The following is a 104,770-nucleotide window of genomic DNA, read 5'->3' on the forward strand; positions in this document are numbered from 1 at the left end:
AGTTAGGATGAGAACAGGCTCCCAGGACAGTGCTCCTTCCTGCCTACCCAGCCTGAACCCAAACTGCAAAATATCAGGAACCCTGAAAAGTGAAGGAGAAGTGATTTATGACATGTCAGTGTCACATAATTTTTTAAAATGATGCTTTAGGATATAACATTGGTTTTGACATACCTTTAAAAATATTCATTTTAATGGGTTTCTCAGAGGCCTTTCATGACATAGACCACAGGTATTACCCTGGGCTGGAGCAGCTGTCTGGCAGCACTCAGCATGCAGTCATGCAAAATCCTAAATAACACTGCCAATCTGTATGTGGTGTTTCACAGCGGATGACCTTGGACCTTTAGCAACATCCTTGCCATATATCTTTGGAAGTTCTGGTCCTGAGGTGTTTGTCTTGGTAAATATAAGCTCTGGTCACCATCAAAATAAAAGGACCAGGGACATTTTCTGGAAAGTAAGGGAACACATCATCTGATATTGAAAATTAAAAGGGAAGTCACGTGGAGATGTCCTTTGCTTCTGACTCCTGTTGGTGTGTGAGGGTTTCTCCAAAGGTGGGTACCAACTGTATTCCCTGCCCCATTCTGACATTGTGACCAGTGGCATGCGTTGGGGAGGCGGTGGTGGTAAGTTGTCACAGAGCAGAAGGACACATCAGAGCTGGACATGCCCATGCTGGAGGGTCCTCACTAGGGCCCAGTGGCTTCCTTAGTGGCAGCCTCCCCTTCGTTTTGTATCGAGCTAGATGTGCTTAAGTTGACTTGATCACTAAGGCCTCTAGTGACACTGTCGTAGGATGGTGGGAAAGATGTGGCAGAGGCAGTTTCAGATTTGCCTGGGAGCACACAGTTTTCATTTGCCACGAATGCAACAAAGCCTTCATCTGGGAGTGACACAGCCACCTCCTCAGCCCTGGGCACAGGCGGGGGATTGGCGATCGTCATGGAGCGGTGCAGCACGTAGCTCCGATAGGCCTTTTGGATGACAGTGGCTGAAATGTCTTCTTGCTTCCACCGGAGGGTGGTTGCTATTGGTTCATAGGATGCTTTTGAAAGATTAGTTGCCATAAATTTCTCCTCCATATTTGCCTTCAGAGAATCCAACTCCCCAGATTCTCCCAGAACATTCTTGGTGAAGGCAAACAGGATGTCCAAACAGTGGATCTTATCTCCAGGGACCAAGGGCAAGTCCATGTGGATTAATATATTCCCATTGGGTTTTGGGATTCGCAGGGGGCCAGAGAGCGTGTCTGCAAAGTCTGAGAGAGCAGAGAAGGTAATGAACTGGGTGGCCTCCGGGTCGAACTTTTCCCAAGTCTCGTAGAACATGTCAAAGTCATCTTCGCTCAGGGGCTCCGTACTCTCCTCCGTGGCCACATTGAAGTTTTCCAGAATCACCGCGATGTACATGTTGACCACGATGAGGAAGGAGACGATGATGTAGGTAGTGAAGAAGAGGATGCCCACGATGGGGTTCCCACAGTCCCCTCTGGTGCTGTTGCTGTTGGGAAGGCTGGGGTCGCAGTAGGGAGGCCCCGTGTTGAGGATGGGGCTGAGGAGCCCGTCCCAGCCTGCCGACGTGGTGATCTGGAAGAGGCACAGCATGCTGTTGGCGAAGGTCTGAAAGTTGAACATGTCATCAATGCCAGCCTCCCACTTGACGTAGGCGAAGTTGGCCATGCCGAAGATGGAGTAGATAAACATGACCAGGAAGAGCAGCAGCCCAATGTTGAAGAGGGCGGGCAGGGACATCATGAGCGCGAAGAGCAGTGTGCGGATGCCCTTGGCCCCGCGGATCAGCCTGAGGATGCGGCCGATCCGGGCCAGGCGGATGACTCGGAAAAGCGTTGGGGAGAATAAATTTCCAAGTGATGTAAGAATTGCAGAAAACACCAGGCCTTTAAAAGTGAGGGGAAATGATCCTAATTAGTACTTCCAATCACGAGCCCTGACAAAGTTGGCTGGGTCACATCCCCTCTTCTCTGCCTGGTATGGACCTCCAAGTGAGCATCCATATTCAGGGACTCTGGACCCTCTGAGCCTGGCACAGTGGATGGCATAAAGTAGGGGCTCAGTAAGTGTCCATTGCATAAACCCTGTCTCCCTCGAGTAAGTCTCACCTTTCCCACCATGTTCTTATCTTTCCCTCCATCCAGATACATTCTTAGTCAACCTACATGGTCAAAACCCAACTTCTGCAGCCTAGTTCAGCTGCAAGTGATTGCACCCTGTTCCACATGCTCACAGTCCTTTGTCTGTTTCCGTCTGTAACACAGACCTGGCTCTTCCCTGAGAATTCAGCCTTTGGGTCATGCCTTTACTTCCACCCTGGTCCTGTGCTCTGTGAAGGCTGGGACGCACTATGATTCATCTCCCTATCTCCTACTGCGAAGATTGACTCAGTTCCTGGCACATGGTCCTGTGGATAATTGTACAGGGCCTAGTATTAATTATAAGGGGCCTGAGGACTTGGGCAACTTGCTGACAGCTAAAACAGAATGGTTTTGAATGGCCACCTGTCTGCATAATAGATTTTATTTGTTTCTTTCATTTCCAGCTGTGTTTGAACTCTGTGTTAGGGCCTAGAGATGGGCTGGTTTAAGGTCATTTATAGCCCCCTAACACGAACTATGAACAAGAGTGTGTATGTCTCCCTACGTGATATCTAACTTGAAGATTTGTGAAGCTTGGTCCTGGGGACCTGTGGAGGCCTGTTAAGACCACCAAAGATTAGGCAAGGCCTTTAGGTCAAACAGGATTCAAAACCTCTCAGGAGAAATGGTGAGGGGTATGATAGAACTCTCTCTCCTTGCCAGGGTGCCCTTGATCCCATTCTCCTACTCGCCTTTTGTCCTATGAATATGGGTGGTCACAGTATTGTGTTGGAAGGAGGAAGGAAATGGAGGAGAAATGGGATAATTATAATTTTGTATTATGAAATATTTATGAAAGCCCCTCTCTTAAAGTCCAGTTTAACTGGGGCATTTTCCCATAGTGTGAGATACATATGTGTTTTTATAATCTACTAGGATTCTGCCAGCCAACTAGCCTACCTTTACTAGGGAGAATGAGTCTTCATACTTGTAACAATTAGACAATCAATACATGTCTTACAGGTGGAAAGGAAGAAAGGGGGAGAGGGAGGGAGGGTGGAAGAATGGCTAGTGGGTTCTTGCACTTGTTTTCGAGCTGTTGTTATGAGTGATTTCTGTCCAGTGACAGGTGTTGCTGGGTAGGTCATAGGAACCGGTAGTTAAGGTGTCCCCATGAAAGAATGGAGTACTCTGAGTATATTTTATTTCTATAGTACTGATATGGGAAGTCACATAAGCAAGCTCCCTTCTCTAATATAAAATAAAAAAATGGCCTTTAGAGTCTCTCACTTTGGAAGGCAAACAAACAAACAAAACAAACCTCCCCTGCCCCGCCCCTGGAAAACCCAGCAGCAATAGGAAAATAAAACAAAACAAAAAACAAAAATAAATTTAAACTCCCCAAACAAACACAACCCAAGGCTGTGTTTCAGCACCAGGATAGAGAGATTAAGTGTCGCTGAGTTGTATTCAGATGCTATTAGCTCTTGATGGTAAATCAATGGAAAATAAAATCTACAGCTATGCCCTGACATGAAAAGTAAGCAGGTCATGATATAATACGTCAGGATATATTTACAATGCAAAGTAAACCTGGCGTGCTGGGATTTGGCCTTTATAGGATCCAACTTTGGCTAAACCACACGAAGGCCAGGGACGGTATCTTGATCGTTGGTAGGAGGCTATTCGTTTATTAAAAAGAACATTAGCATGGTCTAAATTCAGCTCCACCCTTTACAAACTATATGACCTTGCATAACTTTCTTAATCTCTGAGGCGCCATATTAAATGTATAAAATGAGTATAGTAACACTCCTTCCCAGGGCTGTTGTGGAGATCCGTGGATCCCAGCCCAGTGCTCAGAACTCAGCAAGCACTCAATTATGGTGGCTCCAATCCCCACTTTAACCTCTGACTCCATTCATTTTCTCTAAACACCGTTGGCCCCCAAATACTGAGCCTGTCATTCAACAACACCCAGACTAGGTCATAATAGCATTGATCTCTTGGCATTGGTCCCTTGACTTTTCTGTCACTCATATTTCCTAAGTGGACAGTTATACAGAGATTTAATTCCAGACCCTTGACTTAAGAATCTCCTTTGAACAATCTCCTCCTAGTCTTTCCTCACTCTTCTGGCAACCACCTCCTTTTCCAGAAAGTATTTTATGACTCACCTCACACCACACCACCCACTCTCTGCTTTGAAGGCCATAAAGATAAGACCCATTGGAAACTCCATCATCTTAGGTTTTCTTGTGAGTGATTGTTCCCTATAGGCTCCCAAATTTCTGGCGATGGCTGCGCACACAGTAGGTGCCTGAATACCCTTCATGGCAGCATGGAGAAGGCTAGTGAAACCTCTGCATTTCACTGAGAGGCCCGGGGCATTTTAAATCTGCTGCTCTTGCAAAGCAGCAAATACTGGGCTCCTCTAACATACAACGTAGGTTTTTAAAAGTTTGTTAGCTGTCCCCTTGGTTTTGAAAGAGCAGCCAAAACAAGCCCAAGCAGAGGCTGGGTGTCCCCACCACATGCGATGCCCACTTACTTCCAATGGAGAGGACCACGACAATAAGGTCAAACACATTCCAGCCATTGGTGAAGTAGTAATGCCTCAAGGCGAACATCTTCATGACACACTCGCCCGTGAAGACGGCCACAAAGAACTGGTTGATTTTGTTTAGGATTTTTGTCTTTTCTTCACTCTGCTCATCAGTCTCCACCATCATGGTGATCATGTTGAGGCAGATGAGGACCATGATGATGATGTCGAAAGTTTGCCTGGTCACGATGTCAAAGACAAAGCCCTGGTACTTGTTCTGAGAAAACAAGGGATGGTACATCAGGCCTTTTGGCCACATAAACCACGCATCTGGAGAGGCTGTGTTCTTCACAGATGGGTTTTTAAAGTCTGTCTCTTTTGTCTCCCTCACAATCCACATCCCAACAGAAGCAGAGTCCTAACCCTCCAAAATCTCACTCTTAGTTGTTTCTACCTCATTGCCTCTCCTGGCCCCATGAAGTCACTAGGCACTTTGTCCTTGTCCATGCTCTTCCCTCCACTTGCAGTGCCCCTCCAGTCCTTTCTCTTGGCCATCTAAATCCCCACAGCCTTGAAGCTGCTGCATATCACAGGGAGATAAGCTCAGTGCTTTGTGATGACCTAGAGGGGTGGGATAGGGAGGATGGGAGGGAGGCTCAAGATGGAGGGGATATGGGGATATATGTATACATATAGCTGATTCACTTTGTTGCCCAGCAGAAACTAACACAACATTGTAAAGCAAGTATACTCCAATTAAGATGTAAAATCAATCAATCAATCAATCCCCATAGCGTTGAGTGATCCATCTCTCTTAAGCCCCACTTCCTCCAGGGAATCTTCCTCAATCCCATCCTCCAGGGAATCTGCCTCAATCACCTCACACCGCATTGCTCTGTCCCTTCTTTGGGCTCCCACAACCTTTACAGTCTTGAGTTCTAGCGTTTCATGTATACTTCTCTTTTCTGCTAGACAACAAGCTCTTTGAGGATAGAGCCATGTCTTATTTAATTTTGTGTTCCTGTAGTGCCCTGCATAGAGTGAGAGTTCAAGAACTGCTTGAAAAAGTATTTATTTGAGGGTAAAGTCAAGTGTAGTGGTGCAACTGATTCCTGCAAATGTTCTTTTTATTTCTGGGCTGTGCAGATGTCTAAGCAGGTCTTGGTTGTTTGCATTCTTGGAGAGAGGCAGAGTGGCCTGGACAACCAAGAGATCATTTTTAGGGGGATATTTTTATGGTGTTTAAAATTTTTTTCCTGGTGTGGCCCTCTAGACTTTCCTGTGCTGTTAACATCTTCCTGGTCTGTGAGCTCTTGATTCCAACCTCATCCTCCACCCTCACCTTCTCAGACATTTCTGAGCTCTGTGGAACTCACCTGCCTTGATCTGCAAACTTCTCCTCCTACTCAGTGGCTGCTCCATCTCCTCACGCCATGGACCCCAGGGCTGGGGGCAGAGCGGAGGTCCCTCTTGTTCCCCATTGTCGCTCCCAGACCTTTGTTCCTCCTGTGTCTTGTAAAACCCTTCCTCCTCTGATGCCTGTGTCATCAAGTTAGCCTTCCTTTGCCCCCTCTTCATTGCTACCACTTACTGACCTCCTTGGTCCCTCTGCTTCATTACTGATGAGTGAGACTCTTGGCCACTCTTGGCTATTAGCTCTCGGTTCCTTACCTAAGTCTCTAATGACCTAGTTTTTCCTAACTTAGAGAAAAATCTTCCTGAATCTCACATCTCTCTCCAGCTACCAGCCTACTTCTCTCTTCACTTTCACAGTTAAAATTTCTTGAAGGAGTTGTGTGCAATCACTGTTTCCCATTCACGCCTCAGCCTACTCCAACATAGCTTTTGTCCCCATCCTGCCATTGAAACGGTTCTTGTTAAGATCACTCGTAACGTCCAAAATACTGGTTTGGCATTGCTTACCGCCCCCTCTGCCTTGAAACTCTCTTTTCTTGGTTCCCAGAGGACTTACTTCCCTGGTTCTTTTCTTGCCTTTCTGTCGGCTCTTTTTTGAGTCTTCTTTACTCAACCTTTAGATATTAGCATTCCTCAAGGCTTAGTCCTATGTACCCTTTGCTCTTCACCCCATTCTTTCTCCCTTGGCAATTTCTCCAGCCTGTGAATTAATATGTGTGTGATTTTTACTAATTGTTTTCCTGTGTCACTGGACTGTCATCTCTGTGAGGGCAGGAACATCTCACTGCTCTATCCCCAGTGTCTGCATAGTATCTGGAATGCAATAGATGATCAATAGGCAGATGAATGAATGGATGACAGAACGGACAGCTCTGAATTACACACACTTCAAACAGAATTATAAAGCCACTCCACTAGGTTGATTACATTTAATTCTGTGCAACAGGCACTTCCCGAATGTGTACTATGTGCAGGGCTCTGCATGAGTGGCTGTGAGGGAGAAAGGAACCTGTCGTGAGTCTCACCAGGGAGCTCCCAGGAGCCACAAAGGGGAGAAGGGCTGTGACAGAGGCTGGTTCCTGCTTTCTGCTTCATGGTGGGGATGGGTTGCTACCCTGCAGAGTTTGAGCAAAGAATCAGAGTGGGTCTGACTCCAGGCATAGCTGCTGGCTCATGTCTTTTCTGGGATGCTGAGCCACTAATAGCTTTCATTTCATCACTGAAAATGGCAAAAAAAAAAAAAAAAAAAAAAGAGGCCCATTCATGACTTCTAATTAAACAGAGCAGGCAACATTACTAAGTTCTGGGCATCAAGTTTGCCCTGGATATTCAGCTGCTGGGGAGTGGAGCAGCTTTCTAGCTGCTCTTGGCTTAGCTTGTGGGCAGGGATCACTTCTTTGCAACCCTCGGGGCTCTCAGAGATGATGAAGCGGGTAACTGATGATGTGATATTCTGGAGCCTATTATTTTCCTATAAAGTGGAGTATGCGAAACCTGCTTTTAGTGATTTCTATAGTAGGGAATGTTATAGAATAAAATTTCCCAGTCTTGTGGAAGCCTTAGTCTCTGCTATGGATGAAGCATAAGATTTAGAACTTGGGCTTCACGTGTGGCAAGCAGTAGTATGTACATGCCTGTGTTGGAGGTCCCTATGTCATCCGAGGCTGGCCCTGCCATGAACTGGCACCCATGCACCTGTGGAGCAGAGTCCTGTGCCAATGCTCAGCTTATCTGACCAGCTCAACCTGTTGGGACCCCTCAGGGAAGAAGATGGCCTTTCCAGTGCCAATAATCTAGTGAGGAGGAAACTGGAGCTGGGAAGGTGAGTCTTAGGTGGGAGTGGGCATTTCTCTTATTGCTTGGGCTTCTTTCTTGGCTCTGGACTTTGTGGAGGGCAGATGATCAGGCTTGTCTCACTGTGGGGTGGGTGCCAAGACGTTGCCTGCCATATGGATGCCGGCCAGGAGCTAGGATGGGCCAAGGCTCGTGGGCCCTGGAGAGCAGCCAGATGCAATTGCTGCCTGGGCCCTGATCTGCTAGTTTCCCTTTTGGTATCCCTAAACCTCAAAGTCTTGTTTAAATGTTCCAGCCTTGCCTCAGCTATGCTAAAGGGAACAAAGGAAATAATGTTTGTCGTGCCTGGACCAGAATATTAAGGAGAAAGCCATGTTCCTCCAATAAAGCTATTATAGTGTGGATAGTTAGTTAGTAATATACACCCCCTCCCATCCAAAGGGATGGCTAATGTCAGGAACACAGCTGGGCTATGAGGTCTCACTTTGCTTATCCGTATGGAAGACCTCCTCCAGTGCCAACCTTGGAGGACCTTGGGGATGGCTTGATTAGGAGACATGATGATTTTGTTGTAGGTCTTCCTGCCCAACCACTGACTTCCACTCCTACTGCAGGGCCTGGAATTTCAGCATTAGGTTCCTACCTCTGTATTAAGATAGTGTCCTTTCCAGGGTCCCTTTTGGAAATGCAGCTCACCCTGTCCCAAGGAAATTGTCTTCCTTGAGAGGAGGAAGCTATGGTGGCCTGTGGGATTGGCTGATAAGAGAGGAGAAGCTGAGATGTTATAGAGAGACGGATCAAGTATGTAGGGAAGGGTACCCAAAACTGTCATGATTTTGCCAAGGGTTGACCCCAGCACAGAACACCTTGGTGTCTGTTCAAATGTGGATTCAACCTCAGTCCAGCCAGCAGAAAAGGTCAGCAGGGATCTAACTGCTCGCTTCTCATTAGGTCTTAGGATCCTTCTCCCATAACCCTTGCTTGACTCTGATTGGCTGGGCTCAGCCTTTCACCTACATCTTCTAATTTTGAGCCTGTTCCTGCCCACTGGACATTGGAGGGATACTCCCTGAGCCTTAGGGACTCTCCCTCAGGCTAACTCAACCCCAGTTATCTTGATCTTATGAGGTATTTGGAAGGACACCTCTGCCCCTACAGAGGTCTGAACATCTTATCACTCCCCATTGTAACACTTCTTATCAGAATGGAGAATAGTAATACATTTGTGACCACTGTTTCCAAGTAAAGCATGTGAAAGGTCATAGCATTTTCTTTCCTTCCTGTAAATGTTTTTAAGACTTTGTGCTCATGAAGTTTTTAGTACCTTATGCAAACCCCATGCCTTGATTTAGAAATTCTAATGTCTTGGCCAACAGAATGTATGTCTCCCTGATTCATTTAGGGAAAGGCCTGTACCTTTGCTGAAGGTCCTTAGGTTTTGCCCTTGTGTGGGGAAGGGCTAATGGGATTGTGCCATGGATCTTTGTGAATAAAGGAATCACAGGGGAGTATGCCTCTAAGTTTTGGTCAATCTTTCAACACTAGAGTAGGATAATTTTTGGTTCCTATTGTGTCACCTGACCATGACCATGACTGGGCCCAGGATCCCAGGGTGGTTGGGTTTGGCCATTTCCTCTCTGTCTTCCTGTAGGCATGGGGTAGAATGTGGGGTGAGGCTGCCAATCCATTGCAACCTACATCAAAATGCATAACAACAAATGTTTCATCTCAGGGCTCTAACCATCTTTACTATCATTTAGCCTAATCTGTTCCTGATCTGGTGCTGGAGCCTTAGGCCTGTTGGGCAACTCAAGTACTTCCCTAAACAGGTCTATTTGGAACACCTGCAGGAGTATGTTCACTCCAGAAGATCAGAGTTGCTTCTTGTAGACTTTTCTTCCTTGAGCCTGGGAACTCTCATTACCTTATCCTCAAACTCAACCCAGATCTCCTCCTCCACAGAGAGCACTGGCCAGACGCCTACCAGCACAGGCATGGACTGTCAGGTTGGATTTCCAGACACTCTCTGCTAGAGAGGCGAGCTCTGGGGCTCACCAGGGGCCGTGGGATGGGCTTCTGGGGCTTCTTGGAGCCCAGTTTCTTCATGGCATTGTAGTACTTCTTCTGCTCCTCTGTCATAAAGATGTCCTGGCCCCCTAAGTGCAGAGAGATAGCATAACACACACCACTGTTATTGCCCCCAGATGGCAGCCTTCAGCCCTCTCTGGGCCCAGACCCCAGACAGGGGTGAAGCCTGCAATCAGGGGGCAAAGGTCGGTGTTGGTGCTAAAGGCCAAGATTGGGCTCCTGGTCAGGCATGGGGGCTGTGACTAGTGTTGCTTCAGTCACGAGGCCCGGGGACCGACGGTAAGTCTAAGACTCATCACTACCACAGAAACACCTGAGCCCCACTTATCTTTTTTTTCTGTTGGTTGAAGTTGTCAATGATGACCCCAACGAAGAGATTGAGTGTGAAGAAGCCACCAAAAATGATGAAGATGATGAAGTACAAGTACATGTACACGTTGTCCTCCCACTTGGGCTGCATGTTCACCTGTGAGCAGACAAGTGGGGGCATGGGGACGAGGGGGCATCTTAGTTTGTGTTTACCCCAAAGAACTCTGAGACAAGGACCTGGCTGCAGGTGGCTTATTTGGGAGGTGATCCCAGGAAGCAGAAGTGAGAGAGGGGGAGGCAGGAACAGGATAAAGGCAGCACCACTACCATGGGCAACAGGCACTCCATGCTCTAAGGACTGTAGAACACACTTCAGAATTGTACCTCCAAGGGACAGGGAAGTGAGAGCTTTTATCTACAGACTCCCAGAGCTTATCTGTGAGGGTTTCCCCTGTGGACTCGCAGTCCTCTGCCCTTAGGGGAAGAGGTGCTGAGCCAGCTCCGAGGCACTGAAGAAAATCAAATCTCAGACAGAATAAGAAACAAAGGATGAGAGTGAACTTAGAGGTGGGTTGAGGGGATATGGGGCAGGGCATCAGCGGTGTCTTGTGCCCCAGCAGGAAAGGGTCCTTCCCCAACAGCACCCATCTCTTCCACCTGGCTGCCGTGACAGTACCTGAAATTCCACTGTTCTAGCTAGCCACTGCCCTCGCCCCCGCCTCTGCCCAGGGAGTGCCCTCATGCACAGTCCTTTAGAGGTTATCTGATAATTTCCTCAATGGTGAACAGAGGAGGAACTTGAGAAGCCTAGGAGACTAGGTCAGCTTAAATATCCAACAGAAGGCCAGCTGGACACTGCTCCGTGGGGGGATAGTGCCAGACTGCTGGGTGATCGCCTCTTCCAGCACCAAGGCCACCTTCACCCCATTTCAAATAGACTAATGTGGGCGGGAGGCACAGAGGGGGAGGCGGTAGGCACCACGGGCTGAGACTCACTTCCCGGGAATCGACAGCTGCATACATGATGTCCATCCAGCCTTTAAAGGTTGCCTGGAAACAAGGAACAGAGGCCACTCAGTGTCTGCCCATCCACCTACATTGGGCTCTGTTTTGATTCACTTATTTGTCTGTTTTTCTCATAGAGCATTGGCCCCGCTGGAGTCAGTTCTGACATGTCTCTGATTTCAGTGCCTGGCACACCATAACTACTCAGGGACTAGTTGTTGAACGAATGCATGAACAAAGGGTGGAGTGCAGGAAGTTGTGGGTAACTGCATGACAAATGTATAAGCAATTGCATCAACACTGAATGAACAAGTGGATGAAGGCAAAGGATGAATGAATGAATGGAGGCATGAATGTTATTGACTGTTATCATCACAAGCATTATCTATCATTACAATAGACTGGAACATAATTTATTACCCTCTAGGAGACGATTTGCAATAGAAGACTATGCAGTCTGTGTGGCTATACCAGGTCTATTTTGTACAAGTAGTGAATTCTAAGTCATCACCTGATATAGCCCCATGGCAGGCCTATCCCTTTATTCTATTCTATTAGCCCAAATTGGTCTAATTGCACTACTGGGAGATCACACTCATTGGTAGGGCCCTCTAGCCTCATGGTGCAGTCTGTAGGAACAGGGAATAATCTCACTTCACACTGAGTGCTACCCCTTGCAAAGTCTCCACATAGCATCTTCTGGGAGACCCCAGGCCCTCCACTTTATCGAGCAGCCAAAGGAAGAGACATGGTTGATCTCAGGACTCACCACCTGCAGGAGTGCGAGGTAGCCCATTGCAACATTATCAAAGTTGACCTTCACATTGACCCAAAAGAAGCTTCCAGTGTGGTTTTGACGTTCACAGTCAGACATGTTATTCACAGTAGTCCAAGGCACAAGAAGAAAGCCTTCACTGGTCTTGTTGATGCATTTCTGAAACTTCCCTGCAAAGAGGTTCACACCCATGATGCTGAAGATGAGCCAGAAGATGAGGCAGACGAGGAGGACGTTCATGATGGAGGGGATGGCGCCCACCAGGGCATCTACGACCACCTAGGGGGAAAGGCAGAAAGACCTGGAACCCCACCGATGCCACACACTTCTTGCCCGATCCCAGTTCTTTCTACCCTCACTCGGGCTGCTTCATGAGCCAGTGGAAGCAAGAGAAGTGGGTTAAATAGAGCCATAATTCAGACTCAGAAGACAGAGACACTGGGCAGTGAGGATGGGTTTATACATTCTCTCTGAAGTTCATTCAGGGCAGGTTTCAGTGTCTCTCCTTAGGATTGAGGAGATGGACACATTTACAAGCACATACGTACTCATTTAGGGGTGCGAGTGTGTGTTTTGTACTTTCACATATAGACTTCTAGAACTTTGCTTTATTTTATAAACTATATCTTTATAAAATACAGTTTATAGTGTGCTTTGGTCAAGAATCAGTGAAAACCCAAATCCATATTCACAAACTTGCTTATTTGTAAATTAGCAACCTGGAGATAAAATAAACAGCAAAGTATTCAATCATAAGCTCCTAGCGTTTGTAAAGATACAAGTTAATTTTAAAAGTCCACTTTTGTTTTGAAGGTACGATGTCTTCTTTGAGGCAGTGGTGGAGGAAGAAAGCAAACGTTGCTTTCTATACCAGAAGACTTTCATAATTATGTGGAAGGGGAGGGGAGAAAATGAGCAGTCCCTCATCCCCCATAAGACAAGGGCCAGACTTGTGAGCATTCCATCCTGAGGAAGACAGTGAGGGCGAGGTGGCAGCTGAAAGCCTTGGATGAGGAGAGGGGTGGATGAAAGGAGAGAATCCATAGGACCCAATGACTGTGCTGGGCTGGAGAGAAGATGCATTCCAGTGGGTGGTGACTGAGCTGCTGAGTTGCTAATGTCACTGCATTTAAATGGAGTGCCAGAGGCAAGGCTCATTTGTCATGGAAAGATGAAGAGCTTAGGGTGTTCCGGAGATTTTGGCAATCAGGACAAAAGGCAGGGTGGGGAGACTGAGGTAAGAGATGCTTGTGACGCGGTGAAGCAGGATTGCCTCACTAAGAGCAGGAGAGAGTGAGGTCTGAGTCCTGGTAGATGTGATGTTTGAGGTGAGAAGGGAAGAGGGCTTACAGAGGGACTTGAAGGAAAACTAGGAGAGTTAGGATACTGCAGCACCACCAATGTGACAGCAGAGAGTGAGGACCCCTGAGCTGACCTGTGGGGGTAGGGCCTGGAGCTCAGGGTCAGTAGTATGGAGGGCGTAAAGGGGGAATGGGTACCAAATGCTGCAGACCAGAGCAGTTAGGAGATAGGTCTTACCCGCATGCCTTCAAATCGAGACAGGGCCCGCAGTGGCCGCAGGGCACGGAGGGTCCGAAGGGCTTTGATGGATGCCATATCAGAATACTGCAGCACCTTCGCTATAAGGCTTGTCAGTGAGATCTGAGTGCAGGCAGAGAGCAAAAGCATCACCCTAGGGTTCCAGAAAGTTGACCCTGGTGGATGGAGACAGGAAATCCCTCCCACTCCCTACTCTGTCAGAGCCATCATCCTGGCTCCCACCTTATTCTGAACTCCAACGAGAGGTACAGTGAGAGTCCAATCTCTTCTCTTTCATTAAAGATTTCATTCATCATTTATCTGAACTTTTGGCCAAGAAAATCTCAGTCTCCCACATCGCCACCCCCTTGTATGTAGGTGATCAAGCTCCCAGTGTAGTAAATCAGCCTTCCCTTTCCTCTCTAGAGGCACCAGCCAGGTCCCAACAGCCTTTAAAATTTGATTGACTTTCAGAGACTTGGAGAGATGCTGGCCCTTCATGGGGGTTATGCAGAAAGTCTATCTTGAGGAATATAAGGTGAGTCTCAATTGTACATGCTGAGAAAAGTGGGGAAGAAAGAGTCCTGGGCTGGGTGGGGTCTAGTTCCCTCTCAACCCTGATATTTTTGTGACCTTGGGTCAGTGCGTTGTTAGTGCAGGTTGTACTTTCAACCTTTGTAAAATGAGGAATCAGACTAAGAGAACTCCGAGGCCCTCACAGCTCTGCAGTTTTTCAGGAAGAGTGACTGGCATGGGGCCAGGAGATTCAGCTTTGACAGACAGCTGAGATATAATGACTGAGCTGTGAGTCCCTGTTGGTTGGTCAGTTTTGCATTTTTTAAAGTGTTGGACCAAGGACTGCAAAGGCACAAACTTACATGGAAAAATGGTCATACCTTCCAGGAACTTTGAAGGTGCCAGGGAGATACCCTATGCATTGGCTTGAGCTTGCCAGAGACTGTGACCCAATCCTGGGAGACCCCCAACTGCACCACGACTGGTGGGCTGAATTCAGGCTAAGCTTATCTTGACAGCTAGGAGGGGATGTCAGAAAGGGAAGGGTTTATACTTGGGTGCTAGAGCCCCAAACAATGACTGTTCTCTGAATGGTGGCTTATTCCACCAGGACAGAAAACTGGAATGCAAACGACCCCCTTCCTCCAACCAGGCAAGGCTCCAGACACCAGCAGGTGGCACCCAGCTGCCTGGCTAAGTGAGAGCAGGAGGTTTGGGGCCAGTTCCATGCTGGACCCTGTTCAGTCTTTTGCTCAGCCCCTGGGAAGGCTGCCTCATGAGCAAAATCTGCAGTTGGGGCAATTAGGAGCTGGGGCCTCTCCATCAAAGCCCTCCCATCCAAGCCCAGCTCCATTCCCACTGCTCAGGCCACAAGCCTCCCAACTGGTCTCTAGGCTCCCGTATTGCATCCATCCCATCCATTCTCCTCTGCAAATTTGATTATGATCATGTTTCTCTCTTACTCCCAATCTTCATTGATGCTTTATCATCTCAGGATAAGCTCCAGACTCCTTAGCCTGTATTATATGGCCACAGCCTGCTTTTCCAGTCATATTTCACCCATGTATCCTACCCAAATCAAGTTGTTCCCTAAATGTACCTGTGTCTGTGCCTTTGCCCAGGGTCATTCTTTAATTAAGATTGACCACCCCCAGTCCTTTTTGCACCTTGTTGCTCCTGCTCATTTTAAGCCTTATATCTAATGCCACCTCCTATATGAAGCCTGCCCAGCTACCCCACCCCCAGAGTGGAAGCAGGTTCATGTCTCTGTGTCCCTAAGACACTATTTCCAGCAGTGCTCACCACATCTTCCCTCATCATATGTTTATTTCTCTCTGTTGTCCTATCTACTGGAAGAGTAAAGTAAATAAACTCCTGGAGATAGGGAATTTTTATTTCTTGGCTTCTGTCCCCCCCAGAGCACTTCATAAAACAATCCTATATGCAGTAGTTATTGATATAAATAAGCACTTGATAAATTGAAAAAATAGAGAGAGGCATGTTGGGATGGATGGATGGAAGGAAGGAAAGAAAGAAGGAAGAAATCTTGATGGAAAGTTGAATGATGGTTGGATAGAAGAATGGACTAAATGATACAAAGATGGATATGAGAGTTGAAAGGAAGAATGGAAGAAAGAAAGCAAAGAAGAAAGATAAAATATAAAATCATGGATAGTGGATGAATGGGATGGATGAATTGGGGAAGGTTGGATGGCTGGATAAATGATGGATGAATGAAAAGATAGAGAGATGGGTAGAGGAATGGAAGAGATTAGAGAATGATGAAGGTTGACTGGATGGAAGAATGGGTGCGTGGATGGATGAATGGAAGAAAAAGAGGTGAGTGGACAGATGGGTGGAAGAAAGGAAGGATAGATGGATGAGGTAAAGGAAGAATAGAAAGATGGAAAATGTGTGAACAGAAGGAAAATTGGATGAAAGGTGCTTGAATGAGTGAATAGAAGGTTAGATGACTGGATAGTTCAATAGAAAGACACATCAAAAGATAGAAAGATAGAAGGGTTAAGGACAAATTGATAGAGGGATGGAAGGAAGGTTAGGATGAATAGATGGGCAGAAGGGAGGAGAGAAAGAAGAGTGAGAATAGATGGATGGAAGGAGAGGACTGACAGGATAAACAGAAGAAGTAAACATGAATGGATGTTTGGAAGGAAGGAAAAAGGAAGGGTGAATGGTTGGATAGATGGAAGGAGGGATGGATGGTCAGAAGGAAGAATTAGTAGGCGGATGGATGGATGGATGAGTGGGTGACCACATCAGGGGATCAGGACTGAAACTAGTGAGACCTACTTAGGAGTGACTGCCCCTAACAAGAGTGGGTAGCTGGAATAAAATTTTCCTTTCATTTATGAATAATTATATGATACGCACAAAATTATCACCTGTGACTCAGATTGCAGGCCTCACAGCTAATCCCTGTGGTACAGTGGCCTGATGCTGCTAGCGCATTGGTATCAGGAAAGAAGAGAATTGGGTGCACAGACCTGCTGTGGAGGACCTGCCAACACAGGAGACTGGACAGAATGTTCTGAACTGGACCCCATCCAGCTTCAGGAGGCAAGCACCAAATACAGACACATTTTCTAACACCTCTGATGTGCAGACCTTGGCACCAGTGGCTGTGGGAGTGTGGGAAGCAGAGGCAAACATAGCACGTGCCTCCCCCACCTGCAGGGATCCCCAGACGTGCAGCAGTGAACAAATAGCTCAGGCAGCCATCCTGAAAAGCCAAGACTGCAAGGGCCTGGATAGATAGAGGGCTGTGTGGTTAAGAGGAGGAGGAGCTCACTCCGGGCTTTGGGGGCTAGGAGAGCTCTTAGGAGACTTTATTGAGGACGGTCTCCTCACATCTTTGAGGAATCTCAAGTTTAATGTGTGGGAGGCACTTGGTAAATCCCCTAATGCAGGGCTAGTGGCCACAGGTTCATCTGAACACATGAGCTCCAGCTCATCATCTCTCCAAAGGGACCCTTTGCCCCTTTTAGTGCCACTGGGGAGACACCAGTGGTTTAAGCTCAGTGGTTCTCAATCCTGTCTACACATTGGACATGCCCAGGGGCTTTTACAAAATACTGATGCATGGACTCCACCCAGGACCAGTAAGACCCCAATCTCTGGGAAGAGTAGTGCTTGTTCACTGTGTTCTTAAGAGCTTCCCAAGTAATTCTAAAGTGCAGCCAGGGCTGGGGATCATTGAGTCAGTGGGAGGGCAGGTTCTCTGTGCCAGGAAGTCCTCAGCATCCCTAGGTCTAGAAGCCTTGACAATGGACGCAAGGTCATGTGCCATCTTGCTTTGGATGTAAAATACAGAGGTAGTAAGTGGTCTTTCTGGATGGAGACCTAGGAACTGAAGACTCACCTGAGTGTCACTGTTGTGTTGGAATCATGTATTGCCTGGACCTTACCTGGATCACAGGTATGCAGAGTTAGTCTCAGACCCCTTGCTAAGACTTCTCTTTGGAGTCACCCTTGAAGGCCAGGCCTCCAAGCTTCCTTTACATTAGGTGCAGCCATCAGCCAGGGGAAAGGACCCCAAACCCCACAAGTGCCCACTGGGACACTCACATTCACGATGAGGAAGTCCAGCCAGCACCAGGCATTGGTGAAGTAATTTTTAAAGCCATAGGCCACCCATTTGAGCAGCATCTCAAACACAAAGATAAACGTGAACACCCTGTCGGTGTACTCCAGCAAGGCCTTCACCGTGGGCTTCTGGTCAAGGTAAAAATCTTCAAAGGCCTGGAAGGAAAGGAGCAAAATGGTAGGCGGCCTAGACCCAAAGCACTGGGGCCCAGGGACAGGGAAGGACCCAGTCAGCCCCTGAGAGAGCTTTGGTAACCAGTTTGCCTGCATCATTTTTTTTCTCTGCTCTGGGAGGTAGGGTCGGGTAGTGGAGGAGGCCCTGCGAAATACAAACGAGGACTTCCTCGGAGCCAACAGGGACACACAGCCCTGCTTATACTTTGCAGCGGAGCTGAACACAAGTGAGAAAGGAAACCTTCTCTAATTGGATTTTGGAAGTGAACCAAAGGGATTGCTAACAGTGACTTAGTTTAAAAATAAAAGCAACAAAGGATGTTCGCGAAAATGAAAATAAGACTCACCAGTGAACTCTGAAAAAGAACGCTGCATTTCATTGGTAATCAAGGAAATTCAAATGAAGAGAAGATGCCGTTTTTCTTTTATCAGATTGATGAAGAGGAAAAGGCATGGGTGGGAGTGGATGGTGGGGGGAAACCCCGCAGTCGATTTGGCTGTGGGGAAGCAGCTACTCTCATATACAGCTGGGCGGAGTGAAAACTGGTTCAGTTTTTGGGATCCCAACTTGGTAATATGACTCAAAGCTTTTAGAAATCCAGCAATTCTGCCTTCAAGAGTGTATCCTAAGGACACTAGATGTTGTTGGTGTCCCACCTAGATCCTGTTTAAGGAGCCAGTATGACCATCCCCAGCTGCTGTGAATGTTGGTTGCTAAAGGCTGGTGAATGCCCCTGTTGCCTGAGGACACGTCCCTGGGCTGAAGGGAAGTGTCTCCGCCTTAGCAGACTATATCACCCCTCTGGGGGCAGCCGCAGCCAGTATCTGACCATCCCCTTGCCTCAAGGTGGGACAGTCCCGTGAGGCCCTTTATGCTTCAGAGTTCCTGTGGGATCAGGCTGAGGCTGGGCTTCATGGGAACCCATGTCTTTTCCCAGCTCCATTCCCTGTTCTATCCTACTTCCTTCACATGCTCCAGCTCAGAGCACACCCTCCACAAACTGCACAAGAATTCCTGCTTCTGGTTCTACTTCTAAAGCTAGACCTAAGACGGGAAATAAGCCAACGTTTCCAAAGGAGTGTGCATAGGATATTCAATGCTTATTAGGAGTGAGCTGGGGGTTAGTTACATTGCAGCCATTTAATGAGGTAGGAGGACCATATTACTGAGAAAATTCACTGAGAAATTACAGAATGCACAAATATGGTTTCCGTTTTGTAATATTTATGTATTACGTGCATAAGAAAGATGGGAAGGAAATGCACCAAAATGTTTTCAAAGTGAGATTCTCTTTGAGTGATAGGAAAATGGGTGATATTTTTTCTTTGCATTTTCCCATAATTTCCAAGTATTTTTTTTTTCTCTTTACTTAGTCAGATAAAAACGCATGCTATTTTTTTTAAAACGTACTCAAAGTAAAAGCATAAGGAAGACTAAATTTGGTGCCAGCCAGTTCAGTCCCTTGGGGAAGGAGATAGGGAGGGGAGGGAGAGCACTGGGGTGGGGCCAGCAGCTGGTTTAGGATGTGAGCTCCCTGCCGGGAGGGGAGGGCAGGAGAGCAGCAGGGGTGTGTGGAGAAGGGGAGTAGAGAGACAAGGGAAGGAGGTGATGAAGAAAGCACTTAGTCCTCATCAAATGATTGAGGTTATCATTTGCAGGATAGAGGGAAGGGCAGGTGTGGAGAATGCACTGCCCAGCCTCCCTTTGCCCTGCAGTGTGGCCTCTGCACTCAGGACTGTGCTGAGACTGCTATTCTAGGGGGGCCGTCACCACCCTGTGCCAGGGCAGTGGGCACCATCAGATGCTGCCACCCCCTCTCCAAGATGGCAGGCCAGCCTGCTCCGTGAGACTCTTCTCCCTCAGCTTTGTGCCCTTGCTGGCCTAGCTCTCCTTCCACCTCTCAGATCAAACCTTCTCACCTGCCTTTGCTCCTCCCTAAGGCTGAGACAACACCCTGAGCAGTTTGGGCTCCCTTCCTGGGAAATATGGCATTTAAGTGGGTGCCCAGATGGTCAGTAGATTGTTTTCTGGGAGTAAATGGCACACAGGGAGCAAGACAAGTGGAAACACTGGGAACCATGAATCAAGAGAGTGGGGTGCTAGTCCTCCCTTTAACTAATGAGCTGGGAGCCTGGGCAGGTCCCTCCGTGTCTTTGGGCTGTGACGTCCTCATCCATAAAATGTGGACAGCCAAGGATGAGTCCCTTCCTGTGTCTACGTCTACCTTGGTTCATTGGGAAGATTTGTTGAGACTGTGTAGTGAGCCTACGCCATGGTGCAGAGAGAACATCCTTCCTTGTCCTACAAAGCTCGACACCCAGCAAGGGGCTTAGGAAGTGTGTCTTAACTCAGAATCTAGAGGACCGTAAGGCCTTGTTATTCAAAGTGTGGCCTGTGGACCAGTGTCAGCATCACGTGGGAGCTTGTTGGAAATGCAAATTCTCAGGTCCCACCCTAGATCTACTGAATCAGAATCTGCATTTTAACAAGTTCCCCGGCTGATTAAATTTTGAGAAGTGCTGTTGTAATGATTTGCCATGCACTTTGAGTGAGTGATAGCAGTTCTTGCAAGTGGCTTGATAGGGCAGGGAAGGATGGTCTTCTTCGTACTGGGCCCTCAGAAAAGGGCAGTGTGTTGGGAGGTCAGAAGGTGGAAAATCAAGCACTTTGGGATCAAATGAAGGCAAAGTTAGGTTTTCCTACTGACAAGCTGGGTAACCTTGGACAAGCCCCATAAACCCTTTGAGTGTCAGTTTCCCCAACAATAAAGTGGGATGTACACACTCACTGCTTGAAATCCAAGCAGCCAGGTGTAACAGGCCATGACATGGGCCCCTCAAGCACCTACCATGCCCTCCTGCTAAGAGGAGTCCTCGTGCTGGGCTGCAGCTCGCCTTCCAGCCACAGGTTGGGGACTTTCAGCCCAGGAATCAGGGGAGCCCACTGCTGCAGCTCCAGGGCCTTTGGATGGTGGAGACCCCACCTGGAGGGCTTTGTGGCATGGAACCCCTACCTCCACTTACCAGTGCTCCACTGCTGAGCAGGATCATGAAGATGATAAAGCTCTCGAACCAGCTGTGCTCCACAATGAGGTAGCAGATCTTGCGCACCTGCCAGCCCATGGACCATGGAAACTTGGAGCTGTTCACTTTGCAGAAGGGACACTGGCGAATGCAGCCTGTGGGGAGAGGAGACTGATGGTGAGTGATGTCCCACTGGTAAAGGAGGCGTGTTTTGACTCCAGCCCTGAAGGGAAACCACTCTGCAGGGAAACCCACTTGCCGCTATTTTGGAAAAGAATTCTTTCCTGGAACATGAGAGAAGTGGGGTCCCTTTCAGGCGGCCTCCCCATCGTGTCCTTCAGCTGTCCCTCTCCACCCCTGGTCTTGTCCACTCTCACCTCCTCCCAAGCATCTTCCTCCCTACAGATGATAGCATAGTCCTTATCCTTAGCCCACCCTCTCTGGAGCTTTGACAAGACATGGGGCCTGAGCCTGGGGGTGTCTGAGGGGCTATGCCTTGAGCCTGTGCTGAACTGGGGAGTCTCCACATGGCTGGAATGGGGCCTGGGGGCAGCCCAGCCCAGGGTCACGTGAAAGTGGAAACTCAATTAAGTGGTTGGTTTGTTTGTTTAATTATTTAGGCCACACTTACTTTCATAGTATGAACTATACGTTTATTCACTTATTGCACAAATATCTATTGAGAATATAACAGGCTTCACTGTTCTAAACATTGAGGAAAAAGAAGAGTAAGATGCAGGTTCTGCCTTTAAGAGTCACATAGGAGATGCAGGGACACAGATGCATCATGGCCCTCCTCTGGGTCCTTTTATGTCCCAAGTCAAGAGTTTATGGTGGTGGCTACCTTTTCCCTTTCAACCTCAAGGGGGCTGGTTTATAACTCAGTGAGGTGTTTTCGAGGGTGATGAGGAAGGCAGGGCATCTGTTTGCCATGTCTGATGTGGCATGAGATGCAGATCCCACCACTCAGCTACTGCGAGTCTGGCATTTGTGTTTGATGCTGGGCCCTCAAGCTTGGGAGTGAGGAGCAGGGGACACTGCTTGCCTGTATCCCCTGGACCCCAGGCCAGAACCCTGGACACAGAGGTGACCAGATGAGTACTTGTTGAGCTGGGTTCTGGCCCTAATGAATGTCAAATGGAGGAGGTCTGTGGCTGCCACTCTACCTTCTGTGAAGCAGTCATCTGGCTCATCGAGGTCATCCGCCAGCTCAGGGATCTTCCTCAGGATCTCCTCAGGACCCAGGCAGTCCACGGTGCTGCCTTCTGAGGAGCTCGTGTCGTCCACTCCCTGCAGGGCAGAAGCCCCGGCAGTGAACCCAGCTCTCTGAGGGGCCCAGTGAATCTGCACACTGTCACCACAGGTCTGACTGGCTCAGAGCTCCGAGATGCAGAGAGAGCCCCTCAGGGCTGGACCCACCACGGCGTCCCTTCTGTTTCGGTGCCTTGCCAGCTGAGCCCCAGAACAGTGATGCTCTCTGAAGAGCCCCAGAGGTTCAGCTGTGTGAGGCTTTAAACCTCCAGGCCCCTGAGGGAGGGCTGGCGATGGCCCAAGACACGGTAATTACACCCATAAAGACTCTCAGCCTTCACTGGGTTTGAATATTTAATCATGGAGCAATGCTGCAGGGGCCCTGCTGCCCTCCTGGCAGCTTCAGCCCTATAATGTCTCCAGATGAATTCAATTAGGAGCTGAAGCTGCTCTCATATTAGTAAACCTGATCGCTTGGCTAATGGACCCAAATGGTGGGGTGGGTCCCCATCTGTCACTGTCAGGCCCTCCCTGCCTGGCCAGGGTCATGGACAAAATCAAAACAAAAACAAAAACAATCCCCAGCGGTAGTGTACTGAAAACACCGAGTAGAGAAAACTAGCCAGGGGAGTCCTTAGAATGCTCAGCAGAAACATGTCCTCCACGTGTAGAAGATGGCAACCCTCACCCAACTGGAACCAAGAGGCTGGTGTTCACCCAGAGCCCTCAAATCCCTTCTCATCCCACCCTCTTCTCTCACCCCGCTGGGTCAGCCTTGGCCAGAGGCACAGAGCCAGTGGCTGGCACTCCTCAAGCTGATGGGCTTGATAACTTTGGGATGAATTATGTCTTCCTTATCTTTGCTTACCGGGTGCCTGTCACCATCGGCACTCAGTGGCTAGGTGTCAAGTTAAATTCTTGCATTTAATACAGTGCTATTACAGATGCTAAATCTTTAGAGATACCTCTTTCAATGTAGCTTGTTTTCTTTAAAGATTTGTAATGAAACCACCAAGTTTATTTTTACCTCTTATAAGATCTTCTTCCTGCTCAGTCTATGTAAGTCTGTCAGTACAGCATTCAGTACAGATAGCCTCTCCCCGGCACCAGTCTGCTTTTGGCCCGAGAAGACAGTGTGGACAACAGAAAGCGGGGGTGGGAGGTGGGAGATGGTCACAGGGAAGACTTCCTCACCCACAGCAACTCTGACTTTTATCTGCTGGCTCTGAAAGATACTTAACTTTCTCTGTGCACTGTCTTTTGTTTCCTTTTTTCTTGGCTGTCATTTTCTGGGCACTTATTCCATTTCAGGCAGGAGCTAAACATTTGACAAGCAGCATCTCATTGAAGTTTCAAAAGAATCCTACCAAGTAGCCATTACCACTCAGCTTCCCAGATGGAGACATGGAGGCTCAGAGAGGTTGAGGAACAGGTCCTCGGTCCCCCAGCCTATGGAACCTCATTCTTCCCGGTGAAATCATGCTGATTAGCCCAGAGGTTTGGAAGGACTTTAAAAATTCCCAAGATGAGACATGAGGCTCCGCGGTTGAGTGTAGTCTGGAATACCCCACGCCCAGCCCTATCCTCCAGTCCCCTCCATCCCACTGGTCATTGTCCGGCTGGCTGTTTAACCTCTCCAGGAAGCTCACATACCTACCTCTGTAGGGCCCTGAGCAGGAGCCTCGTCTTTCCACTTCTCACCTAGGTATGGAGCCAGGTCCTCAGAGGACATTCCAGAACCTGAGCTCCTGGGTGGCAGGTGGTCCTCATCTCTCCCGACTTGTTGCAGCTCCTCCTGCTAGTGAGAGAAAGTCCCAACTTGGGTACCTGGGCCCACCCTCAGCTAACCAATTCTAACTTTGAAGAGATATTGCAAATCATCATCTGCCAGAGCCAAGGACCTAATATATGCAACGAATATACATACATACAGCCAGACAGATCTGTGTGTAATATGTGGCGTCATTACTTACAAGTTGTGTGACATTAGGCAAGTTATTTAACCTCTCTTATTTTCATTTTTCCCATCTGCAAACTTGAGAAGGCAAGATCTACTTCATTTGGTTATTTTTATGACTAAATATGTTCATACTTGTGAAGCACTTCGCAAGCAGTGCTTGGCTCCACAGATGTTAACCATGACCATTATCACTTGTCCAGGGGTCAGAGTGGTAGTGAACTTGGCCCTCTGGAGACCCCAAGAACCTCCAAAGTAATTGAAAATGACTCTGAGTGGAGACAGCGTCACAGAGTTCATGTCCTTTACTCTGGGGATGGTGACGCCCTGCCCTCGGCTGTCACCCAGACAAAGGCATGTAAAATATGGCAGCTGATAACAGCAGCTGCTGGAACACAAGAGCAGTGACAGCTGCAAGGGACGGAGGCTAGGGAAGAGCTACAGACTCAAAGCACAGCTGTCTGAGGCCACTTAGTGGCCTGGCCAGCAGCGCTCTGTCTCCGGGTCCCACAGGGACCCCTGCCTTCCTACATTGTGGAGACGTGCATGCCCTGAGTTGTTGAGAAGAGGTTAACAAGGGTTGATTTATCAGCTTAAGGTAGAAAGGAACTGTGCGAAGCATGTAAAAATATATATATTACCCAAAAATATGCTTCAAATTCTTTGGTGCAAAAGGAACAAGAGTCATTTCCCTGTGACATCCCCTGTCGGGAAAAGCTGGATGAATGAGTCACATAATGATCAGGACTTTTTAGGCTGCTGGTGAAGATGAGACGAGCCTTGCTCTTGGACAACATCCTGTTCTTAGAGCAATCTTATTAGCACCTCCTGCGCAGAGCCTGGGTTGGGTGGAGCAAATGGGGCAGCTATATGAAAGACAATTTCAAGCAACTCCAAGTGGCCTGGGGCTCAAGCAGTGAGTGCCCCTGCTCCCTGCTTGCCTGGTGAATTCTGACCCTTTCTTCCAGGCCCTGATTAAATGTCACCTCCTCCAGAAAGCTTGGCATGGCCTGTGCTTCCTTATGTGAAGGGGTCTCATGCCGGGCTTGCCCAGGGCTCTTCAAGGCTGCGCCAGTCCTGAGGTTGGAAAACCTCTTCATCAAAATTCCCCTACTGCCCCTTGTCACTCCAGCCCTAAGTCCCCTCCCTGCTTCCTGTGGCTGTCCCGTGGGAGAACTCTCACCTGCCCTTGGGGGATCACTTCCCACTGGGTGCTCTGCGCATCCTCCTCACCATCATCCTCCAAGTCATCGAGGTCAGACTCGCCCTCGGCAATGGGCACAGAGACCCATATGTTAGGATTGGTGATGAAGTCACTGTGGTCATCACTGTGGCCTCTGGGAGCCAGGAGCCCTCCAGGGCTCCCCGCAGCCGTGTCAGCAGTAATGTGGTTCTCAGCTTTGGAGGTGGAGAGTGGGAGTTTCACCACCAGCTGGGGCTCCGCCTTGGGGTGGGGGAGCAAGAAGGGCCAGCTGAGGAAGCTGCAAAGGGCCTTCTTGGTGCGCCGGCCTAACACTTGGATCCTCGCTAGGGCCACCTGCAGGTTGTTCACCTCCCCGTCGTCCTCTGGGGCTGTGAGGTTGTCGGTGCTGAAGGAGTTCAGCAGCAGGGCAATGAACAGGTTAAGCACCTGGAGAGAAGGCGTGGAAAGGAAGATCACTCAGTCGATGAGCTGACCCCCTCCGTGGCCCACCAGGTCAGCAGCTGGGTGGCAGGACAGCCACATTGGGGCCTCTCCCTGCCCACCCAAGATGCTTTCCTTCTTGGGGGAACAGACATTCTGACAGCAACTGAGAGGAGTCTCGGGGATGCCCTAAGCAACTTGCTTCACGTGGACAAGGCTTGGAAACACATTCACCATAGAGAAGGGTCACCCCTGCTGAGCAAAGGGACATTCAGGGACAACAGAGAGGAGCAGGCATGGGCCTGCCCAGGACCTCCCTCATCAGCCATACCCTGGGTTCTATTGCTCACTCTGGAATCCTGGGCACATCTCCTCGCTGCTTCCAACTTCATGTCCTTCCCCCTTAAGCAGGGAGTGGGGACCCCCTACCTGCCAGAGTGGTTGTGAAGAGGAAATGGCACGAGGATGTAAAAGTGCTCGGAGAGGCAAACTTCCTGCCTCAGGGTCAGGGGCCTCTGTGACACTGCAGGGATGGGGAGCTCAGCCTGGAAGAAAGGAGTTTTGTCCAGCCCCCTACGCGGGAGAGCAGGCAGAAGGTACCTCTGGCTCAGGGACCCTGTTGGGAAAGACTCTGAAGAGTCTGGATTTGTTTTTTCATCCCCTCTCTTGATTTAGCTTTCTCTTATCTGTAAAACTCTTATGGGAAAAGAATTCAAGTTGGTTGACTTCCAGGGCAATAAGAAAGGGGCTCCTGCAAGACATGGAAGCAACCCAAGTGCCCATCAGTAGATGACTGGCTTAAGAAGATGTGGTCTATATATACAATGGAATATTACTCAGCCATAAAAAAGAATGAAATACTGCCATTTGCAACAACATGGATGGACCTAGAGAATATAATGCTTAGTGAAATAAGTCAGACAGAGAAAGAAAATTACTATATGATATCACTTATATGTGGAATCTAAAAAATAATACAAATGAATTTATATACAAAGCAGAAACAGACTCATAGACATAGAAAACAAACTTATGGTTACCAAAGGGGAAAGGTAGGGGGGAGGGATAAATTAGGAGTATGGGATTAACAGATACAAACTACTATACATAAAATAGATAAGCAACAAGGATTTACAGTATAGCACATGGAATTATACTCAACATCTTGTAATCATCTATAATGGAAAAAATCTAAATCGCTATTCTGTACATCTGAAACTAACACAATATTGTAAATCAACTATACTTCAATTAAAAAAAAAAGAAAGGGGTTCCTAAAAATAACACCCTCCCCTCACCCTGGTCAAGGCTGGGAGAGCAAAGGCACCCAGAACTTGAGGGAGTGGAGACAAGCTGAGGACAAGGAGCCAGACTGGGCCAGAGAAGGGGTGCTGGGGCCAATTGGGAGAAAGGCCTCCAGAGGGGCTCCCCCCAAACCTGAGAGTGGATTTTGTTATTGTCATGGCATTGGATGTTGTCCATGATTCAGCTCCTCTCCTTCCTCTTGTCCCATTGTGCCTCCCCTCCTGCTCTTAGCTAGAACCCATGTAACTCTGCTTCCCCCCCCCCCAAAAGAAGTATCTTCTGAGAACCCTAGAATGGGGAAGGGAAATTTTCCTTCAACAACTAACAGCTACCATTTATTGACTTCCTGCCATGGCCCAGAAACTGCACTAGGCAATTTGTGTGTGTCGTTCCTGTAATTTAGTTCCCCCAGTAAGCCCATGAGTAAGCACTATTTTCTTGATTTTAAGGAAATTAAAGCTTGGGAGATTGTCTCTTGGGCTGGGTCACCCAACTTTACTAGAGGTGGAGCTGGGATTCTACATCAGGTCTTTCCTGCTCTGTCATATGGGCTTATTCCAGCTGCTTCCCAACAGATAGTTCTTATGTGTCCCACACAACTTGGAAAAGTGTGAAGATTTTTCAGTCAGGGAGGTACAATGTGGGCAAGACATGTGCAATGTCAAACTTTCTAGGATAACATGGAAGTCTCCTGCATTGCCCACGCACTCACCACCAGGTTGCCCAGCACCATAACCGTCAAGAAAAGGATGAGGCAGATGGACTTCTGGCCGACTTCCATGCAGGCCCACATGTTCTCAATCCACTCTCCACAGAGGATCCGGAAGACGATGAGGAAGGAGTGGAAGAAGTCGTGCATGTGCCACCGTGGCCATTCTTCGTTGGGTGCCGAGATTTTGCGCCGGTTGTCACGGTAGTTGTCCCCGAGGAGCTGCTTGCCAACCAGAGCAAAGACGAAGACAATGATGGCCAGGATGATGGTGAGGTTCCCCAGAGCCCCCATCGAGTTGCCGATGATCTTGATGAGCGTGTTTAAGGTCGGCCATGACTTGGCCAGCTTGAAGACCCGCAGCTGCAGAGAAACAGAGACTGTGTCAGGTCCTGATGGCTGCTTCCACCACCTTTCATCTCAAGTCTTGGCCAGAAACAAAAAAAGCACAAGGTATGGCATTCCATTAACATGGGTTGATCCCGGGAAGCTGCTTTCAAAGACCTTTCTTCGTATGTCACCAGTTACTCAAAAATATGACCAACCCTCTATGGTCCCCATGTACTATTAATGTGCTCCAATGACTGTGGCAAAGTCAGCGGTCTCATATTGGGGTGTTGCTCGTGTGACGTGTACTCTGTTCTATAGCCACAAGCCTCCTGAATGTAGATCTATTCTATGGGGTGGAGTGGGGTATGATGGAGCTCGTAAATGTGTGAGAAGAGCCCACGTTTGACCTGAAGAGAGGCTAGCTTCCTGCAGGTAGGGCACAACCCACTGCATTTGAGAGGTATTGGCTACCCATCCTGTTGGGGCATTTCTCATCCTGAGGCCTTGGACAACATCTTTTACCCCCACCATCTCTGAAATGGTAAGTATCTGTGATTTCATGAACCTGGGATTCATATGTTTATTTAATTGACCAACCAATCTACCTACTTTGCTGGACGCCAGCCACGCACATACATAGCACTGTACTAGCCTGTGAGGTATATGGAGAGAAGTCTGTGGACTCCTGTCCTCATTGAACTAAATGGTTTAGTTGCAGAGGTAAGGCAAAGACCCAGAAAGTCTTCACTGTAAACCCAAATGTGCTAAGTCCCACAAGAGAACAAAAGCACCATGCATAAAGATGTCTAAACATTTAAAAACTACATTTGTGTGGTTCTCTAATTTGTTAGAAAGAAATATGTGAGCTCAGCTGTCATGGGGTATTTATGGAGCCCTTACTAAGAGCCAGGCTCTGGCCAAGGAGCTGGGATGCTGTGCTGGACACAGTAGCAGCAGTTTTATCACCCAACACAGCAATAACTCCCAAGGTTTAATCCTCTTATGCAGGAAGCTCCGTACGTATTTTTCTTTGTGATGGGGGCGGTCTGTGTTCACCTGAGATCTACTCTGGAACTTATTTTAATGAGGATGCTTTACTTTTGGAATAGAATGCAAGGTGAGTCTAATATCTGCCCTCTACTGAGGAGGTCACCACTTGGTGATGAAATGGGCCTTGAACTTGTGAAGAATATCAGAAGATGGAGTAATATGGTAGACTATATTGGGTCCCCCTTGGGTTCCCCTTTCCATCAAAAAGTTACTAAAAATGCTAGATAATAAAATCTTACGTGCATTAATGAATACGTGTCAATAAAGTAAGTAATTCTTTAGCCAAAAATTAAATAACTATGGGAATTCAGAGATATAAACAGATTGCTGAAGTCAGCTTTTCTCTGAAGACATTTGCAAAAGTGATGAATCTGAGCATTAAGTTTTAATGGTCTCATGAGGCATAGCAAGCAGGAAACACAACCCAGGGCTGCCTAAGGTAGACAGTATAACAGGAATTTCTCCCACCATTAAGGCAAGATCCCATAATAAACATCTCCCAAGACAAGGGCATGGGACTTCCCTGGTGGCGCAGTGGTTAAGACTCTGTGCTCCCAATGCAGGGGGCCCGGGTTCGATCCCTGGTCAGGGAACCAGATCCCACATGCATGCCACAACTAAGAGTTTGCATGCCACAACCAAGGAGCCAGCGAGCCGCAACTAAGGAGCCCTCCTGCTGCAACTAAGACCCAGCACAACCAAATTAAAAAGAAAAAAAAAAAAAGACAAGGGCAAACTGAACGGCACATTTTAGATAAAACTGAGAGAGGTTACTGCCAGAAGGCACTCACTGAAAGAAATTGTAAATGATGTACTTCAGGCGGAAAGAAAGTGATCCCAGAAGGAACGTATTATGTGCAAGAATGGATAAACAGCAAGGAAGCGCTAAGTATGAGAGTGAATATAAACAAACATTGAATGGACACAACAGTAAAGTTTCACGGGGTAGGGCAGAGACTGGCTATATGGTCACCATTCACTTTTACTCCTCTCAGACACAAAGGAAGACTGTTTTCCCGCTTTACTTGCAAATAGTTGAGGTCATATTATTGGGTTCTGGCTGATGGAATGGAGATGGAGACAGAAGTAATGTACACTACTTTCAGGCAGAGCCATAAGACATCATGCACTTTCTCTTCCCCTCCCATGGCCACCATGGAGGCCACCCATTGAAGATGGTGGTGACATCACACCATCCTGAGTCACTGAGTCACTACTTGGAGCAGACAAACCAGGAGAGATTCCCAACCAGCACTGAATATGCTGTAAACATAAACCTCTATTATGTTAACTCACAGATTTAGAGATTGTCATTACAACTAGTTGTACTTCTCTTGAGTAATGTAGAAATTGGTATATTGCAGAGAGCCATTTCAACACATCGGATATGTGGCACTGGCTTAGTGATCACGTGGTGTACAACAAGGAAACTGATAGAAGAATCCTTGGAAAGTGTTGATCTGTGTTGCAGGGGCAAAATGATTGTCTGCAATAATTCTGGGGCAGATCATGAGCCAGTAGCACTAGGCAAAGGGTCTGTAAAACAGAACCTTAGTATCATGTGTCAGTTGTAGTTGGTTACGTTTGTCAAGACATTACAAGAAAGAGATGAGTTCAGGGAATATTTGGTTGATTGATAAGAAATAAAAGGAAATAGAATCCAGAAGTTTAATGTATAACTGAGTCACTTTGCTGTACAGCAGTAATTAACACAACATTGCAAATCAACTATACTTAAATAAAATAAAATAATCCAGAAGTTTAGAGTCTTGAAGGTTTAGGGAAGTAGACTGCTTTAGATCTCAAAGAGTGAGCAATGGGATTAAGTCTTTATGTGTTCAAGACCAGTTAAACTTTTCAATGAAATGAAGCACACCTTAGCAAAGATCTTATTAATGGTGTAGCCACCATTTGAGGCAGAGAGAGGCAGGGGGACAAGAGAGCAAAGAAACAAAGCAGAACTGAGAACTTTGTCAAAGAAAGCACTCTGGATATATAACACACACAGAGGTCTGAAACCATCTAAGTTTTGAAGGAATTGTATTGCAAAAGAAACCATGAGCCCTGACTAAAATAGCCTTTGACTGTGTAAACTTTGCCATCTTTCCACAAGCAGGAGGCAAGCTTTGAAGGTTGTACAGGCCTTCAGATATGGCACAGTCACTTCTAGAAGGAGTCCCACCTAGAGCTGACTGTCTTGCATCAGACTATGACATGAGTGAGGAATAAACCTTTATTGGGCTAAGCTACTGAATTTTCAGTATTGTTTGTGCAAATCTGGAATTATTTATCATCAATTAAGTCATATAGATTTTTAAAAACAAGATAAAATTAAAATAGTTAACACGATAGTAAGTTGGGAAGGGGTAACTGGAATAAAAAGTTGTCCTGAAAAGTAAAGATTTTAGCTAACTTTTGACTTTAAGTTAACGACACATGCTGTCATTTCTAAGGTAACCACTCAAAGAATAAAAACAGAGTATTTAGTTTCCAAACCAATAAAGGAGGAAAATGGAACAAGGAAAAACAAACAGTCCAAAATAAATCAAGAAGAGAGAGAACAAAAATGCTAGAACAGAGGAAACAAATAGAAAACTGAGAATATAATGATAGACAAACATCCAAATATATCAGTATTCACAATAAAATAAGTGGACTAAATGCTTTGGTTAGAAGACAAAGAGTGGATTGAATAAGAATCCAAAATCTGACTGCATACTATTTGCAGTAGACATATAACAACCTTAAAGATACGCAAAGGCTGGAAGTAAAAGGATAGATAAAGATATATCAGGCAAATTCCAAACTAAAAGAAAACAGAGTTGTTTAATTACTATCAGGCAAAAGAGATTTTTAAGGCAAAAAGCATTTCTAGGGATAAACAAGGTCAATTCTCACTGATAAAAGTTTCGCTCCACTGGGAAGATCTAACTTAAAATATGTATGCATTTAATAACATAGCCTCCAGATAGAACCGTAAGGAGAAACATCATGCCGTAATCATAGTGAAAGATATTTTTATACACTACCATCTCAGTAATTGCTAAAACAAGCAGACAAAAATAAGCAGGAATATAGAATATCTGGACTACACAATGAACTTTCTCTACCCAGTGGATATATATGCAGAGTATTGCACCCTGCAACTGTAGAAGATGCATTCTTTTCAAGTGCATAAGGAACATTTTCACTATACAGAGCCAAAATGAGATTATCAATAAATTTCAAAGCATTAAAATCATACAGTGTATGTCTTCTGAGTATAATACAATTAAGCTAGAACTCAATGGCATAAAGATAACTAGAAATACCACATACATTTCAAAATTAAGAACCATGCTTCTAATTAGCCTTTGAGTCAAAGAATAAATCAAATTTGAAATTAGGAAATATTTAGAACCAAACAATAAGGAAAATTCTGGGGCTTCCCTGGTGGCACAGTGGTTAAGAAACCGCCTGTCAGTGCAGGGGACACGGGCTCGAGCCCTGGTCCCGGAGGATCCCACATGCCGTGGAGCAACTAAGCCTGTGCACCACAGCTACTGAGCCTGCGCTCTAGAGCCCACGAGCCACAACTACTGAAGCCCGCACGCCTAGAGCCTGTGCTCTGCAACAAGAGAAGCCACCGCAATGAGAAGCCCGCGCACCACGACGAAGAGCAGTCCCCACTCGCTGCAACTAGAGAAAGCCCGTGCCCAGCAACAAAGACCCAATTCAGCCAAAAATAAATAAATAAATTTATTTAAAAAATAAATAAATAAAATAAGGAAAATTCTACATATTAAAGCAGTTCTTAGAAGGAAATTGAAGTCTTCAATGAATATATTGGAAAAGGAAATAGGCTGAAAATTCCATCCTAAGAAGTTAGTAAAGAATAAAATATGTGGAATGGAAGCTGCAATTAAGATAAGATGCAGGACTAATTGAAATAGAAAACATCAGTGAGGTAGAGAGGATCAACAAGCTAATAGATGGTTCTTTGAAAAGACATTAACTTGACGATCTTTGGCGAGACTAATAAAAATAGATAAAAGAAAGCACAAATCACTATATTTAAAGAAAGAAAAAGATAACATAAGTACATGTGATATGGAGCATTAAAATGTAACAGCATAGCATATACAACTTAATGTCAATAAAATTAAAATTTTAGATAAGAAGGAAAGATTTTTAGAAAAATATAACTTACCAAAACCAATTTGAGAAATTGAAAATCTGAGTAGTTTCACAGCCATTAAGAAAATTAAATCAGTAATGAAAAATCTTGACTTCCAGATGGCTTAATTAGTGAACTCTACCAAACTTACAAGAAACAATAATTCCAGTCTTCCCCAAAGATTGGGTGTAGAAGAAGAGGAATACTCCTCACTTCTTTTTATGGAGATTAGCATGACCTTGATGCCTAGATACTAAAACCTAGCAAGGACAATGCAAGTAAGGAAAATTACAGGCCAAATGTTACTCATCAATATGGAGGCAAAAATTTTTTTAAATTATTAGCAAACTGAATCTTCCAACGTATAAAAAATGTATCACGATCAAGTTGGGTTTATCCCAGGAATGCAAAGTTTATTTAACATTAGAAAATCAATTAGTATAATTCACTGCTTTAACAGATTAGAGAAAATCATGTGATTATCTTAATCATGCAGAACAATTGTCTGATAAAATTAAACATCCATTCATGATTAATATTCTTAACAAAAGAGAACTTCCTAAACTGATAAAGGAGTTTTTTAAAAAATCTTCTTAAAAAACCTGCCACAAATATCAGACTTGCTGAAATACTGAAAGCATTTTCTTTGAGATCAGGAAAACAGCAAAAATGTGTGCTATTAACACATCTTTTCTACAGTGTACTGGATGTCCTAACCAGCACAGAAATGTAATAAAAAGAACCAAATGGTATAAGGATTGGAAAAGAAGAAACAAAACTCATCATTTGCATATGATATGATTCTGTTAACAAGTTTAAAAGATTGCATAGATAAATCATGAGAATTAATAACAGAGCTATCTGGATCCAAAAATATTAAATAGCAAAATACTAGCAAAAAAAAACCCAAAAAAACAACCCAAACCCCAGAAAAGAACATTTAAAAAGAGGTTTCATTTGGAATAGCGTAATGAACTAGGGAATATCTAGGAATAAATCTAGCAAAAGATATGCAGGAAGTCCCTTATGGAGAAATTATAAAACTATTGAAAGACTGAAATAAATAGATTGTGTGCCATTTTTATGGATCAGAAGACTACATAACATAAAGGTTATATTTCTTCCCAAACTGATCTATAAATTACTGCAGTCCTAATAGAAAAAAAACCCCCAAACCCAACAATTTTGTGTGTATGTGGGTATGTAACTTGGCAAATTGATTCTAAAATGAAGTGCAGGGGCCACGATATTCTTGAAGAAATAAAACAAGGTGGGTGACTTGCCTTACAGACACAGACATCAGGGGGACATTTCTTTTGTTAAGAATAAGGGAACCCCTCCTGCAGAAGGCGTCCTGGAGCTTAGTTGGGAGAAGAGCCAGGACGGGAGGCTAGTAGGAGGCAGTTTTTGAGGTGGGTGAGACATTGGGGCTGTGATTTGGGGACCAAGGGGATCAGAGGATGATCAGAGCTGGGACTCTGGAGTCAGGCAGCCTGGCTTTGAAATGCAGGTCTGAGGCTCACTCAGCAGCGGGGGAGACTTTGGGCCATCATTTAACCACTCTGTCTCAGTTTCCCGCATCTATCTGTGGGGATAGTAAAAGCAACTCTCTCAGGGTGATGTAAGCATAAAATGAGATGTGTTATGTCAAGGGTTTAGCTCTGCGCTTCATGCATTGTCAGAACTCAAGAAACAGTAGTTGCTATGATTATCATTTACGGTTATTTGGTAAGAGAACAAGAGGGTGCTAGGAAGTCTCCTCTTAGTGCAGATGAGGGGACCCCGGCCCAGAGAGGAAAGGGCACACCCCCACTTTGAGTAAGTGCAAAGCACCACGTCTCTGGCTCCCAGGAGCCATGCCCTGCCTCCTCCCACAGGGAATGAAGAGGAAGAGGGAGCTGGCTGGTGGGGTCCCCAAAGGACAGAGTCCATTTCCAGCGGGGAGGCTCCTTGGATGTCCACATGGAGGTTCCCCAAGTTGCCAAGAGAGTACATTACCAGGCGGAAGGTCCGCAGCACCGTCAGGCTCCCCTTCCTGACTGCACCCAGCTCTATCAGGCTCACTGTGACGATGATGCAGTCAAAGATGTTCCAGTTCTTCTGGAAGTAATAGTAGGGGTCGAACGCTATGATTTTGAAGACCATTTCAGCAGTAAAAAACACAGTAAAGACCTGCGGACAGAAACAGGGATCCATCTCAGCAGGGTCTGCCGGGTCGGGGGACAATGACAGAGCAGGGGGAAAATGTCATGTTTATAAAGTGGCAAATCCCTTCACCTCGTTTTTATTCTGTTTCTATATTATCTGCAGGCTCCTGACGGATTGGGGATGGGAACACTCAGTGTGGCAGCAGAGAGAAATCTCTGGACCAGTGCTCAGGGAATACATGTTAGTGTTTCCATGCTTCAGTGTTTCCATTTGAATGGTGTTGGACATGGAGTAAGTGGATAATCATTAGGATAATAATTATTATATAATTATGTAAATGAGAAGTCAATCTGGTTCAGTAGTTTAAAAGCAGGGATCGTGGGGCAACACAGACCCAGAGAAAAATGCCAACTCAGCCATTCCTAGCTTGTATAAGCTTGGACAAGGAGTGCATCCTCTCTACCTCAATTTCCTCATCTGTATAATGGGCTTTAAGTGAGATAATGCATATGCAATGCTTAGCAAAGGTCCTGGCAGACAGTACTTCATTACTCAATAAAAGCTATTAGTAAGAACAATAATAATACATTGTCTCTAAGATTCTTTCAGCTCTGAGTATCTTTAATGGTCTTAAACAGAATAGAATTCTGACACTGAGAGAGGTCAGGGCCAGGCTTGGGTCACACAACAACCAGCAGGGAAGGGTGACAGGTAAGGAAGAAACCAAAGACCAGAGTCAGGTGTTTTTCCCTCATTTGTTTTCATCAGAGCTTCTTGCCAGCCTGGGAAACAGAGGTAGTTATATCCCTTTTACAGAGAAGGAAGTGGCTGAGAGTTTAAGGGACTTGACTGATGCCACAAGACGGCAACTGTGAGATGCAAAGAGCATCTACTGAGTGCCCTTTGTAGGCAAGTCAGCGTGGTGTGGGGGTGGGGCGGTGAGGTCCTGTGCCCTAGAGAGACCTGGGTCACCTCTGGCTCCACCTTCCCCACCTGTGCTACCTTGGGCAGGATACCGAACCTCTCTGAGTCTTAAGGCTCTCTTTTGTGCTGCGAGGGTGGTGATAACCTCATAGCGCATTGTGACGCTGAGATAACACTTATAAAGCACCTGACTCATCATAAGCACCACACAGTGCCTGCCTTTCTTTCTTTTTAAAAAATGGCACTGGGCTCTGTCACAGTGGTAAAGGCCTTTGGTCTTTCTTGCCTCAACTTCTCCAACTGTAAAACAAGGTGCGGGCTCAGAGGTCTCTTCCATCGGACCCTTTGGGGTCTATGATGACTTCTTGGCAATAAGCTCTCCCTTCTCTTTCCATTTCCCCTTTTCGTATCAACTTTACATAGAATATGTCTTCTTAGCCTAGGTGCTGCTGAAACGTAAGGCATGCTGGCTCCACAGTATCCCAGAACCTACTGGCATCATTTTCACATCCCTGGATTCTGGGAAAGGAGGAGATTTCTAGAGAAGAGTAGTCACATTTCCTCTGGGACCCCTCCTTCCACCTAAGTCTGCAGCCTACAAGGAGTTAGAAGAGCTGTATGGTCCTGGTGGACCTAGTAAGCCACCTGCAGTGGAGTGGACAGTGGCGTGGACATGGAGGCAGGACCCTGACCTTCGCAGCTTCTGCTTTTCTTGTGTGCGTGTGTGTGCACACACACACACGCACACACAGACACACGCGCACACGCACACACACACACACACACACACACACACACTAGCAGGTCCTGTGATGGGGTTTAGCACCCAAGAGTTGAGAGGTGTGAGCTTCAGAGCCAGTTGGCCTGGGTTCAAATCTTGATGCTGTCACTTACTCACCTCTAGGACCCTGGGCAAATTAGTTAACCTCCTGTGCCTCTGTTTTTCCATCTGTGAAAGGGCATAATAATAGTACCTACCATATCGGGGTTTTGTGACAATAACATGAGATAACCCATGAGAAGCATCTGAGGCCATGTCTGGTCTTGAGTAGATGATCAAATACAGTTGGCTATTGTTACTGTTCCTGTGGGGCACAGGCTGAGGACAGTTCTCCTCTGAGTCTGACACTTTACTCAGCATGTAGGGAAATCCAGTATGGACTTTGTCTTGTTCAAAGAAAATTATACTACAAAGTTATGGAGGAAAATTTAAAGGAAAGTCCTGTCTGAACCAGATTTTAAAAAAAGTTCTGACTCCCTGACACTTCTGTGACAACAGCAAGCATGATCCCAGGTTCCCTCTCTCTCATTATCTTCCCCTCCCTCCCCCACCCTTCTGCACTTAAATGACAGCATTGAAAACCCATAGACACTGTGCTTTGCAGTCACAAAAGCAATAAAACTGGAAGGAAATTTGCAAGTCCATAGGTTGTCTTTAGATGGGAAAGTGGCATTTATCATCATTTCGAGGTAGTGGCAGCTGCAATGCTGAGAATTCAGGTGGCTGTCCTAAGTTCTGTAAAGGGGGGGCTAGCTGCCCCTAGGTCAGGGCTGTCTCTGTCCACTTCCCTGTGCTCGTTCACCCCAAAGCAATTCCCAGCAGCTCAGCCTGGTCCTCCAGACTTGACTTCCTGCACTCAGTGTCTACACATCTCCCACACTGCTCTCAGCCAGCAAGATCAACACTCCAGTGAATGAGGGCATGCTGCCACCCCACCCAGAGCCCCACAGCTCTGACAGCACAGGCAGTGGCTGCCAGGGCACTCACAATGTTGCCAATCTGGAGCATGGCTTCGAAAGCGGGACTCATGCCGTAGTGCTCCATGGCCATGAAGATGGTGTTCACCACAATGCACAGGGTGATTGTGAGCTCTGCAAAGGGGTCCGTCACAATCGTGAAGAGAAGGGTCTTAAGCTTCACCCACGTGGGGCAGCAATCCCAGATCAGATACTTCTGAGCCAAGCTGGTCAAGCAGGGTGGGCACCTCTGTTTAGACTCCTCGAGTTCTGCATCACAGGTGTGGTCAATGACAGCTGTCAGCCGGGCATGGACTCAGACCCCCACCCCATGGCCAGCCTCTAGACCTTGTCATTACTTATAACTACCACCTCCCATCTCCACTTCAGCACTCACCCTTTTCCTCCTTTTTGAGCCCCTGAGCCCAACCAACTGAACCTGGTTGGAAAAAATCCACAACCATGCTGACTGGTCCCAGCTTGTCACTGCCCAGAAATCCTGCCGTGTTTCTCCATTTCATTCCTTCAATCTTCCAGACCAGCATTTCTCTCTATCTTCCCTCTCCTCCAACCTCTCCCTCCTCCTCCTCCTCCTCCCTAATCCTCATTCTCTGCTGATGAGTAATTATTAAATAGTTATCCATGAGGAAAAATAACAACAACACTATTGTTACTAGAATAGGTACACATTTCTCAAAACACAAACTCAGTTATGCAAGAAATGTAGCTTACGGGGTTTTTTCTCCCGTAACTGATTTCAATTTATACTTCAAGTCTCCAACCAGGGGACTTTGTTTTGGTTAATTCAACGTCTGTTACTACTTCGTTATCTGAAGTTGTGTCTGAGTTCTGGGGAGCTGAAGGTTGGTGGAGGGTTGAGCTGGTCCTAAGTCATTGCCAAGTGTATTTCACTTGAGTCATCAATGTTCCCATCTGGTCGCCGCTGGTGGGAGAGCCATAGAGATGGCTGTTCCCTCTTTGCCTCTCACTCATCTCCTTCTGCAGCCTTCAATGGGAACAAGGTGATCATCCAGATACTCTCCTGTCATGCTGGGGTCACAGGGCACCCTTTGAGGCTGCCTCAGTTCTTCTCTACCCAGGTACATTACCGGCCCATTCTACCCTATGGTTTCTGTGTCATGCTAGGCATGAGGGTCTCTGTCTAAGACTTGCCGCCTCCGGCTTCACCTAGAAAGTAAGGTACAGATTGGCTCTGTTTTCAAATCCCTCAAACATTTTGTTGTTGTTGTTGTCTGTTGTCCACCATGCCCTCCCCTGCAGTTAGAATTCAGCCCAGGGCCGGGAGGAGAGCACACAGGGCCCCTTCTCAGGGACACACCAACATCCAAGCTCCTTTCTCCATCCTTCAGCGCAGGGCATTTTAAATTTGTCCAGAGGAGATGAATAACTGGATATGACTAAGGCCATGTTTTCCATGCCCTGAGGCAAAAGAAAGGCTGGATAAGAAGACAGGTCTTATACTCAGGGTGAGAAGGATATAGCCATGCTCTTTGGTACTTGAGTGCCAGGTGGCCATTCGCTTCCTCCACCCCGTGGCTTGGTGTAAGCAGTTAGAATTTAGATCCATCCCTGGGGAGGCTGAGTGGATTCCCACCTGATTGATGGAACCCTGAATTGACAAGGATTTAGTTAAACTGAAGGATTAATTTACTTAAATTGCCTTCTAATGTTCAGCATGAGCTTGAGACAGAAATTAAGTTATAACCGTAAAAGTCACGGCCATGAAACACATGGGAACAATTTTCCCATGTTTGAAAATTAAAGACTGTTAAATTTCTTGCATGCCTGAGTGGTAGCCTGAAATTCTCTGTGCCTGCTGGATCACTTTTTAAAATCTAGTTTTGTGAATACATATGAAGCAGATGTTAATTTGAACAAGAAATGAACTAGAGCATTTCATTCATTGGAGTCTATTGTTTTTGAAAACTTATCCACATTTTAAAAACCACACTGATAAAGGGTAATGGGAACAAGGGCATAAAAATAGAGGAGTATCCCAGGACACAGAGATGGGTGCCCTTTGACACAGGTTTGGGGCATCCCATCTTCTGCTCATATGGGGACTCCTCATGGCACAGTGAATGGAAGTTCCAATGAGCAATACTTACCCTCGAGGACAGAGGTCATGATACTGACAACACTCATTGCCCTTTGGGCTCGGAAAGGTTCATTCAAGTATTCTGCTGTCAAGTAAGTCTTCTGTCCTGCATCAAATGCCTGCTGGGACACAAACAGAGTCAAGACATTCCCCTAAAGTCTTCAGTGGCAAAAACAGATCACTCAGCCTCTTATTGGCCTGCCTCAGGTGGTTGCAAGCTGCCCAGTGAAGCTATGGTCCTCTGCAGTCATGCTTGGAGTAAAGGGGCTACTCCATGAACTTGGGGTAAGAGCTCAGATGTGAGGAACAGGACATGGAGCTGGGGTGCAACCAGAGACTGAGTTCGTAGCTAACAGATGACCTGGACTCACCTGAGGCTTTGCAGAGTCCTTCCCTAAGACAGGTTCCTGGGCACCAGGGTGGGGAGGGGGCTGTCTCAAGGGTCTCTGAGGTTTCTACCAAAGGGTGGTGGGAGTTGCAGGGGCATCAGGCCAGGCAGTCATTATTGGACTTCTGCCAGGCCACGCATATGACATTTACAGAGAATTCCTACTCCACGATAAGCTTCCTTGACCTCCCTCCTAAGAGGCCTATTTCTCTGCCCAACATATGACCCAGTTCCAATTCCACATGGTCTCTCTCTTTCTGAGGGAATATTTGTGTGTCTTGATTGTTCAATTCTTAGTTTCTGACACACTCCTTTTGACTCTTCTCTCTCTGGGCCTTTATTGGAAGTTCTGTCTGGGTTCCGTTCCAGGGCCCTAACTCTAGTCACACACTTACCCTGGATGTGGGGAGTCCCAGGCCCATTGTAGCTGACTCAGCACTGCACAAACCATTCAGAATCCAAATTCAACAAGTATTTATTGAGCATTTGCTGTAGATGAAGCTCATAGGTATATAGTACATATAAAGAAAGTTTAGAAATTTTTCAACCATGAGGACTCAACAAAAGGTTCTAGCATCTACTGCTGTTAGTGATCAGACGTGTACATAAATGAAGGCACTTTGTGATTCCATTTAACCCTTCAGCCATTTAGAAACCTTTTTATAACGTCTTTATAAGGGGAGACATGGAGGCTTGAAGAATTTAAGGGACTTGCTAAAGGTGACTCACTTGGCAAATGGCACAGCTGTGACTGATGTTCAGGTCCATGTGACATGGAAGGGCTTAAAGAGTTAATCTTGCACTAGCCAGATAATTTCACTAAAATGAATCAAGGCTGGAATATCCAGGAAAGTGGTAATCCACAGAGCAATAACACGGTTTCCTGAATGAGGCATTTTCTAGAGAGTTAAAGTACCTCCAAGAGGACCCTGCAGCCTGGCTTTGACTTGAGGACTTTGGGTTGGTGATTCTCTTGGTAGGTCTTGAAGACCTACCCTCTACCATCTCTGCTCTGCTCTGTACCCACGGAGGGTGACCTGGGCAAACTGCATCACCCTCACCGTCTGGTTCTGGTCAGGTTTGGCCAGTGGGAGGCACAGGCAAGAGATCAGAGGCTGGGAAGAGAGAGGAGCTGGCTATCTGTCAGCTGGCTTCTTCCCTGCTGGGCTGTGGCTGGGCCACCTTCCATCAGGCCGCCTCTCACATAAAGGGGCAGGTCTTGCTGGGCTCTGGTCCTTCCCCTCACCCCTTCAGCCTAGGTTTATTACAGCTTCCCACTGTGGCTAGTTCCTCGGTGCCTCACTGCCCCTTTTTAGTTCCTGAGCCCAGCGCACATCTCTGTAAATACTTCTATAAACCCTCTCCACTTGCCCACTGCAGTGGTTCATCTGTTTCTTGCTGGGACCCTGAACCCCATGCATCCAGTCAGAGATGGAGCTAAGGTAACTCTGTAAGACTTATCCAAGTCACTAGAGCCATATAATGGTCAGCTCACAAGTCGGTTTGTAAACCACTGTGTGTCCTGGGCTGGCCAGAGGGCAAAAAACAACAACAACAACAAAAAACAAAATGAAAAAACACTAGAAGCATAATTACTGAAGCTGGAAGGAGAGATTAAATTAAATCACAGCTCCAATCCAATGAGGAGTCCCTGATTTGCCATTACACTCTGTGATTATTCTATTAAGAGTGCTGGCCAGTTAGTCACTGTTGCCTAATTTGTGCATTTTGGCAAGTTATTGCTTCTCCAAGTAAAGTTAGGGATACTTTGCTTCTGCTAAGATCTGTCCAGGGCCCCTCCCAGGATTTCTCTGAGTCTTAATTGTCAAGCCCAAGGTAGTTTGCCCAGAGTCACAGGCAAGAAGAGAACAACCTTTAATTTTTTTTTCATACTCGTCCAGGAAGCAAACAGGCCTATTTCTAAAGCAGTGATAGTGAGTAGGGACAGAGAAACTCTGGGGGAAAAAAATGATATCAACTGGAAAATAGTCTGTATCACCGTCCTGCAGAGTAAACCAGAAAACCTGTTTGATCTCAGTTAAACCCAATCTCTCCCTCTGGATCTCACCTGCCTTGTCTGTAAAATGGGGGTAGATGGGAGGTGCTGGGCAGAGTGATGTCTAAAGGGTCCTTCCATGGGTGACACTCAGGGCTTCTTGGCCTGAGGCCTCTAGCTGGAGAGCAGCCCCAAAGAGTCTGGAGCATTCACAAACTCACCGAGACTTCGATGGCTCCAGGGGCAAGCTCACCAGTGGGCAATGTGGGGGGTCCATCTTCTCCACGCCCTAAGCCAGGGTTGGGAGTTTGAGGCAGTGGACTCCTAGGGAGGGGGCCTTGCTGGCTTGCATCCCTACCCAGCAGCAGAGAGCCCCGAAGGCTTTCACGGTCTCCAGGAAAGACTCCATCATCTGTGACCCCATCAGGGAATGAGATGTCTCGGCCAGGGGCCTGGAAATGGAACACACTGCCATGGCTAGCCTGGTGTCTCCCAGAGGTGAGGCCTAGGAAAGACTGGGCATTGCCCCCAAAAGAGCAAGAAAGAAGGCAGGCTGGAAGATCATCCTGCAGGCAAATCTGGAACCCAGCACGTCCCCCCACCCCCACCCCCACTCCCACCTCCCTGCTCTCAGCCTCATGACCTTCCCATGGAAAATTAAAGACACAGACCTATGGGGTATTCTAGGTATACATGGGGAGAGAAGAGAGGAAAAGAATATTCTTGACACAGCCTGGGAAAGGGCCAAGATCAAAAAGAGATTGCAAGGTGCTCAAGATCAGCAAATAGGTCATCATGGCCAAGGATGTGTCAGAGGACAACCTTGTCACCCAGATGGGTCAGTTGTTTGCCAGCCTTTGGCCATGGTGCTGGTCAAAGATATCTTAAGTTCCCTGCTTCAATGCAAAGTTGTGACTTCAGTAGATAGTTATGTATACCAGTACAGGAACAAGCTTAGTAAAGGGTTGTTGAACAAACGAGTGCTCTTACTTTCTGAAAATTAGGTTTGACAATTCATTAGATCCAGCCTATATTGGTGTGAGAGTTTGTTTTGCAAAGGAGGAGATGAGAGCTTTGTAATATAATGAGCTTCTAGGATCCCTCGAGGCAAACATTGAGCAGTCAACAATGGGGAGATTGAAGGCAGAGTTGCAGCCTAATTTCCTGGAAGAATAGTGCCATTCCTCCAAATCAATAAACATTTCCCATCAAAATTTTCCTCCGAGGGAACTGTGTGGCGTACAGCTGCCAGAGGAAAGGAGCTAATTCAGAGGCCCAGAGCCCCTGGAGAGTTAGTGTGCTGGGTTGGCTAGTTCCCACGACCACGATCTTGACCAGACAAGTTATCAATTCTGACCTCAGCTCATAGAAAGTGTTTCTAAAATCTAAATACTGATTTCTTATCAAACTCTGATCATAATGCTGAATTTTCCCCCCTTCCTTAATTCCTTTTATTTACTAAATTACTAAAGTTGGGACACTTTATCAATTAAAGCTCTCCTGACCTATCCCCCTCTCCCACAGAAGTGAAATTTGCTTTCTTGATCATTTGGAGCCCAGTCCTGTTCAACAACCATCATTGTAATTCGGTATTAAAGTCCCCCACAGCACTAGGGACTTCCCTGGTGGCACAGTGGTTAAGAATCCGCCTGCCAATGCAGGGGACACGGGTTCCATCCCTGGTCCAGGAAGATCCCAGATGCCACAGGGCAACTAAGCCCGTGCACCACAACTACTGAGCCTGCACTCTGGAGCCTGCGAGCCACAACTACTGAAGCCCGCGCGCCTAGAGCCCATGCTCCGCAACAAGAGAAGCCCGCGCACCGCAACGAAGAGTAGCCCCCGCTCACCGCAACTAGAGAAAGTCCGTGCGCAGCAACGAAGACCCAACACAGCCAAAAATAAATAAATTAATTAATTAATTTAAAAAACACAGCGCTTTTTGCCTAGAATATATGTCCAAGGACATTGAACTCATAAAAATCCACGAATCCTTCCCACTTTGAAGCAAAGGAACAGAATTGGCAGATCCTTATTAAAGATGGGACAACTGAGTTATATGCACTTGGGCACTAAGCAAACCAAGAAACTAAGAAGAAAATTTTGGTCCCGTATTTGACAAGCAGTGCCTCCTTGACCACCAACTAATATTTCACAATTAACCTATTTGACAAATGGTGGACAATGAGCTCTGAATCTAAAAATCGGACGTGCCTTAAAAATGCAACCTCCAAGCAAACCAACTGGTTTCCTGTGTGTTCCCTGAAATCCCTGCTGTGTCTCTCTGCTAAGTGCTACCCCCAACCTCTCTCTCATTACTGCTGGTCAGAAAATGGCTTTTTATTAAAACTTCCTATGGTCTATTTACTACAATAACACACCCGGGAAAGAAGGAAGAGGATGCCTTATTGAATGGACTCCAGTCAATCAGTTAGCATTAAGGAAGTACCCAAACAATGCCTCCCTGTCTTTGCACAAACATGATCTCCTTTCTGCCTGGAAAATATTCCTCCCCAAACCCTCCCAGTCCTCAATTACTGGAGGACCCCCCTACTCACTATTTACTATTCACTTAAATTATCCCCTCCTCCATGAAGCCTTTCCTGATACACCCTCGCCCTCATAAGAGTAGATGTTTCCTCTTCTATTCCCCAAACACCATCTATGTGTCCCTAATAAAGCACTCAACACACAGCTATTTTTATATCTTCCTCTTCCACCCAAATGGAAGTCCTTGGGAAGTGGACTGTGTTTTAGTCAACTCTTTATACCAAGCACCTAGTGTTGTTGAATTAACAAAACATGGTTCCTCTTTTTCCTTTTGAAGGTAAACCTAGCTGGAGACACAAGCACACAGACACACACCAGGCAACTATTGGACATCCAAGTGCTAATCTGTGTGAGGCTGACTGAATAGGAGAAATTAAAGCCCAATTCAGAGTGTCACTGACATGTCCACGGAAGCTGTGATTCATCCTGTTCCATGGTTGTCAGAGCCCTAGTCAAACCCCCTTTGAAACAGCTTCTGAACTGTGCCCTGTCCATATCAGGTGCTGCTCAAAAGAGGCAGAGCAAGAAAGGGAAGGGCACAGACTCTGATAAATGTTGAAGTGTCGGTGTCACTGAGGTCAGTGTGCATGGGAGTGTGTCTGTGTATGTCCATGCACACAGAAGTCTGGGGGTTGTAGAGATCCTATTCCAGAAAGTAGAACATCCTTCAGAGGAGCACAAGGAAAAGAGATCGGGAGGGAAGTGAGTGTCAGCAGCCTTGAAAAATAGCCATGTTGATCCCCTTTCCCGTACTGCTATGGTGGGATCTACTCTACCACAGAGGGCCTGTGGAAAGGGTATATTTGGGGTACATAGGACTTTCAAGGGAGAAGGAGCTGGTGGGAGGAAACTTGGTGAGTACAGGGAATCTTGGAGTAGGAGGTAGCGGGTTATGATGGTGGGGAGAATTGCTACAGGGTCTGAAGTGAGGTACTGTAGTTATTCCCAGGTTGGATTGTTATCACAGAGACAGGTGCTGGGATCTCCTGTGCCAACAGTAGGTGAGAATTTGAGCTGCAGGGGCTGAGGCATGAGGTCAGAAAGAAGCTTGTAAATGATTTCAGCACCACGAACAAGGACCCCACTCCTGCTCCAGAATTGCAGATCAGAGTGTCAGAAGGAAGCTGACCCTTGATGTCCACAGGTCCACAGACATCTCAAGGTCATCATGTTCAAGGTCACCTACAATCCAGGGTTCTTCTCCAGTGCTACTGCCTTAGAATCACCACCTACCTAACTGCCCAATCTGGAAACCTGGGAGGCATTTTGGACTTCTCCCTTCTTTTTCAACATTCCACAGCCCCAATCTTGTTGATTCCCTCGAGTCCCCATAAAAGTCTTTATAATCCACCCTCTTCCCCATCCATAATGCCCCTGTCCTAGTTTAGGCCACCATTGGTTGGGGGGCATGGCGGGCAGGGTCTGGATTATCAAAACATCCTCCTAGTCTCTGTGCCTCCAGATATCTCTCTGCTACAAACCTCTTCCCACTTCAGCATACTGTCCATGGCAGCTGGAAAGGTGGGTCACCTTTAAGGCACAAACCCGAGCCCCTTACCATTCTGTGCTCGTTGTAAGACTCAGACTGGAGTGACTTGTTGTCATCTGTGGAGCCCTCTGCCACCCTTGGCTTCATTCTGTGCCTTCTCACACTGGCATTTTTGGAGGCCAAAGGGGATCCATTGTGGGAGTGGAGAGAGGCTGTGTCAACCCCCAGGGCTGCCAGCACCTGAAAGGAGAGAACAGCAGTATCTGGATGAGCTTAGCATAAATGTATGTCCCCCAGACATGGGGTGTCACAGAGGAGATGGCATCTAAACCAGAGGAGATCAGGATTAGGACCTGGGTGGTGGTTGGATTGAGACATGGCAGGAAGAGTCACCTCTGGGTCACCTCCCTCATTCACACCCTGTAGTAAACTCTGTTGATGCCCTGTCCAGATCTCTTTTACCAGGTCAGTACCCTCATCTCAGGCTGCTTGAATGTTAGTTACTAATGGGTTACAGCTGCAGGATTTGCAGAAAACTTTCTTTGACTATACATTTGGCTGGAGCAAGTATGGAGGTACAAAGGGCCAGCGTTCTTGCCTCCAGGTAGGGATAACCCTGTGGAACAAGTCATGCCCTGGAGCTCCCCATGAGATCAGGCCAAAGGTAGTATCTAGCTGAGGCCACTTCCTTGTTTAATTCTTCCCCTGTCCCACCCTGCTTCCTTCAGTCTCCTCCTAAGAGCACCCCTCAGTGAATCACTTGCACAGGCTCTTCATTCATTTTTTTGTGTGAAAATCTAACCTAAGATGGTCCCTGAGATAAGATGAATCTTCCTATGGTTCCCTGAAGTGACAGTCTTACTCTAAGAGGCTAGTCCAGATATCTGCCCAACAGTGTACAACCTGCAACAGATTTCACAAAGATCCACCCCTCACTGACCTCCTGCTCTGTCCGGAGCACCTCAAGGGCCTCCTGGAACTTCTTCTCCTTGGCTTCAATTTCATCAATGGTTGCCTGGTTCTGCTCCTCATATGCCATGGTGACCACAGCCAAGATCAAATTGACCAGGTAGAAAGATCCCAGGAAGATAACAAGCACGAAAAAAAACATATAGATTTTCCCAGAAGCCCTCAGGGTCTGCCGATTCAAAAGAAAGAAGAGAGACTTGTACCTAGAGAACTCGGGCCCCTGACATGGTCAGGGTCCTCCAGGAAGAATGCAGCCATGCAGCCAATGCCCCAGCCTCCAACCGTCTGTATGGGGACATGCAGATCAATACCTGCTGGTAGAGGCGTTCCCAGGAATCCTGTGTCATGAGGCGGAACAGTGAGAGGAAAGCCCAAGCAAAGGAGTCAAAGCTGGTATAGTTAAAATCTGGGTTGTCAGATGTTTTAAGGCAGAAATAACCTTCAGGGCAGTGGCTGCAGCAAGAACAGAGAAGGTTGTCAATTGCACAGCCTCCCACTTACTGGGGGCAAGACAGTCCAGGGCTGTGGGAAGACCTGAGGGTTTGAAGTCAAAGACTGGAGTTCAAGGCCTAGCCTACCTCTTATTAGCTGAGTGACCTTGGACATTCAGTCTCTTTAGGTCTCAGTTTCTCTTGCCCATTAAATGAGGACGATAATGTTAGGGAATTACTGACTCAAACCACCCATCCTGGCCAGGTTAGAACCGCTTACGTGAGTTGTCTCACAACAAGACGTCTCAATAAGGAACACAGAACCGACAAGCTGCCGCCAAAACCAACCAGAAGAATTTGGGAGGGGAAAAAAGGACGGAGGAGGCGCCAACCCATAATAGTCCTGCAAACCTCCCAGAAACCCTCGTGATGGAAACTGTCTTGACTGAGAGATGTGTGTGCAGCCAGGAAGGGCCCTGAGTCAGACCAAATATGGGCACAAGCAAAATGATTGGCCAGAGACAACCCAGAAAGCTAACCCCACCTCCATAAATCCTGAGACCGCGAGCCACGAGGCACAGCAGTTCTCCTGGGTTCCCTACCCAGCTGCTGTCTGCTCAAGCACTCATTTACAAAAAAGCCTTTTATTTTGTCAATATGCACATGTTTCCTCAGACGATTCTTTTTTTTTTTTTGGCTGCGTTGGGTCTTCGTCGCTGCACACGGGCTTTTCTCTAGTGGCGAGCCGGGGCTACTCTTCTCTTCGTTGCGGTGCGCAGGCTTCTCATTGCGGTGGCTTCTCTTGTTGTGGAGCATGGGCTCTAGGTGCACGGGCTTCAGTAGTTGTGGTACATGGGCTCAGCAGTTGTGGCTCGCGGGCTCTAGAGCGCAGGCTCAGTAGTTGTGGCACACGGGATTAGTTGCCCCGTAGCATCTGGGATCTTCCCGGACCAGGGATCGAACCCGTGTCCCCTGCATTGGCAGGCGGATTCTTAACCACTGTGTCACCAGGGAAGTCCCTACGATTCATTTCTGAGTGTTAGACAAGAGCTCATCTCGGGCCCTAGAAGAGGTACCACCCCCCTCCCCGCCCCACCCCACCCTGGTAACATAATACCTTCACGTCAGTTTCATGCAAAGGGAAATTGCCTGGAGAAGGCTAGCTGGCTGCCCAGACATGACCCCATAAGATGGTGAGCTCTTTGCAAACTGACACCAGGGGAGGCAGAGTCAGTAAAACCTGAGCCAGTTGGCATCACCTGCAGAGTTGTCTTTCAAAGGAGGACTCACAATTAGCCAAGTTCACTGACCAATTACACGCAACAATCAAAACACCACTTTCCAATAACTGAGCACGTACTGTGTGCCTCTCTCTCTCCTAAGTGCTTTACAAATGCTATAATTTAATCATCTCAATAATCCTTTTTTTAAAAACAGATGTGGAAGCCGGGGTTCAGAGAGAAGAAGTCAGCTGTCTAAAAGCACACAGATGCCAATGGATTTATTTAAAAGGAGAAATATAACTGTCAAGTAGTTTATGAAGACTGACCTATGAAGGAAGGCCAAATTGAAGATGACTGCCTGGTGAGCACTGGGATGGGGAGGGCTGCATTGCCCTCTCTCTCAAAATAAGAGGGTGAGTTGGTATCGGGAAGCATCTCTAAGCTTGAGGCGTGTGAGTGCTCCCCTGCACCCCAGTGAGATGGCCTGGTTGAGGAGACAGTAACGCCTTTTTTGTAGTTCGGGATTCTACTTCAGGATTCCTCCACCAACACCAACCCTGGGGGGTCTTCTTATTCCAGACATCCATACAAACACACATCCAGGAACCCACACAACTGATTAGGGCCTGACAACTTCATTATAACTAAATCCCAATTCTGTCTCCAACCTTGGTTGGAGATTTGCGAGTTTCCAGACTCTGTAGACCCACATATAAAGACAGTCTCTTGGTTCTGCTCTCCCAAGGAGCTAGTTAACCCATTACCTGTAGGTTTGCTAGTTAATACTAAGGGCAGCCTATTTCTATGTCTGCCATAGAACACCACTATAGCTGCTACACATCAACAGCTAACTGCTCAGAGAATTAAATGAGACCACAGTGCAAAGGCTCTTGCAAGGTGCCTTCAGCATAGCAAACATTGTATGTAAAATGAAGAAATAAATTTCTTGGTGTTTTTAATCTGAAGCTACCAAAAAGATGGACTAGAATAATGTATGTGAAAGAATGCTGAAAATCATCAAGTATTTCCTGGTACTTGTTCTCCACTTTGAGACCCTGGACTTTCTCCCTGCGGTGTCACTGGTCAGTGAGGGCTTTTGCTCAGGGCTCTGGCTTCTCTGCAGCTCAGCACAGAACCCAGGTTCGGTGTTCACAGCATGCCTGTCAGGGCTCATTCTGCCCATCATCTAAGCTGGCCTCTACTTAACATCCCAGCCCTATCCACTCCTTCCCCGCCTGGCCAGGACCTATGCAGCAGGATAGCTGGTTTCTCTCGGAGTTGGAGGGGGGCCCCGTGGATGGACCCCACAGCTTTACCACAGTCAGTGCATGGGCACTGTGGAACCATCCTCATGAGAAATACCATTATCCAGACAGGAGGAGGACACTGACGGGTCCTCGGTTTCAATTTAAGTCAAAGGCAAATGAAAACTGACATCAGAACAACCCTCTTCCTGAACTCAAGAACCAAATGCTAAGTGCATTCGTGAAGAAAGAGGCCAAGGGGCCTGTATTGCTCAAATTCTCCTGTCAGTCCCACCCCTCAGCTCTAGCTGAGATTGTTTTCCTGGGGAGCTGATGAAGGCAGAACTCCATAAAGTTCCCACCCAACTCCACTTGTGCAATATAGGGCTGTTAGCCACTCAGGGAGGGGGTTGTGTGGGCTCGGGGTTCCAGACCCCCTCGCCATGGAGATGGGAGGGATGAGTCTTTCTGATCTGTTGCCTGATCTCTTTCTGCTCACACCTGTTCTCGTGGTCAAAGCAGCAGGCAGACCTGAGGGGCCCCCTACCCCTTTGCTTTGTCTCACATTCTGTTCTGCCACCTAAAGGCTCCATCCAAACCATCTCTTGTTCATCCAGCCTGGAGACATCCTGTTTGCCCTTCAATCTCACCTCAGTCACCACCTCTAGGAAACCTTCCCTGACATCCTCCCTGCCTCACACCATCACCTCACTGTGTTTCCCCAGCCCAGGGAGCCCCTAGGACAGCACTGGTACTTCACAGCATAGCATCTTTATGTATATGCATCAGAGCTCACAAACTGGCAGATTGCTAGCTAGAATTTGCATTGCTAGAATTTGCATTGCTGAAATATTTTGTTTGGCCCACAATATGTAGACATTTTCTGAGATTGGTAGCCAATGTTTATAGTTAAGAGAGTTTACATAAAAATTGAAATTTCTTGTCTCTCTTTTAAAATCTTGGACGATCTGGAAACAGTGGACCCACATTTCCACATGACAACCAAAAGCTGAACTGAGAAGTGGCTACCCCTTTAGATGGGGCATGAACTCTCACAATCATGGTTCCCACCCAGCCTACTCCTCACATTTGTTGTTATGTGTCTAGCTCCTGTAAGAATTTGAAACTGCAAAGTCTGACGCATGTGTTTCTTCCTCTGCTATGTGAGGATAATGAATCCCATGTGATAGAGTTGTAATTAAATGTAGAGCATTTGATACAAAACATATTTAATAAATATTGGTTCCTTCCTGGGGCAGATTGTTTGCAAAAATGACCACAATTATTCCCATCCCTGTCTCCACACCCCTTTTAATATGATGTTGCAGGTTCTCCCAGCAACAGGTGGAGTCTATTCCCCCATTCCTTGGATTTGGACTGGCCTGTGCCTTGCTTTAGTCAATAGGACGCAACAGAAGTGACATTATGCCAGTTCTAAGCCTAGGCCTCAAGAGACCTGGAACACTTCCACTCTTTCTCTTGGAATCCTGCCTCCACTAGAAGAATAAGCCTGGGCTAGTCTGCTGGGGGGTGAGAGACCACATGGAGCAGAGACAAAACACCCCAGCTGAGGCCATCCTAGATCAGCCAGACCCCTGCTAATCTGTCCACTGTCTGCAGATGCATGAATGAGCCCAGTCAATATCAGAAGAACAGTAGGCTGATCTCAGCTCAATGTGCAGATCTGCAGAATCCTGAGCTAAGTAAATGGCTGGTGTTTTAGGCCACAAAATCTTGGGGTTGTTTGTTACACAGCAAGAGCTAACTCATACACTCCCTCCTCATGAGCCTAGGATGGCAGAGGCCATGACTTATTAATTTCTACATCTTCCTCAGGACTTGCAACCCAGGCTTCACCCAGAAAAAGCTGATGACAAGGAGAAAGGGCTGCTGGGCATTGGTGCTATGTCATGGCTTGGGCACTCACCCTGAATCAGATCCATTGCCACACAGTAAGGGATCAGAAGTGCCTGGTTTGTTGGTGTAGAAATCTGCAAAATAAAGGAAGAAGTGAAAGCCTCACATGGTTCTCAACCCTCAGCTCAAGGCTTGAGTGGTGAAAGCAACTCCTGAGTCTTCTGCCGGAGTGAGCAGAGAGCCCTTGGCCACCTGCCCTCATTGGATATGCTGGGACGCCTGGAAGGGAAATGTCTCATCTGGGAAGAGAAAAGCTGAGCAGTGGCTTCAGCTTTGAGCCTCCTCCAGCAGAGGAAGAATGACCTGCCTCTGGATTTATAGCTTATTTCCTTGTAGAAGGAAATTTGGCAACAGAGAATGGGGAGCCCAAAAGTAAAACACAACTCATGAGAAGCATTTCAGCAGAAAAGAGGAATCAAAATACATATCTATACAGGTATGCAGGGGCTTCACACCCCCTGCCAACCAGACCTGGGTCCCTATGACAGAAATTCCACTCCCGTTTTTCATGAGAAGAGTAATTGGCCGTCTCGTTGACAACTGTGCAATTCTTGACACATTTGTTCTTGAGGTTGCCCTTGAAGAGCTGCAGGCCCACCAGGGCAAAGACACTCAGGCAGAAGATGGTGAGGATGGTCACGTCAGCCAGCTTCCTCACCGAGTGGATCAGGGCTCCCACGATGACCTTCAGCCCTGTGGGAAGATGACACTGATACTCTCATGTGGATGAGGTGCCACACGCAGAACACACACGTGTGCCTGGCACGCTTGCATCTTAGCCATCCTACCCTCTCACTATACACAGGTGTGAGGTATTTTACAAACTCTAGGGCAGTTCCAAGCCCAGTTTCTCATCTGAACCTTGCAATAAGCCTGAGAGGCAGGCAGGCAGAGATTATTGTCCCATTGTAAAGATGAAGCAACTGAGATCCAGGCAATGCATTTCATCTTAAAGCTAATAAATTCTGGAGAGCAGCAATTTAATTTAAAAAATAATTGATGAGTACCTGCTATGTTCCAAGCGCTACACTAGGCGTGAGGCTACTAACTTCATTCCAGTCATTTGGTATCTGTTTTTCTGTCCTTATCTCAGTCCTGGGAGGCAGCTCAAGGCTGGGGACACACATACCTCAGTGTGTGTGAGTGTGTGTGTGTGAGTGTGTGTGTGAGTGAGTGAAAGAGAGAGAGAAAAGGAGGAGGAGGAGGAGGAGGAAGGAAGGAGGGAGGGAGGGGGAGAGAGAGACATGCAAGGGAGATAGAATGAGACAGAGATGCAAGACACAGAGATGAACATAACAGTGTGAAGCCATGAGAGACATTGAGAGACACTCAGGAAGAAACAGAGAATCTGAGAAGGAGCACAGCTAGCAGCAAAGATGGGGCCCCTGCTTGTTTAAGGAAAGATGATTTTCTGCTCTGGCAAAGGAAATCACCTTCTTCGGGAAAGCAGCTTCCCAAGTAACAGAAAGAGCTCTGACCAGGGAAGCAGACTGCGATCTAGCCTTGCATTGTCATTTTGGTCAACAAATAACCCACTGAGCACCCCCTGCCCCATGTGGTCCCCTCTGGGAGCCGAGCAATGGTTAAGACACTGGCCTGTGGTGGGGCTGTCTGATGAGTGAGGGGAAACTCCATAGCATTATTGAGCAGGTGGGCACACTGAGGAACAGCCCCTCACAGAAGCCTGGGAGTGGGGGTAGGATGGGGTGGAGGGTGGGGAAGATGGGAAGGACCAGGGAGTCTCCTTGAGGAGGTCAGAGTGTGGCAGAGCCCTGAGGATGTATATGAGTTGAGTGAAGAGAGGAGGAGGGATTTCCTGACAGAGGAGCAGCATGGCCCAGGGCTGGGCAATGAGCAAAAGCTTTGAGTGTCTGTGGAACCACAGGCAGATTCTGGAATGTGGTGTGAGGTGGGTACAGGAGAGAGATGAGGCAGAGAGAGGAGGAGGGTCAGGACAGGCCAGGTCCTGTAAACAAGACTCAGGGTCTTCCTGGCTGGAAGTAGGTGAGAGAGGTACCAGGCAGCAGAACTGACTACTTATTGCTGTGATTTTCTTCATGAAGAAGCTTGTCCAGTGGAAGTTGGCAAAGACTTTTCAGTCGTTCCCTGCAGAACTAGTCACAGAACCGTGGAAAGGGACTTCCACTCTAGCGTGAGTATTTCTGTTTCCCAGATGAGGGCATGGGTTCTCAGGGGTGAGGGAGGGGAGATAACCCATCAGGCCACAAGGGAGAAGCACTGAGTCCCATCTCAGCACTGTTACCTGGTCTCTGGCTTCACTATCCCCTCCATCAACCCAGTGGGAGATGAGGAGTATCACTGGGCTACTTATCGGAGGCCCGGTAAGATGAGCCCTGGTACACTATTTTTGTTTCTGAATTGTCTGTAATCAAGAATTGTCTAATTATTTTCTCTTCTGTGGGTCCAAAGACAGGGCTGAGGCCCAAATTTTCAGATCCATGGAAATGGGGAAGATCTCACCAGAGCCTAGGACTGCCTTTTTCCTTCTTCACTGTTTCCAAGTTTACATTTTGGTTTAAAGTATAAATGAGAATCTGACTGGAGGCTTGCCTGAACCTCACAATGAGAACATAAAATGAGGACTTGACCTTCTTGTCCTTTATGGACACCATGGGGTACTGTGGACAGAGTGTTGGCTGAGAATCAGGACATGAGGTTTCCAAGTCACAAATGCCTCTAGTGATGAGGATTTGGTATTGTGTTTTCTACTCTCTGGGCCTCAGTTTCTTTGTCTCTTAAATGGGGACAGTAGTCCATGTCCCGGAAATTTATAGGGCTCTTGTGAAAATCAAAGTGGGACATTAGGCTTTGGAAACCAACATAAGCTCTATGAGTAAATGTGCTGGTTAAAGCGGCTCACCTGGGATCACAGACACTGTTTTTAAAGCTCTAAGGACTCTGAACGTCCGCAGGCCTGAGATCCCTCGGAGATCTATGGCTTCACCAACATACCTGTAGGACCAGAAGTCAGTCAGCATCTCTGCAAGAAGAGGTACTTGGGAATTAATGCAGCATAAATAAAGACAATTTTGGGTAACACCAGCCTAGGAAGGACCCAGAACAGACACTGAGAATCTACTAGCACTTCCACTTATAGACTGACATGAACACTGATTTAATTAAGGCAATATTTTCCAGAATGGCCCCTTTGAGAAGATGCATTGTGATCTAGAAGGCTCCATGTGCTACATGTGTGGATGGATATTCAAGCATGTGGGCGTGGCCAACCAGTCTTCTCAGGCACTGGTTCTCAGGTAAAGACCTTCATATCTGGTAGGTACAAAGCTGAGCCTTGTCTGATCCACTTAGGCTAGTTATCAGCTCAGATCTGAGGTCCCCAACTGCTCCCTGAGTGTATGGGACTAACCCTAGAAAATGACTCCCAAAGCAACAGTCTTTGGCAGAGAAACCCTAAGCCACACAGTCCCGAATGAGGAAGCTGGACAGAGATAAGGAAACACCCCCAGAATGGCAGCCTGGACACACCTACAAGCCCTACACAGGTGCACATACAAGTCAGTGTGGAGAAATACTCACGCCAGGGTGATGACACTAAAATCCAGCCAGTTCCAAGGATCTCGCAGGTAAGTGAACTCATTTAGACAAAATCCTCTTGCCAGTATCTTTATCAAGGCTTCAAAGGTGTAAATGACAGTGAAGACATACCTGGGAGGGAAGGTGGAGAGGGAGTATTAACTGTGCCTTGGAGAGAGCTCAGAGGGACAGCGGCTGTGATTGTTCCAAAGGAAAATGTGCAAAGATCATCTCCAAGGTGGGGAAGGGGAAGAAGGGAAGGTAGGGAGATGAGACGCAGACAGAGGAACTCAGAGTCACACATACGGGTGTGGTGGGATGATCGGCAGCCTCTGCTGCTCTGAAGGTAGGCAGAGGGCGATGGCAGGTGAGAACCTCTGGCACCATGAGGTTCAGAACAAAGTTCCTCCTGTTCCGTGAGGTTTCCCCAAGGCTTTCTGCCCTGAGGGAAGCTGGCAACTCCTCTCTCAACTTGTTGATGGCTGAAAATATGGAAGAGGGAGGAGGCCCAACTACATCTCTCCTCTCCAAACTTCTCTGACTCTTTTCTTCTCATACCGTGCCTGGTCTGCCAGCATTTCTGGCCTCAGGGATCCTGGTCTGTTTACTGTCTAAGGCAGTAAACAACTAGGTGTCATGGAAGAAAAAAGCATCGGAGTTCACAAACATTTTCTCAGAAGGATGGATCCTGTTAGAGGAAGTCATCTCAAAACAGCCACTCTGCTGGGCACTTTGTGGGTTTGGATTTGAAGAGATGGATCTGAAGCTTAGGTTGAGAGTAGGGTAGTGTTTCTCAAGTGTTCAGAATCCCTCCATCACCAACAGCAGTGGTTCTCAGACTCTAGCACACATCTGACCCCCTGGAGAGCTTGTTCAAGCATCTGATTTCTGGGCTTCACGTCCAGAGTTTCTGACTCAGTAAGTCTGGGGTAGGGCCCAAGAATTTGCATTTCTCACAAGTTCCCAGCAGAGCCTAATGCTGATGGCCTGAGGAACTACCCTTTTGGAACCACCGACCAAAGAGATTCAGATGCATGCATAAATCACACCTAATTTTGGATACATTACATTTTTAAAATTATAAAATTCTAAATGTAAACCCCGGTATGAAAAATGAAAAGACTTTTGATTAAATATGGCAGATTGAAGACATGTATTTACCTCCAACCTTTTGGAAATCCTTCTTAAATGATAGTAAAAAGAATTTTTTAAAAAGCATAAATTCACTAGGGCAATGATAATGGAGAACATAACAGCACTCTGGAAATTAGAGTGAACACGAATGAGTGGTAACTGACAGAGCAGACCCTAGAAAGCTGAAACCTTAGCTGGAAGTAGGGAGTTTCCAGAAGCAAGCCAACCCACATGGCAGAGCTGCTTAGGACTTAGGGATGCTAAATACCTCTGAAAGTGGGGCATGGGGAGACAGTGGCAAAGAGGGGGTGAAAGGGCAGTTTGAAAATCTTTACAAGAAGCAGTTGGGCTTTCTAAATCCCACTCCACACCAACCATTCAGGGAGGAACTGCCTCCTCTGATCTGGAAATAGACTGGATGGAACAAGAGGGAGAGAGTTGCATCCTGAAACAGGGGTATAAAGGAAAAACTTACATATGTACTAAAAGGCAGACAACCTTCCCACCCACCCACTTCTTCCCCTCAGTAAGTTCCTAGAAGACTGTGAGTCAGGTTAACAGCTCAAGAAGTTGCTGCACTTTTAATATGGACAGCCAGCCAATGAGCATCAGGAATCTGAAGGCCACTTCTAACACCAAAGACTAAAAGAACTAAACAGGAAAGAAAGAAAAAGACAATGCAGATCGAAGAAGAAGAGTCAGGAAAAAACCCTTATCATTAATATTTTTAGAGAGTTAAGAGATGAGAAGATACTGGATACATATAGAAGGCTATAACAAGAATATTCAAAGAACAAAAGAGAACTTTTGAAAACAAAAATATGATAACAAAAGTAAAACATTAATAGAAGGGCTAGAAATAAAGTTGAGGAAATCTCACAGAAAGTGGAACAAAAAGAAATAAATAAGATGTGATTAAAAATATGAAAATTAGAGAATTAGACTAATAGGTACAATGTCTGATTAATAGGAGATCTACGGATTTCCCTGGCGGTCCAGTGGTTAAGACTCCACTCTCTCAATGCAGCGGGCGTGGGTTCAATCCATGGTCAGGGGACTAAGATCCCACATGCTGTGCAGTGGCAAAAAAAAAAAAAAAAAAAAAAATAGGAGATCTAGAAAGAAATAGAGAAGGAAACAGGAGAAAATTACCAAAGAAATAATATAAGAAAATTTCCCTAAACTGAAGGATCTAAATATTCAGCTCAAATACCCATGAGTGTTCAGGAAAATGAATGAAAAAGGTTCATATCAAGGCACAACATCACAAAATTTGAGAACACTGTACACAAAGAGAAGAGCCTAACTTTTTCTGAAGGAGTGAAAATCACAGGTCACATACAAAAGATTGAGAATCAAAATACCGTCAGATTTCTTAATAGCAAAATTGGAGGTTATAAGACAGTAGAACAATGTCTTCAAAATTTTGAGGAAAATAATTTCTAATTTATAGTTGCTTCCCCAGCTAAACTGTTTAGATGAGGGTAGAATAAAGATATGCCAAGTCTCAGAAAATTTATTTCCCATCTACCCAACTAAGAAAGTTACCAGAGGATATGTTCCACCAAAACAAGGAAGTAAACAATAACGAGGAAGATATGGGATGCAGGGGAGTGACACGTGGAATCCAAAAGAGGATGGAGAAGGAAAAATCTCTGGAAAAGAGCTGTACATCAGGCCTAGGGAACATCTAGACCAGATTGAGGCAGGAGTTGTGGGACTCTAAGAAGGATTTCCCCAAGAAAAATGGAAACTGATGGATAATCTGATACGTTCAAGTAAATTTAAGCAATAATTAAACCTCTGGAGAAGAGTTTAGTGATAAAAATACAGAAATTAGTGATAAATATACAGAAAACTGAGCAATTGAAGAAATGAAATCCTTATTAACTCCAGAGGAAGCAAAAACATTGTGCAAAAAGTATACTGCATGATACAGCTGTGAATAGTATTTGCTTAGCAATACTATTATATAATCATATATGTAGTCAGACAATGTACATATTGCCTGATTATCTAACCAAAACTTATGATATAACTATAATGGGAAGAGGAGTGTGAGAGAAAATGAGTGTTTGTATGTGTACCTAATCCCTTTTTTTCTCCATAACAGAAAGCTAATAGATAATATCTAATGAGGAAAAATTAAAAAAAAAATAGTAGTCTGAGTATATTTTTAGAGCTAGAGAGGTATCAGAAGAAAGCAGTAAACAAATGGTGAGAGTGGTTGCCTCTGGAAATATGGGATTAGGTGTGAGGAGATGAGAAACATGAAATTGCTGTTTTTGTTATAATCTTTATGGAGCTATGTGACCTTTTAAACCATGGATCTGTATATCTTAAATAAAAGTAAAAATCAAATTTAAAAGTGCATAGCAGTAATGTTTCTTTCCTATCTGTGAGAGGAGAAATAGTGTTTGAAATCATTCACGAAGAAATCTATATCTGGCTGGGTAGCTGCTTGAGCTGTCAGCTGCCATAGCTTGTCGGGTTTCCCCCCACTCTTTATGTTTTCTAAATTAGAAAATCTTAACTCAGAATTATAGGTTGTTGGGAAGCTTTGCCAGATATTTTGGCCTTTCAGGTCAAATGCAGATCCAGAAATTATGGAGAGAGTTCTCTCCAAAGACTATTTTCAGTGTTTCACCAGAGGACAAGTGTCCCAGCTTAGTGCCGCTGAAAGCTAGAAGGTTAAAGGTCTCGGCTTCGGAGACAGCAGCTGATGGAGTCACATCCTCTCTCTGGTGACATTTGGCTCACAAGGTATTTCTGCATGTTCAGTTGTAGCATTTGGATGTGATTTTTAATATGCAAAGACATATCTTAAGTGTTTTTCCTGATGAATGAAGAAAATCATTGGTACTGGGGAAAAGTCAAACTCTCAGCCTCTGAGCCATTTGCACCACTGTTCAGGTTTAAGAAGTCATGATGTCTAATCATTTAAAAATTCTGATATTTAGGCCCTGAAGTCAAAGATCCAGACTATTCAAAATCCTAAATGTATTACTGAGACATGCCATGTGTATTCACAGAAATAGTCGTTTTAAAAGATTTAATTCCTTGCTGGAAAACACTGCAAACCTTTTCTTGCTTGCCAGCCAGAGCAATTCAGTGTAGAAAAGCATCCTGTACTCACTTGTTTCAGCCCTGTAGGCTGAAGAAACATACACTAAGTGGCCACAATCAGTTTGTAATCACAACTAACATGATGTCCCTCAACAGCGAATCAGGGTCTGGAAGTATGCTATGGACCCTCGCTATTTTCACAAATAATGTACATACCACATTGGAAGCAACATCTTCCATTGGTATAGCGATGCCCTTCCTTGCTGACCATCTAGCTGGAGCTTCTTCAATATCAATTCAACTATCTTTTCTTTTTAATTGTGGTAAAATACATATAAAATGTACTACTTTGACCCACCTTTAAGTATACAATTCAGTGGCAATAAGTGCATTCACAAAATTGTGCAACCATAACCACTATCCATCTCCAGAACTTTTTCATCACCCCAAACAGAAACTCTGTACTCATTAAACAACTACTCCCCATTCCTCCCTCCCCTGCTCCCTGGCAACCTCTGTTCTACTTTCTGTCTCCATAAATTTGCCTATTCTAGGTACCTCACATAAGTGGAATCATACAATATTAGTCCTTTTTGTGTCTGGCTAATTTTACTTAGCATAATATTTTAAAGGTTCATCCATGTTGTGGCATATATCAGAATCTCATTCATTTTTCAAGCTGAATATTCTGCTGTATGCACATACCACATTTTGTTTATCCATTTATCTGTTGATGGACATTTACCCATTTATCTGTTGATGGGACATTTGGAAACAACCTTTTGACTATAGTGAATAATACTGCTATGAACATTGGTGTAGAAGCTAACATCCCTTTTTAACTCTGTTTCATAGTTTACAAACTAATCTTTAATTAAATCAGAAATCTCGTCTTTTAAAATCAGCTTCATGATAAATAGGACAAAAAGTCATTGACCACTTCTCTCACATATATGGTGAAACTATACTGACAACTGATTTATTCACAATTTTATTCAACTATAAAGTACAATGTCTGCTTGTTTACATACATAACAGTCATTGATTTTTAAATGCCAGTCACATTATAAGAAATCCAATTATTTCCGATGAAGGAATTCTATCGATTATTTCTCGCTTTTTTTCCAACTACAATATTTGTCATTGATTTTGAAGCTGGTTTCATATCTTACTGGCAAGGGTATAATTGTGCTTGTTTTTGCTATGAGGGCAAATGATGACTCTATGGTTTTCACGTCTTTCAACTTTAACATCGAATTTTGACAATTTTGTACTGGAAATCCTTATTTTATATTTGTACTAGAGATAGTCAGCTGGTTTAAAAGTGAGGTTGATAAACTTTATTAGAAAATAATATGGAAGTTTTGGTAGCTTTCTATTATTACTTGATAAAATGTTGAGATAATAACTTAGGTACTAGAACAAAAGGCTCATTGATCCAATAAAATTTAATTATCATTATTCATTGTCTTGCTCCCTGTTTTTTAATTTATTTTTGATCTGCTTTTGTGAGATTATCCACATCCATTGCCCACCTGTCTCATGACATACAGATTCAAGCTTTATGCTTGTGACAGGGTCCATTCATTACTTATAGGATTTATTTTTCTATTTTCATCACTATTGTTATATTTCTGCAAACCACTTTTGAAATGATGGTTCATTTTCTGAATTGTAATATTATGTAATGGTAAAGATGAGAAATGCAAGTTTAACAAATGTAAATGTAATGTCATAGGACAATAAAATACATTAGTTAAGATAAAGTACCCATGATTAACTCCATGTTAACCAGTATGAATTGTCAGTCCTTGAAGTTCATACACTGCTCTAAAGAACATGAAAAGTCAGAAATTCTATGTAAGTTACAAATAATCTTACATTTCAGATTTTTAAATTATCTGTGCATAAAATGATTGCATTGCTTTTTCTTCTGAATCTGTCAAATGTTTTAAAGGCTACTGAGAGACTTCTAGTGACCAGTAGAGATCCTTCTATCACTTATCGAGAAACGCTGCAGGGGATAGAGAGCTGAATTGCTCTGCAGAACAGAGTGAGAATTTGGAGTTCTCAGGGACAATACAGAAAGAAGACAGTGAGGCAGAGAGATGGAAAAGCAACCCAAAGGGACAGCTTATGAGAGAAGTTTATAAGTCAGCCTCATTTACCAAGATAGGTCAAATGAAATGCTGGCAAACTGAATCTAGCATTGATTAAGCTAGAACTATTAAAAGAGATTAGCAAATTTATTAATGTAACCTACTATATTAACAGATAAAACACTATTTGATAATCTTAATAAATACAGAAATATTGATAAAAACCAACACTCATTCAAAATGAAGCTCTTAAACTAGAAGTGAAAAGAAATTCCCATAACTTGGTAAGGAGTAATTATGAGAATCCCACAGTTATCATGATAATAGTGAAATATTAGATGCATATTATTTAGAATCAAGAACAAAAGAAATATGCTCACTATTATAGCTTCAGTTCAGCACTGTGATGAAAGTCCTGGCCAGTTCAATAAGACAGGAAAAATAAACAAGTGGTAAAAGAATCGTAAAGGAAGAAACAAGTTCATCATTATTTGCAGATGATACACTTGTTTAAATAGGAATTGTTAAAGAGTTCTGCAACATTGCTGAATGCAAAACCAATGTACAGAAATTTAATAACATTAATTTATTTTAGCAATAAAAATAAATATTCAAAAGGGCAAGCAAAATGATAATGTACCTAGAGACAGGATATATAAGAACTTTATAGAAGATGTCAAATGTTATGGAGGAATATAAAAGAAGGCATATATATATTGGGAGATACAATTATATATGTCAATGTGGCAGTTCTCCCTGTGGTAATAGATAAATTCAATGCATTTACAATCAAAGTTTCAACAGAGTTGTAAGACAAGAACTTGAAAATCTGACCCTTAAATTGATATGGAAAAGTAAAGAAACAGGAAGAACCAAGATAATTTTAAAGACAAATAAGGAGGGGTGTTATGATCAACCAGGTCAAATCTTACTATAAAGCTTTTAGATTGTATGGTGTTGACTCAAGGAGTGACAGATAGCTTACTAGGAAAACAGACTTGAGTATGCATGGGAATCTGGTGCATGACAGAGGTAGTAGAAGGAATCACTAGAGAAATGATAATCTATTAAAATTGGTGTTGGAATAATCTCTATGGAAAAATATGAGAAGCCTATCACATATCATACACATACACACAAAGGTCTGGGAGGATGAATTATCTAAATGTAGAAAGAAATATTATGACTTTTAGAAGGAAATACAGGAGAATATATTATGGAATGTTAGATAGCAGTAAAATATATATGAAATGGATACATACGTACATAGTGTTTAAAAAATTTTTTTTCTTCCCTAGAAATTCTATAATTTTAGTTTGGTTTTTTTTTTCCATCTAAGAGTTCGCTACAAGAGGTTTTAAAAATTATCAAGTGGAAAGGTCTCTTTTTTTTTCTAATTTTGTTATTATTTTCTCATTTTATTGTAGTGTGATCAGAGAATATTTTCTTTATTATTTTACCTTTTGGATCTTGTTAAGGTTTTGTTGTTTAATATTGGTCAATTTGTACAGTTATTTTTCAGGGAATATAGTTTGAAAGATATTAATTAGATCTATCTTACTATGTTACTCCAGTTATCCTTATCTTTACATACTTTTTTATACATTTGATCTGTCATAGGGCTGAAAGAAATTAATTACATTTCACTATCCCTACAATATTCTTGTCTATTTTTGTCTATTTTATTCTTGTCTTGTATATAATTTTTGGTTTATAAACACTGTTGCCACATTATTTGTTGCAAAAATATACATTACTGTTTATGGATTATTTAGCATTACTAAGTGTCATTTTTGTCCTGTTTAATAATTTTTGGCCTAAATTCTACCTTCTCTGATGTTAAGATCATGCCTCCTGCTCTGTTTGTCTTTGCCTATATCCTTGCCCATTCTTTAATTTTGACCTTTCTGTATCACTTTGAGTGGTATATTTTTTAGGCAACGTAGAGTTCAATACTGCTTTGTTATATAACATGACTTTTTTTTTAAACAGATGAGTCAAATCCATTTATATTTATTGACATGATAGATTTATTTGGTCTTTGTTTATATTACTTTGTGTTATGTTTTTTAAAATTTATTTATTTATTTTTGGCTGCATTGGCTCTTCATTGCTGCGTGCAGGCTTTCTCTAGTTGTGGCGAGCGGGAGCTACTCTTCGTCGCGGTGCACGGGCTTCTCATTGCGGTGGCTTCTCTTGTTGCGGAGCACGGGCTGTAGGCAAGCGGGCTTCAGTAGTTGCGGCTCGCGGGCTCTAGAGCGCAGGCGCAGTAGCTGTGGCGCACGAGCTTATAGTTGCTCCGTGGCATGTGGGATCTACTCAGATGAGGGTTCGAACCTGTGTCTCCTGCATTGGCAGGCGGATTCTTAACCACTGTGCCACCAGGGAAGTCCTTGTGTTATGTTTTTAATAGTTTTTAAAATATTTCATTGTCTGATATTTTTTATTTGCTTTATTTTTTTCTGTATGATTCTCAACTTAGAAGAGTTTTTATTTTAGTTCTGGTATTGCCTTAAAATATACATTTATAATTATAATCAAAACCATGTAATACATTGCCTTTACTATGCTATCTCTTTAAATAATATCTCTTATTTCCATTAATTCTCTTTCCTTTTCCCTCTGTTTTATCCATCATCTGATTGTATTAATAATATCTTTTTCCTGCTTACCTTTGTACTGTTAAATGTAATTATTTTTCATTCCTTGATGTATCAACTTTAAAGAATACTCTTTAATTTCTTGCTACTATAGAAGCGACAATAAGTGAACATCCTCTGCTCCCATGTTCTTCCCTCTTTCTAGTCCCAGTTTTTGCTATTTGTACCATGTCAACATTTTCAGGGCCTCTGGAGTTTTAGGGGGTAAAATGCCTTGATCCTCATTTTTATCCCTCTCTGCAGGCACTGTCATTTAACAAGCCCCCGTCTGCTGAGTCATTTACCGTCCTCTACCCAATTTCGGTCTTCTGAGATTGTTTTGACATCTTTTGTCCTCTGTGCTTTCCTTTCTACTTCTCTTTGTTCTTGTATATTTATACTGCTCTTATTCCCATGCTGTCATTTCATTGGCATTTTGAGAGGGTTGGGGTAAAACATATTCATGCTATCTTCCATATTTAACCAGAATCCCCAAATAACTCTTACTTTTGATAGAAAATGTTTTGCATTAGAAGTTAAAAAGGATAGAAATTTTACATGCTATATCATCTTAGTATATACATATGTGTGTGTATATATATATATATAGAGAGAGAGAGAGAATAAACTACAATTCTAACAGCAATTTATCTACATAGTTACTGTCTTTTGACATATTTTTCAGTATTCTGTATTTAATGCAATGGTCATTTATTTTAAATTTACTTTGTTTTAAAGCTTTTCATTATGATATGTAACATACATAATGAAAATACACATGAAACAAAAATCAGTTGTAAAATGAATGCTTGTGTATTTGTCAGCTTAGGCTGCCAAAACAAAATACCATAGATTGAGTAGTTAAACAACAAATATTTATTTTCTCACAGTTCTAGGGGCTGGTGCCAGTGTGGTCAGGTTCTGGTGAGAGCCCTCTTCCTGGCTTGCTAACGGCTATTTCTGGCTGTGTCCTCACATGGTGGAGAGAGAGTTCTGGTGTCCACTCCTCTCTTATAAAGGTATCAGGTCTACTGGGTCACAGCTCTGCCCTTATGACCTTATTTAACCTTTATCACTTCCTTAAAGGCCCTTTCTCCTGTACAGTCACATGGGGGGCAATTAGGGCTTCAACACATGAATTTGGGGGGACACTATTCAGTCCAGAGTAGCTGTGTGACAACTAGTCATGTCACAAAATGGAACATTTTGAACACCCATAACCTCCTGCCCTAGAGGTTACTACTATCCTAATTTTTGGTATTTTTTTCTTGCCTTTTTAATTTATATTTTTACCCCCTGAGTATGCATTCCTAAACAAAATAGTTAAGTTTTGCTTGTTTTTGAATTTTCATATAAATGGACTTATATTTTTGTAATCTTTTGTGTCTGGCTTTTTTTGTTCAATATTATGTTCCTAAGACTCATTCTTGGTGTTGTGTGGAGGTATAGTTTACTCATATTCATTGCTATACATTATCCCCCTTTAAGAATATAACAGATATTTAATATATTCAAAAATGTATGGACATTTTGGTTGTTTCCCGTTTTTGACTTTTATGGGGAATGTTCATGAACTTTTTGGAGCTGTATCCTGGTGCCCATAAGTACATATTTCTGTTGAGTGTATGTACCTAACAGTAAAATTAAAAGATCACAGTGTATGTGTGTTTTCACCTTTATTTGATAATATTCACTGCTTTCCAAAGAGGTTGTACAAATTTACATTCCCACCAGCAAGATATGAGTTTCTGTTGCTCCATATCTTTCTCAATATTTGGTACTGTCACGATTTAGAATTTTCCTCATCTGATGAGGGTATAATAATCTCTCAGTGTGATTTTATTCACATCTCCTTGATTAAGAAAAAGGTTAAGAATATTTTCATATGTTTATTGACTATTTGGATTTCTACTTTTATGAAATATCTATTTAATTTTTTGCTCGTTTTCCAGTTGGTTGCTCTGACACATTTCTAATCGATTTGTAGGGGCTCATTATTCCGGATATAAACACTTTTGAGGTATATGTGTTGCAAATATCTTCTACTCAGTAGGCTTACTTTTTCACTCTCATAAAGTTGTCTTCTGATGAACAGAAATTCTTAATTTTAACATCCTAAAATGTATCAGTGTTTTCCTCTGTGGTTAGTACTTCTTATATCATATGTAATAAATCTTTCCCTAACCTGAGGTCATGAGACTTCTCTGTGGTTTTTGTTGTTTTTGCTTTTTTAGTTTTTTTTTTTTTAAACCTTCAAAAAGCTTGATGTCTTTGTCTTTCACAAAGAAATTTAGATCTTAATCCACCTAGAACTGATTTTTGTGTTTGGTGTAAAGTTGGATGTTCAATGTAATTTTTCTGTTGGGATTCCTAATTCTTCAGCATCATTTACTGAAGACTGCCCTCTCCCTGCTGTTTTGCAGTGCCACTTTTGTCACCAATTCAAGGTCTGTATGTGCATTGGCCTGTTTATGGGCCAAATATTCTGTTCCACTGGTCTGACTAATCTTACGCCAATGGCATACTGTTTCAATCATTAGAGCTTATAGTAAATCTTGATATCCAGTAGAGCACATTATTTTCTCCTACCTTGTTTTTCTGCCTCAAAAGTGTCTTGGCTATAATTGGCTCTTTGCATTTTCATATAAATCTTGGAGTCAGTTTGTCAAGTTATATAAAAAAAGCCTGTTGGGATTTTGATTGGAATCACGTTAAATTTATTAGTCATTTTGGGGAGCCTTCCGATATTGTGACTTTGAATCTAAGAATACAATATATCTCTCCATTTATTGGGTTTTCTGTAATATTACTTAATATTTTTATAATTTTCTTTGTAGGGATTTTGCTCATACTTTGATAGTCTTATTTCTAGAAACTTGATATTTTTAACTGCCAGTGTAAATGGTATTCTTAAAAACTATTTTATTTTCTGTTTGTTGCTAGTATATATACAATTGATTTATGTATATTAATTTGTACCTAGCTACTTTTCTATACCCTCTTATTAATTCTAATAGTTTACCTCTAGATTACATTGGCTATTTTATGTACACAATTATATTATCTATAAATCACGGCATCTTTGGTACTTCTTTTCTTATTTTTTTCTTTGAATTTTATTTATTTATTTTTTTATACAGCAGGTTCTTATTAGTTATCTATTTTATACATATTTCTTTTCTTATTCTTATACCTTTTATTTCTTTTCCTTGCTTTACTACACTGGCTAGGATCTCCTTTACAAAGCTGAATACAACTGATGTAACAGAGATCTTTGCTGTTTTTCCTTCTGATCTCAAAGAGAAAGCTTGCTGTGTTTCACAATTAAGTATGATGTTTACCCCTTTCTTTAAAGTGGTTACCCTTTATCAGAGTACAGCAATTCCCTTCTACTTCTACTTTTCTAAGAATTTTTAACCATAAACAGATATCAAACTTTATCAAATGACTTTTCAGCATCAATTAATATGACCACTTGATTTTTCTTCTTTAATTTATTAATAGAAATGGAACATATTTTCTATTGTAGCATGTATTAATTTATAGTCAGCAAAAGACAAAAATTAAAAAGTTGGAAAAAGAGAAAGCTCTACAAAGCTCCTGTTATTATACCAAAAATATGCCCTGCTTGAGCTGGGCAGGGGGCAACCGTCCCAGATGGGTTGGTGAAGAATGTTTTTGGAAAGGCCTCACAGTCTGAAACTACAGAGATTCTATCATTAACCCAGGGAGATAGAATAATCTCAGGAATTTTATGGTCACTTTGAGGTATACAAGCCAACAGCTTCATTCATGGGTTATTTTCGGAATATGTTCCAGGACCATTTGTTCTTAGTTCTGCATCTCTTTCTCTTTCTGAGTAGGACTTCCCTCAACTGCATTCAGGTGTGCACCTAACAGGTGAGTGTGTGGGGTGGGGGAGGCAGGGGGTTCATCTGCCCTGGCCACCCCAGACCAATGAAATCAGACCCTCTGGGGCTGTGACCCAGGCATCAATATTTTTTAAATCTCCCCAGGGGATTCCAATGGGCAGCCAAGGTTGAGAACCACTCATCTATAGCTCTTTGAAGCTGAATATCATATGTGTGTTTATGAAACAAAGTCCACAGAGAAGATACCTAAGCATTGCAAAGTCAGATAGGCAATAGGATGCTACATTACCCAAATGAGACCCAGCAGGATGAATAAGAGGAAAAAGTCACCCAGTGAAGGAACAGAAGGAGAGGACAGAAAGGAAAGGCACAAGAATGACGGCAAATCTACTCACTCCATTCTCTCTGGAAGTTCGGTTTGGGTCATGCCCACACAATTGACCAAAATAGTGATGGTTATAAATAAACTGAACCACCTGAGAGGCCTGTGTTAAGGAAAAGCTGAGAGTCACCACGTTTTCCTGAGGTCACCTGTGATCACCTTGATGCTGAATTGATTAAATCCATAACTCTTTAGCTAGGATCAACTTTATGTTCTTGTCACATAATAACAGCTGACACTGAGTGCCTACCCTCGACTGAATACTTCATCCACATTATTTCTAATACAACTAACCTACAGGTGGATATTATTACCTACACTTTGGAGCTAAGCAAACAGGCTGACAAAGCTTAAATATTTTTCCAAGGTCATATAGCTAGTCAACCATGGCGCTGAGATGTGGACTCAGATTGTTTGAAAATAGAACCCTGAGCAAGATGAAAGGACACAGAATCCCTTTTCCAAAATGTCCTTCTGCCCTCACACCTGTATTTCACTATACAATATGGCCTGAAATTTCATCCTGCAAATGTCTCTTTTTTCCTAAAAGACAAGGAGAATGCAGTCGCGCCTCCCTTATCCATGGTTTTATTTTCTGCAGTTTCAGTTACCCGTGGTCAATGGTGGTCTGAAAATAAGCTTTAAATTATCCACCATTCTGAGTTAATGTGATGACATCTCAGCCTTCCCACTCCCTCCCACCAGGGATCCCCAACCATCAACATTGTTTGCTTCTGACACCCAACCATCGACATTATCATGGCTCCATGATCCGGGGTCACCCAAAGCACATGCGCCTCCCTCTGACTTATCATCAGGAGGTCAATAGTAGCCTAATGTCCTGTCACAATGGCTACATCATTCACCTCACTTCATCTCATCACGTGGGCATTTTATCATGTCACATCATCACAAGAAGAAGAAGGGTGAATACAGTACAATAAAGAGAGAGACCACATTCACCTAACTTTCATTACAGTATTTTGTTATAATTGTTCTATTTTATTATTGTTGTTGTTAATCTCATACCTAATTTAATCTCTTGCTTAATTTATAAATCAAATTTTATCATAGGTAGGTATGTATAGGGAAAAACATATAGGGTTCAGTACTGTCTGTGGTTTCAGGCATCCACTGGGGGTCTTGGAACTTATCTCCCATGGATAAGGGGGGACTACTATACTCCTAGGAAGTTAGAGATAAGGGGAGGGCTACACGCTTTCATGGCAATCAGGTTCGTCAGATTGTTTTTCCAATTTAGCTGAGATCAGGCACACTAAGGAAATGGACATCTGGTTAGGAATGGAGGCAGGCACAGTGGAGTAAAATGCCGGCTCAAGGAGAAGATTCCAAACAGGATTAGGCTGTTGAGGAGAACTCTGAATAGCAAGAGGGGAGAATCTTAAAGGAGAGGTTGGGGGCAAATGGATTACAAGAAGGGGATAGAGACACTGAAAAGTAAGGTGAGTGGAAGGGGGTAAATAGGTGGGGCAGAAATGTTGGTGGCTAAGTCCAAAGATAGATTTCCCCCATTGGACACTTTTCTGAATTCCTAACAATTACTTCCTAAAGAAAACGCCTGAAGATATAAGCTTGACCTACAGAGTGAACCACTCATCTTTCGTAATTTCAGTTTGAGCAGAAGTATCTAAATCTATTTTAGTTTTCTGTAAACGCCTTTAATGTGCCCTGTTTTACAGTTACTTAGGAACCCATCTATTTTGAAAAGGGAAATTCTACTAATTAAACCATATTTTCCTGTTGACTTGCAATTAAATTAAGAAATGTGTTCAGGTGGGGGGGAAATGTTAACCCAAGGATTAAATTAAAATCATATCTCCAACTCCACAAACCTTTAAAAGAATTATGATATATTCTGATAATATTACCTGTGAAAACATTCAGAGCAAATTTGATTAGAATTATAATTTTGGTGAAATATTAATAATAGGAGATTGAGAATTCCATACCTTGAATAATATTTGGGGGGCTGGAGCTACCAAGTTCATGAGATTTAAATATATAAATGCAGACTTTTGTGAGAAGGAGACCCTTAACAGTTTTTCTGTCCAGCTGTGACTCCACCCAGCAATTATTTATTCATCAAATCTCAAGATAAAAAGAATATTTACTGGTTACTTGGTTCTTTAAAGGGATTTTATTTCTAATTAGTTGTTTCTTACTTAACTAGATGTAATTCAACCAGGATGGATGAAAAGGAGTTTGTATATTTGCTGTTTTTCCTTATTTATAATTTTTATGTAATTGTATATTTAAAAAAAAAAACCTATGTAGAGATGACATACTTAGAGAAAAAATTACCCTGATTCATTTCCATTAACTGCCTACTTCCTTATTGCTGATACTGCCCTAGGCAGGACGCAGGCTGGACCTTTTAACTAGCTGTGTGACCTTGGGCAATTAATTTAATGCCTCTGAGTAACAGTTTCATCACATGTAAGATGGAGGTGCTAATCCCTTCTTCAAGGGTTTCTGTACCTATGACAGTGTTGATGCTTAGGAGGTATTTAGCAAATAGGAGCCTATTATTATTGTTAAATACTCTTCTATAGCATTAGGAAAGCCGAGATTGAATTAAGAAAATATGATTCCCACTGGTTGGCCATAAAGGTAAAACATGTAAAGGGAAAATGTAATGTAGTGAGCTACCAGCTCACTGAGTGCTGTCCAGCAATCCAACAATCTACCCCAGAGTGCGAGGCGAGAGCTCTTTTACTAGACACCCGCTAAGAAGAGGCTGGCTACCATCTGCCAGGCAGCCGAGGCAAGGCTGGTCTTGCAAATTAACGTCCTAGAAGCCAAGGCTGAATTTGTTATTAGGAACTTCCAATTTGGACAGTCGCCAGGGAAGATCCTTGGAAACCAAGCCAAAGTCTCTTGTTTGTCCTAGTTTGGCTTGTCTTGAAAAAAAAAAGTTCGAGGCAGCTTCTGAAGCTACATAAAGCAATTAATTTAATACAGACATTTGACCAACGTATTTCTAACCATTACTACGTTCCTCAATGGCATGAACCTCAGACTACTGACATTTTTAATCTGCCAGTAGTTTGGGGGTAATGTGCTGTAGGCAGTACCCCATGACCAGTGGGGTCCCATTGAGACAATCTTCGCTCTGCCCGTTGTAGTCTGTTCTCTTTGCCTTCTCAAGAGTTGCTTTTTTGCCAAATAAGCAATCACTCTCCAGCATGGCTAGGACACAGAATATCAACCCACACCTATCATATTTGCCCAAAGAAGCCTAGGGACCCTCTTACTGGTTATTATGTTGTGGGAAGAGCAGGCCACATACGATGAGAATGTACCTGGATGTATCAGCAATCTCCCCTTTTCAAGTTGTGCATCCACACGTGCATCCAGACTGGTCTAGTTGAATCCCAGACCAGGTGTGGGTTGCATGAATACCTCCTCTGTCTTGGGACTGCTTTTGGGTGTTGAACACATTAAAACCACAAACTTTTTTTTTCAATTTGATGATCTCGTTGTTTTAGGATTCAATTGGAGGAAGGCTCTATTGTTAACCCCCAAAGAAGGTACGTGACACAGTGGGCACCTCCTGATTCTAACATGCGGAAGGAACAACTGTGCAAAGGATATGAGTGGACAGACACTTTGATGGCTGTTCTTCTGATCAGGTTGAAAGGACTGAATAACCACAGGGCCCGAGTGGCACTAAACCGGGAAATGGTCCTCCCTTTGTTCAGCACCATAAATGTCTAAAACAAAACACAACATAAAGCTGATTCACTTTGTTGTACAACAGAAACTAACACAACATTGTAAAGCAATTATAATCCAATAAAGATGTAAAAAAAACAAAAAAAAAAACCACAACAGAGGGTGGATCTCCAGTGAGAAACATGCATCCTCCTCCAGCCATGAGTTTGAGCATAAGTGAGATCATCTCAGGCTCAGGAGCCAGTAGGGCTCTGGGAACCACAGGTCAACGAGAGGCAAATGGAGGGGCAGAGAGTTAGGGAGGATCAGGGGCTAAAAGCCATATCCTCACCCTTCTAGCAAGACCCCAGGCCCCGCGGCTGACTGTGCATCAAGATGGGCCTCTGAGATTGCCCAGTGAACAGGCAGTTGACCCAGGGTTGGTGAGATGAATCATGCCCAGGGAGAGGATTCTGGTAGCAGGGGGGTGAAGTTCTGGTTGCATTTAATTCCTCTTCTGATTAGTGGATCATCCCTGGTCTGTGATGGTCCTTCTGTTCTCCACCTCTGAGGCCTCCCCTTTTAAACCCTCTACTGGTTCCCTCCTCTGAGCATTTTGGGGAATAACGGCTCTTGGCAGGTGAGAGGAGAGAGAAAGTCATTCCAGTGCCTTTTTTATTTTCTCTACAAACCATATTTGAGATGGCTGATTCCTGCCCCTTCCAACCCCCAAACATGCACACACCACTTTTTCAGCTGTATAGAACATCCAAGATAAAACACAAACAGGATAATTGTCATGAAACTGTTTAAACTGGTGGTTCTCAATCTTTGATTTTAGGACCCTTTTGTACTCTTGAAGATTACTGAGGACCTTAATGATCTCTTGTTAATGTTTATACCTTTTTGCTTATACCATGTGTGTGTGTATGTATATATATGTGTGTATATATGCGTGTATATATATGTTTGTACATATGTGTGTGTGTGTGTATGTATGTATATATATATATATATATATATATATATATATATATATATATATATATATATATATATATATATATATATATATATATATATAATATTAGAAATAAAAGAAGATAGGACCTTTTAAAACACAGGAGTATACAAGCATACATTCCAGTAGCTGTTAGACAGATGTGATCCTCCATCAATAGCCTCTACGTTAACTATTGTATGTTCACAAAAGAATGTGAGTAAAAAAGACAAATGACATCTAAGTATTACTAAGAAATAGTTTTGAACTCCTGAACCCACTAAAAGGGTTTTGGGAACCCCAGGGGTTTTGAGCTCATACTTTGAGGACCACTGGTTTAAATCATCCTGATTTTGGTTCCCCTTCCCTATTCTACCCTCCCCCCAGCCTCAAGATCTCTGCTCCCCACTTGCATGGAAAGCCAACACCTCTGGAGATCTGAGGCCAGAACTCATCCAAGGGAATAGCCAACTTCCTCTGAAAACTCCACAGCAGTTGTCACTGCTTTTGAGGATTTGGATTTAATTAACCTCCACCATGAATACCATAGAGACTCAAAGAGAGTACTGAGGAGGTGAATTAGATATATTTTTCACTAACTGAGTCCAGCTGACAGCCACATCACTCAGGGTGCAGGAGGAATCCTGGGCTGGGTGGGACAGAGGTTTCCTCTCCCAGAGCTGAGAATGGCCATTCCGGCCAGTAGCCCTTACCCGGTGTGTGCTGTAGAAGGGGTCCAGATCCTCCAGTGGCTCCCCGAACAGCTCTGCTGGGAGCTCGCCATAGAACTTGGGCAGCTGGTTGCACGCTTTCAAGTCAAGCTGGGGCCGAGGCTTCTCCTCCTGGTCCTTCTGTTTCTTGGACTTCTCTTTGGCTTTCTTTGCCTCCTGCTTAGCAGCAATTCGTTTTTCAATCTCCACCAGAGACTCTGGGGTGAATCGATGGAAGTTGGTAGTTGCCAGAGACCCAAAGGGGAAGTCCATCTTCTCATTCTTCTTCAGGAAGAATTTATACTCTTATGAGAGTGGACATAACCACAGAGAGGTAACAGCCTGCCCACTGGCTCTCTCCCTCCCACCTTGCTTGCTACAACTGCTTCCCCCCCAACCCCCCACCTCTCCAGTTCCTTTCTTAACTCACACTGAGCTCCCCCAGGACCCCACTGCCCTGCAGCATTCTCGAGGGAGACTGGTTAGTTCATCTTACTCCACGTACCTCAGGGTGGTATCTATGCTGTCCATGAGCTTCTAGTCTTTGTTCCTTCATCATTTTTGTACCCCCTGCCCCCAACCAGATCCAGCCATACTGCCCTCTCTCCTCATTTCTATGACCACTGAGTAGCAGGCACTCTCCTGCATTCATCAAAGATGTTGGTTCATGATCTACTTTATCTAGGGTCTCCTCCTACTTTCTGATCACAACCTTTTATTTATTGACATTTTCAATGCTTCTCCCCCTCTCTGAACTCCATTTGGACTCCCCAGGCTGCTTTCTCTTTGTCCGTGGCTGAACACTTCTTTCCATATCCAGATCAGATCCTGTGGTCCACCATTTTGACCACTCCCTTGTCCTTATCCTAAATACCCAGCCTAGGTCAATCTAGATGAGTCTAATTCAGGTTTCTCTGAATCTGTACTGTTGAGGGGTGATGAGGAACATCAATGCCACTTAGGAATCATATGGTTTCCCTAGGCAGCAGTTTCTTCTAGTTTGATATTTCAAATACTGTTTGTCTTTCCTGACTGCTATTCCCCATTTCCCCTTCCAGTAAGACAATGACCACATTGCTTACCTCACAAAGAAAACACAGTTCCTTCAACTTCATGCCCCCAAACCTCCAACTTACCTGCAATCTACACCCTTCTATCTTCCCTCCTCCTGTCACAACCAGGAGAACATCACCCCTCATTCTGGCTAAGGCCAATCTTTTCCTTCTGTTTTGGATATTATCCCCTCACTACCTCATTTCTCTTTCCTGACTTGTCTGCTGGTTCCCTCCTATCAGCATTTAGAGATGCTCAAGTCTCCTTCAACTTAAAAAATTTTTACTTAGTACATAGCCCGTCCAGTTCTTCCCTCTTCTCTCCTCCCATTCTCTGCTGAGTTTCATAAAGGACTCATTTCCACTCACTGTCTCTGGTCATTCTTCAGTTTTAGCAGCTTAAGATCTGTGTCCACTACCTCACTAAAATGCCTCCTTGCAAGGGCAGCAGAGACCTTCTTGTGCCTAAATTCAGGGAGAACTCAGTTCTTATCTTGATGGGGTTATTGGTTATTTTGACTACTTCCTCCTTCTTGAAACACAGTCTCTCCTCAACTGCTCTGACACACTCAATCTCCTTTTCCTCACTTTCTCCCATATGTGACTATGACTCTAGGGGCTCTAAATTATGTTTTTTAAAATTCTGCATAATGATAATAATAATAATAACATCGATAGCACTGATAATAATATTTACAGAGATTCACTATATTCCAGATTCTGGATTAAGCAATTTGCATGCATTAACATATTAACCATCACTGTACCCTATGAGGTATTATCTCTAATATATAAATGAGAAGCTAGAGTGGCAAAGTTAACTTTCCCAAGATCACATAGCTAATAAGTGGCAGGACAGATACTCTCAATCCCAGGTCTGTCTGACACCACCTCCTGAGAGCATCTCATCCATACTCATGGCTTCAGTTCTCATCTATATGCAGGTGACTCCTGAGTCTTTATCTCCAGCTCTTATTATGCCCATGGGGATCAGACCCAAATTTGGCATCTCCACTTGAATGTCTACTGGGCACCTCAAACTCAACATGCCCCGAACTGTACTTATTACCATCTCTCCAACCCTTTCTAGTACCTGCCTCTCCTCTAAGACTCTCTTCCTCTGTGAATGGCCCCCAATAGCCTATTTCTGTGCTTGTCCATAACCTAGCTATCATCATGATGTCCTTTCTATTTCATTCCCACATCCAATAAGACATCCAGTGCTGTTGATTCCATCTCCTTAGTATCTTTTCTCCATGTCTCTTTAGCTTCTCCATCATACTGGTCGTTAAATCACTGTCATCCGGTGACCCCCTATGTATATTTGCTTCCCCTTTAGTCCTTTTTCATCTATTCTCCAACTGTAACCAAATGATCTTTCTAAAATGCAAATCTGGTTATATTATATTCTTATTTAAAATCCTTCTAAAGCTCCCCACAGCCCTCAAGATAACCCAAACTGTGTGCTTACCTCTCCAGCACTGTTTACCAGGCATACCGTTTTTTTTAGTTTCTCCTTGAGTCTGACCCATTCTTTTTCATTTTAAGACCTTTCCATGTTCTATTTCCTTTGCCTGAAATTACTCCCTCACCTTGCTTTGCCTGATTAATCCCCTCTCATTCTTTAACTGTTGGTTTTCAGATAACTCCTCCATTCTGACCCCATATGAAGTCTCTGTTAGGCTTCCCATTTTGTGCTGCTGTAACTCACTGCGTTTTCTCTATAAACCTCTGATTTGTAATTGCTGTTTTCTTTTCTACTTCTCTCACTAAATTGTAAGCTCAGTGAGGGAACACATTTATCCTGTTCAGCACTGATTCTCCAGGCCATAGCATAATGTCTGGCATTTAGTAAATACTCGGCAGATACTTGTTAAATGAATAGTGGTTTTGAGTTTTAGAAAAACAGGGAAGAGAAAGCACTGGTACTTGAATTGTGAGACCAGGGTGGGCAGAAACTGACCATATTCCAAGTTACTGGGGGGAAAGTGTGGTTTCTGTTCACTAACAACTTAAGGCCAGTGTTCCTAAAATCCACCCTGATTTGGATAAAATTTGTTCTTCAAGGTGGAAGAAGAACAGTGAGAGCTGAAACCTGGAGGTCTATGGGGGTAAAGAGGTGTTGAACATTACAGTGATGCTATAGCCAGAAAAGAAGAAGAACAGACTCTGTCAGTGTCATAGAAGAGCAGGAAAGGAAGTTTTAAGAACTGCTGAGCCTTATGCTAGGGGTGGGAATGGTTTTAGTCATGGGGATTCAGGGGGAGCATGAGTAAGTACCATGGAGTGGAAAGGAGGTGACGAGATTGCTTGATTTGCTGAAAGAGAGTGGTTGGGTATGGGTGTAACTACAAACATGATTAAACTAGTTATGAGGGCTACCCAAAAAGTAGAACCATGATAATAAGCTGCTTCAGGTTCTGCTTCCATGACTTGGATGCCTGGTGGAACAGCAAGCATATTATCAGGATGTCACTAGGACTGAGAATGTGGTTGGACATTTCATGGGTGGATTGTGAATGTGACTAAGCTGGTGCTGAGAAACAGTAACCAAGCCATTGACACATCTGAGTGAAACTGTGTTGTGCATGGTGCTGAGAGTGTGGTTAGGCTCTTTAGTTAGTGTAATGAGCAACCTAACTAGCTTTAGCACTAGGGATATTGCTGGGGTCTCTATGCTAATGGGAATATGGAATTAACTGTCCCTGTTTTGAGGGATGTGGTCATATTAGTGAAGACTTAGAGCAGTCCCTAAAGTGTCAGCATTTTAGATAGTTGGTGATACTGATATGTGTCTATCTGAGCTGTCCATTGCCCTGAAAATTTTAATTGTTAGGCATCTGATTGGAGCAACAGGGAAACTGGACATGTGAGTAAGCTATCCAGAGAAGAGATAGAATTTGAAGTAGCGATGCCACTGGGAAAGTGCAATAAGCTGTTTCTGGTGATGAAAGTGAGACCACATTATCCATGCTCCTGCCCAGTAGTCAGAGACTGAGCCTCAGCTATCTGGGAAACAGAAAAATATCACTGAGTTGTCTTTGAAGTTGAATAGTCCTGAGTTGTCCCTGGTGCTAAAGGAATGGGGCTATGGGAATCTTTGCTGAGTATAATTTACCTCCGAATGATTCAGAGATAACAGCTAGCTGATCTGTTGTCCAGGGATGGAGTACAACAAAAAGTATTTACAGTGTGGAGAAAACGACATACACCATCAGTCATTGCTGAAAGAGCAAGGCAAGGCCTAGTATGCCCTTGAGCTGTCCATGGTGCTGAACAAGAACTGTGGGGATGGGTGAGAACTGAGTGGGAATGGCTTTCTACCAGGCTTGGTGAGTAACTGCTGTAGGGCTCAATGAGTGTGTCAGGCTATAGTGCTGAGAATAATCAAATTCCTGTGGGAGATAAAGTGGAAGAAAGGAGTAATTCAAGGAAGAAAGAAATGTGAAAGTTTGGGAGAAAGTGCCTAACAAGCATATAATCAAAACATCTCTGCCCAACAGAACAGAGATCCAAATGAAGCTGAAGAGGAGAAAAATATTCTTTTCTTAAGGGTCTTTGTCTCACAACCCCAACCCAATGAAAACAGAATCAGAATGAAGGAAAATGTTTTTGTCAGTAAGGAAGAAATCAAGTTCCTCATCGCCTGATCTGGAGTGTTGTGGACCCAGAAACTCAGGATGGTGGATTGAGTCAGTTCTAGAGACTTCAAGTTATAATTAGTCAAACAAAAACAAAACAGAGAGGTAGTGTGGTTTTGTTAAAATAGCATTGGAATTGGAGAGAGGAAGCTTGGGTTCTGACACTAACTAGGTTTTTTTGAATTGTCTTACCCTCATTTCTATGATTTGTGAACTGGAGATGCTAACATCTGCCCTGCTAATCTGACACTGTTGTTGGGAGAATCGAGTAATGTATGTGAAAGCATTTTGTAAGCTAAGTGCTGTGCAAAGGCACAATGTAACTTTAAAATTTCCCATTACACATGTGAGTTAATAGCCAATAGCCATTTAGCCTATTTCAATTCCACACCACTAGTTCTCAGCATACAAACTAAATAAACATTTGAGATCATTTACAATTAAACACAATATTAAAAACTCATAATGTTTCCACTTTATTTCTCCATCCCCCACCTTTAGTGTATGAATACTTTTGAATATGGTTCAGCTGCCCAAAATAAAAGTGTTTATTTAATGAGATAATACAAATTACAGTATACTCAAGAATTTGAAGGGAATTCATGCTGTGGATAAGAGTTTTTATTAAAAACATATAGAATCTTTCTTCTTTCTCCTACTCCTATTACCCTCCCCAACAGAATTCCTATCCTCTTCAACAGGTCCCTATCAGAGTATATCATTAACAGACCTTCAGAATTCTTCGGTGAGGGAGGCTGACAAGCACTGTGAGTTCTTATAGTTTTTAAAACATGACCAGGTATATTTAAGTAAGCTAGAGATTTCATGAGTGCTGGTGTTTTATGAATCTGGAAGTAATGCCATGGCTTTGACTCATTTTGAGGGTGATCTGGTGAGGAAACTAAGGTTTTGTCTAGTTAAGGACAGGTTGACTTTGCAGTAAGAAACATCAGAATTGGGTTTGATCATGCACCTGGCAGAAGTATTTCTCCCTGACATGATTGATGTGTTCAGTTTCCTTCTGGATGCAACTCCTGGAGGAATAAGAGGATTGACTTTCATATTTATTTTGCTTCTTGACTCTCTAGGGAATGAGGCAACAGATCTGTGTTCTCTTGGCTACAGTCAAATACGAACATGGCCTTGTGCCTTTAAGGTTCAGAGGTTCTCTTCAAACTGCCATAGCCTGGAAGTGTTCAGCTGAGCTGCTGGAGGTTGCAGGGTGAGTCAGGAAGACTTAGCTCTTTCTCATTTTGTCAAATATTCAGAAATTCTTCCATTCTCAGTAATTGCTAAAGGCTTAATGTGCATTTAGCTCTTTGAGGTGTTGTGGAAGATGAGGTGGTGCAGAGGAAAGAGCACTGGGCCAAAAGTTAGAAGACTGGAACTGCAGCCACAGGTCTATAATAAACCTTGCTCAGTCATTGCGTATTATCTTTCTCTGGATTTCAGTTTTCTCACCTGTACAATGAGGGAATTGGTCTAGGTATACACTGAGGCCCTTCCATCTTGACAAAAAGCCATGTTTCTTGCTCTGGGGGCCTTTGAGACTTCTCAGGGAGAAAAGAATCCTAACAATTAGGAAATAATTGGAAAAAAATAAGGGCTAAATTATGTGGTTCTGACCATGGAGTTTTTAAGCCATAAAGACAAGTGCCTGAAGGTTTTGAAGAAGAGCAGGACCAACCTAGATGAGAGAAACTGGTGAAGGCTTACTGTTTTTAGAGTGTTTTTATGACTGTATGTATCATAATATGAATGTCACATACTCTAGCTGGGAGAGGCACAAGTGCACTGTGGGCTAAGAGACCCTAAAGAATATGCAAATTCACACCCAGGCTGATGGCTCCCACTGGAGTATTTTCTCTCTTTGTCTGGCCTTGGTTGAACACCTCCTGAAAGCAGTGGCACCTATATGAGGCCCCTTTCCATGAGGCAATTCTATGGCTGTTAATCTTCTTCTTAAACATTAATTATTTTGGAGTCAAACATGTTTCTCATGAATAAAAATCCCCCTTTTTCTTTGCTAGGTTTCTAAAGAAAATATATGCAAATTCTGACAGGTAGAAATGGGTTTTGGACAAGTTTCTAAGGCAAGAGCACTGTGAATATTATGTAAATGCCAACCAATATAACGTAGCCCATCAGTTTATTCCAGGGAAGCAAAAGGTACTCAGAAAGTCTGGTGCTGCTGCGTGGCTATTGGCATTGAAGGAATCTTTTTTCCACAAATCACATTCTGATTTGGTTCTCAAATTCTGCTTTCAAATGGCAAATTCTGACAAAAATAGTGTGTCTCCTTTTAGGCCACTGATTAAATGTCACTTCCTCAGGGAGGCCTTCCTTGATCTTGCCTTTCTAAATTAGGTACCTTCAAGATGATGTCCCAAAGAATCCTTTCCTTTCCTGACACTTATCACAGTTTATAATTAAGTTTATTTGTGTGTTTGTTTAATACCTGTCTGCCTCAGTCAATTGTAAGTCCTGTGAGGGCAGAAACAAATTTATTCTGTCCAGAGCTCTGTGGCCCCCAGTGCCTGGCACAGTGTAAAGCATGAAGTACTGTCACTGGGTAAAAATGGGGTCTCAGTGAAATTGTCACATTTTAAAACGTATATGGCGCATGCTTAGTGTTTCAGATCTTTAAAATGCACTATGTGATTTCATCTAATATTTGATTTCTCTAAAATTTTTTAACACATTTTTACCTCTCCCTCAATATAATGAAATATTTTCCATTGGTTAAGAAACCGGTATGTAGAGAGGCAACGTGTAATGGTTAAGTTCTTGGATTCTGGAGCCAGATTATCTGGGTTTAAATCCCTACTCTGCAAAATTACTAGCTGTGGGACCTTGGGAAGTTTACCTAACTCCTCTCTCCTCAGTTTTCTCATCTATAAAGCAGGCATAATAAGAGCACTAAGAGGTTATCACGAGAATTAAATAAGTGCTTAGAACAACGCTTATCTATAGTGCTTAGAGCAATGACTAGAACATATATTAAGGAAACATATATTAAGTTTGCTGTTAACATTAGTATTCCCCAAGGGAACATAATTATTAAGTAGTTGACCCAGAAGTGCTACCCAATCCATCTGATTTCATGTCAAACCATATAATCTCCCTGAAGGACAACGGTCTCTAGACGACAGGTAAAGACTCTGACACCCAGGTGGATAATGGATCTTGCCCAAGTCCTCCAACTAGAAAGAGGCAGAGCTGGGACAACAACCCAGATATCCATCAATCATGCTGTCAGTTTCCCCAGGATTCCCTTTATCCTGCCGTCATACTGATGTTCCACAGAGCCAGGACTGGAATAGATGGGAGCAGGAGATATAGGGCAGTGTCTGGATGAGCACTGAACCAGTGGGCCAACCAGGACATTCCAAGCTGACCCCATTATTAACCCATTTCTACAGATAAGGCACTGAAGCCTTGAGGCTGACATAGCCAAGGTCAGAGCCTACTGGTGACCTAAGTCATTATTCTTATCTGTTCTGTCCAGAAGGTGAAGAATAAAAATATTAACACTGATTCTTTGGGGGGATTATTTTTGGTGATTTCTTAAAAATGGAGGGGTAATATATACATACACAAAGTAAATAAGAGGCACTCATCTTAACTTTACAGTTTGATGCTTTTTTTTTAACATATGCAAACACCTGTGTAACTAGTACCAAGACCAAGATATACACATTTCCTGCACCCCAGAAGACTCCCCCGTGTAACCACTACTCTGACTTCTGTCATCAGAGTTGGCACTTTCTAGGTTTCTCTGATTCTTTGCCTATGTCTCCTTGCTGCACCCCTCCCTCCTCTGTGCACAGTAAACCCCCCTTCTCCAGCTATCTAAAGCCCACCCACTATTCAAGGCCTTCCTCTGCCTGAAGCATCCCTAATTTGTCCTGCCTGTCAACTCTGTGAGCCCCTCAAACAATAATAATAGTAATAATAATAATAATAATAATAATAATAATGCCACGACTCACTCCATCTCCTTTCCCCTAGGACTGTGTCTAATGTAAGGTCAAGCTCACATCTGCTGTTGCATCCATGCTGGGCTTTGAGTGCCTTGGCCCCTCCCTACAGAATGTGAACAAAGCATCTCCAAGAGGGCTCCCCTCTTGTCACCTAGAAGCCAGTCAGTGCCACGTGGCAGGGGGAACACCTCACAACATGGGTCCCTGCTTCTTGTGCCAGTAACCAGCTATGTGACCTTAAATAATGGGGGGGCTTTAAGAATAAGTCACTAAAACTGAAATTCCAGGTCTCAGTTTCTTTATAAAATGAGGGCATTGGACTAAATAATACTAGGAATAGTAGCTAATAGGCTGGGCTAAGTCCTTTATACATACCACTGTTTAAAATTCTCAATCATCTTGTGAAATAGGTATTATTATGGCCATTTCACGGTTGAGGAAACAAAAGGAAGGGGGAGAGTTGCCTGATGTGCTAATAAATAGCAAAGCTGGGACACTACCCAAGGTCCAGCTCCGTCAGCAGGCCTGTGCTCTTAGCCACTGTTCTCTCTACCTGCCTGTGGTCACTGTGACCTCTTCCTGCTCTTCCGATCCAGTTCATAAAACATGACTCTAGTCCTCTCTGGAGCACCAGGGGAAAGCATGACAATGAATAGCAAGGAAAGAAGAGTGACCATGGGGGTCTAATGAGCAAGATGGACCACAGTGACATCTTGCCCAAGGACAAAGAGTTCTAAGCTCCCAGAATTAATACCAGCAGGCAAGGGAGAGAACACATTTGCTTGAAGCAGGAAGGTGAGAAAAGGTGCTACTGTATTTGAATCTTCTTCCCATATGATCCAGAACCCCAAGCCATGACTTTTATTCAGGAAGCCCTTACTGAGCTGTTAGTGTGTACAAAGTTGTGATGGCGGTATACAAATCAAGGATGCTGAGATCCTGCCATTCAGAAACTCACACTCTGGTGGGCGCTGTAATAGGGGACATACACCATACAAAGAAACATAAATGAAACAGTGAGGCAGAAGCAGAGAAGGGGAAAGAGGGCCTTAGGGGAGAATGAGGTCTATCTAGAACTTTGAAGGACAGGTAAGATCTGGGCAGGAACTGATTATGCAGAAAGGGCAAGCCCTCTAATGAGCAATGTACCAGAAAGGGCACAGCAATTGCAGAGGAGGAAGGGATATTGTTTCTTTCATGGGCCCAGGAGGCATGGACTCCAAGCTCATGGTATTGGTTTGTATGTGGGACCCAGGACAGGTCTGTTCTGGGGTGGAGCGGGTGCTAATGGGAACCATGGGGCTGCTGCTCATAAAAAAGCTGATGTCTCAGGAGACTTTTTGCGTGATTGGGCTCTGACACAAGGGAATGCATGCCCAGAGTCAGTGATCAGTGTTTTTTCTCCTCCTAGAACAGCATTTCTTTGGCAATATTTGTTTGTGAAAGACTCTTTATCCACCATTTACCATTACAGACCCTTCTCTTTTTCCATTTCCTTCTGATGATGATTTTCTTAAAACCATCCTTGCAAAGATCCACTTTTATGCCTGGGGCAAAAAAAAATGCTGATGTTTCACATTAAATGCTTGTTCATTACTATTATTATTATCATCATTATTATTATTATCACCATTATTTGATTGCTAAGTGAGTGGATAGGGAATCCGTAAACTACTTTTTAAGACCACTCTAAAATCCTCCTAGCATTTGAAACCAACTTTCTGCTATTTCAAAACAAATTCTTCCATCAAACTGAAAGCAATTCATTTCGCGCCGTCATTTTCTCCTTCCTCCCATGCCATGCGGCTGGAAAGCTCAACCTTTAGGCTGCTGTTACTCAAAATACATATGTGGGATTGCTTCTACCTGCTGCATTTTGCAAGTCCAGGAAAGCCAACTCAAACTACATTTAACAATCATAGCAGACTTTTCTCTCTTTTTCTGGCACTGATCCAATCAGGTAATCTCAAAGAGCAAATCATGATCAAGAATCAAATGTACACTAAGTGCCCTTGAACTATGGAAGGAAAAAAAGCCAAAGAAAGCCAGAACCATAGAAACTTCTAAATGGGTCATTCTTCCGGATTGCAGATTCAGGGCTAAAAACGAAGTAGAGGTGGCTTTGGTTCGACCTGTTGTCAGCTTTCTGAACATGTATGAATTCTCCCTGAAGCTTGGAAAACACTCTTGGTCACCTGGGTTTGTCTTTTTTCACCACAATCTTAACACAAGCATTCCTCAACCTTGTTGCCCGTCAGAATGTTCTGGAGAGCATTGAAAAAATTATAGATTCTTAGCAATCACTCGTAGACCTTCAGATTCAGTAGGCCTTGAGTGGGTCCCAGGAGTCCACTTCTAAAAAGTTCTCCCGGTTATTCTGACTTGTGACCACGAGTGGAAACCACTGCTTTTAACCTTACTCGTATTTCTCTAACAAGAGGACTTGTTGCCTAAAGTTTGAGGCAAAGCTTATCTCTGAAGGAGTGTATCACCTCCTACCCAAAGACCATGCATTCTCTGCTTTCTATGTCTATTCTTATTTAAATTTTCATCAATACTACTAGGATATTTGTCCTCTGTTACCACAGCTTTGGTAAAATTTCTGAAATTACACTGGCTAATAAAACATCTCTTTATATCAATATGACTCTTTGAAGAGCATAAGCTTGACGTTAATGTGGCATATATATTTGATAGTTTTTGGATTTAGCCATATTTTTTCCCTGATTCTTCAGAGGAAGGGAAGCAGCGGAGTCTTCTACACAAACAGATTAATTTTAACTATTTTCTAAGAACTATGGGTGTTTGGGGAAGGTCATGTATTCAAACAGCCTACAAAACATGCTTCATTTTTGGATCACGGACAAAACCTGTAATTCTTCCCATATCACCCCAAACAAATCTTTATACCATTAGCCAGAGACAGGCCCCCGAGTCCCACAGTCATACCTTTGCTGCTCAATCTTGATTGTCTTCTAGGTGAGAGGTCGCCTCTTCTACCCCAGATCGCCTCCACTGGAAACCATGAGCTCCTGGAACATACGTTCAGCTTAACATCAAGCATGGTAAGAAGACACTGACCAACGTCTGTTCTGCCCGGAGGCTATGAGCGACTCTGGGAGGGGAGGCAAGTCCAGGACCCCCAGTTTTGCGAAGACTTACACTTGTTTGTCCTCAGGGAGGTGGTTCAGCCTATCTGCTGGGAACTTCACTGTCGTTCAACGGGAAGTGCAAGGAATCCTGCTTTCTTGGGTGTCATTCCCTTTTCCCGTCACGAGATCCACCCTGGCTGCTGGTGCTCCAGATAGTGTTCTCCTTGGATGGAAGCAGGGCGTGGGGAGGGGGTGGGGAAGCTTATGTGTGATTAGATGGTAAAGTAACAAATGTGATTTTAAACGATCTCATGGGAAATGCTGAAACCTGAGGAAGCAAAGAAGCTGCACTTTAGATCACAGTGCCTCTGGCGTCCACAATAGCTGCCCAGGCTGGAGCAAGGCTGCCTCGAACAGCCGGACAGGCAACTCCCCACCGTTGACCCCAGAGAGCAGGGCTGCACGGATTCACAGGGTGTCTTCCTTGTCTCTACATTCTGCCTCCAGAACAAACACTCACATTTATTAAAATGTTTTTGTTCCCCTTCCCCAACTAAAACTTTAAATTTTTATTTTTTGTATTTTGAAAATATTTAATTGAAAAATGTACTTGAGTAATTTTCCCATTCTTCATGTATACTTAGAAATAGATCAGGTCTTATGAAAGAACAGTTTGAAATGATATTACCAAAAAAGGCCTAAGACCTCAGATTTGGTAAAAGAAAAGAGCAGGAGAAAATAACCTGTCCACATGGCCATGGACCAAGAGGGAGGGGGGAGTGAAGCCGAGGGGTCCCAGCCCACCCCGACGGCTCTGAGGCTGCCTGGTTCACCCTGGGCTGGCGTGGGAGTCATTCCTCAAGGCCAGTTTATACTGCAAGAAACTGGCTGGATGTTTTATTGCATTATAACTTCATTTACACAAAATTTCCCAAATCAAACAAAAAACAGCTTTTTCAGGTCCGGATTCAGTTCTTATGAAGTGCTGGTCTCCTCCCTGCAGGAACCAAAACTTTCAAAGGGACAGGCCAAGAAAGGCCGACACCCCTGCTCTAAGGCATAGCTTGTAGAAAGGCTGGAGGCTAGAGGGTTTGGGCATCACAACAGCTCCGTGGGTGTAGGGAAGGAGGATGGCACTTCTTCTGCCCCTGGCAACCTCTTCAAGATGCTTCTCCTGTGGTCCACCCAGGCAATGGCATCTGAACTGCCTGAACTGCCTCAAAAGATGAAACTTCCAAAGTATTTATGGGTCGAATGACATGATGTCATTCGACCCATAAATGTCTGGGATTTACTGCAAAAGAACCCAAGAGGGGAAGGGTGAAGATGAAACAAGATTGACCATGAGTAGATAATTGTGGAATTGGGGTAGGTAAGAATTTAGTACACTATTCTCTCCAGTTTGGTGTATGCTTGAATCTCCATGACAAAAAGTTTTTAAGAAGCAGACTCAAAGATATAGAGTAGCTACCAGTGGGAAGAGGGAAGGAGAGAGGGGCAATATAGGGGTAAGGGATTAGAAGTACAAACTATTTGTATAAAATAAGTTACAAGGATATAATGTACAACACAGGGAATATAGCCAACATTTTATAATAACTATAAATGGAGTATAACTTTAAAAATTGTGAATCACTATACTGTACACCGTACATCAACTATACCTCAATAAAAATTTTTTTTACGTTTTAAAACATGTTCATACAAAGGCATTAAAACAGGCTGTTATATTTTATGAAAATATAAAACTATTCTAGCTATCTGCAGAGAATACTGTCTGGGAGGTAAGACACCAAAAGTTTATGTTTGTATGTACACTGCAGAATTATAAGTAATTTTTCTTTTTTCCTTTTTTTTTTTTAAACTCTCTTTGTATTAAAATTTTTTTTCTACAACAAACACGGTACAGCCAATATTTGAGGACCATGGTTAGGGCTCCATCTCCCAGGATCCCTGTTTTGCAAGTCCTGCTCTGGTGAGTAAGAGGGAGTGGCTGGGAGTGCTGGCTGGGAGCAGGGAGTCCTTTCATTCAGGACTGAGCACCATTATCACCACGTGACAGAATCTGCACCGCAAGAAAAGGGCTGCTCTCTGCTTTTAGAAATCACCCTTTTCCCACTTTCTTTCCTCCTCCCAGCTGATAGCCCGGGCTTCAGAATTCTCAGAAGCGGCATCGTCTGGGGAAACAGCTCTGGGTTGATATGAGGGAAGGTGGGCTCTGCTGCTAGTACGTTTGTGTCCTTGGACAAGTCATCCAATTTCTCTGCACCTTGTTTTTCCCACTGCCACTCCACCACTCTCCAACACACTCTCCACACAGCACCTGGGATATTCTTTATAATAGAATCTGATCAGAAAACACCTCTGCCAAAAACCCCTTGTCTGCCCATCGCTGTTACAAGGAAGTCCCAGATACTAGAAGTAGCTCGTGAGCTCTCTGCCAAAAACCCCTTGTCTGCCCATCGCTGTTACAAGGAAGTCCCAGATACTAGAAGTAGCTCGTGAGCTCTCATGATCTCTTAGCCTCAGGGTGACAATCCCCCACCTCACCCCCATTTCCATGCCCCAGTGATACTGGGCCACTTAACAGATGCTTGAACACACCACACTGTCTTCCAACTCGGAGACTCTGCAGATGTTCTTTCTTATTTTCTTATATATTTCCTCCCCTTCCCTTCATTTACTCATTTCTAGTGATCCTTCTTCCTCAGACTGAATATTACTCACTTGAGAATACATTCCCTGACTCTCCAAACCAAACTCATGTTATACCCTCATATGAAGTTTTTCATTCACTCAACACATATTTATTGAGTACCAACTAAGTGCCAAGGGCGCACAGTCTAATCGGGAGACAGACATCGAACACATAATTCTGAAAATGACCACGATAATGTGCCTTGTAAGGACGTATCCCATGAAAGTACAAATTCAGACAGACAGCGATCAGTGACTGGCTCCCCTCCTTGGCGGCTGGCTTACCTTGGTCACTTGGTGAGACGTGATAATGCAACACACATTCTACATGACAGAACTTTTTGGGCCACGCTTAAGGCCTGATGACAGGATTTTACTCTGTGACCAATTTATATCACTGAGAATATAAAGCATTTCTTCAAGTCATTTGTTCAATACCTATCTGCCCTCATTCTGTATTTACTTATTTTACTAGTGCTTCAAAAGAACCTATGATGTGTCTTTGTTGAGTGCTAAGCTTATAGAAATGAAAAGATGAAGTTCGGCTCCCATGGAGCTTACATTCTAAATTGGGGGGAGGGGGGCGCAGAAAATAAGAAGCTAAGAAATTAGTGAATGCATTATGTTATGTGATTTTAAAATTTTTTAAATTGAAGTATAGTTAATTTACAATGTTGTGTTAGTTTCAAGTGCACAGCAAAGTGATTCCATTATACATATATATATATATATATTCTTTTTCAGATTCTTTTCCATTTTAGGTTATTACAAGATATTGAGTATAGTCCCCTGTGCTACACAGTAGGTCCTTGTTGTTTACCTATTTCATATATGGTAGTGTGTATATGTTAATCCCAAATTCCTAGTTTCTCCCCCCACCCCACCTTTCCCCTTTGTTAACCATAAGTTTGTTTTCTATGCCTGTGAGTCTGTTTCTGTTTTGTAAATAAGTTCATTTGTGTCATTTTTTTAGATTCCACATATAAGTGATATAATATGGTATTTGTCTTTCTCTGTCTGACTTACTTCACTTAATAGTTGCACCCATGTTGCTGCAAATAGAATTATTTCCTTCTTTTTTATGGCTAATATTCCATAGTATATATACACCATGTCTTCTTTATCCATTTATCTGCCGATGGACATTTAGGTTGTTTCCATGTCTTGGCTATTGTAAACAGTGCTGCTTTGAACATTGCAGTGCATGTATGTGATGTGATTTATAATAGAAATATATATTTGATCTTCATCTCCCTGTTTCTGGCACAGAGCTCCTGAAACCCTTGAAATTTCCTAAGTGATGAGAGCCATAAAGGTGTCTCTTGCTATGTTAATGGGGTGACTTTAGGAGTGCACCTAAGGCTGCGGCTGGTTGCAGGGAGAACCATCTATGTATCAAAGGATTGGAACTTTTGATCTCACCCCTTAACCTGTGGGGAGGGAAGCAGGCTGGAGATTGAATCAGTCCCCAGTGGCCAATGACTTAATCAACAGTGCCTCTGTAATGAAGCCTCCATAAAAATCCAAAAGGATGGGGTGGGTTTGGAGAGCTTCTTTGTTGGTGAACACATGGAGATTTGGGAGAGTGGGGCTGGGAGAGGGCATGGAATCTCCGTGCCCCTTCCCCATACCCTGCCTTGGGTATCTCTTCCATCTGGCTGTTCCTGAGTTATATCCTTTCATAATAAACCTGTGATCTCATGAGCAAATGGGTTCCCTGAGTTCTGTGAGCCATTCTAGCAAATTAATCCAACCCAAGGAGAGGGTGGTGGGAACCCCTGCTCTATAGCCAGTTGGTCAGAAGGGCAAGTGACAACCTGGGCTTGCAATCGGCATCTAAAGGGGAGAGCAGTCTTGCAGGTCTGAGCCCTTAGCATGTGGCATCTGATGCTATCTCTGCGTAGATGGTGTCAGAAGAATTGAGTTGAATTGTGAGACACCCAGCTTGTTGGGTGTCAAACCAGACTTGCTTGTTGAATGTGAGGGAAACCTCCCCACACACACACGTTGGACCTGGGTGCTCACTTTTAGTGTATTAAAGGAGAATTATTTTCCAGAAAGTAACATATTTTGCAAAGATTTCTTTTGCTCTAGACAACCAGAGAATTATTTTTCACCCCCTCTAACTCAATATCCATTCCATCCCAGGAACCTTCCTTTCCTCAGCAGACACCCAAGGAGGTCTTCTTCCCCAGTAAGTTACTACCTTCCTTCTGTATTTCATATATCTTGTGTTCATCGCCCTACGAAGTTTTATTTGTGCTCCTTGAGAAAAGTGTGACTGTCTCTTCTGGCATGCTTCACAGTGCTGGCCACAAAGTAGGTCAACAAAAACCCTTTCTGTGAGCCTGGGAGTCCCTCCAGGGCAGGGTCCAGGACTTATCCTGGGTCTCCAGCCCCCAGCACCATGCCTGTCTGGACAGAGAGGTACTGAGCTCAGGCTAATCGAAGGAATAAAGGAATTCCTCCTTTTAATCCATTAGCAAGTTGTCATGCTTTCATTTATCTAATTGTTTTGAATACTGATGACGTTTTTAGCCTGCTATTGCACCAATTCCTTACATGGTCGAGGGCTCTGTAGCTTATACTTTACTTTCAATAATGATACTTGATGGATATCTGGTGGATCAAATGGCCCTTGTTTTATATGTGGGGAGACTGGGCATGGAGAGGTTGACCCCCAGCTCTGCACTATGAGGACAAGGATGGGAACACAAGGTCTCCCACTCTAAGGCTCTTGACACCACAGGTTCCCCAGATGTGATTCTTGCCTCCTTCTGTTACTGCTCCTTGGACAAGCCAACTCTTTCAGGCAGTAACCATCCCCAGGAATCATGGCAGTGGGAGAGAGTCATTGCCACTTTCTTGGTCCCTCTGCTCTCCGTTCTTCTCCGAGCCCCAGCCCGTGATGTGCCCTGGACACAGACTGAGAGGGTGAGGAGGAGCCCAGGGGTGAGGGCGCTCTGTGGAGTCTGGCCTTCCTGTCAGAACTCCAAGCACCAGGGAAAGAAGAGCAGCTTGGTTTCCACGGCAACCTGCCCACCTGGTCCCTACAGCTGCAGCCCCTCTCTGGCCCCCTGAGGTGGGGGCTGCGGGTGACCCGAGCCAGTCCTGTGCCCACGTCGGCTCCCACCAGGTTCAGGCCCGAGGCAGGCTGTTCATTCTGAGCTGGAGCTTTGCCTGACACGGTTCCCATGGGGACGGCGGTGGGCACACGCTGCCTGAAGTCAGATCCCTAGATCAGAACTGCCCTGCAATTCAGGCAGCTCCTCTCGAGCTCAGAGACTTTGGAAGAAAGATTGAGTTTCAGATGCCTTAGTCCTTTAACCCGCCCCTCAGCCGAAGGTGGATTTAAGAACTTGGCCCTGTGGGGCTGTGTCATGTACAGGGCATTCCCTCTGTGCCAGGGCCTGGGGACACCAAGATGACTTGAGGCACAGTCCCCACCCTTAAGGGGAGCGAGCAAGACAGTCCATCAAGCTGGCAATGACAGTGCATCGGGGGCCAGCAATGTGGGACTAAGAACAAGAAACCGGAGGGATTGCTCAACTCTGGGAAACATTTCAGAAGGGGAGCAGGAGGCATTCCAAACAGAGGGAGGGGCTCCTGCAAAAACGTAAGAGGAAAGAATATGCTGTATGAAATACCAAAGTTCCAGGTGTTGGGGAAAGAGTTGAGAGGGGGCTGCATGGCTGGGGGATGGGCAGGAGCCCCGCACTGAGCCCAGCTCGGGCTGTGTCTTATAGGGAAAGAGGAGTCATTTTACACAGGAAAGCAACATGGCGGGACTTAGAAAGGTCACCAAGGATGCTGTGAAGGGACCGATTTAAGGAGGAGGAGATTAGCAGCGGGGAGGACAGTGAGGTGGCTGCAGAAATTCTGGTGACATCACAGAGGCTGGTGACTAATCTTTCAGAGTCAGGGGACTCCTACCCACCAGGTGTGGCCAAAGGCGTCAATTCTGTACCTTCGCGTGGAGATGGCAGGAACCAGGAGCCGGGAGACGTGGCCGTCAGCTGACAGATGCCTCACCCACCTCCTGCCACAGGTCAGGAAGACTCTCAGGGAGAGAGGTCAGCCTACAGAGGAGAGCCCTGGGTCAGCACCTGTGAGGAAGGGGCGGTGGCAGGATTGGGCAGGAGGAAAGGTCAGCTGTGATTGACCCATGGGCAGCTCTGGAACTCAGATGCACATCAGAGGTGTCCTACATCAGGCAGGTGGCCAGGCTTTTACAGCCCCCCCTTAGTGGGTCGCTAGAGGTGGGCCATCCCCAGAAGAGCAGGACCTGGAGGCAGCTGCCTGCCGCTGAGGTTGTCCCAAGAGCTGGGAGCTGCCTCCGCCTCCAGCACTGCCAGAGCTGGGCGGTGGGTCCTCAGTGCAGGGGACTTGTGCACAGTTCATACCTCGCCCACATCTACAACTTCGTCCTGGGCAGCTCTCCCAGTTGGAAATTGATGGGTCTGGAGTAGGAGGTCTGGAAAGTCCTCTTAGGCTTGGTGCCTCCCAAGTCAGGGAGATGATAGTAACAGCAAAAATAACTATCATTACTGAGTGCCTATGACATGTGTGCAGACTCCAGGCCTTCACACTCTACTTATATCATCTCGTTTCATCCTATGAGATAGGCACACCTATTATCCCACTTTGAAAAGGAGGTTGCAAACGTCAGAGAGGTGAAGTAAATGACCAGGTCCCCAGAACCTAAGTGGCAGAGTCTGGCCCCTGTGCAGAGTGTCTCACCTCCAGGTGGAATGGCCTCCTTCTTCATTGCAGCTCCCACAACTGCGCTGGAAGACTGAGGGACGACGATGTGACAGTCATGCAAGTGCAGGCCAGTCCACAAGGTGTCGCTACCTGCCAGGAGCCCCAGGTACCAGGGTTAGACTTACAGCACGCCTTCCCCAGCCACCTACTGCCTACTCAAGCATCCATGGCTAGGGCCTGGGACTGTCCTTGGGGCCTCGGGAATGGAGCAGTGACACATAAAAGAAAAGATACCCTCACTGAGAAACGCACTTGTCGGGTTTAGAAGCAGAATTCCATTCAGTCAAAGTGGAGGAGGAGTGGGGAGCCAAGCACTGAGGACCTGAAATGTAATTCACTTGGTAACCTTCCTCCAGTGCCTGCCTCCCCTTCTCTTCCCTTGTAAGCACCGTCCGTGAGGTGGACTCTGTTCCTCCTTCTCCACCTCCTGACAGCTAATTCCTTAGCAAGATGGTCACCCCCATTTACTGAGCAGCCAGTACAGGCGAGGGCTTATGCCCGGACATCATCTCACTCTCACGACAGCCCTGAGAGACAGAGGCTGTCGCCTCCATTTCATAGAGGGGTAAATAGAGCCCCAAATGCATTAAGTCACTCGCCTGAGTCACACAGCCATTGCGGGACAGGACTTGAATCTAACTAGTCTGTCTGCTCAACCGTGGTGTTGAGGGGATTGAGAGAGGGTTCAGGTAAAGGGGCCAGGACTAGAGAAGGATGTAGTCTTGTGGGCTACAGCAGGAAGGAGAGGAGAGTCATGCAGAGCCACTGGGATGTGGGGCCTGGTTGTTCCGGAAGCCATGGCAAGGCGAGCTTCGGAAGCGGAATCTTGAGAGGGGGAGTTGGAGTTGTGGGCAAAGGGCAGTTTAGATGAGCTGGCTTGGTGACCATTACAGGGGGTCTAAGAGCAGGTTTAGAAGACAGTGCTGAATGGCACCCCACTGGGGACTACTCAGGACACCTGGTCTCCTGTGGCTGAGTCTCGGGGTTCCTTGGTGTAAAATGGCCAGGGAGGTGGCAGTAGGGGAAAGATGAGATGGGATGGTTTAGAGTGTGGGTCTCAAATCTCAGTGTACATTAGAATCACCTGGAGGGCATGTTCAACTAGATTCCTGGGCTCCACCCCAGCGGTTCTGACTCTGGTGGGGAGGTCGGGGGTGGGTCATGTTCTCTGTTCCTAACAAGCGCAGGTCCCACCCCTGCTGTGAGGAGCACTGGTTTGGTGGTTTCCTCGGGCCCCTCCTCCCCAGCATCCGGCTTTCTGAGACTCTGAGATCGGCTTCCCAAGCAGGGCCCCTCTCCCGAGGGCTGGCCGCTGTTGACTCAGGCAGGAGAGAAATGACCCTCTTGCTCCAGGAGCTATGACTGGGAGTGGCTGCCATTTTCAATATGCTTTTTGTGCAGACTTTACAGATAATAAGCCTGGATATCAGAGAGGTAGTCCCAGAGGTTACACAGCTAATAAGTGCTAAAGCCAAGATTAAATCCTGGAGCTTAGCTGAGACCCAAGGGGATAAGGCATAGGCACTAAGGATGCCTTCAGGACCTGGAATGCCCATTGCTCTATGGGAAGGTATAACAGGATATTTGTTTGGGAGGTCTGGGGTTCTGCAGGCCTGTGATTCATTGAACCACGTCCCACCAAAACTCCTGAGACAGGAAGGTGGCTGGGATGAAAGAGGGACAATTTGCATAGGGTCTAGGAGTCATCTGGGAGGAAATGGATTGATACCATGACTTTTCCCCTGGGGTTCCAAGTTGGCCAGATGAACTAAGTGCAGTGAACTCACCATTGAGATTCTTGAACTTTGCATGAGCCAGTGGCACTGGGGAAGAAAGACACCCTCACAGGGAACAGAACAGAGCTTGGAGTTATATGAATTTGAATACTAAAGGAGGTGTGATTTTATTTTGTACCCCAAGTTCCTTGCTACAATAGGATTGGATGGGGGCGGTGCTGGCAGGAGAAGTGCGCTGTTGCTCACATTATCTCTGAAATAGATGCACATTCATTAAAATGACAATTGTTTTAGAGTCATAATTGATAACTACTTTCATAATTTCAAAGTAAGAGAAAAAAAATAGGTAGAAGAAAAGATGCCTAAATCAGCGATGGCAGTGAAATCAGAAGGCACCAGCCTGAGACAATGGCATTTCACTTTACAAAACACTGTTCAGAGGAGAATGCATTGCCTGATGTGGATTCAGTAGAAGTTGGCCGAAGAAATTCTTATAAGAAGAGAAACATTTGGGATCTCAAACCTCTTAGCCCTCGGCTGGAGGAAAAACTCAGAGCTGGGCTGGAAGAAGCAGGGTGTGCTCTAAGAGCTATGCCAGGCCCTGGAGAATCAGGAGCTCTGAATATAACTTAATCTAAATGAACAAAGGAAATACAGAATGGATGTTAATGGATATTTCAATCCAAGATGAAATATGAGTCCAAGGAGCATTTCAGTATAATATATATTTAATTGAAATGAACTACATATCTTAAACCAAAAATGATGTTAGTGAGTCCATGCAGAAAGAGAATTGCTCTGTGACCTTCATTTTCTCCCTCCCTAATGCTTATTTGGGGAAAGAACTGTTAGCTCAAGTATTTGCTGAATGAATGATTGAATGAATGAAGTTGCATTGGTAGAGGAGGTTTCTGAAAATGTACTTTTAATAATGCAGTTAATTTCCTGTGCTTTCCAGGTTTTCTACAGTGAAAAGAAATTACTTCAATAGTCAGAATAAGATTAGAATTGGGTCGGGGACAGGTTAGAATCTGTTCTCTTGGGGGACAGATTCCTGTGAGGGGCAGTGAGATACCTACTCTCCCAGGCCAGAGATGGTGCCCTTCTGACCTGTGACCCAACCACTGGGAGAAAGATGAAGACAGGTGCTGGTCAGCAAGGTTGGGGTGGTGAACCAGCTGGGACCGAGTCTGTCTGTATCAGGAGTTGTGCATGGAGCTGGCGTTCCAGGGGAGGCACCCAGATGACCTCTCCCTCAACAAACTCACAGTTTTGGCTCTGAAGGTTCATGCACTTGTCACATGTAACTCTAGAACAACCTGTCTGCATCTGTGGCCAATAAAACAGCAGAGCTAGAGCTGAGCTGAAGAAGGGCAGCTGGCAGATGGGTGGGAACTGTGTCTGTTGAGAAACAGCTGTTAATGCAAAGGAGAAAGGTGTATCCTGGCCCACAACCCCTCTCACTGGTCAGAAATGACTGGAACATGACAAACCATCTCAGATCTCCCTAGGGTATGCTTCATGGCACTCAGAGCAGAAAATTCATTGAAGGATTTCACTGGAGTGGGGGTCACGGCAGGCTGGACAGGCTGGAGCTTTCCTGGAAGGGGCAGGGCTGTATCTGGGCTCCTCTGGATGGGGAGGGTAGAGAGCGAGGATGGATGGAGATCCAGCAATGGACCAGCGGAGGGGCAGCCAAATGTCATTCACAGGAGTATCCTGTCCAGCAGCCCCTGTCAAAATTGCCAGGGGTGATCCTAAAATGTATAGTCCAGAGCCCTATTTCTAGAGATTTCTTCTTCTTCTTTTTTTTTTTTTTTAGGTTTGCAGTTGATTCCAAGAATCTGCATTTTTCACAAGTACTCTGGATGATTCTGATGCAGCGTGTCAAGCATTAGACTTTGGATACTGTATTAGCGTGGGCTGTCATGACAAAATACCACAGGCTGGGTGGCTTAAACAACAGAAGTTTATTTTCTCACAGTTCTGGAGGTTGGGAAGCTCCAGATCAAGCCTGGCAGGGTTGGGTTTCTGGTGAGAGCTCACCTGCTGGCTGTCAACAGCCACCTTCCCGCAGTGTTCTCACCCGGCCTTTCTTCTGTGCACTTGTGATCTCTGGTGTCTCTCCTTCTTCTTATAAGAAGTCCAGTAGTCTCAGGTTAGGGCCTCATCCTTATGACTTCATGTAACTTTGGTTATCTTCTTAATTATCTTCTATCTCCAAATACAGCCACATGGGAGTTAGGGTTTCAAACTATGAATTTCGGGGGACACAAACCAGTCCACAGTGGGTGCCACTCCTGTGGAAGGGAAGTGGAGCCTGGATACCTGGCCGAGGATGGTGGAGGATGTTCAGTGAGATGGGCCACGACTGGCAAAGGATCTTCTGCAGGGAGATGACTGATGTCAGTTCTGCCTCCTGTTTTCAGACCATTTGAGGATCAGCATGTAGCAAGCAGGGGTTTTACTGCACTATAACTCAAGTAATGCTATATGACTTTATTTTTCTAACATTAAATGACATATGTGCATCCCTCCGAGGAATGAGAACTTCATCTCGGTCATCCCTGGGGTACTTCCTCTCTCTACCTCCTCCCAGGAGCGAGTGATATCTCCAGGCCTTCCTTACAAGGTCTGGAGCATCTGGGAAGGTGCCCTGGCCTTGCACCTGCACCAGTCACCATGGTCATGCTCATTGTTTAAACCTGCATGGTCTCTTGAAGGTGGCAACTGCCTGCTTGGTGCCCTGCTTGGTAAGACATCTTTTGCCAGGGCTGGGACACCTAGGGCCTGGAACGCAACTTCCCTTGAACATCACAAGGGTATTTTGCTCTGGTTCTGCCCCAACCCCTGAACACCCTCATTACTCCTAGCTCAAAATTTCTCCCCAGCCAAACTGAAGAGAGTGCACAAAGCACTGAGGTCTCTATCGTTCAAGAAAATCCCCTTCCTAGTTCCAGGGAACGTTCACTTCATTCTTAGACCCAGGCCATTGATCCTGCACCACTCCATGCCTTCTGCTCTGGGAGGGGTGATCTTCCATGATCTGTGCCCAGCAGGTCTGTGACGGGACACTGCTGTACCTCCTCCTTGGGTAGGGGCTTGGGAGGAACAGGTGAAAGCTGGTGATTTGGTGGAAGCTGAGAGTTTGTACTGCAGAGTTTAATGGTCTATCCCTACCAGCTCCCTTGGAGTATTTAGGTCTCTGGAACTTGAGGCACAATATGCAGGGTCACCCAGCCCTGGAAGGCAAGAAAGAGCCAGGGAGCATATTTCCTAACTGTCTGAAAAGTAACGGGACCAAAAGAGATCCAGAGTGTCTCCACCAGAATGACAGGATCATAGAATGTCAGCGCCAGAGAGAACCAAGAGCTCATCTAATCAGTTTCCTTGTTTCACAGATGAGGAAACAGAGGCCCAGAGAGGGGAAGGTACTTGCCTAAGGTCACACAGCAGGCCAGTTCCAGGGCAGGAACAGATCCCCCACACCCATGACTCCCACACTGGCCCTGCTCTTTTCATTCTCATCTGATGTGGGCCTGGTTCCTCTGCTCCAACTATATCTTATAATTTACTTGGCTCTACTAACCATAAAATTACCATGTACTTCATCAGAAAATGTGTGGTAGATTTAGAAGCCCTAGGGAAACATACGTACACACGCATACGTATGTGCACACACTCTCAGACACCGAGGTAACCCCTGTCAGCATTGGGAGGCCTGTTCTCCCTGGACACGGGCAGAAAGCCCAGCCCAGAGCTCTGGTGCCCCGCCAGCGGGCAGCTTCACACGTCCTCCCCCCTCAAATGATAAGCATGGACCACAGCATCCAGCCCTCACCATCGAGCTCAGAATGGGAATGGGTGGCCACCAGATGCAGTGTCGGGGGAGAAGATCCAGAGACCCTTCCCTCAACAGCATTAAAACTACAGTGCTTGACTGAGATCTTGTCCATGAGCCATTAGGAAAGTGGGGAGCGCTTTCATGCATTTCTTTGAGACCCGGCAGCTGTGCACCCTGCCCTGGGCAGGGACATAGTCAGCACTGACTTCTCCAGTGAGCTGTTCTGACCCAAGGAGGAAGGCTGAGGCCATGACAGACAGTGAGAGCAGGGAGAATAGCACCAACACTAACAGTGATTCAGCTGACACTGCTTATTACATGCCAAGAGGCTTACATGGTTATTGCACTTAATTCCCAGAACGAAATGAGGACAAAGGTGGTGGAGCTGCGGTTGAGAAGGGAGCTGCCAAGTGACATCCGGGGGACTGGGATGGCCAGGAGGACCAAGAGTGGCTCCCGGGTTCCTCTGATGAAATGTTCTAAGCAAGTTCTGGGTCGTCCCCTGAACTCACCCCCAAAACCCTTCAGCCATCACCTGGGAGCCTCCCTGGTTGGGAAAAGCAAGTGTGTGTATGTGTCCTTCTGGCCACAGCTAAACAACCAGGGTGGAGAGAGAGCACGGGAAGGAAGCTGGTCCTGGCCCCCAAACCATGCTCTCCCTCCTTCCCGTACCTGGGGAGCTCTTCCTGACCTGGCTGGTGCCGGGACAGCCCCAACCAGGCACTGGAGGAGAATGAGGCAGCTCTTGGAAAAGAGGGAAGGAAAGGTTCCCTTATGCAGGTATTTCTCTGGGGAGCAGTGCTGGGGTGGGCACAGATGGGCCTCAGACAGTCAGACATCAGAGGCAGCGCTGCCCTCACTGCCTTGCCAGGAAGTGACGCACTTGCTTGCGTAAGTGTCAGTTTGCTGTAATTATTCATGTGACTCCCCCTTCTTCCTGTTCCTCTAGGCCCAGCACCGTGGGGGCTACTGCATTTCTCCACGACCAACCTTCTGGGCAGCAGCAGGGGGGCCTGGCAGGTGGACCCTCAGCCAGAGAGATGCAGAGGAGGGCTGCGTGGGGCCAGGACCCACAGGCAGACTCATCAGAAGGAGGACGGACACTGACTATCCTCGGGTGATGGGCAGCACACCCAATCTCTCACCTGCAAGCCTCCTTGAGCTCTCACAGCAGCCCTGAGTCACTAGTGGTTTTAACTTTCTCATTCTAATGCCAAGGAAACTGACTTAGGGACAAACTTTTCTAAGACAAAATGGAAAGGCCAGGCAAGACACTGAGGTGACCAGTTTCTTAAAGACCTCTGCACTGTCCAGGGCACTAGAGAAACCCATTCAGAACTCACCTTGCAGAGTCCCTAGGGACCCTGGGAAATGGACGCTCAGGAGAATGTCCATCCAGGGGCTTGTGGGGCTGGGTCCCAGGATGCAGAGCTGTTTCTTCGGCAGCATCCAAATGATTTCCTAACAATCAAAAGACAGGCAACAAGAGTCAAGGAATGAAGAGTAAAGGAATGAGATTGGGGATTCCTTGGGGGAACCGGACTACTCTTTTGACATCTTTGTATCCCCACCCAAACCCTTCAAAATCTAACAATATACATCAATAAATACTTAATACATAGCAATGTTAATACTTATTGAGCCATATATCACTTAAGGATCATAATTGCCTCATGAAATAGGTACGGTCATTATTGTCTTCACTTTTAAAATGATTAAAGCTCAGAGAGACTGAGGACTGGGTCCAAGGTCACTCCGCTACTATTGGGTAGCATGGATGTGAGACCCATGCAGCTGCCATTGTCTGCCATGTTTCTGGCCCAGAGAGAGCAGCAGAGTCCTTGCAATGAGGATGGCACAGGGCTGGAAGCAGACTGCACTCACAGACCCAGCGGTACCCTCTCTGGTTCAAATTTATCTATTTCTGGTCATTTTAAATTCAATTTAAATTCTATTCTTTCATTCTGGGAATGGAATACATAGGAAATGTTGTGCCACCCTTCAAAGTTGATGACAGAACCATTGTATCAGTTAGAAATTCCCCACAATCACTTGAAACAGAGACTCACTAAAGATTGGCTTAAAGAATCTTCATCTCTTTTTCTCTAACGTAATGTGATGTGCAGAAGTAGGTGGTTCAGAGCTAGTGCAGCAGAGCCATGATCCCCTCAGGTCTCACACTCTTTCTGTCTTTCTCCTCTGCCATCCTGAGGATGTGGCTTCTATTCTTTAGTTCACCTCGTGGTCACAATATGGCTATTGAAGCCCCACCATCACACCTGTATTCCAGGCAGGTAGGAGGAGGAGGTGGTAAAGGATAAAAAGGCATATATCAACTGATTTAGCCCCCTCTTTTAAGGAGCTTATCTAGAAGCCTCATTCAGCAATGTCCCTATAACTCATTGGTCAGAACTTAGAGCACGTCTATGCCTAGGTTCAAGGTAGAATTAAAACTGTATTTTTTAAGGTGGGCACTTAAAACCGTATTTTTTTTAAGGTAGGCACTTTGACACCTCTAATAAAATCAGATTTCTTTTACTAACGAAAGAGGAGAGTGGATATTGGGTAAGCCCCTCACCACCTCTGCCACAACTTTACTTTGCCTTGGCTACTTCAGTCCCAGTAGTTAAGGATAGCCCTGGGGCACACTTCCACAGAGACTAAGCTGTAAGTGGCTTGACCATCAGAAACCTGAGGTGAGCCTGGCCCTGCTCTTAAATTCTTTCCGGCAGCAGCCTCAATAGCACAGCCCGTCTCTGGGCTGGCCTCAGGTAGGAAAGCACCTATATTGGGGGAGAATAAATACCTTTGGCTTGACCATGCCCCATAGCTGCTGTGAGCCTCAGAGGAGCTAATGCATGTAATAGCACCTCATAAACTATGATGTCCATGGCCTCACCACTAAGAACCAGCAGTACTGGCATACCTGGGAGCTTGCTAGAAGTGAAAATTCTCAGTCCCCCTGCAGCCCTACTGAATCTGTATTTTAACCAGGCTGCAGGTGATTCAGGTGCATTAAAGTTTCAGAAGCACTTCCCTCTAGAGCCGTGGGACTGAATCACAAGGGAGGCCAGGTGACAGGAGACAGGTGTGCTCACCTGAGACCCTTCCTCCAGCCTGATGAAGTATCTCGGGAAAGTCACTCTCCCTCTCTGGCCTCGGTCTTCCCAACCGTTTAGAGGAAGGGTTTGCACCAGACCCTTGCTCCACAAAGTATGGTCTTGATCAACAGCATCAGCATCACCCTGGAAGAAATGCAGAAGCTCAGCAGTCTCCCCAAACCCAGAGTGACTGAAAAGAGTCTGCATTTTGGCAGCCTCCCCAGGTGATGCATCTGTACGCTAAAGTTTGAGAAACCCTGCACTAGATGCTCTGTGTGCCCTGAAATGAGAAATCAAAGTCATTTAGGCAACTGGTCCCAGGTTCCCAGTCTGTGATGTGGATGATGGGAGACCACTGATTCCTGGAGTTTCTTGGGTTGGGCTGAGGGGAGATGAACTCCCTTTGAAAGATCAGTGACTGGCAGAGCACAGGGTGGAGAGCCACGCGGCTGGTACTGTGGGTGCCTGGGCTAGGTCTGGAGCCGGGATCAGACTTGGGGCTTCCTCATCAGGCACTTCTCCTCTGGAGCTGGATGGGTACCTGGAGCCAGAAGCGCAGCTGCAGGCAGCGCTCCGGTGATGGCTCTGGACCACACCTCCCTCCTGCCCTTCTCCCTCTCCAGGGCAGAGGTGGGCACACCTGAGATGCACAGCTGAACAGCGAGTGCACCACGGAGTCAATGCTGCCGGCTTTCAGCAGGAGAAGGCGGCGGAGCCTACCTCACCAGTCTTCTTGCCCCTGAGCACTTCGTTATTTAAAAGAATCCTTTAAGACTGTTTGATGTTTTGGACTAAATAAAGCTGTGCTCCCACTCCGACTGAGCTTATAATGGAGTCTAATTTTATAAAGAAGCCAATTAATGGCTTTGTATATATAAAAGAAAGTATCCCTGCTTCTTTTCTTGACCAAAAGGCCCCAGAAGTTAGTCCTGCAAAAATGTCAAATCTTGCTTTAAAGAATGGCAGGACTTCTCCGAGGAGAATAACAGGAAATGACTCACAGAGGGCGCCCCGAGGCTGCTCAGCTGTACAGAGGTGGGGGGCCCACCCCCGCGCAGTAATATGAGGCTGCCGGCTGACTGCGGGGAGGAAAGTGCCCCGCCCACGGAGGGGGCGCTGTCTTCACTAGGCTGGAGCTCTCTGAGGGGCCCAAGGATGCTGGCATGCTGGCTTGCAGAGACAGACATCGCGGTGAGGCTGAGAGTCCAACACTGTCAGGATTTAGCGCGTTGAAGAAAATTCACCTAGAAATAATGCTAAATTAACCACACAAAATTGCCAGTCCAGGGACTCTTACCTGTACTGGACTCTCTGGCTCTCATCTTGATCCCATTTGATGAGCCAGTGGAGACCGGGAAGACGTCTTCCTGGTTTCTTGTGGACTAACTCAGACCTGAATTTTCTATTCTGCCACTGAGCTCCCTATCTGTCTGCCTTTCACTTCCTTTCTCTCCCTTCCCGCCCGCTGCCCTCCTCCGCTCCCCTGGCCCTATTCCTTCCTCAATCCATAGGCTTGCCCTGTCCAAGGCCCTCACTAAGGACAGCAGCTCTGCCCCAGAAGCCCCGATCTGATGAATGGGTCAGAAGATATTCATACGGAGCACATCAGTACAGCCACAGCAGCCAAGTCCTGGAACAAATAAAAGTCCCATGTTAGTTTTTTGTTCTTGGGGAGAAAAGCCATCAGATATTGAATATTTTCCATGCCAGTTGTGGAGTAGCTGCTGCCTTGAGCCCTTGTACTAGTCAGAAAGCAGAATCCACCTCAGGTGGTTCAGGAAACACGAACGAAGGACTATTTACAGACGTGTGGATGCAGTTGCTTTAGTTACCCATTGCTGTGTCACAAATTACCCCAACATTTTGCAACTTAATATACATTTGTGATTTCACATAGTTTCTCGAGGATGAGAATCTGGGAGCGCCTTAGCTGGGTGCTTCTGACTCTCATGAGGTTGTCACCAAGCTGTTCATAGGGGCCACAGTCACCTCAAGACTTGGCTGGGACTGCCGGGTCCACTTCAGAGCCCATTCAGGGGATTTTTGCCATTTCCACTCCTGACCATTCCCCTACAGGCCTCCAATCTTGATGTGTCCTCCTGTTCTTGCTCTTCTCACCCAGAGATGAGGGGCTGCAAGGGTGAGCAAGTTGAGCACACCCTCTCACCTTCCTTTTTGTTAGTGTCAAAGTGAGGCCCAGAGAGGGCATGGGCGTTGCTCAAGGTCACACAGCAAGTTGGTGGCAAAGCAGAGCTCAGGCCCCCGCTGCACTGTGAGGAAGGGCAGGGAAGTTTTCTCAGCATCTCATCAAGGGAGCAGGAAAGC

The 104,770-nt window shown here is 45.0% G+C and overlaps 1 protein-coding gene across 1 annotated transcript; it reads right to left on the reverse strand.

The window, feature by feature from the left end:
• Positions 1-695: 695 nt before the first annotated feature.
• On the reverse strand, positions 696-74,808 carry SCN10A (sodium voltage-gated channel alpha subunit 10). The gene is made up of 26 exons (XM_068559167.1): positions 74,539-74,808; positions 72,757-72,884; positions 69,164-69,244; positions 55,962-56,090; positions 55,285-55,376; positions 52,875-53,096; positions 52,414-52,477; positions 47,900-48,041; positions 47,560-47,757; positions 46,689-46,859; positions 40,207-40,315; positions 38,109-38,347; positions 35,267-35,440; positions 27,736-28,095; positions 25,278-25,724; positions 23,795-23,935; positions 22,053-22,176; positions 20,887-21,041; positions 17,671-17,844; positions 13,570-13,692; positions 12,025-12,309; positions 11,247-11,300; positions 10,270-10,407; positions 9,909-10,013; positions 4,650-4,920; positions 696-1,903 (listed from the first exon to the last, which is right to left on the reverse strand). The coding sequence occupies exons 1-26, from the start codon at positions 74,806-74,808 to the stop codon at positions 696-698; spliced, it is 5,604 nt and encodes a 1,867-aa protein (XP_068415268.1).
• Positions 74,809-104,770: the final 29,962 nt, after the last annotated feature.

The sequence above is a fragment of the Eschrichtius robustus genome, chromosome 12, assembly GCF_028021215.1.
Source record: "Eschrichtius robustus isolate mEscRob2 chromosome 12, mEscRob2.pri, whole genome shotgun sequence".
Classification (NCBI taxonomy): domain Eukaryota; kingdom Metazoa; phylum Chordata; class Mammalia; order Artiodactyla; family Eschrichtiidae; genus Eschrichtius; species Eschrichtius robustus.

Bases quoted from the DNA above. Each gene is read 5' to 3' on its own strand.
- SCN10A (XM_068559167.1), bottom strand. From the start codon at position 74,808: ATGGACTTCCCCTTTGGGTCTCTGGCAACTACCAACTTCCATCGATTC. The intron at 21,042-22,052 runs GTAGAGTGGCAG...CTCTCCCCACAG, and splicing joins AGATGACTGCTTCACAGAAG to GCTGCATTCGCCAGTGTCCC. The intron at 1,904-4,649 runs GTAAGTGGGCAT...TCACTTTTAAAG, and splicing joins CGTGGTCCTCTCCATTGGAA to GCCTGGTGTTTTCTGCAATT.